The sequence below is a fragment of the Scardinius erythrophthalmus genome (assembly GCF_964197995.2).
Source record: "Scardinius erythrophthalmus genome assembly, chromosome: 20".
Classification (NCBI taxonomy): domain Eukaryota; kingdom Metazoa; phylum Chordata; class Actinopteri; order Cypriniformes; family Leuciscidae; genus Scardinius; species Scardinius erythrophthalmus.
Genome location: NC_138240.1, coordinates 23,827,097 through 23,955,874, shown reverse-complemented (window position 1 = coordinate 23,955,874; position 128,778 = coordinate 23,827,097). Strand labels below are relative to the sequence as shown.

Genomic DNA, 128,778 nt, shown 5'->3' with positions numbered 1-128,778 from the left:
AAGATTAACTATATGCAAAGATGAAATGCTGGACACAGACAACCCAATCCTCACCATAACCTACTACACTAAAGGCACCTTCCTTCTGCAAGGCAATGAGGCAAGCCTGAACTCATTCGAGGAGATCTTCCCCCTGCTGAAGGCCAGAGTAGAGGAGGAGAGAGACGAGCCTCACGCAAACAGCACAGACTCTGAGGAGGAAGTCCCCGCCATTCTTTCACCTTCATCATCAGACCGTCGATTGAGAAACAGTTTAGCTTTACTGGAACTGGACTTCACTGAATTCAGAGAACACACTCAAGTCAAACTCTCAGACACACGCAACACAAACATCTCCATCCAAGAGCTCAAAGATGAGCTCAGGCAGCTGAAGAAAGACACCAACTCTTCCATCACTGAACTCAACAGAGCTCTCAGAGAACTGCAAGGAGAAAACCAAGCTCTCCGCACACAGATGTGCAAGCTAGAGGAGGACAACGAGAGAAAAGAAGAGAACTTCTCCAGACAGCTGCAAGAGATGAGAGAGCAGTTCCAGAAAAACACAGAAGACAACACACTTCACCACAGTACAGCTCCTACTACAGACTACACATACACAGACAGCGAGCCTGCCACACACACACAGACCTCTGCAGAAACACAACCCTCCCCCGCCCACCCTCCAGAACCTGACCCAGATGTTCTCCTCCTCATGGACTCCAATGGGAAGTTCTTGGACCCACAGAAACTCTTCCCACATCAGAACGTCTCTGCAAAACGATGCAGCACAACTGGCCACGCCCAGCAGATCATCAGAGACTTCACAGGACACCCCTCATGCGTCATAATCCACACCGGGACTAACGACCTTCACTCGCTGCGCAACAACACTGCTGATGCGGTCAGAAAAATGGCAGAAATCACCAGCAAAAAGTTCCCAGAATCCCGGATCATTATCTCCACACTTCTCCCACGACATGACACACCACCACACATCATCCACAACATCAACACTGAGATTTCCCGCAGATGTTCTGCACTGCCAAACGTGCACCTGGTCCACCACCACCACCACATCGGCCTCCACCACCTGTACGACGTACTCCACCTGCACAGAGATGCAGTGCGCATTTTTGCAAGGACCCTTAAAGATGCAGCCCTGGGCCGCACCCCATCGCCACCGAGACATCTGCTACCGACTCCAGAACACTACCGGCCCATTCACCCCTTCATGCCCAGACACAACCCCCCGACCCCGACGAGGAATCACCGCTTCATGCCTAGACACAACCCCTCGACCCCAGCGAGGAGAGACGTCGGCCGGACGAGCTTCCCACATCATCCTCCACTTCCACACCCACCTATGGCCCACTACACACCTGTAAACCTGCAGTCACCAACTCCACGTCCACCTGCTGGCCATCAAGTCCCCATTAGCAAGAAGAAACCAAGAAACCCCCCACACCCAGATAAACCCCTTCATCCAAGAGCACAGAGCTACGCTGAAGCTTTAGCCCGGCCCCCCGCTCCACCCTCCAGCTCCAGCTCCACACCTGCCAGCGAGCTGAGCCAGATCCGAGAGATGCTGCACACACTGTGCAACCAGCTCCTGAACAGATAAGAACACACACAGTGCTCTACTGAAAAAAAAAAAAAAAAAAAAAAAATGCACTAATGTAAAATGTTTCACATGTATGTTTTCACATGTAGCTTCACCTTATCTTCTCTCTGTCTCACCAAATAGGTTTTTCTTTTAGAATACAAATGCGTTCATTTCAGATAAGTTGCTGGAATATTCAGGGTCTTCACTCTTCAACATTTGGTTCTAAAAGCACAGACCCTGAATTTCTAAAAAATATAGAAGATGTTGATATCATAATCCTCACTGAAACCTGGTGTCGAAATGATGTGCTCACCTACTGTCCCTCAGGCTATTATGAAGTTATTGTGCCCTCAGTCAAACTAAGTTCAGTCCATCGCGGACGAGACTCGGGAGGAATCCTGGTGTGGTACAGGGAGGATCTGGCCAAACACATTTCTACCATTACAGTTGGGAAATTTCATTGCTGGTTAAAATTAAACCAAATTGGCATTTCAGCTACAGACACATATCTCTGTGCCATCTATATTCCCCCAGCGGAGTCCCCTTACCATGATGAGGAATACCTCAACAGCGTCCACACAGAAATCAGCCGTTTCCAGGCCCAGGGAAACGTGCTGCTGTGTGGAGACTTTAATGCCAGAACTGGATCTGAACCTGATGTCATAGATCCAAAGGGCAATGAATATGTGTTTGGCCAAAATCCCCCGAGTCTCACAAGAAAACTTCCACAGAGAAACAACCTTGACCAAACGGTGAATAGAAGCGGTAGAGAGTTGGTGCAGCTCTGCCGAGCCTCAGGCATGTACATCCTGAACGGCCGGATCAGAGGGGACTCTTTAGGGAGGTTCACGTGTTGTTCAGGTCTTGGAGCTAGTGTAGTTGACTATGCCATCACTGACATGGACCCATCCTCCTTCAATGCATTCACTGTCAAACAGCAAACTCCGCTTTCCGACCATAACCAAACTAACATCTATATCAAAACACATCACACACCAGAACAAAACAGGCCGGAAACCTGCCAAATGTATCCGGTCCAGCAGAGGTACAGATGGGCTTCAGACAGCGCAGACAAATTTGTGCAAGCCCTCAGCTCTGAAGAACTAAAACAGTTAATAAATACATTTATTAATAAGAAATTCGAAACAACTAAAGATGGTGTTAATTTGGCTACAAATGAAATCAATTACATATTTAAAAAAGCAGCACATAAAAGTGAATTGAAAAAGAAAGGCAAAAAATACACTAAAAATACTCCAAAAGATGAAAAATGGTTTGACTCAGAATGCAAAACATTAAGAAAACAACTTAGAAAATTATCAAATCTGAAACATAAAGAACCAAACAACACTGAGATAAGAACTGAATACTTTTCTAAACTAAAAATATATAAAGACACAATTAGAGTGAAAAAGCAACACCATCTGACCAAAAGTATAGAAGAATTAGAACATTCAATAAATCAGAATCAGTTCTGGGATATGTGGAACAATCTGAGCACAACGAAACCACAAGACCTGCCAATTCAAGATGGAGAAATTTGGACAAATCATTTTGAAAACTTGTATAAAGAAATCCCATCAAACCAACTTAATGATAATTATAATCTGATCAAACAAAATCTACAAACTCTTGAAGAGACAATTAAAAATAATCAAAATCCACTTGACTTCCCAATTACACACGAAGAATTGACAAACAAACTCAAAAGCCAAAAAGGAAAGAAATCTTGTGGTCCTGACGGCATTCTAGGAGAGATGCTGAAACACAGCACACCTGAGCTGCAGGCGGCCGTGCTCAAACTGTTCAACATTGTACTTAGTTCAGGCTGCTTTCCTGACATCTGGAGCCAAGGACTTATTACCCCAATTCATAAGAGTGGAGATAAATTGGACCCTAATAATTTCAGAGGCATTTGTGTGAGCAGTAATCTGGGGAAGTTATTTAGCAGTATTTTAAACAACAGAATTGTAAGCTTCCTTAACGAACACAATGTCCTGAGCTCAAGTCAGATTGGCTTCATTCCAAATCACAGAACTACTGACCACATTTACACCCTACACACCCTAATCAATAAACACGTAAAACAGACCAAAAACGGAAAAATATTTGCATGCTTTGTCGATTTCAAAAAAGCATTTGATTCTATTTGGCACAACGGATTATATTACAAACTTTTACAAAGTGGTGTAGGGCGTAAAGTTTATGACACTATAAAATCAATGTATTCGAACAACAAATGTGCAATACGAATTGGCAACAAACACACAGAATTCTTCACCCAGAAAAGAGGAGTGCGGCAGGGCTGTGGGCTGAGTCCAACGCTGTTCAACATCTACATTAATGAGCTAGCGGTGCAGCTGGAGCAGTCTACGGGCCCTGGACTCACTCTACAGGACAGGAGCATCAAGCTCTTGCTGTACGCAGACGACCTGGTGCTGTTGTCACCCACTGCACAGGGACTACAGCAGCACCTGGACCTGCTGGAGAACTACTGCCAGAACTGGGCCCTGGCAGTCAACCTCACCAAGACCAACATTATGGTCTTTCAGAAGAAGCCCAGATGTCAGGAACACAGATACCAGTTCAGTCTAGGCAGCACCGCCCTAGAGCACACGATGCAGTACACTTACCTCGGCCTGGCCATCACTGCATCGGGGAGTTTCAGTGTGGCAGTGAATGCTCTCAAAGATAAAGCTCGAAGAGCTCTATACGCAATCAAGAAAAAATTCCAAAACATTGAATTACCGATTCCAATCTGGTGTAAAATCTTCGATAGTGTAATTCAGCCCATTGCGCTGTATGGAAGTGAGGTTTGGGGTCCACTCAGTGATCAGAGCTACACTAGATGGGACAGGCATCCAACAGAAGCCCTACACACTGAATTCTGCAAAATGATTCTGAAACTACAAAGGAAAACACCCAATAATGCATGTAGGGCAGAATTAGGCCGATTCCCATTGATTATTAATATGCAAAAAAGATCCCTCAAATTCTGGATGCATCTAAAATCAAGTCCCACAGAATCGCTACATTTTAAAGCACTACAAACCCAAGAACTGAACCCCGAAAAGAGTCTCCTCAGTCAGCTGGTCCTGAGACTCACTAACCCGACTAACCCTACTAACTCTAACCAGTCTCAGACCAGCACTGCTTCTCACACACACATCAGAATAAACCAAATTACCAAACAGTCTAAAAGTACATATCTGGAACATTGGGATCAGGAAACTAAAACACAAAGTAAATTACAATTCTATCGAAATCTGAAATCAAATTATGAACTGGAAGAATATCTCCAGAGTGTGAGAGACACAAAGCAGAGACGGATCCTGAGCCGGTACAGGCTGAGTGAACACAGTCTCGCCATCGAGACCGGCAGACACCGAAAGAGCTGGTTACCCCGAGAGCAGAGGGTGTGTGTTCACTGCAGGACAGGAGAGATCGAGACAGAGACGCACTTCCTCCTTCACTGTCACAAATACAGTTCAGTCAGAGAACTCTACTTTACCAAACTCACTAACCTAATACAGAACTTCACAGCCATGACTGAAGTAGATCAGATGAAGATCCTGCTAGGAGAGGGCCAGACAGCAGCACTCGCTGCCAGATACGTGTGTGTGTGCCACAGCCTGAGAGACAGCAGGTGAATGTGTGTGTGATGTGTGTGTCTGACCTCAGTGTGTTTCCCTACTGTCCACCACAGTGACCTTCAGTGACGTGTGTGTGTATATGTTAAAACACTGTGGTGTAAAACGTTCACAGATATTATAATTTGTTTCACTGTTAATTTGTACAATTAATTTAAGTTGTTCATTTAGATTTAAGTTGTTATAATATTCTATTTTTTTGTACTTTATAATTTTATACTGTATAATTATTCTATGTGTTCCAAGCTTTGGCAATATTGTAACATGTACAGTCATGCCAATAAAGCAATTTTGAATTGAAAAATTGAAATTGAGAGAGAGAGAGAGAGAGAGAGAGAGACCCACAAAGTTGTCAATATCCGAAATCCTTGTCCTTTTCAGGATTTTTTTTTTTTTTTTTCCAGGAAACAGCTTATAAATCAGACTTTTGTTTTTTTGAAAATGTAAAAATGCAGACAGTTTTCTGTGATAGGTAAGGTTAGTCTATGGGGGGTAGAATACACAGTTTGTTTGTACAGTATAAAAATCATTATGTCTATGGACAGTCCCCATAAAACATGAAAAAATAATGCTTGGTCTGTTGAAGGCTGCTCTTGTTGAAATGAGAGGCCTGTTGATCAAATCATCCCAGTCTCATCAGCTGGACTGAAAGAAGTTTCAGTGCTCTTAGGACACTGAAAACATGGCTCAGAGCAATGGTCACAAGTGACACTTGACAGTATTGCTGTGTGTCGTGTCCAACAGGACAAACTGGACAGTATTGATGTGAAACATATGCCAACAGTTAATTTCTGTTAAATGATTAGTTCACTTAGTTAAAAATGAAAATTCTGTCATCATTTACTCCCTCTCGAGTTGTTTCAAACCAGTTTCTTTCTTCTGCTGAACACAAAAGAAGATATTTTGAAGAATGTCGATAACCAGACAGTTGATGGTAGCTATTGACTTCCATAGTATTTGTTTGTCCTACTATGGAAGAATATCTTCTTTTGTGTTCATCAGAAGAAATAAATTCATACAGGATTGAAACAGTTTGAGGGTGAGTAAATGATTTTCATTTTTGGGTGAACTATATCCCTTTAATGAAAGATGCAGACATGTGTTTGGCTTCTTCAAAAAGCAAGGAACAAGACAGTATTGCACTATTGCATTGCACTATGAGCGGAGTAAAGTTAAGTCTCGGTTAAACTGCCACCATGTCTTTATTAGTTATTTGTAACATTACAGAATTAATTGATTTACGTATTGTTAAGGTCAATATAGTCTAAAAACCTTAATACATTATCCTATTCATTTCCTGATTCCTACGCTTATTTAGCTTATTTATTTAGAAAATTAATTTTCTATGGGCATATATACGGCTGAAACAGGTAGCCTAGTGCATCATCCCAAATTTTTCAACATCAACATTTTAATATAATTATAGTCAAATATGGCCTTTAGAAAAATTTGTTTTTTTGAGGAGCTGGGGTAGTATAGGCCCCTGTGGCGCGGCCTTAGCTTTTGTCCTTAATGGCATTTTTTTCCTTACATTACTTTTACTTTTATACTTTAAGTAGTTTTGAAACCAGTACTTTTATACTTTTACTTGAGTAAAAAGCTTGAGTTGATACTTCAACTTCTACAGAAGTCTTTTTAAACCCTAGTATCTATACTTCTACTTGAGTAATGAATGTGAATTGACACCTCTGTTCACTGTTAGAAAAATCTGTAGAAATTACAGTATTACTGGCAGCTACTTGCCAGTAACTTACTGTAGATTTAAATTGATGTTACTGGCAACAATTTTTTCAAAATTAAATGAACATTACACATTAACAAGTCTTTATCTTTACAGAATAAAACTAAAATAACATCGTTACGCAAAGCATTCTGGGAACCAAAATCTGAAGGAAAAAAACAGAAAAAGGTTGATGAAGATTTCTGGTTCCCAGAATGCTTTGCATTAGATTGTTATTTTATAATTTTATTCTTTAAAGACAAAGACTTGTTAATGTTTAATGCTCATTTAACTTTTAACAAACAAACTGTTGCCAGTAAATAACAAATTTAAATCTACAGTAAGTTACTGGCAAACAGCTGCAAAACTACAGCAAATTTTTTACAGTGTAGCCGCGACCCGTGAGAATGAGACAGATGATTGACAGGACGATAGCGGAGGAAATTAAAGGCGCAAGATAACTTATGTTAACAAAAACATAAATAAAAAAAAGTGTTTAACCATTTCATGCGTGAATTATGATAACCTCAGTCAGGATTTTTTTCCTATGTGTTTTTATTGCTCTTAGGGCATTGAAAACAAGATTTTATTTTTTATTTTTCATTTTTACAAATTTTTCAAAGAGATTTTCAGATGTCCACTTGAATGGAGAGCATGCGTTTATGGTTTAAACTGAAGAGATATTGTATTAAATATAATACAATAATCAAACAGATAAAGTATGTGTATTTAACAAACTAATCAATTAAATTATATCAAATCATCTGAAAACTATAAAATATATACAAAAATATATAAATGCAAAGTATTGCAAAGGCAATTGAACTCCATACGTTTTCTATGCAGTATCCTGACATTTCATCTCTTTTTGAACGTGCTGTCAATTTCCACCAAGAAGAGTTCCAAAATGCTTTGAAAATGTTAATTGATCCTGTTCAGTTCATGCTTAATAGTTTGCCTTACTGTCCTCTGAATTAACACAAAGTAGTTATTAGTAAAAATGGGGGAAACTGGATCAAGTTCCTGTGGAATCAATGAATGTTCTTGATGGCATGCATTGTTTCTCATTTTTATTGTTTGATTATACAGCCAGAACTGGACTTCTGTTTGGGTTCCACCAGTAAGTGACATACCTTTACACACACACACACACACACCAGTGATGCGCGGGTCAATGTATAAACAAACCGCACCCGACCGACGTTTTCAACTAACCCGCCCGCAACTCGGACCGCAAAAAACGAAAAAGAAAATATTGTACCCGACCCGCTTCCTGACCCGCATTTTTTTTTAACCTCCTGAGACCCTGCGTCCTCATATGAGGACATTACATTTTTGCCTCTTGACACAATGATAGTCAAATTTGTACATCTTAGACATGTTGGCCACATTTAGGGACACTGCCCACACCATCTTGTGGTGATATAACAACATTACACCAATGTCAGTGAGAAGAAAATGGCTGGAAAATCAGCAAAATATCAGCAAAGCACTTCCCGAAAGAAAAATGACCCAGATAAAAAATCTATTCAAATTATATGAATGAAACAAATGTATTTATGTACAATACTGTCTCCATCATCATATGGGGATTAAAATTTGACATATTTTAGTAATAGTAGCACTCCAGGACATCAGTAAATGTGAAGCACTCGTTTGAGGGCATTGGGACTATATTACGTTATTTATTCTACCATGTGGTTAGCTAAACTTGGGAATTTTTAGACGGATCGCAATAGCATTGAAAAAACAACATTTGTCTGTGTGTGTGTGTGTGTGTGTGTGTGTGTAAGCATGAATTATTGAGTTAACATGGAAAAACTGGTTTGCTTTAGTGCAGAAAACTGGTAAAAATCAAGAATTTCAAAATGAAAGTGAGCCAATAAGTGGCCTTCTACTGCTCCCTGCTGGCCATTACCAGTACTATTATAAAAATCAGATTTTGTCAAGTGTTTATCACTTCATTTGTACTGACACTTCACATAATTGCTAGTAAAATGGTGTGGCGAGCAGGACGAGGCCGAGGGCCGTGGGAGGACGGCGCGAGGCCGGTGGCGTAATTATGATGAGCTACACCTGTGAGACGCACCGGTCTCGCATCTCTCACGGAGGAGCGGAGGCATAAAGGAGGAGCGACGACAGTGAAGAGCGAGAGAGGACAGGCCTGTGTTTTTAGTTGATGTTTTGTTTTTGGTTTGTGTTGCCAGCAGTCGTCCGTGAGGGGCTGCTGGCTTTTACTTTCATTTTTGTATTTGTGTATTTATTTATTAAATATGTTTGAATGTCCGCCGGTTCCCGCCTCCTTCTTCCCATAACATCTAAACCCCGTTACATTGGTGCCGAAACCCGGGAGGAAGGAGGGACGCACTGTCAGAGAGCCCTCGCTGCTGGGAGAGATTGCGGTGCTGAGGAGGTCGGGCAGCACGAGGGAGCCGTGGCCGCCGATTGCTGCCCGAGGCGATGGTGCTGGAGCGATAGAAGATCAGGAGGGACGGACGCTTCGCTGCCGTACTCCTGGGCCGAGGAGGGGTGGCTGCCGTCCGCGAGGGAGCGGAGGAGTCGCTCCCGTTCGCCGTGGGCCGGAGCCTGTTGCCGTCGGCCATGATGGGGGCGGAGCAGGGGACGGGAGGCTCGCTGCCGGCTGCCCTCGGAAGGAGTCCTGGCGGACGAGTGTCGAGCCGTCCCCCAACGGATGTCCAGTACCATCGCATTGCACCGCGAGTGACTCTCAGCTGGTTGAGGACCGAGCGGCAGTGTGTCCGGGAACCGGATCAAGAATTTTTTTTTTTTTTCTCCTCTCTCCCCTCTCTCGTCTCTGTCGCTCCTCATGCTTCCGTCTCCTGTACTCTCGCCTCGTCTGTCCATACCCCCAGGTACCGCAGCCGCCGTGATCGGTCCCCCCGGGGAGGGGGGGGGGGGGGAGTAGGCTCAGCCTCGGTGGTACCCCCCGGCCTGCGAGGGGCGATGGGGGTATGTGGCGAGCAGGACGAGGCCGAGGGCCGTGGGAGGACGGCGCGAGGCCGGTGGCGTAATTATGATGAGCTACACCTGTGAGACGCACCAGTCTCGCATCTCTCACGGAGGAGCGGAGGCATAAAGGAGGAGCGACGACAGTGAAGAGCGAGAGAGGACAGGCCTGTGTTTTTAGTTGATGTTTTGTTTTTGGTTTGTGTTGCCAGCAGTCGTCCGTGAGGGGCTGCTGGCTTTTACTTTCATTTTTGTATTTGTGTATTTATTTATTAAATATGTTTGAATGTCCGCCGGTTCCCGCCTCCTTCTTCCCATAACATCTAAACCCCGTTACAAATGGTAAATTATAGACCCACTGTCCTTGCATTAGGACATCATATGGTAAAACATAGACCCACTGTCCTTGCATGAGGACATCATTTTCTGCAAAAACTACTTCCAGTACAAAAACAAATTTTAGTTATTATACTTATTAGGTCCAACTTATCCCAAATAGCAAGAACAATTACAAAATGCACACCAGGCAAGCTCTCGGGTCTCAGGAAGTAGCTATGCTCATCGTAGCGTCTTAATATAACTTAATATTCTAATTTTGTCAAGAATTATAAAAAATCGTCAATATAAGCTCATAATTTGTACTAAAATAGTCTAAATGTTTAGTTTTAAAAACAATTTTAAAAAGCTGGCTATGTCTATTTTGATGTTTCTGCGCAAGTTCAGCAGACATCGCGGTTCGGGTTTGTTCCGATCAGAGCTCGTGAGCGGAGAGCGCATTTCTGAATGTTCCGCTCCGCTCATGGTCGCTCGCCCAACCCAGATGGCCTGCTGGTTCGAAAATATGTGGAATAAGGGCTGCCTCCGACTATTTTTTTTTTCTTGTCGACTAGTTGTTCATTTAAGCCATTCGTGGACAAATCGCCCCTTTATATTAAATTAATTACTTAAATAGGCTAGCCTACACAGGAATAAGCGTAATGACCGCACGCATAAAGCTTGCCACAAAGAACCGGTTAAAGTAATGATTATGAATGTGTCTAAATTAGCAAGGAGACATTTAATTGTTTAGTAATAAACTGGTGTTTTCTGTGTCGCTGCAAATATGAAGTTGACAATGCGGAGATTGCGGACTCGCCATGAACGCCAGAGAGAAATGCACATTTCATATGGATTAGCCTACATAATCAGAGAGTATAGCCTATTTATTTTGGTTTGAATATTTTCGTTTAAAAGTAGACATTTCAAGCTTTCTGTAATATATAGCCTATATTTATCAAATCTGTGAGGCACAAGTTGAGTTTCGGCGCCCTCCAGTTCACATGCAGTGATCGCGTACCGGCGCCTTATTTTGTCTGCTATATATTTGCTTCTTATTTAATAAATACGGGCAATTGATTGATAAAACATTGATCAAAATTAAGATACAATTTATACAAAACGAAAATCTTTTAAAAAGAGTTTTCTATAAAACAAAACTTAATGAAGTCGTCAAAGTCATGTTTTACCAAAAACAGCGCCGTTGCTAGGAGGGCGCCAGCGCCTCTGCCTCGCGAGTGGATGATAGCCCTGAAGACGCCTAGCAATGATATACCTTTAGTTAAGTTAGCAGCGCGCTAAGAGACAATGTTATCGGAAAATGCAGCCCAGGTATATGCATAATGGAGATTCCAAAGCGCTCTTCTTTGGTCAGAACCATGGAGAGCGATCGCGGATTTACTTTTACAATGCAACACAATATTTAAAGTGCATCAAGCTATTAAAAACTATATTATGTATACGCACAGATAATATAACAGTAGGCTATATTAGTTATTTTTTTATTAGGTTAAGCAGTGATTGGATAACGTTTTTTTATTTAATTTTTATTTAACGTTTTTAACCCTCTGGGCTTCTTCGCCCGTTTTCGGGCGAAGAAGACAATTCGAAATTCGAACTTGTTCAATTCGAACTTGAACGTTTCGAATTGTTTAATTTTTTTTGCTTCATCGGATGGGGGTGAAACTTGGTGACTTTTGTTTTATTACCTAAATGAACACACAAAAAAATCAAGGAGATGATTCTGATATGTTAAAGGGTCGTAAAAAAAAAAGTCACACTTAGCTTCTTCCCGCCCGAAAACGGGCGACATAGGATATGAATGGGAAATACGAAAAAATAGGAAAACTCAGAGAAACTTTTGGTGGTACAAGCTACAGATCAGCCACTGTGCTGAAAAAAAGTGTACAGCAATGAAGGGGTGACACTCTAGAACATCAAGAGTGCAAATAAGACACCCTCCCCCCCCCCCACACACACACACACACACACACACACACACAAACACACACACACACACACACACACACACACACACACACACACACACACACACAGAGAGAAATGAACTGGTAAGACTGAAACAGCACATTTTGCCCCAACATATAAAAATGATATAATCATAATAACTCCAAAACTATAGCAAGGAGAGTCAAAAGGTAGGTATCGTTTGAAAGAACTCTTTTTAAATTGTTTGAAAATATAAATTACATTATATTTGGACATTGTCCTGCCAAGAAACAGCGGATAAAAGACAATAAATATATATAATTTTTGAAAGATTATGAAAAAAAAAAGAAATTCTATTTATCAGCAAATAACTCAGCAATACTTAAGAGTTTTTCAAAGTGGATACATTCACTGTAAAGTTAAGACTCTAAGCTTTCAAATGACATCAACTTCGTGTTAATCAAGGCAAGATTTTTTAAAAATATGGTAAAGAATATTTTCGCAGCTAGGTGGCACCTGCTGGCGGTACACTCGGTTTTAGAGGGATTACTCAGCACTCGTTAGGAGTTAATAAATGTAATTAGATGCATTAAAAAGCTGAGATCCTAAGCGTTAAAATGATATATAATTTGTGTTGTTCCATTCAGTGGTTGCTTAGTAATATTTTTTTTTCTTTCCGAATGGGAATAAATCAAATAAATAAATAAAAAAGCTATAGGCCGCCTATAGGCGGTTATAGGACATGACACAAATTAATACATTTTGAAGCCACTAGATGGCGCTCTTCTCAGTTGAAAATTATTTTTTTTAGGCCTGCACTCTATTTTGATGTGAAATGTTGCATTTATTGAAAAAAAAAATAAATAAATAATAATAATATATTAATTCTAATGGAAAAAATAGCTCATAAAAAGTATATAATTAATGCAAAATATCATAAAAAAATCCAAAAATTCTAAATAATAATCAGAAAACATTATAGAACAAAAATATATTTGATTGGTTATCCTGGGAAAAAGTAAAGTAAGATTTTAAGGCTTCGCCCGTTTTCGGGCGGGAGGAAGCTAAGTGTGACTATAATACGAAGAAGCCCAGAGGGTTAATTTAAGGCCCACCCACAATTGGTCTGGCTTATCCAAAACTGGAATCCTGGCGCCGTGCCTGGTTGGTCGTGCCAGTTTTGTGGTTATCAAATGTGAAAATAGCATCGCAAGAAGTAGCCTACACATGACAAAGCCAGCATTTTGGTCATCATCTATCATTATTTCATCAAATGTCACCCACACTCTGCTCTTTCTATTTGTGTATTTGCGGAGCTTCCACTCCCCAGTCTTCACCTTTTCTCTTGTCGCCTCCATCTCTACCTGCAGTCTGAGTTTGTGCGTCATCTTCGCGCCAGTTATTCAGCCAATAAAGTGTAAATTAAATTTAAAACGTATTCATAGAAAATTGTTTCTAGAACTATATCAATTACAAAGGTTTAATTGGCATCTTTATTTTAAACGACCCGACCAACCGCGACCCGAATATCATTAAAAATATTTTTGGATGACTCGTAACCGCGGGTAACCGCAGGCACCCGCTCATTTCGGATCAACCCGCGCATCACTGACACACACACACACACACACGCACGCACACACACGCACGCACACATACACTCACACACATATATATATATATATATATATATATATATATATATATATATATAGCCTATATAATTTTTTTCATGGTATAATTAATCTGCTTATTGTGAGCCTAAATGAGTAAATTGGTATTCAATCATTATCAGGCTGACTTGCTTTTTTATATATTGAAAGTAGTGTTTCATGTTGTCACTTCACATTTAATGGCCGCTTAGAATGAAATTGCTATGCAAATTCACAGTGCCTCCTTTGAGCTGCATTAGACAGTGTCATGTACATCTAAAAATACAGGGTCAGATGCTGCTTCTGTGCCACCTATACTGCAAAGATGTGTGTTTGTTCATACAGAGTTCATCAGACAGCCTAAAGCCTCTTACGTTGTTGATTTATATTTTAAACAACAATTCGACATTTGCTCGCAATGTTTTTCTTACAAAAAACCTCATCATTCTGTAGGACAATTGTCTATTACAGTATACAACATGCTTTAAGAAAAGTTCATTTCCATCACAATGTAAAGTGTTTTTAAATATTACATATAGATATACCAAAGATTTTACATGTTAATTACAGTTAGGCCTACCATGGGAAGTAGGGGTGCTGAGCGTGGAGCATGAAGAAATATGGTTGGGGATGAAAGTTCACACAAACAAAACCAAAAAAAAAAAAAAAAAAACTGTGGTGTTTTGCCTATACATATTACGTGTGTTTGTTTTTATTTATGCTGTATTATATAATACCCATATTATATCAAATAAATAAAATATATTTGGAAATTGCCCTTTAAAACGAAGGCTCAGTTTGTGGTTCACAATTATTTGATTTAAAACAACAAAAACAATAAAACAAAGACAAAGTCACTTATATTAAACACTTTTTTATTTATGTTTTTGTTAACAGAAGTTATCTTGCGCCTTTAATTGCCTCCGCTATCGTCCTGTCAATCATCTGTCTCATTCTCACGGGCAGTGCCGCTGCTAGCCATTTTGGTGCCCTAAGCATAATTCCTTTATGATGCCCCCCACCCCGACCCCGAGAAAAAAAAAACGTTTGTTTTTGCCAGTTTAACTTTTTATTACCAAACATATAACTCAATACCAATAATAAAACAATAGCAGCATCACAGTAGGCTATAAAACTTAAGAACACTAAAAAGAGAAATTAAAATCTTCACAGCTTTGCTGAATTTGTAAACATATGTAGAATAGCCAACACACTACACATTTGAAAGTGCAAACTTTTCTTCAGTAAATAGAATAGCAAAAAAATATATATATATATATATATATATATATATATATATATATATCAAAATAATCCAGACATGTTTTTCCCAAATTCAATGTCACTTTGAATAAATTACATTTATTAGACAAAATATTCAAACAAAGAATCTCATACTGGAAAAAAATTATAAACATTTAAAACTGAAAGCATGCCATGGCAGCCAAGGAGTTCTCCCCCTTTATTCCTTATTTATCAACTATTTGAAAAATCTAATATAATATAAAAGCATAATAGAATGAGGTGCAATAATGCACACAATTAAACAGTATTGTCTGCTTTATATCATTCATAATGACATTTTATATTTTTCATATAGGCTATTTAACAGGAATTGTTAGCCTACCATGTGCACTGCACTTAGCCTGGTAATACCAGACTCTGCTACTTCACTTTGCTTCGTAGACAGAGTCTGGAATGGCATAACAGAGAAGTGTTTTCTCTCTTGCTAGGGGGCGCTTGTCTGAAGTTTAAAATCATTGGTTACCCGTAAGCCAATCACATAACGTTTGGTTATGGCGTGTGTTATGCGCATGCTCAGCCGCATTTAACTTTCACTGTAAACACATGTATGATGCGAAAACAAAACCATCGAGCGAAATACCGGAGTGAACATGGCTGTGAACGACTTTTGCAGATTATGTGAAGTAAATCTACGCATCCACGGTACAATCAGCGTGTACGTCACGGCTCTCAGCCCGCCCTCTGTTCGTTGATTGGCCCGGCTGTTTCCAGACCGGTGGCAAACAGAAAGCTCTGAAGCTGTCTCAGACTGAGTACAGTAGCGAAATGAAATTGAGCGGAAGTACGAAGTCTGACGTAGTCAGGCTACACTGCACTGACTGCTAACGTTAACTGTTACTGAGAAAGTATTAACCACCGTCACGTCAAAATAAACCATAAACTACTGCTCAATATTTAAAGAAAGCTAGTAAAGAAAGTAACAGCTAGCTGCGTCAGTTATTTGTATTGCTTAATACAAATATGTATTGCTTTTAGGTGATGTTTAACAGTAAAATCTAAATTTAGCTTGCTCCAGAGTTATAAGTTAGTTTGCAAACATTAACGTCAGCAAGTTCGAGGCGCATTACGATTAGCAGCAGCACATGCAGCACATTTCCCTTATTTAAGAATGATTAAACATGGACTTACCTGCTGGGCATCATCTCGCAGTTTCTTCTTCTTTCTTTTCTCAGATCTCAGAATTCCTGCTGTCTTTTAGGGGCCATTTCCAAAAAAATGCCTTCTGTCTGTCTGTCAAACTTCGTCCGCGCGAACGCGTCCTTCGCAAAGGCGCCCGCGCGAGCAACCGGCACGGAACATCCAACGCGGAGGTGGGTGGGCAGTACTTTCTAGACTAGAGCAATTAAATTATCTTGTTCCCCCTTTTTGTTACATATACATTGATGCGCGTGGTGGGAGCGGCGGCGCTGCTCACGGGTCGCGGCTATGATTAGCCTACAGTTTCAGTAAAAAATGTGTTTCACCCAGGGGCGGATCTAGAAAAATATTTATGGGGTGGCGAGAGGGGGGCAGGAATTTTTGAGGGGTGGCAACATATGGCATATGTATATATACTGAATTTAAATCACAGTTAAATTGGTCATAACTTTTAATTCGTTGCTGCTGATGGGTATCGTTTAGGTTTTAACGGTATACTCTTACCAATACTCCTTATCGATCCGGTACTTTAACGGTATTCTTATCGGTTCTATTTGTTATATAAAAAAAGGGGGAAAAAACTATTATGAACACATTTAATATTGCTTTATATTTTGAAATGTAAAATAAATATCTATAGCAAAAGAAAAAGCAATGCTTTAACAAAACAAATAAAACATGCATGTTATGCAGAAGGGTGCAGGCTTTTGTGTTTTATATTCAGAAGACATAGGACACCAAAAAGTACAAAGTACAAACACATGGTCAAACAAACAAAAAGTATACAATTAAACAAATATACAAATTATATACCCAGTGCTTTAATTTCAGTAATGTCTGACATTACTGTTCAGGAGTAATATGGGCTAAAAAGACATCTAATAAAGTCAGATTTAAAATAACACTGCATAGTTTATCATAGATTAAAGTTATAAAAGCCAAAATGATTCATCCAAGAGCTGCGACTGATTTTCTCTTTGCCTTTTCGTTGTTTGATTCACATTACTGGAGCAATCGTCAGCAGGTTTATTAGACTGCTGCCCCTTTAAGACCAAATGCAGATCTAATCATTATTACGCATCATATTTTCTCCCAACTATTAACGCCCATTTAAGACATAAACTGTATTTAAGTGAATAAACTGTTTTAAGTGAATCTCCAAGACAGCCATTTTGACATATTTGATCGTTTGTGCACACGAAGCCCAAAATATACGTTGCTTGTCTCGGTAGTTGAACTACCGAGACAAGCAAGGTATATTTTGGGCTTGTCTCGGTAGTTGAACTTTTCTATTGCAAAACAGTCAAATATTTAAAAAAAATTCTACTTACATTTTACCAGGCATTCGTTAACTTATTTAATCATTTTGAAATTGATGAGCTAGACCGCTGAACTTTTAGTCTTCCTAACAACAAACAGAGCGTTGCGTAATGTAGTGCATCAGAGCAGCATCAATAATAATATCAAGTGAATCTCTTATCTGCATCTTAAGTTTGTTGCCAATAATAATGACAGGTTTGCGAACGTGAACTCGGTGAGCTCGCGCAAAACACATCTTCAGCACAGCGACTCATTTAAACGCCAAAAGTCGCTTTGGATAAAAGCGTCTGCCAAATGCATAAATGTAAATGTAAGTCCTGCAGCTGTCAAGTAGTCAACTATAGAGCTGTAGCCTATAGTAGTAGCCTATAGTCCCATATTTTGATTAAATTATTCAATTGTGCTCTAATTTCAGAGTTAGCCTACAATTAGAATTTACAAAGCACCTACGTCATACCACCAAATGTGTAATTCTCGTTTCCCACTCTTTACAACTAATGCCACTTTGGCAACAGCTACAAGTTCAAAAGAGGGTCCTTTATGGTGCTAAAACCCCACAGAGCCCCTGAAGGAACATAGTGGTGGTGGTGGTGGAAAAAAATTGGGATGGGAGGAACTTTTTTTTTTTTTTTTTTTTTTTACTTTCAGTTCCCTCACAAACCTTGCGTACCCTCGCAAAGATATTATATTCGGTCAGATTTGAACTTCCCGGATCAATATATTCGTGAGCTAAACATTGTTAAAACACAAATGACACTTAGCCTATTTATAATCATAGTAGGCTACGTAGACAACAAGTTACAACCCTATTTTCCTCAAAACAAACTTTATAAAATTGGCGGCTGGGTTGGCAGAAAACAGGAAGTGTTTGTCCGAGCTCACAACAGATTTTTCAAGGGAACGCAAATATCTTCGCAATGCCTGTTTCTCCAGTCCAAAGGCAGTTTAAAAGAAGCTTAATTGGGCGGGAATGCCTGATGCTTATTAGGGGAACGTTTGGTTCTCTTTTTAAAAAGTCAGCATGCAAGAATCAGTCTTGGTCTGGAATGAATGAACATGGCAATGGTTACTCTTTTCACGCTTCATTAAGGACCCGATGCTCTGTCCTGTTTCCATGATGTGGTTTGTTTCTCCTAATGGACTCATAAGTTTAGTTTATGAATTCTGACCTGTGTAGATGCAAATACCTTTTGCAATACCTTAAAGCACCTACAGAGGCTGTTCTTATTACTTTTTCTTTGGATTATTTCCTGGATGACTAAGGATAATGCTTTTTAACTGTTATGTTAAAGGTCCCATGACATGCTACTTTTTGTAGGCTTTAATATAGGCCTTAGTGGTCCCTAGTACTGTATCTGAAATCTCTTTTCAAAAATTCAGCCTCGGTGCATAATTATAGCCACTACAAGCCAGTCCCAGAATGAGCTTCCTTCAGACAGGCCGTTTCGGTGTCTGTAGCTTTAAATGCTAATGAGGAGGAGAAAGGCGGCGCAAGGTGGAGGGTGGGTGTGGCCTTGACCATCTTGCGCAATGGTACCATGGCGTGCATGTTTACGTTGGATATAGCAATGGCACGAAGACACGCAGTCGACTCGTTCAAGCATTTCAGTTTGACCCAGAATCTGATCCGGATGGAGAAGCAACAACTAAGCGGCTCCAGCAGGACGTTTCCGAATGGTTAGTTTAAAATATTATGTCTGGAATCTGGATACGGTACTTTATTCGGATGGTTTACAGTTATTATCATGTAGCTAACGCTAACCTGCTGTTGCCTTTTCATGAGAGATCTGTAACATCTGTAATTTATCTTATTACAATTACATCAAGCTCTGCGATCTTGAAATGCGGATATCGCGCGCGCCGTATAACCAACAGGAAAACGGTTATCCAAATAAAGAAGTGTACAACACTCGCGTTACAGTGTGTGTATTCACACACATAAACTGCAAAGCTGCATAGCTAATGTGACAGCCACATTCTACGTGTAACAGTCTAGGCAACCATAAACAGTAAAGCAACACACTTATATTAGTTGACTTACTTGTCCGAGGTGTGTAGCTGAGCCAAAGAGAGTGATCCAGACTTTAGTTTCAGACGTTCAGCAAGCCCAGCTCTGTATTGACCCTTCAGTGTTCATTTGTACATCCAATTATTGAGCAATTGTTATGCTTCGCTCGCTCAAAAGCCATGATATCTCTCGTGGACAAACTAAAATCGCGCGCGCGCGTTCCTACTTCCTATCGCATTTTCTCATGGGCGGAAAATATTCTCTGGGCGGGCAAAGCAGAGACAGGGTAGGTGACATTCTTCCTTATAACGTCACAAGGAGGAGATTCAAGATCAGCGCGATTGAGCTTCCATTTTCTCAAAGGCAGAGAAAGATAGCAAAAGCTCGATTTACACCGATTGAAATTTCTAGAAACTTGGGGACCATATACAGGCTAGGGGAACTCATATTAATGTTAAAAAACCTCAGAAAGTGAAAATTTCATGTCATGGGACCTTTAATCTGTTTGAGAAGTGTTTATTTTGGATAATCAAAAGACTCTGATGTGATGACACTAACCTGTGATTACTTACCAGTGTTCAATTCTGTTTATCGCCAGGAAGTCTGTGAGAATACCAACCGGTGAATAGGTCTAATTATCTGTCCTGAGTTCTGTTCTTCCCTGAAAAGACTTTGCTTACATTTATCTGTAAACTTACTGTTCTGTATTTATATGTGATATTTTTGTCCCTGCTTATCTCAGGCATTGCCTGTTTAATTTTTTTTTTCTTGAATAAACTCCTGCAACTTGCATCTCCTCTCTCATTTCAGAATAACATTACAGTAAAGTGATAGTTGTGAAAATAAAAATAATTTCTTCACTTTGTGACATTCCAAACCTGTCTGAATGATCCAAAAGCAGATCTGCATATGGCAATAATCCCAATCAGTCACTGTTCACTTTTATGGCATTTCACGAGTTCACACTTACATATAATTTGAATGGGTAAGTTTAATGCGTATATGGCGTGCTGTCCGGAGGGAGGGCTCCGAGCTCTGAGTTCGGCCCGAACCCAGAGTAGCCTACTCCCCCCGTATGTAAGTGTTTAGTACTAGAAGTGTGGAGAAGGGGGTGGTGGAGGGATGCTGCAAAACTGTCAATGGAATGAGGTGAGACTGCTGAGTATATATACACCTCTTACCATTGATTGCTGAGTGCTCTCCACTTGAGTTAATTATCTGAACGTGCTCCTCCCGAACCTTGTTAATAAAACATCATTTCAATCTCAAGCAGCAAGAAAATCTGTGTAAATCATTATGTATCCATTCTTTCCATAAACTGTCTTTTTCAATTCAATGCAACAATTTACATAAAAATAAATGTGTTTCATTAATCAGGCCTTGTGAAAGTGAATAGATTTACCGTACTCTATTGTGCTCCAAAAATGTCTAAGAAGTATTATATGGGTCCACATAACTCATGTGTTATAGTTTTAAGAATGCTTTTGAAGTTTTATCTGAATTTCGAAGTTTTATCGCTTCCATTTACATTCACTTTTGATGAGTGTAAAAGAGCCAAAGCTCATTTAGATCTCAACCCTTATTTCTAAAACTCACCATTATATCACCTTGTCTATAACATTAGCCTATCAATGAATATCTCATAAACTGTAAAAAATGTAATATTATTATGATTATCAATATGTTATTAATATGTTGTTGATATTATTATTGGCCAACGAAGGGGTGTATTCTGATAAAAAATAAAAAATAATAATTATAAATAAATAAATAAACAAAATGTAGTCTCAAACATGACCACGGGATGTCACTGTCATTCCACAACCAAAGCACAGGCTGACTTAATGACAGATTTGGTGATTTAACAGAAACTTTTGGCGTTTTTTACGTTTACGATTTCACACTGTTACACTACAAATATTATCATGCAATAACACAAGCATATTTAATCTCTTTGTGGTCGTATACACACTGCGTTGAGCAGTTAATCGCATGACTCAATGCCTGTCTGTGTTTAATTCATTGCTAGCAGTAAATCCCGTCGCTCGTGCTCTGGACTGATGAGGATCTAAAGCTCGCGATGGGTGACGCGCGGACAGATGATTGTGGTGTCTCGCGCTGTCAGGACACTTTCTACACGGACGAGACCACAAGGACGAGTTAGGCTATCTATCAAACAAGAGAAAACTGAAATATTACCTTTCATTCATTGGATTATAATGGAAAGCTGTGCATTCATTTAGAGAAGATCAACAAAATGGGTTCCAAACTAATACATCTAACTAAAGATTCCCAGTCAAGGTTCGGCTCACGTGCCGCTGTTCCAGTTGGAATTAATTATTCAGAAGTGTGCAGCTCTTCATAGTGAATCTGTGGAGCGCGTGCACAGGTGAAGATTCCACAGGTAAAACCGCATCATGATGCCGACGGACCAAATGCGCGCCTCGGTCTCTCCTGTTTAGGGTTCATAAATGTCAGAAACGTTAATGGGACATATCATAGATAACCCCTTTGGCCAAAATGAGCGTCTATTCTCACCTATGGCGGATTCTGCAGATATTATTGCCAACGATAATCACGGCTGTCACTCAAGGTATGTTGATTTCTTAAAGTCTAAAAGTTGGAAGAGGCGAATCATAATGCTTGGGTCATTGTAAATAGTAGTGTATTTAGGACCAGTGTAAGGGGTTTGTAACCTGAAAATGAATCCAGAAGCATTCAGAATATCTTTAATGCCTGACTCGAGATGCAGTCTCGTTTTAGACAGGTCATTCTGTTAACAGCCAGAATATTGAACAGGAATTTTACAGTAGTCTATACTTTAAGGTTGACTGTGTCCCATTCCATTCCATTTTTTTTTTTTCAGTTTTAGAGACACACATAGGTTATTTTTATCTTTCATTAAACGAATGTAGCATGAAAAGTTAATGGTTTAAATCAAAGTAAATGTCTTAGGGAACACTTCAAACCCTTCTTACAGTACATTATACAGATTAAAACAGTACAGTATAGCTATGGTTTGTATAATTAAAATCGCACAGTGTCATGATTTTGACATAATTGGTTGAAATTATATTAAAATTAAAACTATTAACCATGCATTTTTCTTCAATTTATGGAAAATACGCATCATACACCTTTATTTTTTTAGAGGGGTCACTCGTGGTTCTCTTTGACGCCGATGGAAAGATAACTCATAACTAAAGGAAAGGAAAGGCTGTACAGTATAGTACAGAATACAAAATAAGACGTTACTCATATATTCTGAAATGTTCCATGAATTGGGGAAAAAAAAAACACATTTTAAGTGGCATTATGGTGGGTAGGCTACTAGAGGCTGAAAAAAATTCTTATTAAAGCAAATGATCTGCAGAAAGTGACTCAGTTGGTGCAGCTGGCCAAATTTTGAGAATGTGTGATTTCTTCCATGGCATTGGCACGTGCCGTCTTATGAATGGGCACGATCCTTCTGACAAACATGAATCTATATTTATATGTATCTGTATAGGCCTACTTATCTGCAGAAGTTACTTTCCATTCAAGACCTTAAACATTCTGGATAAAAGTATGATAAAGATTAAATCCCCATGAAACTGATTTTTCAAATAAGTTTTAAGGGAATTATTGGATACAGGATCATTCCCAATCATCCCTCTAAGGTCTTTGCTCACTTCTCACGCTTTAGTTTCTCATTTCTCTCATCTGTGTCAGTCCTTTCTGTACTCTTTTTTTTTTTTTTGTAGTGAGTGCTTGTTTCTCAAGGCATGGTCTGGATAGGATTAGTGCTCATCCTGTCCCAGAAACAGTTTCTACAGCTTCTCTCATTCACAGTCGCTGAGACATCCGTGCTGTGTGTGTGCTGTCTCTTTAATGTTTTTTAAGACATTTTAAGATCACTTCTGTGTTGTTACACATGAGAAATTTATACAATGTCACACAAGCAATTGCGCTATTGTTGTACTGCTTAAATAAACATGATATATGTATGCTTTTATACAACAACTCTAACAAAGTTAATATTGAGTAACTTTTCAGACAAAATTTGTCCAGTTAGTTTATATATTTTATGTCTCTACCAACAAAACTAGTTCCAAAATAAGCAAAAGAATCAAGCCCTTTCGGAAATGCACTTGGCTAATCAACATTTCGATGTTAAAGTACCGTTTGTTCAACTCAGTATCGTGGTGCATACAACAGCTTCACTCTCTGAAATTCATGCCGAATTTTATTGGTTTGTTTTAAAAGTTCAAGAAATTAAACCATACAGGTTGAATATTGATGATGGAAAAGAGAGAAAGGAGGAAAAAGATATCAAAAGGCTTGCTTGCATTCAGTAGACCCAGTATGATGACTTGCTAAATATTCATATACAGTAGTTGCATAATTGTTAGTCAATGACTTACTTTTTTAGGATGTAACAGGTTAGACTGATATCAGATGACTATATATGCCATAGTTATCTGCAGGCATATGTTTTACATTCATTTCAATATTGTCTGTTGATATACTGTAAAATGTTAACCGTCTGTGTAAGACTTCATTAGTCCCCATCAGTTTTCCACATCAAGCCTTCAGCAGTAGGATGCCCTTAAATCTCCTTCTTAGAGTTTAATGTGGTGACATTTGGCATTAAGGATGTATTACAAAGGTTGGTGCTGACTTAAAAGGTAGCATGCAAGCTTGCTTGTTGACAATATGATAATGTAGTATAATCATGTAAGTATCTGCTTTAAACTAACAGCTGTCATAACATTATATTTATGTCATCAGTACCAAAGTCATCCAGCATAAAGGCTCCAATTGGTCAGTGTAAATGTACTCTGCTCTGCCATCTGTCCTTGTACATCCTGGAGCGTAAATGGTGCTATAACTGCTGCATTGAATTATTTGTAATTAATTGCATTTGCTTAATTTCCCTGCTTTACCTGAACAAAATGTTTGATGAACACACACAGATAATCAAAACATTACAGAACTCTAAACTGTTTGGAAAATGTCAATTCATTAATTCAGGCCCGTTCACAACAAGGATGATAACTTTAACAATTACAATATGGATATAGTTCTAAAAATCTTTCTAAATATAAAAGAATAGCAGTGTCCACCCCGCAACTATAAAGACAACAACTTTAGACATAAAGTGGTGATTGGGAGTTTTAAAGGGATTGTTCACCCAAAAAATGGAAATTGTGTCATCATTTAATCACCCTCAAGTTGTTCTGCTGAACACAAAATAAGATATTTTGAAGAATATTGGTAACCAAACAGTTGATGGACCCTATTGACTTATATGGTATTTTTTTTTCTCCATACTATGGAAGTCAATGGGGTCCATCAACTGTTTGGCTACCAATATTCTTCAAAATATCTTCTTTTGTGTTCAGCAGAAGACTTTGAGGGTGATTAAATGATGACAGAATTTACATTTTTGGGCGAACTATCATAGCAAGAAAGAGTGTCATCTTCAGTTTTATTTAAAGAAGTTTGAGGTATTTGGAAGAAGAGTAGCAACTGTTGATGTGTCTCAAAGGGACATCTGCGCTGTCAGCTACTGTTTGTAGTCCTTTGAGACTGTATTCTCACAGCATGGTGGTGAAACCCACTGCTTTTTCCAATGTTTCCTTAACTACTCAAGAGTTTCTTGTTTAAAAAAAAATGTTTTCACAATTGTGACCCTGGGTCATAAATCCAGTCACGTCGCAACAATACATTGTACGGGTCAAAATTATCGATTTTTTTTTTATGCCAAAAATCATTAGAATATTAAGTAAAGATCATGTTCACCATCACCATGAAGATATTTTGTACATTTCCTACCATAAATATAGCCTGGTAATACCAGACTCTGCTACTTCACTTTGCTTCGTAGACAGAGTCTGGAATGGCATAACAGAGAAGTGTTTTCTCTCTTGCTAGGGGGCGCTTGTCTGAAGTTTAAAATCATTGGTTACCCGTAAGCCAATCACATAACGTTTGGTTATGGCGTGTGTTATGCGCATGCTCAGCCGCATTTAACTTTCACTGTAAACCATAGACTGTAAAAAAACACATGTATGATGCGAAAACAAAACCATCGAGCGAAATACCGGAGTGAACATGGCTGTGAACGACTTTTGCAGATTATGTGAAGTAAATCTACGCATCCACGGTACAATCAGCGTGTACGTCACGGCTCTCAGCCCGCCCTCTGTTCGTTGATTGGCCCGGCTGTTTCCAGACCGGTGGCAAACAGAAAGCTCTGAAGCTGTCTCAGACTGAGTACAGAAGCGAAATGAAATTGAGCGGAAGTACGAAGTCTGACGTAGTCAGGCTACCATAAATATATAAAACATTTTTTTTGTGAGTGAATGCTGTACAATCGCAAAGGCGATTTTCTCAATGTTTCGATTTTTTTGCACCCTCAGACTACAGATTTTCAAATAGTTGTATCTCGGCCAAATATTGTCCTATCCTAACAAACCACACATCAATGGAAATTGTATTTATTCAGCTTTCAGATGATGTTGATGATGATAAATCTCTTGACCCTTGGTACTGGTTTGTGGTCCAGGGTCACAATTTAGGTTTGTCCGAACGTCTATGAAACCTACAGTAAACCTTTAGTACAGTAAAACTAAATGCAAATAATAAAATCAAACTAGCCATATTATCTTGCATTATCAATTGTTTAATTATTGGCTTAATAAATAATAATATATTTCAAGTACATTTTTTGTTGCAATTTTGGTATTGTGTTGCGTCACCAATTGATTTAAAATGTACGTTCTGGGTCTTGAAGCAAAACCAGTTGAGAAGCCCTGATCTAGAACATCATTCACTCCACTGTTGCCGTTAAAGCCATTTTGCTGAGCACATGCAGTCAGCAGAATGCTTTCTTAGGGTGGACTGAACAGATAATGCATGGATGGATAGAATCTGAGTGATTTTACTATATATTTTGCAAGAATATTTATGGAGGGTGAAATTAAAACAGTATTATTTATTTCTGCTCTCAAACCTAGTATCGTTGTTACAGTTGCACTACAATAATGTCCTATTAGTTAACGTCTAATAATATGTTACAGCACATCAAATCTTTGTTTGTGCCTTGGGCAAGGCAACTAACCTCCAATCACTCCCTGGGTGCCACAGCAAAAATGGCTGCCCACTGATCCGGGTGTGTGTGTGTGTGTCCACGGTTTGCTGTGTGTGTACTCACTACTCCTAATGTGTACACTCACTTTGATGGGTTAAATGCAGAGGAAAAATTCATAGGGTTACCATACTTGGCCTTCACATGTCACTTTCACTTTATGTTAGTCCTTTAAATAATTTCTAAAGTACTCTAAAGTACTACTTCTAAAGTTTACATTCATCGAAGGTTAAAGGGATAGTTCACCCAAAAATGAAAATTCTGTCATCATAGACTCTCCCTCAAGTTGTTTCAAACCTGTATGAATTTCTTTTTTCTGCTGAACACAAAAGAAGATATTTTGAAAAATGTCTGTAACCAAACAGTTGACGTGTCCATTTACTTCCATAGTATTTTTTTTTATTACTATATATATCGCTTTCATTTTCTTATACATTGTGCATCACCTCATTTCTCAAGGAGTCTGAGTTCATTCGTTCAGTCTCTTTAAACAACCCCTTTCCAAAGGCCTACTCCACTCTGATTGGTCAGACGGTCCAGTCTGTTGTGATTGGTCTACCAATTACAGCACGTGTCAGAAAGGAAACGCCTATTACCATATCTGAATTTCAGCTCTGGAGGCTTCCTCGGCACTTGAATACACAGTGATATGAATGATGGTGCCGGTTTTTCTAGTCCTCATCCTTTTGAATTGCATGTAAAGTGGATTTGCAGTGCTGAAAACAGCATCTTCTCGACATGTTGACAACACAAACCAAACTCTCCCAGGCCTCAGCTACAACTACAGTGTTTGAGGGATGGTCAAAGTAGATGTCATTCGCGGGCACCCAAGGAAGAGCATAGGCTGGCATTATGCAAATGTGTTTCATTGTTATGTTGGCATGTAACGACTCGTTAAATCAGTTCAGAATCCATTCTTTCTTTTAGAAGACGACAAACAATAGCTTTATTTGTCATGCATTTTGATCTTTAAAACTTTGCAGATCTTTTAGATTCACAAACTTGGATACAACTTTGGTTTTTCATTGAAATTAATATTAACTAAGAATAATAAATGCTTTTGAGTAATTTTTCATTGTTAGATCATGTAAACTGATGCATTTTACTAAACAAATGATACCTTATTATGATGTGTTACCAGTGTTTCTCATGCCTATGCCAACATTTTTACCTGCCAAAGTCATGCATCTAATTGCTAAAATGCTATTTATGACTTCATAGTCATACCTAGTTTATTTAAAAATGTAACTCCCCATTTATACAATTAATATGAACATTAAATGTACTAAGAATTTATCTCAGTGTTTAGCATGCATCATTAACACTGTTTTCCCCATAGTATGGCTAGCAGGCTTATTAGAGCATCATACAAATACACAAATATAATAAACACTAAACAAATATACAGATTATCTGATCAGATATTTTGACATGAAAGAAGCATTTAAACTTTAAACACTAAAGAAATGTTGTGCTCAAAAATGTAACCTTGGTCTTAGACGTTTTTAAGTAGCATAAACAAGTGTGAAGTTGCTTCTAAAGAGATTAGGAGAAAGTGGAATAGGCATAGTTTACATATGTGAAAATTCTGTCATCATTTACTCACCCTCATGTCATTTCAAACCTTTCTCTTTTTTTTTTCTCGAGGTTCAGTGAAGTTCATTGTTGTTTTGGACACAATTAACTGTATTTCTGTGCACAAAAAAGTTCTATGAAAAAAAAGTGTTCATATACTTTTTCCTGAACTGAATGGTTTGTTTGTCTGTGTTTGGTTATACACAATTTCACAATCTGTGTAGAAATCCAGTCCAAAATAAGTCCAAAGGGTTCACTTACTTTTTCCCTAACAACTGTGCAAAACACAGAAAAAAACTATAATTTAAATGACAATGTCAGCCAGGCAGAATGTTATCCAGTTCAGATTAATCTTTCTTCTTTGCATGTTCTGTGACTGCTTCAGCTGTAAATGTGAGTGTAGGGGTTGTCATGTGCCATGAGTTCAGTTTGAGATTAGTTTGAGTCAACTGGCCTTTCACTGCATGACTCTACCACTCAATCTGCTTTTTAAAAAAATTATTTCCAGGAATTTTGGACTCATCCTTTTGAGCTCATCCTTGTTATTGGAGTTGATTTTTTTATTTTTTTTATTTTTCATTTTACTGGCATATAATACACAATGTTGGATCTCAGACTTCTCTGAGTTTACCAATCCGCAGGAGTTTTTCATGGATCTACTAGAATATTAAATTGATATTGCGCCTATAAGATGAAAGTGGGTGAAGCTTGGGTGGATTAAAATAGGCTGCATTGGGTGCAATATTGCAGATTTACATTTGGTATTTGGTTTCCATCTTAGTAAAATGTAATATTCATATTTTCATATTATGTGGTAGCAGACCAGGGCATAAATTCAGCTCTCTTTATTGTATACTTGACAAACATAGTACATGCCTCTTATGACCAAGCCGAGTCACGTTAAGTTTGTTAATGAATTATAAATATTAAAGACAGTATTTCCTTTGAAAATCATCATTCATACAGTACATTTTATTTTAGTTTATTTTAACCATATCTCTATTGCAATTTTTTATTTTATTTGAGCTCTTCTATATTTGCAGCCTAATCTTGCAGTGGAAATGTCAATCTACCAATAGTTTTCTTTTGCACATGTGATAAGGTGTTTTTAATGACAGCACTTTATGATTTACTGAGGCAAGCTAACATTAAGTGGCCTCGGAAATGTATGAATGAGCCTTTGCCATATGGCAAAGTATCAAACTAAGTGGCTTTTTTTTATGTTGCGCTAGCACACTTATGTAAAACAATAAAAATATGTTTGCTTGGTTGCAAATTACAACAGAAAGGATGAATTACTGAGAAACATATTTGAAAAAAAAAAAACATTTTCTATTGGTCAAACACAGTATTGTTTATCTCAGAGCAAACTTCTCACACTCTATAAATTTCCGTTAGGATACATTAAAAATAATTTTGAGGAAATGATCTATGATTTACTGAATGAACTCTGTTGCATGACTACCATTGCAAAGAATGTTGACCCACAATATAGTCAGGACAACAGTCTCATATTTACACAGATTTCTATATATTTTTTGGATAATGGAATGTCATCTATATTGAGAACTGTTGAAAAAATTGTTGAATCCTTAGTTAAAAGACTGCTAAATTAGATTCAAAACAGTGTAGGCAGAGTGGCAGTGCTGCATGCTGGGAGATTTAAATTGGGAGATTCAGAATATTTTCATGCCAGAAATTTTGCTATGATGCACACATGCATTTCTTAGTGTGATTTAAGTGTCATAAAAAGGCCAGTATATGTGATATAATGGTACAAAGTGATAAACTTGAAAGGAGTGTAAATTCAATACGAAAAAACATTGGCATCTCGGGCTGAATGCAGAGACTTACATCATCTTGTATTCATGGCGGCATCCAATCCAATAACTTTTTTAACCTGTCTTTTATTTGCATTGCTTAACCGTGGCAGTGATACACATCACCAAATAGTCACTAGGCTTGTCATTATAACAAATTGTTATAAATTGAACAACACCTCACATTTCATAATTATAAATTACTGTAAGTATATCCAACCTTACCCTGATAAATACAGTACACTCAAATTAATATACTGTATGTACTTTACATAGCAAATCTAAACTGCTTAAATGTTATATAGTCGAAAAATATAACACATCCTACTTTACCTTTTAGTATACTCATGTAAAGCAGAATATTGTATACAGCAAATCTCAGCTGCTGTATAGAGAGAGAGAGCAAATCTCAACTCCTTGATTCTTTTTGTTGCAAAATGTAACTATATTATTCCCCAGCTCTTTATATAAAGTTGGATATGTAAGTATTCCAGCTTTGACCTAGCCTGGGAAAACCCAGACAACTTCCGGCAAATTTAGATTTGCTCTGCAAGTAAGTCTGGCAAAGAGCTCAATCAAGTCCATTTCCCCATGCCGAGAAATCAAGGCACCAATCAGAAACGTTGAGGCGGGGTTTACACATGACGATCGCTCTGATTGGTTTTAGGTCAGCCTATCCAGAGGCATTTGAGCGACGTCCACTCCGACGTGCGTTGGTGAAGCGCACCAACTTTTAAATGCATTATTATATTCAAATTGCAAACACATGAGGACAGTCTCCATGAAAGACCCACTGGCAGATGAACATACTACTACATTTCACTCCGAAACGGTAGGAAATTAAATTAGATTTAATAGAGGATTTTAACTGTGACAAGATGATTGACAGGGCAGTTTACATGACGGGATGCACGCGACAGATCCGTCCGATAAAGATGACGAAGTAGTATGTCCCAAAGTTGCCTACTTTTTTTGCTACACATTCAAAAGTAAATACATTTTCTTCACAAAAAGAGTACATATGGCATAGTAGTGTAACATAGGCGAATTGGGACGCAGCATATGGCTTTACACATGACGATCTCTGATTGGTTTTAGGAGTTTAAGGTCTATCCAATTGTGCCCAGAGGCATTTGAGCGACGTCCGTTGGTGACGCCCCCTTTGGAAATGAGTTATTAAAGGTGCTTTGCCAGACCATAACTCAGTTACTACTGAGAATGGTCTGGTTTTAACCAGGCTAGCTTTGACCTGCTTACATACAAGACCTATATAATCGGCCAGCTTTAATCTGCTTAATGCAACTGTAAGGTATGACGATATTAAAACATTAACGTCATTACTTTCTGTAAAGCTGCTTTGTGCAATGTGTATTGGGAAAAGCGCTATACAAATAAAATTAAAAACTTGACTTGACTAACCAAGACAAACCTTGCTTAGCTTCCGAGATCAGAAGTTTCAGTTGTATGGTCGTAAGCAACATCCAAAACAATTAAACCCCCCAAAAAATTATAAAAAAAATAAAAAATATATAGCTACTGAGATACATTTCGGTGGTGCACACACAGGACTATGTAGACACACTGAATGGCATGAAGACAACATTACACAACTCTCTTAAACTAATTTCTTTCCTTATTCAATTGTCTCTTTGTTCTCCTGCAGAGCTGGACAGTCAGGAGATCTCCGATGCCACTAAATCCTCCACCCCATATCCGTTGTTCCTTCCCGTAACTTATCAGGTATGGGATGCTGAATACTTCCTACTAAAAGAAGCAGGACAGGACATCATGCGCAATTCCAGCATGCAGAGCCACACGCAGCCATTTGTCATGCTCCGAGCGGGACGTCTCCCAGTTATCAATGCCAGCTTTGGCCCAATCTCAACCAAACAGGAGATCCCCCTGGACTTAGTGCAGTCAGTGCAGTTATTCCGGCCCTCACCACCAGTTTTCACCCTCAATTGGAGAGTCCAGTCCTTCGTCCTGACTCGGTGGATCTATTCGTCTTCTCCCAAAGTGCGAGTCCTGTTCTACGTGGCTGGGAGAGACTGGGACAGAGGAGAGAAGGAGAAAGGAACAAAAGATGAGCTGCCGTGCGTGACTGTGTATGCCTTCTGGCAGACTCAGGAGGTCCGTGGTTCCTGTGTCATCCGAAATGAGCGTGGAACCTGTATGGCTGAGGTTGACCCTCCTGCAAGCTGGTTCAGCCCAGTTGAGGGCAGCTCCAGTCGGGAAAGACAAGGGCCAACCCAGGGGAACCCAGTGGAGCTGTATTACCAGGCCCGTCCCAGTGCTTACGGCCCGTGCACAGCCAGCGGGGAGGAGGGCAAGAGGTGGGATTTGGGTGGTGGAAATGCTGGGCAGCCTCAGGCTGAGTACGTGCCTGTGACCCCCATGCAGAGAATCGGGAGTGTTCGGCTCCTGCAGGTCAAACAAGGGGCCATGCCAGTGTCCGTGCTCAGACTGAGAGAGTCTGTGGTCATCCAGACCTCCTCTAAACCCCTTAAGAAGACTGATATCGCTTCATTTTATGTCTACGTTAGGAGCTCAGCCAACCTGGACACTTTCTCTCTCAGGTAAGTCCTGGAAAAAGACATTTATGCATTTCGTAACTTTTCCTGGAAACCTTGCCATTGCTGATGCCATGCTCTTTAAAGTGTGATGAAAGTCCCCCTGTTTTAACCTGGTCGTTCACACCTCAGAGCTCAAAAAGTCTCAAGAAATGGGCGTGTAAACTGTGGAAAAGTGGGAGTGTAGAAGGTGAGAAGGGAGGACAACAACCAATAAAACACAGACCTGCAACACATTCACTATACAGACACATGAATATTAAAATATGACCACAAAGGGAGAAAAAACAAAAAACGGATTTGAGGGCAACTCACTAGAACTTGGGAGAAATGCACATATATCTCATTTGAAGAACACATGAGCGCATACATGTTGTGGGCTCAGGTTTAGAGAACTAGAGTATATAAAATATGATCATAAAAACTTGAAACACATTTGCTCCGGTCCGTATAAACTACATTATCCGTGTTGTGAGCGTTGTTATAGGCTACATATCGTGGTGTTCTGCGCAGAAACCGCCCTCATGCGCTCTCTGCATGTTGTTTGAATTCTCCCTGTAATGCAATCTCATCCATAATACAACGCTGTGATTAGCTTGAACAAACTCTTTCTCATGAATATATGCAGAGAATAGCTCGATGGCCAGTTGACGTAGATTCCTGCCTGGAGCCAGTCACACACTCAGAAGGCAAGCTTCTACCTCACATTCCGTGACGTTGCTTCGACTTTGCTTTTCAACCTGGAAGAACGAAGTTGCTCAGAAAAACGCAAAAATAATCAATATCCACTCATTAATGAAATGTATGAATGCCTTTCGTGTTTTCAGTGATGTGCATATCTGTTCACATCTAAAAAAAAAATTTGGGGGGGGGGGGGTCCATGACCCTTTAAGCTACTAAACCGAAATGCCTTACCACAGTCCTAATGTATTATGAAAAATATACTAATAAATTGGGAACAAGATTTTTAATGGATTATGCCTTATTCCTGAAAAATCCAGTAATTTTAGCATCCTTTCTGGAAGCAGTGCAGATTATCAGTGCTAAGTGGAGAAATATACTCAATGATATTCTGAGCTGTTATTCTGACTGCAGAACCCTGGGGTAAAAAATTCTGGGAACATAGTCTGAGAAGCTCATTGTGCAGATTTGGGCATCTAGCTATATGGCTGACCCCAGACATGCACGTTTAATCTCCCAGATTATATGCAAAGGCATGCTGTGCCACAAACACATGATTTTTGCTTCTCACGCTCTCTGAATGCTGTTTCTTTAAAAAGCATGTCTACATATAGAGCTTCTGCTTGGTTAGACAAGGTGAGCATCATTTACTGTAGGAGTCAGAAAGAATTTAGCCAGAACCTTTATTCAAGGTGCAATGACTAGCATAAAATTAATATTCAGAGTATTTAGAATAAATATTTATACTGTTTAATGTATTTTTATAATATTTTCAACAAATATTTTTGATTTAATGACGCTAAAGCCATACTAGCCATGTCTCGCTGTGCCTATGTTAACTTTTTCTTACATTTTCTTTTGTGAAAGTAAAATTATTTAGAAGAAAGTTAATTTTGTAATATTAATATGTTTGTTTGTTTTTTCGCCATGATTGCACCATTTGACAACCTGAACTATCCTTGCCAACTAATAAAAAAATGTAGAATAATCTGATATTTTTTAGAAACGAATTGATCTCTTTACCTTGATATGATCGCTCTCAAATATTAGTATCTTAAAACTATAGTATAATAGTATTTTCAAGACTTTTAATGACCTTTTAAAAAACTATTATTATTAAAATTAAAACTAAAATTATTAGTTAAGCAGTGTTGTGACACTTTGATATTCTGACTTTATGCTCTTATTATAAAATTTTATTTTAATTCAGAAATTCAAAAATGATCATCATAGAATAGTACACAAAAATGAATGTCCCTCATCACTGATGCCTAAACATTAATTCCTTCTCTTCAAAGACATTTGAGACCTGGAAGAGCTTGTGATCCAGTGGATTTCAGCACTGGGGAAATTTGGCAAATCTCAGAAAATTAAATTAAGAAGCTTAGGAAGACTGAGGAGATTTGAGATGCCAGTTTATAGACTTTCAGTTGTGTGTCCAACTGTCCATCATGATGGAGAAAACACCTATTTCCTGTGCCTTCTGAAAGCCTGGTCTACCTGTAAAGGTGATTTATGATCACATATGTGCACTTTTGTCATGTGTGTACCATTTTATATTTACATGCCAGGTTTTTTTTAGGATAGATGGGCCTGTTGTCCTTGCCCTTCCCCTTCCCCCTTCATTCTTAACATCCATCTCTGTTGTCTCACGCTTCCCTGGTGAAGTTTGTTCCTCTCTGAAGCACATTTCTTGATCTACCCCTGCGTATGAGCTTTTTCTGCTGATATCCCATCTCTCGCTTTCTCTAAGCCCTGTTGCTCTTGCCACTTAATCACTGTCACCTTAAATCTCAGTCTGTCCACGGCCAGCTCTCTTCCATACAGCTCACATCAGTCACTGCAAACCCAGTGACGACAACTGTCCCCAGAGACTCCTCTCCTCTCCTCTCCTCTCCTCTCCTCTCCTCTCCTCTCCTCTCCTCTCCTCTCCTCTCCTCTCCTCTCCTCTCCTCTCCTCTCCTCTCGACTCAATATGTAGCCAAATCCCAAAATGTTTAAAATGCTCAAAAACATGCTTACACTTCTGTTTGACATCCATTAATCAATTTGAAAATGGTTGCTTTACAGTTTTTTATGAATTGCTAAAACTCATTTCTTGAAACCATCACTTAATTTTTCAAAACCTTAAACACAAAAAATTTTAAATTGAAAATTTTCATTTTCAAACCATATTCAGAGAATCTCTGACTCTTCTGGCAAAATCAAACAATTGCCTTAAAACCATTTTATCTGTGCTCATAATCAAACAATGCTTTCAGATCATACACACAGCGAGTCAATTTTATAAACACTACATATCATTTGTTAGACACTTTATCAAAATGGGAGATTTCAGAATCCAGAGCATTCAGTTACAGGAAAAAAGTATAGTGTAACAAACAGATTATGCAATTACGTTAAAAAAAGTATAGTAATGACAATTTACAGTAGTAAGGTGAATAAATACTGTATGCACTGCAAGTATAGTATTGTACTAAATATTGTATATTGAATGTCTGTATATTCAGAACTTGAATACTGTGAAAATACAGTGACCCAACTGCAAAAGCCAAAAAGGTCACTGTAAAAAAAAAAGAAAAGCAAGTAACAGTACATTCAGAAGAGTTGTGCAACTGCAAAATCAAGGTCAGTAAGAGAGACTGCATTTTCTTCAGCATTATGTCTTCATGTTGGGTTCGGCCTAAGGACTTTGTCCACATCATAGACAATATCATCTCTGCAGTCAAAGGGGGAAAAAAACTAAATCCAGCCTTGACAACATTCTCCACACCTTGCTCTTTCCCATCCTCATCCTCTTCCTCCTTGTTCACCACATCTAACTCATACTCTTCCTCCTCTCCCTCTTATATTGTTTCCATCCATTGTTGGTATCAACATTCAGTGCAACAGTCTGTCAATTCTGGCACTCTGAACTGACTTGTATTATATACAGTTGGTTTGGCTCATCATTATAAATAAGTGTGAACATTTTTGAGTCGCTGTGTGTAAACGATGACAACTGTGTTGTTGAGTTGAACTTTTGCCTGCCTGTGTTGAGCATTTTGAAAACAAAAGTGCATCACAGTGCAAAATGTGTTTTAGGGAGTGAGAATGTGTTTAGAGTTTTGCAAAAAGAGTTCATGAGATTTGCAGACAGTGTTTTAACTACCTGAACTTGTTTAATATTTTACAGACAGAGTGATTTATTAGACAAAGTGGTTTAGGCTATTGAGAATTTGGTTCAGAGAATGGGTTTAGTGTTTTAGCAATTCAGAAAAACGGTAAATGGTGATGAAAACGTAGCAGAAATGGAAAATTTACCATTAGAATTGGATTTAATGGATTTGTTTTAATGTTGTTGTTGTTGTCATAGACATGACCACTTAATAATTACGGTAGCTGGCTGGTGCTTTGTTGCCATCTGCTCAAAATGGCTCTAATTCACCCAATGTTTGTGGCAGAAGGAAAGCGGGACAATGGCTGCTTACTTTTGCAAAATGGAAGTGTGCTTAATTGTATTGAATGCACTCTTGTAGTGCAATTATTTGAAAAAAAAAAAAAAAACTAATTGCAGATAAAATTAATATATGTATATGATATATATAATATATCATTACAAATGTGTAATTACATATATATTTACATACATGACATACAAGTTTTAATATAAATGGCATTGAAGTATAATTTAGTTACCATAAATTCTTGTCAGTACATAGTTCACTTCAACCATATTTCAAGGACAAATAAAATTATGAAATTACATATAAAGATGTAGTCCTACTTAAGTCCAGTTCTTCTTTTTCACAATGGTACACTTATTAAGTTGATGCGTACAGTGATGTGTACAGCCATCAATTTAATATTTCCATGGATGATGTATTCGATATGTTACTGAAAACAGTAGCCGGACTTCTCAATCTCAGGCCTGTATTTTTGGTTTCTAAATCACACAGGGATCAATCATTGTGAACTCTTCACCCAATCAAGCCTTGTAAAAAATAGCTCCTCCTGCTCATCTGAATTTCGTCACACATAAATCTGTCAGGAGGCCCGTTAGGAATCACCATGATAAATGTCACCTGTAGTCACGCTCATATTTTATTACACAGAAAGTGACACGTGTTTCATTACAGCTGGTCATAAATTAGGAGGTTGTGAGGCAGGAAAGATTTCAGAAAAACTTCTGCTCAGTGATTGTTTTGATTAAATGAGTGAATTTTCATAATTTAGACTTGTCTTTTCATAATTCAAATGCTTTGAGAATCTTCATTTGAGTTTATCATCTGATTGTCTCAGTAAATGCTGTGGTATGGCTTTTGATGTTTTCAGGAAGAGGTTGTTGATAGAAAATGCAGAAAAAGAATCTAGGTTGGGCTCAAACCTGGATCCCTGTGAACTGAGTATGTGCACAATAAATCGAGAATGTTTTCAGAAAAATCTTTTTTTAGTAGACCTTTTAAACCTTTGATTCACACTATCATTCCCACATTGGCTAGTCACTAGTCAATAGTGAATATTACAACCCTAAAGAATATTTTAACACTGTCATAGAAATCCACTCCCTCAATTATGATGCCAAAAGATCAAACCATTATTTCCAAAGGGGGAAGAGGTAAGCAAAATCAGCATTTTCTCAGAAATGCAAGGACAAATGAACTACAAAATTCTGAGAATAACCCAATCCCACTTTATTTATCCCAATGTTTCTTACATTTGGCACTTGGTGAGTGCTAATTTTGGGCCCTGTGTGTTTTCTCCACTACTTGGTCATTAAATACTCTCAATATGGTGCTTTGGCATTTTCTGTACGTGTTTGAGTATGTGCATGACATTTCAAAGCCTACATTCATTATGTGAAATGTCAGCGATGTTTGACAGATAATTGAAAAAGGGCTCACAATTAGACTTGTGATATCAGCTAGCTCTGATATACCCTCTACCGTAATGCTGTGAGGTTCTCAACAGTGACAGACAGAAGATGATTTGGCATGGATGTTTCACAAGTTGTTTGGTCTCCATAGGTCAAATAGATTGATTTGGTTAGGAATGTTAAATGTCGGTCTTGGACAGGTGTTAAGTGTGAACTTAACACTTGTCATCAAAAATGATTTGATGTTAACAACATAGGCAGAGTTTCACTTTTAGGGCTGGAGTCACAGAATCTGCGTCATACATGGCATAAATAACACGAAAATGTGTGTTTACAAAGACATTTTAATTCACAAACACATACATATAATGTAAGCATCTAGTGTTTCAAAATTGGAATTAGATTATAGTTTAGAACTACACCATTCTAATTGAATCTGAAATACATTGCATTTGAAATTTGCTTGCTTCACTTGATGCCGCTGGTACTGGCAAATGCATAGTCAGAAACTTGCAGGGGAAAGATGACAAAATAAAAAGAGATATTGTGATAGATTTAAACATTTCGGTCAAGATAAGGAGGGCCGATTGTGGTCTCATGTCTGAACAGTCCTAAAATCTTCTCTGTCAATGTCAAGATTAGTGCTCCCATGAGCCTTTCACTCGAGACAGTGATTACATCTTACAAGAACAGAGAGCACAGATGGTCATACGCACACACACACACACACACACACACACACACACACACACACACACACACACACACACACACACAATTTTAAACACAAACAGATCACATCTTCTGAAACATAACCTTAACCCTGTATTACAAGCACGAAACACACAAATCTTACTGTTTTCCTTAATAAAATCAACATAATGCAATCTTCCCTGTGCTTATACGTTTGCAAACATGATAATGTATGTACAACTGTCCTGTAACAAATGTGGCCAGATTACCAAGCAGGCATGCATCTAGGGTCTTACAGCCCCTGTGAGACTAATATTGTGCCCTATGGCGTTTTATAACCCCAATATATGACAGACATTCATGGAGAGAAAAAAGACCCTTCAGCAACACAGATATGGCTTCGACATTACAAAAGATTTAGAGGGTGCTGGAATCTGGAAGGTGCATTTTTTTTAACAATCTTTTATAATTATGTTCATATTGATATCTTCTATGCCACTTTGTTTGGCTGTATTGGCTCTCGGGAAGCTTTTAGATTCTGTTCCATGAGCTCTAATGGTCCCTTGGGCTGAACCTATTGAGCTGCTAAACTTCCTCTCCCCTGTGGGTACATAATGTTGCAGTTGAATGTTCAATTATATTGATACATTATTCTGATAATAGTGTGATATAGGGTCAGTGTGACAGTTTGTAAAGGTTTGGGAAGAACAGGAACTCTAGCTGTAGTCATTTGACCTCGCAGGAACCTCACAGGATAAGGACCTCACAGGAACTTCTAAGAACAGCTAAAGTTGACCAGTGGAGCATCTGCATCGTGCAATACATGGCCAAATTGTCAAATTTCAATTGTTTGTTTCTTTGCCAGAGCTTCTAAACAATAAATGTTGCTTGAAATGAAGGTTGTTTGAGTTTTGCGTGCTTGAGTGTGTGTGACTGTGTGTAGGTCGGGGTTGCTGTGACTGTTTAGGCAAGGCAAGGCAAGTTTATTTATATAGCGCTTTTCACTATGGCAATTCAAAGTGCTTTACATAGAAAGGAATAAAAATAATCACAAAATAAAAGCAAGGGAAATTAAAACAGTTATAAAAGGAATTAAAAGAGATAAATGATACAGTTATAAACTTAATTAGAGTAAAATTAATTAAAGTAGTACAAATATGATACATAGAATAAACTTATCATCTGGCAAAACACCTGTGTATCTTATTTTGCATTGTTTCATCTTTCAGTTTCCCCAATTAAGTAATGTTTATCTTTTACCCAATTCTCAGTGCTATTTGAAGAATGAAGAATACAGTGCAGTTAGTCAGACGTACAGTGGATAGTTATAAAAATAATTAAAAGAGATAAACTGGCAAAACTCTGGTGTATCATATTTTGTACAGCTGCTTGTTATACTGTGAGATTATCCCATGTGGATTGTACTGTGTCTGTGTTGATCTTTCGACGTGCCTAAAACTTCTATTTGACATCTCCAATAGACCCGATTTTTCCCAAAAATCGGACAGGAGGAGCTCTAGGACTGACTCCTGGTTCACTGCCCCATCAGTCCACACCCCAAAAAACCCGTTTGTTTGGCTTGGCTAACTGGGTCTGATGTGGATGTCATTGATTTCCTGTCCCCTGTAAGGGAACAGAGACTAACATCCTCTTCTTCACCCCTGTATTGGAAACCACACTGTCAGCCTCAGCTTTATACTCCTTGAACAAACCTTATCTCCCTCTGCCATACATGTGCACCCACACATGCAAACTGCTATGAATAGAAACATGAGCATTGCTTCCAATGAAGATGGAACCAGTAATAAATGAAAAAATAATAACATTATCTACATAACACATTTTTAAACCATCCATACTAGGGATATGCAAAACTACATTTTTCAAAAAAAAGCTACGGGAAATCTATTTAATTGTGTAAGATATCACTTGTATCTGTGGTGCTTGAAAGGTAAAGACTTACCTTTTCCAAGATTTTACCATGCAAACTATCTGACCAGTGTTCCTGTAGCTCAAACAACAGATGGTGCTTGCAACACTGAGGTCAAGGGTTTGATTTCCTGGGAATGTACACTGATGAGCCAAAACATTATGACCAGTCACAGGTGAAGTGAATATTGTTGGTCATCTCCTAACAAGGCCACACATTAAGGTCTGGGTAGATTAGATGGTAAGCAGACAATCAGTTCTCGTAATCAACATGTTGGGTGAAATGGAGAAATGGACAGGAATAAAGATCTGAGCAACTTTAACAACCCAAATTGCTATGGCAAGGTGACTGGTAGTGATGGGGACGAGACCGCCTATGCCGAGTCCGAGTCAAGGCCGAGTCTTTGAAGGGTCGAGTCCGAGTCGAGACCGAGTCCGTTGGTTTTCAAATTCTGTCGAGTCCGAGTCAAGACCGAGTCTTTGAGGAAGCGATTCCGAGTCAAGACCGAGTCTTTGGGAGTCGAGACCAAGACCATAAAGACATGTCAGTTTTCATATTTATGATTTAATATCACCCCAGTTAATAATCAACAGTTAGGCCTACAGACTAAGCTAGATTGGGAATTGTTTTAACATCTTAATATGCTTACTATGCTTTTACCATCATTAAAAAAATCCCTACCACATGCTTCATCTTCTGCCTATTTTCCTAAACTGCTTCAACAGTGCTGCTCTGTCATCAACATGTTAAGCCCACCCTGACTTTTTTAATCATAGTTAGGACATGCAGAGCAAATTAAAATTTCTAGTGGTATGTATTCTAGTGGACTATTGATGGGGACGAGACCGCCTATGCCGAGTCCGAGTCAAGACCGAGTCTTTGAATGGTCGAGTCCGAGTCAAGACCGAGAAAGCAGAAAACGGTCTCGAGACCGTACTCGAGTACTACATCACTAGTGACTGAGTCTGAGTATCTCCGAAACTTCAAGGCTTGTGTGTTGCTCCCGGTCAGCAGTATTTAGAATTTACCAACAGTGGTCTGACTATGGATAAAACACAAACCGGCGACCGGGTATTGGGTGCCCAAGGCTCATCAATGCACAAGGGCAACGAAGGCAATCTAGTCTGGTCTGAGCCAACAGAAGGTCTACTGTGGCACAAGTCAAAAATTTGAATGATGGTTATGGGAGAAATGTCACAACACAGTGCATAACACTGTGTATGGGGCTGCGTAGACACCGATCAATCACAGTGCCTATGATGACCCCTGTCCACCATCAAAAATGCCTACAATGGACACATGAGCGTCGGAACTGGACTTTGGAGCAGTGGAAGAAGGTTGTCTGGACCAGTTTCCCATTTTCTTATACATCATGTGGACGGCCGTGTACGTATGTGCCGTTTACCCGGGGAAGTGATGGCACCAGGATGCACTGTGGGACAACAAGCTGTTGGAGGGAGTTTGATGTTCTGGGCAATGCTCTGCTTAATGGAAACCTTGGGTACGGCCATTTATGTAAATGTAAATTTGACAAGTGCCAAGTACCTAAACATTGTTGTAGACCAGGTACACCCCTTCATGACAATGGTGTTCCCTGATGGAAGTGGCCACACTACACACATTGTTCAGGAATGGTTTGAGGATCATAATAAAGAGTTCAAGGTGTTTTCTTGGCCCTCAATTTCCCCGGATCTCATAATAAGAAAATAAATAAAATATATATTGAATTTTTCCAGTATCTTTGTTTATAATTGCATAAGTGTTACAAGATCAAAATAGCATACCCCATTCCCCCCATAAAAAAAAAAAAAAAAAAAAAACTGGCCCAAATCGACAAACATGCATTCTCTATGCAGAAGAGGATAGGCAACACATTTGTAAATTGATTTGTGGCCAAATAGTCTAAGTGAGAAAAAGGACATTGATTAATTAATTAATTAACTAACACCAGTGGTAACCAATGTAAGTTAAACAAATAAAGGGCCCAGAATCAGGCCTTGGGGGACACCACATTATCACAGTATACCAGAATATTGTTTGAATTCTTTTTTATTTACTCAACTTTATTTGTCATAACAGTCTATGAGATGACCTTAATGACCTGTTGTGTTACTAGTTTAACCACTATTTTTCTTACTAATAAAAACTCCGCAATCTATTCACAATTCATGCATTTGCTTAAAGTTATACTAGGGCAAATCTAATCAAGATATCCCTTCCATTTGTCTTTTTTTTACGCTTAACAGAGCCATGGTAAAAAAAGGCGTATCCTTCCGTAGTGCCACACCAACCAACACGCTACTATGGGACATTACCCTAGACACAGGCCCAGATGGAAGTGTTGGAGTAATCTGTCAGAGAAAGCCAACTGCAAACGTGAAAAGGTGAGTGTGTCTGCTAAGGAAAATTTAATTAATTACCTTTTAATCAGATGATTAGATGGTGATTAACCAACTCTTACTGGTGCCAGGCAGGAGATATTGTCCATAGAAACAGTGAGTTTACATGCTAATGCAGATTGGGCAAAGTGGATTCCTGTAATTATTCTTGTAATTGGTTCATTAGTCCTTATCTGATTAATAAAAGAGCTTTCTCTGAATTTATGTTTTCAATTCCAAGTGAATTAACCACAGAAACACCTAAGAATGGCTACATTACACACGTACACATGCATGTTTGCCACTGACTGCATGTATGTTTACTATGTATGTATTAGATGGGAGCACAAAGGCCAGGGTTGTTAAGAGGTGTGTGTCAGAATCCTATTAGTTAAAGCCTGACCTGAAGTCTCCTCACTATTTATGGTTGATGGCAGGAACAATTCAAGGATTTCAGCCTTTGATTAAAGCATTAGATGATGTGGCATTTCTTGCCTTAAGAGCAAAGTCGGTGACACTTTATTATAATATTCAGTTTTTTAAGTCATTTAAGTTATTTGTTAATGATTAACTAATTATTTGGAAAACATTAATCATTAATAATTGGTGTGTTAACGATTTACAAGTGTGTTCGTAAAAATCGTAAATCATGAAATGATCAAACAAATAATTAGTAGATAGTTAATAAGTTATTAGTTGTTATATTATTATTCACTTATAAATCATATAAATTCGTTTAAATCATATAAATATAAATTGTAAAATTGTTGTATCATTATCTCAATAAACAATGGTTAATCATAAACAAATGATGAACAAACCATTAGTGAATAAACATTAATAAATGACTTACAGTCAGGGTCTTTTCAGTTATTATGATAAGTCCTTTTACTCATCAACACAGACTTGGGTTCTGTGTGGAGTGTGTGGATCTAGTGATAATGTAAACCGGTTTTACCTCCCACTGAAGCTCACATGCTGAGTCATCCCTCTAAACCGGAGTGTAACGCTGGTGGGCGAAAAAAAAAAATAATTAATTAATTAATTATTCATTTACGAAAAAATTAATCATATTTTTCAAAACTACTGCCTTAATCAACACAAAATAGGTGTAATTTGAAAGCTTAAAGCCAATTTGATTAATTCTTAAGTAGAGCTGAGATTTTTTAGCAGATAAATAAAAAAAAAAGATAAATACATATATTTTTTTACCTATGTGCAAATCATCATATAGTTCAGATAGTAATGTGTCATATGTTTCTTTGAAAGGTCTCACAGAATAGAATACAACAAGCATAAACGTTGTGGGTTGTTAGTTGATTGTTTAAGTTGTTATAATAAATATGTTTACTTTTGGCAATCCTCCGTGTCCTCTTCGCATTTGTCATGGCCTTTGAGCCGGGTTATGACAAGACTAAACTTGTCATGGGCTTTTGACTAAACCCCCAGACCCATATGTAAATAATATACGGATGCAGCATTTATTTCCTGTTTTTGCTTGTAACTTCATATAGTTGATTGTGGGAAATGGCACATCATTATTTACAGCAAATTCTTATGTTTAAAATTGAGTTATGACCTATGGTTATGACACACAAAAAACCTCACAGCTCATGTGTAGCTAAGTAAAAAAACAAAGGTGGCTTTCACGTGGCGTTTTCACTTGTACTTCATGTAACATACATAAATCGTGGAAAATGGCCCACCGTTGTTTACAGCAGATTCTCACGATTAAAATTTGAGCCCAAAACTCACCATAATCCTTAACTTAGATCTAAAGATATTCCTCATGGAAACTGGAAACACTTGTTTGGAGAGATATTTGGACACTCTACTAAACAAAAAGGCTACCTTGGTTCCAAATACTGTAATTTTTGATTATGTTATCACCACAAAATTGTATCCAGATGCAGCTCACATGTAGGGGAACTTCTTATGTCCTACCTTATTTCCTTCCTGAGTTATTGCATGTCAAATAAGAAATATGTGAAATATTTATTTGAGCGCACCCTTTTTTTGTCTTTTATCCAAGTGTAATGATTTTTTTTCTAAAAATGTTGTTTCCTATCAAACAATGCCTACCTTTTGACTCTCCTTGCTAGTTTTGGAGTTACGATTCTTTACTTTTGTGTGTCACTCAGAAAAAAAACCTTAAAGGAGGGGAAAGAGATTTCTGAATAAAGAAATGTCAAAATCTCTCTCAAATATTGCTGCTGAGGCAAAGTAGTGTTTTATTATCCGTCAGTGTTTTTTTATTTTGGATTCAGTACTTGGTGCATAACAAAAACTCTATGGTAGGCGTCCATATTCAAGCAGCAACAAAGGATTAATATTGCAATGTCCTGTTTTAAATAGTGATTTAAACATATTGAAGTAATAAGTCTGAAGAATAGTAATAGATAATTCTGTAACACTTTATTTTGATGGTCTACTTTAGACATTCTGTTATAAGTAACGTTGCACCTACATGTCAACTAACTTTCATTAGAGTATTAGTAGAATATAAGTAGACTTTCTGCTTAATATCTGCTAACACTTTAATTTGATGATCCCCCAGCAGACATTCTACTGACTAGAAGTAACTTTGCAAGTGCATGTGAACTTAATCTACTAAACCTAACCACATATTCTACTAACCCTTCCTCTACTCCTAACCGTCTACTAATACTCAACTTATACTCAAATGAGAGTTAGTTGACATGTAGGTGCAATGTTACTCATGGTAAACAGAATGTCTAAAGGGGACCATCAAAATAAAGTGTAACCGATAAATCTGTTTCTATGAATAAATGGAATTTGAATATTTTGTGGAATGATATTGGCTTTCATTATTTAATTGATACCCTTGTGCCCGTTTTTTGTTTTACTCTGTTTAATACGTGATAAATCATGGTCCTGTGAAACACATGGAGGTCCCATTAGCCCCTGGATTATTTTATCAGGGATTTCTTCAAAAGACATTTCTGTGTCAATCCCAGTTTTTGAAGCAATTGCCTTTTTGGCTGTTTAGCAGATCCATTGCATGCATTTAAACAAATAAGCTGTTCACACAAAAAAGCCACCTGAACTCTTTGGTTCTTTCCTAGAGCTTGAAAGCAGTGTATTTTAAAGCTAAGATTTGAAACAGATGCATCAGATTAGGGGTGATCCCATGTCCTATTGAAAGCATTATGCAGGGCATTGATGGGATTGCACTACTAAGAGGTTAAAAAGATATGGCTTGCTGATAGCTGAAAGGTTGATGCCACAAGCTAGGTATCTTTTAAAATCAACATGAAATCAAATTGACCCTTTACTTTTCACCATCCAGTCAATTCCTGATGAACAAATTCACATCTTGTCCTACATTTTTTTATGTTGAATATCCTGTTTCACTCGTAAATGTCACATTATTCAAGTGGATTTTTAATAGTAACTACAGTATGATCAATATACAATTATAATGAAGTCAATAGTTGCACTAGATTATTTAGAATCAAACAGAGCAACTTGCAAATGCAGTTTGTTTGACAATTTGATCACAAAAGATTAAGAGGGTTTACGGTATATGGCATGAAGTGTTTAATGGCACGTTCTCTTTCAGATTAAGCAAACTCGTAGCGGTTCTTCAGATGGATTTTGAAGTGGAGGATGTCAGCAGCCAATCAGAGATTCAGGTGATTAAGTGGGAGTTGACTCTTCCTGATGAAGTCAAAATGATGGGGGCGTCTGAAGGCACCATGAGGATCTACACTACTCAGAGGGACTTTGTAGGCCTGGCTCCTCTAGTTATGGTAGGTAATTCATTAAAGGGATAGTTCACTTTGAAAATAAATTTTGGTATGTTTTAGCTTACCTCAAGGGCATCCAAGATGTAGGTGTCTTTTTTTCCGCAGTAGTTTCAATTTTGATATTTTTAGGTCAAACCGCTCTTGTCTGTCAGTCATTTCATGCAGGTCTATGGTCACTGTCTCAAAGAGCATGCACAAAGTCCAAATTAAAACAATTCCCCATCGTCCAAATTAAACAATTCCCCATCGTAAGTACACATTGATGGCCTAAGACACGAAACGAGCGGTTTGTGTGAGAAAACGAACAGTATTTATATCGTTGTTATCTCTTGAACACAGCCGCGTCCAAATGATCTGACGGCGCGGGCGGGTATAGATATATACATAGATTTCGCCTTGGCTACGGTTTCGTTCCAATGAACTGCAGTAGCAAAGGCGACATCTAGTGTATACGCGGGCGGGTATAGATGTATACACTAGATGTCGCTTGGCTACGACTTCGTTCCAATGAACTGCAGTAGCCAAGGCGACATCTATGTATATATCTATACCCGCCCGCACCGTCAGATCATTTGGACGTGTGCTGTGTTCAAGAGATAACAACGATATAAATACTGTTCGTTTTCTCACACAAACCACTCGTTTCGTGTCTTAGGCCATCAATGTGTACTTACGATGGGGAATTGTTTAATTTGGACGATGGGGAATTGTTTTAATTTGGACTTTGTGCATGCTCTTTGAGACAGTGACCATAGACCTGCATGAAATGACTGACAGACAAGAACGGTTTGACCTAAAAATATCCAAATTGAAACTACTGCGGAAAAAAAGACACCTACATCTTGGATGCCCTTGAGGTAAGCTAAAACATACCAACATTTTATTTCAAAGTGAACAATCCCTTTAAAGATAGTAAAAAAAGTCTTCACTAATATGTTTAATTAAAAAAAAAAGGAATGGAAGAAAGAAGTACACTTTAGCTCCACTTTTTTTACTTTTACATTTTTTCTTCATTTGTCACCAGAGAGTTAGGGTTCCTTGCCACTGTTGCCTCTGGATTGCTTAGTTGGGGACACGTATTATCCAGCAATTGAACTGATCCAGTTATTAAGCTGAACTTATTAAAGGAGAACTCGGCCACTCTAGCGAACTCTAGTCACTTCTTCGCTGATTTTCCCTTTTGTTGTCGCATGTTTTCCCCACGAGCTCCCCCTACCGCTGTGGGGGGGCGTATATTTCACAACATGGTCGTAAAAAACTCACTTGCGGCGCCCTCCTCCCCCTCTCTACCGCTGCTCATGTGCGTTTGTTTTGATCGGAGCAAGCCAACTGTATTGTGTGGAGCTATGTCTACCGAGGTGGGTAATCTGGTAATACATCATACATGCGTGTGTGTTTATGTCGAATTGCCGTAAAGCAATTCGTGTTTCGCGCTTGTTCTCGTTCTTGTTCTCGCTTCTCACGAGACTTCCAATTTCTATCTTGCCAGGACGGTAGTCCCCAAGTTGCAAGGTTGGTTTTCCGCCTGGGAACACTGGGGGGAGCGGGGAAAGTCACCAATATCACCAGAACAGGTTGTTTAACGATCCAAATGATTTCTAGACAGTTTTATTAAGTTAAAAAAGTTACCAAGTTCTCTTTTAAAGTGAACTGACTCAAGCTGAATAACTACATTACCATATTCAATAGCTGAATTGAACTTATTAATCATGGATAAACAGTTATTGAACAGAACTGAAATAAATAATGACACTATTATCTTGCTACTTCTGTAATATTTGATGAAGTTTGCATCATTAATTCTTTTGAAAATTAAAGTGTATAATATATTTAAATTATAATGAATGCAATTAGCTTTAGAGAACTTTAGTTTTTTTTTTTTTTTACCTACTTAAGTTAGACTTAAGTACATGCCATTTTATAATTACGTTTATTGTGTTCTGCCGAATGTACAAGCATCTATGGTAAACTAAAATATGATTTAATGTCATTTCTGTTGAAACTTGTATGTAATATGTATTTGTAATTATCTTGTTTAAAACAGTGATTTGAAATGTAGTAATACAAAATGTGTACTTAAGTATGTTAAGAAACATTTTATATATTCCATAAGTGCATATTCCATACTTCTTTTTCACTTTTTGAAATAATCCGTTTGGCCTGTTAATAATACGTTGCAATGAAACACAACACCATTTCAAAATGTTGAGCATCCAGTTTACTTACCAAAATTAAAAGTTAGATTTAATTACCACTTTGTGTTTTGAAAGACATGGCAGACAACTTTTTGACAAACCCAATGTTTCTATCTGAGACAGTAAAGCATCTTCATGACTTATTCACTGGCATTTTGAAAGACGGATGGATGGATCCAGCAGGGTATCAGGGGCTCGGCACTGTGACAGAGCTAGTAAATGCGACAAGCTTCATCTGCAAGACAGATCATGTTGACCTTTGGATTGGGTCCAAACATGAGCAGATTTAGGCATAATCAATCAGATTTTCTGTAGCAGCTCTAATATACAGCTGGACACCGTCCCGGAAATCTGAAAACAACACAGGCCAGAGAATGGCCAAAAGCTCCTAATATGTTTGCCAGATCTCTTAAGAAAAAAAAAAGTGTTTTATTAGTATATTAGTATACATATATATATTAGTGTATTAGTGTACTTTAAAAAAAATATACATTCAGTCTTTAAGTCTTTCTTTTAGTACTTAAGAAATAGTCAAAATTAAGCTTGCCTTATAGCAATTATCCAGAAAAGTCTATTTGCCCTACATTTTGTACTTCATCTATGTTCAAGTGGTAAATGTAACATGTTCAAGTTTATTGTAACAAGTCAGCTTTGAGGTGGAATAACAGAGTAAATAGTAAATTATTGGAATTTGGCTGATTTAAACTGAAGAACAGCAACAGACTTGATTCAAATGGGGTTTTATTATAAACCATTACCAGAAGATATATGCCCAGTTACAGACCAGGCCTAAGCCTTTATCCCAGACTAAAATTCAGGTTTGAACAGTCTTAACTGAAAGCAACTTGCAGTGACAAATATATGCCAGTGCCATTGTCTTCTCTCAAGATGCAAACCAGTACATGCACACTAGCGTCTGACACTGTAGGTGACGGTTTTAGCGCGCCCACCTCCCATCCCGGCTGTCAGCCCAATCGGATCAGGCTGCACTACTAAACAGTAACAGTATACCTATATGTTTACTTGTAGTATGCAGTACAGAATAATCACTTAAATGTAAACTTGATGTACTCTAAGTTAAGTGTAAAAGTTTACTAGTCCCCCTGCAGTCAATTTTATCCCTTAAAACTTAACTTTGATCACCAAAATTCCAGTTTTTTCCTGTATTTTTTTTTATTCGAAAATAGCTTGAATGTAACTACAACCTTGCTTCATTTAGTATACGTGGAGCCATGGATATGCAATTGAGCCCCGTCTCCACTCACTTACACAAGCTCGTCTACAAGTCGATGTATTAGAATGGTAATGCGTTTTGTGCATCGCTCGCTACAATGTCGGACACATAACGTAATTCATTTGGTTAGCCTTTGGCTTGACTACATTATCAAACAAATAATAATGTGTTGCTAATGTTGTACAAACCATGTTCCCGTTCGCCATCTTAGAGTCACAGCTGCCATCAAAAAATCTCAGAACAACTCAGAACGTCAGTTGAGAAAGGCATATAGTTCATTATAACATCGTAATATACATCATACACAAACTTCACCCAACATAATGCTAAATGTACCCGATTTTATCAACAGAAAAATAGACCTGGATAGTCTGACTTCTCTTGAGACTCCCCTGCTTCGCAACAGTTAATGATATGCTCCAGCCCACCCACACGTTGACGTGATTGGTTAAAAGGTAGTTTGTGATGTCAGAAACACCAGTGATTTCAAACTGCGTTTTAGAGTCTTTTTCCATTGCAGTTTTAAGGAGAAAATACTCAGCAATGGTATTGACATGAATTTGTCTTAAAGCATATTAAAAACACCACATAGACATATGAACAACATTCCAGTCAACTTGATTTTCACCACAGAGGGTCTTTAAATTTATATTTTTAGAAACTATGTGGGCCAATTTAGTCCCAAGAAGTACTGAAATGGTAAACTTACAAGTGTACTATTACTGTCTTTGGACATCTGAGCAATAGCACATGGAGCAGCTAAAAGTATGTTCTCACTAAGGCTCTTGCAACTGAAGAACTTATTTACTTATATGAAATGCTTATTCAAATATAATGTATATTAATTGGCCACACAAATCCAATAGATATAAGTTTATTTCACAGCCTGGGAAATCCATGATTTGCACCTTGCTATTTTTAGTCGGCTTTAGGTGTTTTTTTAGAGGGTTAAGATTTTTAGAGCGTATTATATTGGATAAGAAATTAATATACGTAACTATTTTAGTTCATGAAAAAACAGTGTTGTTTGATCAAACTAAGTGTAATGGCAAATCCGTTTTTATTTTTTCATTTTTTGTAAAACAAAATTGATATGCTTATTTTTAATGCATTGCATAAAGTTAAATTAAGTGACTTTTGTTTCCTGAAAACATGTTTCATTTATGTGAGCAGGCATTTTGCATCTGTCAGGATCTTTAAAGTTCAGAGGTTTGCCTTACTAAGCTGGTGCTTTCCATTCACTGTAGACAATATTGGCAAATGGGGTTGTGACCCATAAAATAATCCGTTTTTGCTTTTCACTTCTCATCAAAAAATTACTTTGATTACATAAAGTTGTATCAGTCCAGGTAGTGCATCTCTGGCCTAGATTATCTAAATAGATTGACACAGGCCATTCCAACCTAAAATCCGCCTTTGTGTCCCTGAACATACTATTTTACCAGTAAAATGTGTTGAAAAAGGCACTGATATTATGCCATAATATCCATCACTAGATTGCATAGTGTAAACGTAACTTGTTAAATCTCTGACCTTCATTTGTAGTCGTTAAATCTCTGATCAACTTGTTAAATCTCTGACCTCCACTGCTAAAGTTGAAGCTTAGCTCAGTATCACGATCCAAAATTTAACTTTGATCTCTGTCCCCTGTGTAGGACACAGAGCTGTTGAACACTGCCGTGCTGACTGGTAAGAGGGTTACGGTGGCTGTACGAACCATTGCTGTTGAACAGGATGGTTCTGTAACGGATGTCTCTGACTTTGCTGACTGCAGCTCCACAGATGAAGATGTTCTAAAGGTACAGTTCATTATACTGGATTTACTCAGCTTTTATTTTTACTTTATCTCAGCTTAGATACAGCAGTCGTAAAGTCTATTGAAAATCATATCAAGCTAATATCAAACTCTCATTCTCTTTGTGCATGCGAGATAGAAAGAGGTCAAGAACGTGATAAAAAATTTTGAGAGATCTATTAATTTATTCAAAAACACATTAAAAATGAAATTTATTCAATGACATGAATGCACCTCTCCTATAATAAGCATATTTTAATTGAAATTCTTCTTGATAGAGTCAAAGAGTCAAAAATGATAAATTACAATATCATAATGCAGAAAAAGGCCTCATTAAAATAATGGAATTACTGAAAAGAAAAACGTATTAAAGAGTTTGCCATAATTTGTATTATTATTTCATAGATTCATACTGTACATAATTTTAACAAAATTGCTCCACTGAAATTTGAAAAACTTTTGTCCACAAATAAAAATCATGTGGTGTAACCAAAACACACACACACACACACACACACACACACACACACACACACACACACACACACACACACACACACACATACACACACACACACACACACACACACACACACACACACACACACACACGGTAAGTGTATTCAATAATGAAAATGATAAAGATACACTCACCTAAAGGATTATTAGGAACACCTGTTCAATTTCTCAATAAGACGGGCCCAGTATTTCACAATCTGCTCAGTTACTGGGATTTTCACGCACAACCATTTCTAGGGTTTACAAAGAATGGTGTGAAAAGGGAAAAACATCCAGTATGCGGCAGTCCTGTGGGCGAAAATGCCTTGTTGATGCTAGAGGTCAGAGGAGAATGGGCCGACTGATTCAAGCTGATAGAAGAGCAACTTTGACTGAAATAACCACTCGTTACAACCGAGGTATGCAGCAAAGCATTTGTGAAGCCACAACACGCACAACCTTGAGGCGGATGGGCTACAACAGAAGACCTGGATGTGCATCCCACAAATCTCCATCAACTGCAAGATGCTATCCTATCAATATGGGCCAACATTTCTAAAGAATGCTTTCAGCACCTTGTTGAATCAATGCCATGTAGAATTAAGGCAGTTCTGAAGGCGAAAGGGGGTCAAACACAGTATTAGTATGGTGTTCCTAATAATCCTTTAGGTGAGTGTATGTACATTAAAATGTATTAAAAGTATGATTTTACTTTTTACTTGAAGGCTACACCATGATATTTTTTGGCAATAAATTAAAATAAATTAAAAATATTCTTGAATTCTATTTCTTGAGTTTTTCAAAATCACATGAAACCTACATGAACACAAACCACACATTCCTATGAACTTGGCACATGCGTTTTAAACTATTATTATTATTTTTTATTTTTTTCATTAATCCGCAGTTTTCTATATCCACCTGGATGAGAAGCGTTTTACTTTCACTGTTTTGTCCAGCTGTGACAAATGACAGGCGTAAGGGGATAATCACACAGAACATATTTTTGCTTTCCCTGCCATTGCAGATTTTTTCATATTTTATGACAGAACATTTTGTGTGTGCCCCTCATTGGCGTATTTTTCCGGCAATCCATGTTTCTGTCAGGACCACTATCATTGCATACGACTGACAATTAGCATACAGTTTGGATTGGCGGTATGGTTCTGTTCTGGGCGAGAACTGAGCATTGATAAGCATGGATAAGAGCAGGGAGAGAAGCAATAAACCCCCTTAGGGTAAACAGAACAGAACCAACATGAATGTATGCAGATATCATTAATTTAAGATTTTAAAGTACAACATAATTCGAGAATTTATTTTGATTCAAGGGGAATTAGAATGCTAAATCCTGACTGACGAGAGGAGGAGCTGGGGATGGAAGAGGGTAATTAGCTCCTGAGAAACACGATAGTTGCTGATAATACTGAAGGAGCTTATATATATATATATATATATATATATATATACAGATAGGCATCATATTCCTATAGGTATGGATCAGCTGAGAGTCAGCTAATGCAAGCTTGACTAACGTGACCTGAACTGACGCTACACTTGATATTCACGGTTAAATGGTAGGGGATGTGCTATTACGCATGAAGAATATTTTTGTTTGTTTAAAATCAAACCCTCTGTTCTTTCTTTTGAGATATTGGCTGTTTACATATAAATACAACAAAATATTCTGGGGACCGTAAAAGTTTTGAGAATATGATAGAAAACGCTGGCGCTGGCTGGCATTTTAGTAAATACTAGTGGTGAAAGGAAGAGTTAATGGTTGCTATAATGCTGAAGTTACTATAGTACGCAGTGGTAACCGCAGAATTGATGAATAAAATAGAAGGCAGGGTCTCAACCCAGTCAGATGTCACAACGGTAAGAGTCCGTCTAGTGCATGTTTACATAGAAAAACAATTAAAACCAGCAGAGCTTACTGTAAATCCCTCTGACAGAGCTGTATGATTGGCCCAAAGAAAATTTCTCGCGTCAGTGCATTCCGAACGCATACATGCCCATACTAGATAATCTCATGCTTTAATCACACATAGTGGTAATTTACTGGTAAATTACAATCTCTCATACCAGAAAATTGCCATTACTGATTTACCAGTAAGTCCTGTTCACACACAACTAGTAATTTACCAGTTAAGACTGTATGTGTGAAAGGGGCTACTGTCAGACATGCAGTGATAGAAGGTCTCAAAAGAACATCTCAAAGTCTTCTCTTGTGTATGCAACCTCTGTCACTCTAAGAGTGTTCTTGTGACTCTCAAAGTCATTAAGCCACGCTCTGACCTCACTCAGGAGGGCTGTATCCTCTTTGTTGGGGACTTAATCTGAAAGGACAGCTCAGCACCATACTGTGACTACAGCCAAGATGAGAGACTTAAAAGAACTTCAGCTGTGTCTCATTCAAGGACAACACTGCTTACTGGCCTGATTTCTTAGAATTACACAGAAATGCATTTACTTTGATGTCCTCAGTAAAATAAATATATCCAAACTTAAAACAAGATTAATAGATTATACATGAGCATCAAACATGATAAGACTCATGTTTGGAATAGTTCCCCAAAAATGAAAATTCATGTTGTTCCAAACCAATGTGCTGTTGTTATTTTTTTTTTTACAGAGGAACACAAGCTGAAAGATATCATATGGCTTCAGAATACTTTATGTCACACAGATTGAATGGGCCACTTGTTTTGTTTTATTTTTTTCTTCACAAATCAATGACAGTGTGAATTGCTGTACGTAAAAGAGCTGTGTGCAGAATCTTCAAATCTGTGTATTTGTATTTTTCTACTTTTGGGAATTTCAATACAATAACAGCTTATGGTTTGGAACAACTTTAAAAATTGCTTAAAAACGTTAATTTAATTAATATCAAGACAGGTTAGTAAGTATATTTCTTCACCACCAATGCAAATAGTTCATCAGGCTCTGCAAGCAGCACACAAACCAAAAACCAAAAGTCTTTCTGGATAAACAAGCTGCAAGTGGAGCGGACTGACCTCTTTCACTCAATGGCTGCATCCGAAATCACATACTTCCCTATTATAGTAGGAAAAAACAGTATGTAGCAAAATAAGTATGTCCCAATTACCCAGAGGACTTACTTCTTTGTGCGAGATTCTGAAGTGTGCGTACGATGGACACATTACTATCCCATGAGGACACGGGAGAGGATTTATGAATGGCAGTGAAGCGTAACTGACGCTGGTACAACATGACAACATGGCGAATGTAGTACATCCAGATTACATTCATACTACACACATTCATACTATATTGTACGTATTGTTTTAGCGATCATGAAGTAATAACTTGTTCAAAATAAGTACCTACTCAAGAGAGTATGCGATTTCGGATGCCGCCAAAGTGTTCAATAATCACTCCGCTCCAGATCCACTCTGGGTTTTACTTCACCTCAGCGATGAGAGAAACCCACTCTGGGATGCATTTCCCTACAATGACACAACTCGCTGCTGAACTATCATATCATAGAAGTCACACATCCTTCTTTTGAACCATGTCGGTTCAACAACACAGAACTGTCGTTAATTACATCAAGCAGAGTAATGGCTGCTGCTAATTAGTTGGTTCAAGATCGAATAAATGTCAGATTATTGTTGTAAATAACAATAACAAACATGGCATCTGAGGACTGCTTTGCAAGTTTTGTTCTCCATTGTATTGCTTTATTTACAGATGTCTGATCCCTTTGCGGGCTCCCTGTTACATCTTATTCCAGGCTTCCCTTGGGGTACTGGAGCATTCGCACAAACGCTCTCTTCAAAAACAGTACTTTCTTTCTCTTGACAAACTAAAAGACACAGAATGAAAATTGTATATATATGGAAGAATGGCAATATTTAGAATGTACTGCATGTTAGCTTGCTTATTGTATTGAAGATCATGAACTATTTATATAGTCTATATGTCATACTAAAAAAAAACTACTGTATGCTTCTAACCAGGTCGAGAGTTGTTGTTCAAAGTAAACAACTTTGTGATGAATGGTTTTCAGAACTATGGTTTCAGGAAACACAAATATTTGAAGTATGTTTGTCACAACAGAATTTGTGAAATGCACCAATTGTGGAGTGAGAGAAAACACTTACATTTGGACTTTTAAAAACTATTGACTTAAAAAAAATATGATAATAACATGGCTGACCAATCAGAATGAAGTATTCTAAAAAATAGACGTAATAAATAATGGTGATCACAAATAGTTTACTATTTTCTTCAAATCTGGCAGGCCATCTAGCCATCACTGTCTCCTCAGGTTTTGCAACTTCTGTATCAGTAAACAATTAATATTTTACCTGGGTAGGTAAATGTAAATTTCTTCATTTCCTCTCCCTGCTGTTTTATGCTGCTGCCTGTCATTTTGGAATGCTAGTATATATAGAGAGCCTCTGAGGAGTGTGTGCTGTGCTTCACATCAGAGTGAATGTATCAGGCATAAACAAAGGCTTCACTTGCTGTCTAGCACAAACTTACATTCTAGACAGCATCCAACTGTTCATTTTATTTTTAAAGCAAAATATTTTCATGAAAACATGACACATAAACAATACTTACAGTACAGTATATTACACTCAGTATTTATATTACATTCGGAACAAATGTGATTGCTAGAATTACTGGTCATTCGTTTACTAACTTGCCCTGTTTACACCTAGTATTAAGCGTTTTTTTTTTTTGTCAGTCTGATCATAAGTGGACGATGCTAAATACAGGTGTAAACAGGGTCTAAAATGTTTTGAGCTTGTCCGCTTTCGACCACTTCCAGAGGTAGTCGAAAACGCATTCGACCGGATTGATTCCGCATTGTAAACGCTCATGTGGTCGAATGTGTTCAAACAGCCACAAAAGACTGCCCACTCTCCGCCTACTGACCTAATGTGTAAACATTATGGGAAGCGTGCTAGCCAGACGGGATTTAAACTTTGACGGCTGAAGACCCAAGTTTGGTTTGAAAAAGAAAAATGTACCAAGCACAATGTTCTCTCACCATTCCTGATTTCTGACACACGTGATTTTGCTGCTGTCGGAGCAGAAACGAAATCTGCTGCTCTCTGCATTTACGTCGTCTCCCTTCGCATTTATATTTAAATTTCCACCAGGTTTAAATCGTCTATTTGTGATCTGATCGACCAAAACCAAAACACTTCTTAATACCTGGTGTAAACATGGCATTAGAGAAGGTCATGTTGCTGCATGTTACTGCTACTAGGCCCAGATGGAATCTACTCATATTTTTGGCATTTTCTACACTGGTTTTGAGGGATGGATTTTGTGGGATTGATCTAAACATGGTTAAATATCTTATACAGAGCTAAATCGAGTACACTCTCGCTTGGAACGGATAGTACAATCAATTTAGAAAACCATTATAATAAAATTAACATGTTAGACATAGCAGGACCTTAATCATATTCTGCAGATATTTGCAGCACTGAATATCAATGTGAGTCAGCTAATAGGATAAATACTGTATTATGCATTATAACCTCATATGCATCCATAAACATGTCATTTGCAATTCATGTAAGTAATCATGGTGTTTATAGCTGTGCATGTGTAAAACTGCCAATCAACACAACCCATAGTGACACAAACACTATCCATACTAACTCATAAATACAGTACATACTCTACTCTGCTAACTTGCTTTTCCTCACCAGGATGTTGGTCAAAGTCACCCCTGTATGCCTTCCTCAATCTTGTTAAAATGTAATTGCATCATAAATTATACGTTTGATTTAATCATGTGGCGTTATGCATTTGGTAAGCCCATGCTGAATGGTTAAGTGTCTTTGAGACTCCAGATGTCACGCTTTATATTTCAAAAGTGACAGTAAACACCTAAAGGTTACATTAAAAATGCAACGTAAGGGCCATGGAGTTGGCAAAGATCAACCACTACTTCTTTCTTTCAAAGCAATTTAATCTCAGGTAGTTATAAAACTTTAAATGCTGATCTGAACCTAAATTATACTTGGTCCCAAAAATGCATATTTGTACTGGGGCTAAGCACCAACAAATCCTCTTACACAGTCAAAAGTCCATTCAAATCCAGCAAAACATGAAAACTACAGTGTAAACAGCCTGCGCACCAAGAGTTATAAATAACATAAAACAATTTTGGATGCCCTCAGGTGTCTGACAGATGCGACTTTGTCTACGTGAATGGAAAAGAAACCCAGGGGCGAGTGAGGATGCTGGTGAACTTCACCTACAGTTACCTGAGCGCTCAGCTGGAGATGAGGGTTTGGTTCCCTCGTGTGCCACTGGATATAGAGGTGTCTGATCCAGAGCTGAGTCAGATCAAGAGCTGGAGGATCCCTATCATGTCCACCAAGAGGTACAAACAATGACAGCATTCTAATTAATGTCTTAATTGTGATAGCATTTATTCTGAAAAATAGTTCTCTCATCATGGGCAGGAAAGTTATTTGTAAACTTAAGTTCTCTTTCCTTGCCATCCACAAATTTTCCCAATTATAATATTGTTTATTATGAAATGCGCTTTGCATGCTGATTAATAATGCTAAATGTTGTCTTGTCACAGGCCTGTTTTGAACGGTCAGAGTCATATGTATATGTCATAAATATATATTTGCTACATTCTCGTTTTCTTCAGCGAAAGTATCAATCTATTTTACTGATCACTGTGTTTCTGCTACTGTTAAAATAACCGCGTAATCTGCAACTATTGTAGCGCTTTGGAAACTTTAGCGGGAGAGGGAAACAATGTCCATGGAGCAGAAAGGGCTTGAACCGCTAGATAAAAATATTAGTGTATATAGCTCTGAATGATCATTACCATAAACGACTCTGAGCGTTTGTGGTGTGAAGCGCTCCGTTGTTTTGATGCACTCCTCAATTTAAACTGTAGAAACGGTAAATGGTGCTACAATTGTCATTGTCTCGCTTTGTAACATTATAGCCAGAAAATGCTTTCATATTGTAAATCCATTTTTAGACAGGGTCAAGTGGATTATGAATTGTGGAAAAATTGTGCATAAGATTGTGTAAGGTTATGTGTGGGTTAAATACTATTGCATAATGGATTACACTGGGTAGAAACATCCCCTCATTAATTCACAGTTTGATCCAATCAAGTGAGTGTCCGATATGTGCTCACCACTGCTTTGCACTGCTCTGAAGGTATTATGAACATTGTTTGAATTATATAAATGTGTGCATGCGGTTTATTTTCCAAACGAGGCCTTATCTAAGCTGTTATGAAAACAATGAAAGGTGACAGATGGAGTTACATGACTATGAATAAGTGGGTTATCAGTAACGCCTGTATGTCCCTGACAGCAAACCAGGCTGGAACAGTGAGGAAGAGCGTAAGGGCCGGGGCTGTATGCTGCAGTTCCAGCATGCTTTGGTTCGAGTACTCACCCACTTTGTGGCAGAGCAATCAGACCCCCGGGAGCCACAAGCCTTCTTCCTGGGCTCTGACTGGCAGGTGGATGTGACTAAACTGGTACGGTACTTCATGAAGGTGGAGGACCCTAATATTGCCCGTCTGCAGGCAGGCAGGGTGCTGTCGGGACAAGATGTGGGCACCACATCTATAAAGGTAAAACTCAATTGGATCTGTTGGGATTGGTCTACATCCGACAATGTCTACTAATAAATCGATATTGATCTCATGCAGGCCTTATTAACCAGGCGTCTCTCTTTGTTCAGGTTCTGTCCCCGCTGTCAGACTCTATCCTGGCAGAGAAGACAGTGAGGGTTGTGGATGATCGAGTGACCATCACTGAACTGGGACTGCAGTTGGTCAGTGGTCTCACACTCAGCCTGCAGCTCAGCACAGGAAGTAACCGAGCCATCAGCGCCACGGCAACCACACAGGAAGTGCTCAGCAATCCTAAACAGGTCATTCAACATCACTTTCTACTGCAACATCAAGCAAAATTTGGGGCATGTGTAAATGCAGTTACTGTAAAAACACAGATTTGCCTGTTTTTATCAATTTCAAGCAATACATATTTAATACAATTTTAAATATGTTACTACACTAGAATTGGTAGAACCTTAGAATTAGAATTGGCAACTGGCTGAAAGTAAAATGATTGCAGTTTTATCTAAAATGAAGCTTCCCTATAGGGTCTAGCTATTTTGTAAATAATACATTTATATTTTGCATAACTTATTGGTTACACTTTAGTTTAGGGTCCAATTCTCACTATTAACTAGTTGCTTATTAGCATGAATATCACTAGCATATTGGCTGTTTATTAGTAATTATAAAGCACATATAAATGTGTTAATTTTGCATGACCTTATTCTACATCCCTTAATCCTACCCAATACATAAACTTCCAAACTATTAAAGTTTTTTATTTAACTATTTAACTATTAAACACATTTCTTCAAACTATGCCTCGTATTCTCAAAACTGTAAACACAAATCCCCAAACATCCTATTTTCAGGTCAAAATGAAGCTCTACACTCAAAACCATTCACTCTTGCTGAAAACCAAACTTTGCCCTCAGACAGGACACACAAGCCCTCAAAATCACACACACTACAACATAGTCTAACACACTGGTGCAATAATTTCAAAACAACATTTCCAAAACTGGTAAGTTATGTTGCTTGTGGTTCCCCCCTCACAAACCTTTTCACAAGATGAACACAAAAGACACAACCAATTGATACATTGGCACATTTTTAATCATTCATGTACTACACAGTACAACACACACAAAATATATTTATATATTTATATATATATATATTATATTTATATATTTTTATATTTACTTACAGTAAGATGTGTGTGACCAACATATGACAGTAAAAGAGCACACACAAACCTTATTCTAATATGGAATTGTATTGGAATGGTAAAGAGTGTTGGGACGTGACAAAAGGGCCTCCACTCAAGGAGACAATATGATGAACACGTCTAAGAATGTTCCACTAATGGTTGAAATACCATCATTGGCCTAGAAAGATAACATTCTGGGAGTCAAGACTATAAAGGAGAAAGGATGCCCTCCCTTCACTGTCACACTCTGCAGCCACTCTGTGTGACTGTACGACTGCTGGCCTTTTCTTGCAAGCAAATACACCTCATCAAAGACTATTGGAAATGTTTGTCTCTTATTCAGTGATAGAATTTTGTTTGCCACCACACCTCCCTGAAGGTTCTCGAGGTGACGGTAAAGCGACTCAAATTTGGCCTTACTTGTACTTATCAATGATTTTTGATAAATGGCATTATGTTTTTGAAATTTTAGTTCAAAAGCCTGGTTATAGTGTTTAAGCAATCGAGAAAAACTGTATTAAGCATTAATTAGATTAATTTTATTAATTAATAATTAATTAATTAAAATTCAATTTTATTCTGATTGCAGGAGGCAGTGGTGAGCTCCTGGCTACAATTTAGCGATGGCTCCCTCACTCCTCTGGACATCTATGACCCTACTCACTATCGCCTGGCTGTGACATCGCTGGATGAGGGCGTGATCTCTGTGCAGGAGTCGTCTAAGACTATTGTGGCAGAAGGTGAAGGCCAAGGAACACTGGTGAGAGCTGAGATGACCATTTGTGAGGTCTGTCAGAAATCAAAGCGTAAAAGCACTTTAGCTGTTGGCAGTGGCAGCTTAACTGTAAAGTTCAAGACAAACAGCAGACGTCCTGAAAACAGCAGTATCAATAATAATGACACGGGAAACAGCACAGGACTATTTGCTGGTGTAACTGGGAAAGATAACAGCAGTGAGCGAGGCGAATACCTGGAAGAAGCGGAAACTGAGAAGAAGCTGCAGCAGCCAGAACAGGTTTTGAGCAAAATTTCAGAGTCTGATCAAGAGGAAAGTGCCTTGATGAAGATCACCACCACAGCCAAGTCGACAGCAAGAGACTCGACCATTGGTAGCATCGCAAATGATTTAGGAATGGGACGGGCTAATGATGCCTCGGCTGGAGTCAGTAAACCTGGGAATATTTTAAACAGTGGAAATCTCTTTAGTACGGGAAAAGCTGGCAGCGATGATCGCCCAGGAATTTCCTGGAGTAGTAATGAAGTTCCTGAGGGTTCAATGTTAAGCACCGGGAAGGCTTCTGGGAACTTAGTGAACTACAATAACTACCCTCCCCAAGTGGAGACCACCAATCAGGAGCCAAAAAATGACTATGGAGATGACGATGATGATGACGACGACATTGAGGGTCCACTATCAAACCGTCCACTTACAGACCTGGAGATCGGGATGTATGCATTACTGGGAGTCTTCTGCTTGGCTATCATAGTGTTTATGATAAACTGTGTATCATACTTGGTTAAGTTTCGGCACAAGCAGACGCCTGCTCAAGTTTCTGAGCAGACTGGTCACCGGCATGACTGGGTATGGCTGGGAACAGATGCTGAGCTGGTTATGAACGTCAATGGAAATCCGTTACAGCAAGATGCTCTCAACACGTCTGTAATCGATATAGGACCCAATACAGAGCCCTGTGGCACTATCACTCGAAGGACCTCTTGCCAGGTGTCTTCTGTGTCAAATGACTCTAGTGTTGGGTGTGTAGGATCCCTTGCGGCAAGACCAGTCCGAAGTGAGTCCCTACACTCACCCACTAGTAAGAGGAAAAGGGTCCAGTTCACCACCTTCACATCATTGGATCGACAAACTTCTCCCAAAACTTTACCACAAGAGAATGGACATGGCATTAACTGGGTGGGAAAGGAGGACAATTGTATGACACCTGAGGCATCAGCTGCCGAATCATTGCAACAACTGTGATTGTAGGCTCACATGCAGCCTGATTTATGCACCCATAGTGTACAGTATATCTCTATACCAGGGGTGGGCATCTCTGGCCCTCAATGTCCACTGCCGTAACCCTAATCAACCCCCCCCCCCCGTCTGTAATTTTCAAGTTTTCCTGAAGCCCATGGATAGACTTTTCAAGTTTGTTTGATTAGTGTTCAAGCTAAACTCTGCAGGACAGTGGACCTCAAGGGCCAAAGATGGCCATCCCTGCTCTATACCATCACCCGAATGCCTTCTTTCTTTGGGAAAGTTGTTCTGTTGTTCCGTGCTACACAGGATTATGGTCAAGATAATCAGCACAGCTTCATGGCTTTCATATGGCCAAGGTGCGACTTGAAAGACTTGAATTGATCCTGCCTCAATGACTGATCATGGTAAAAAGGAGAGAACACAATCTTGCTATTATTATTATTAAAAGTACCTTGAGGTAATTGGCCAAGTTCATCTTTTGTCTTCTTCAATGGGTTTTTATTGAGAAAATGTAAAGATTTAAGATAAATTGTCAATCTTTCTCTAGAGCCAAACACTGAGTCACTATCTTATGTTTGTTTGTTACTCCGCATCCTTCCATTTTTTTTATACAAAAGCGCATGTGATTATTGTATAGATAACATTTCACTTTGTTTGAAGATATTTTACCACCCTGCATTTGTATGTACAGTCAATTGTATCATTTTCCATTAAAAAGCCACATGATAAAGCCATGTGTTCAGTGCTTGGTGCTGATCAGATAAGAAATAGAAACCATTTTATTTCATCATAAATGAATGGTAGTTTTTTTTATCTTTTGTAATCCGTGATCTTTCAATACTTAAATGTAAAGCAGTCTTTGCAGGCTTTAATACTGGTAAAAACATTTGTGGTAAATCCAGATGTGGAGGTAAATGAAAATGATGGTCAGAATAAAAACCCCACACAACCACAAAGTTTGATTTGGCCAATGTTACCACAATTTACCATGGTTTGACGATATTATGCTGCAAACATTTAGCTGAGACCCCACAAATGTAAAAAAAAAAAAGTCCATTAGAATGTCCACAACTAATGTATATATGTTATCCCTTGCTGAACAGAAAATCAACAGATGTTTGTATAAAATGTTTATATTTCATTTTATTGTGCCATATATGAAATAAAACAAAGATACAATCATGCAAAGTCATGGTTTAAGATATAAGACATACAGTCTTAGTTAATAAATATTTTATATGTTTAGCAAAACCTTCAAACACAAACCTTAATCCCATAACAAACATACATTAATAAATAAAAAATCCAACCAAGAGTAAAATGTGCCCATTAGAACCATCTTGTGTTTCATTTATTGAAAAGAGAACATCACTGTTCTTCATTTGAGCTTTAGAGAGTTTGGCAGCTGAATCAGCTTATGACTGACAGATTGTCTCTGGAGTTTATTTAGCCTGAAAATCATGTCCATGGCAGTTTAAAACATTTAAAGCTTTAATTTTTTACTACAGTTAAAAGCAGGGCATAATTTGTGCCAGAACAAGCTGGATGTAGCACCTCTGAAACTGGATCCGCCATTCATTTTAGTGGATCTCCCACAAGCCTTCCCTTTACATTTGTTGAGAGAAATCAAGTATAGTCATTTTTAGCCATTTTTAGTTTGTCATATGTCTAGTCTGTCCCTTCATATTACATATGCACACATGAATTCAAACTGTCTGTCTAATTCAAGCTGAGATCCTCCCAATAGGAGGACTCTTTCTCGCTAGAAAAAAAAAATCAACAATTCTTTAACCCAGAAAACTGTAGTAACAGCTACTGTAGAAACACTGGCACTGCACTTTTATACCCAATCTTCACTACCAACAAGCATCACGCCAAAACAAAAGGCGGCAAACACCATGCAAACACACAGCTGTTTTTTTTTTCTTTTCACAAAAAAAGAAAAACTGCCAGATCCATCAACAGTCCTTGTTCTAAGATCTCACAAATTGCAATTTAAGCACTGAGTATATGTACAGTATAGTAAAATGTGTGTCCCTTTCATACCTTGTGAAAGTCAACATTTCCTAAAAATATACAGTATTTGGCCACCGTTATCTTTACAGTCATGGGAGAGGCTTGCATTTCCAATTGAAATATGCAATACAGACTCCAATGCTCTAAAAAAAAAAGAAAAAGAGCACAAAGCCCTCCACTTTTTAAAAGTTCTTAAAGACCTGAGACAAATGTTAATCCCATCATACTGTCAGTGAAGAGTCTCCACCAGTTTCTGATAGGTTATTCTCTCCTGCACTGGGTTGTGGCATGTTGTAATGTAATTCTTTCCATTTCTCACCAGTCTTTCCTGGAGCTCACGGTCATCCAGAAGTTTTTTGGACATGCTTACAAATTCCTGTGGAAACAAGAACATTGAAATTCATTGAAAAAGGTTTCAGATGGCACAGCTGTTTTTTGGATTTACACTGGATTTAAGCAACTGCAATGGATTTGTATATGAATATGAAAAAAATGTTGTCCATGAAATTCCATAAAATTACCTATTTTCAAAGAGTTTATTCACACACACACACACACACACACACACACACACACACACACACACACACACACACACACACACACACACACACACACACACACACACGTTGGTACACCTAACATTATGAGGACATTCCATAACTGTAATGGTTAACATGTTTTACATTTTGAATGAAAAAATGTTTAGTATGTTTATTTAGTGAGGTGGAGTACATCGGCACGCATCACATATTCCACAAAAATAATATTAATAATAATATAATAAAAAGTTATGTTTCTTGAGGACCAAATCAGCATATTAGAATGATTTCTGAAGGCTCATGTGACACTGAAGACTGGAGTAATGATGCTGAAAATTCAGCTCTGCATCACAGGAAAAATAAATAACAGATTTGTTTTTTTTAAGTTGCAATCATATTTCGGAATATTATCGATTTGAATGTATTTTTAAATAAATAAATGCAACCTTAGTTGAGCATAAGAAATCAATCAATGAAGCAACATCAATGAAGAACATCATTTTATATTTAAGGACAAAACTGCTGCCTATCCATATGGTGAAAATATAAAAACTTTATTCATTGAGCACACTAAAATTACTCGTCATCATGTCAATTGCCCATGTTGCAACTTGTCTTTCAACCCGACTTAAAACACCTTCAGCTTCCAGTGACCCCCTGCTATTTACTCTCAACCACGGGTGTCATGGGAGACTCGTGTTAAAGTTGGCTTTAAACGGGTTATAAACCTCTTTCAGCTCAGCAGGGTAACAGAAGCCATGTGGAAAAGGCATACAGCTTTTCTGTCTAGTGAAAGATCCGAGGCCTCTGCCCTTGACACAAAACCATGATGAAACCAGAGTGTAAATGAGTACATTTGACAGAGATGTGGCCTGGTGGGAAGTGCCTGGGCTCTTTATGAAGGCAACTTGAGTTTGGGTGTAGTTCGAGTCAAGCTATTTGGTATAACCGTGTAATATGCAGGATAATGTCAGTTGATCACTGTTACCAAATAAAATTTAGAGTGATGTACACTAACTATCAGTATTTTATGCTCAGTATTAAATATCAGCATTAAGGCTGTATTTATTGGATCAAAAATACTTCAAAAATAGCAGGTACATTTTCAGCAGCCATTACTACAGTCTTCAGTGCCACATGATCCTTAAAGGGACACTTCACCCATTTGCATTAAGCTTTGCATTGTTAGAAACCCAGTCATACTATTGAATGGTCGTGCAACACTCTCTCATTTTCCCCTGAGACGGGAGAAATCTGTTATTTACCTCTTACACTTCCTCCTACAATGACGCAAAAATCGTCATTTTGCGTCATTGTAGGAGGAAGTGTTAGAGGGGGGGATTTCTGTTAAGACTACAGACACTAGTTTCTCATCTTTCCCAGGGTGGGGCGCGCTCACGCTACAGACCTATTACAGATCAGTGGGTGGGACTTTACTCTCTGAAACTGAAAGCAATATCCTCCATCTTGTTTGAAGCTAAGCTAACAGGCGCTGTGGAGACAGATGTACAGTTATGACAATAGCGGAGGAGAGTGCTCAATATGATATAGAAGAAGAGGATTTCGGAAGTCTGATGCTTGAATCAGGTGTTTGTGGCTACCTTTACAAGCCGCAATATAGCGAAGAGCAGCCGAGGCAGAAGACCTGCCTGCCGCGGACGAGGAGCCCGGACTGGCTCGAGTTAGGGCGGACTGGTGGCGCCGGTGATCTCACTATGCAGCTACGAACCGCTACGAACACAGAGATAGAGTCCGTCTGCGGCAAAGAATTTCAACGATGACAATTTCTCCTGGACGAAATCTCTGAATCAGACGAGGACACGGACGTTTGTGTTGAGAACTATCCTAGTTTCGCACCGCATATGTTCTGACTGAACATCCAGGTACCATGCAATAATTAACCTTTTCGAAAGAAATACAAACGAGGAGTAATGCACTATATGAGTTCGCCAACTAACTAGACATTTTGTGTGAATGTGAAATTAATTTCAAGCTCTGGTAGTAGCTAGCCTTGAAGACGGAAGAGTGATTTCTCTTATAGGCAGATATGCGCTTTCTGGATTAGTGGGAGTGGCTTGCGGAGCTGTGCAATGTGGTGCATTGTGGGAGTTGTTGTCTTTCATACAAATGCGTTCTGAAGTTATTTTTTGTCTTTTCTCGGTCACGAAGGCACCAAATTCAAAAATTATTTTACATTTCGACTACATATATAACCCACTTTAAATAAAAAACAATGTTCAAATGGGTGAAATGACCCTTTAAGAAATCATTCTAATATGCTGATTTGGTGTTCAAGTAACATTAAAGGTGGGGTATGTGATTATCTTTTTTGTCCATTTTTTCAAAATCACTTGAAATCCTATTCCTAACCCACTTACAGCCACTGAGTTAGAAGCACTGAAATGAAAATTAAGCAATTTAATCATCTGTGGAACGGGCAGGACTCGAAAAACTCCAGCCAATCATTTTCAAGACCACCTAGAATCATTGGACAGTAAGTTTGTCACACACACACACAGACACACAGACACAGACACACACATATGGGTGGAGTCAGGGCCAGCGTTGGAGGAAAGAAGGTAGGCCCATTTGAGTTGTGTATTTTCAAAATCTGCCGGCCATTTTGCAAATCCCATACCCTACCTTTAACAACATGTTGAAAACAGTTGTGCTGCCTAATATTTTTGTGGGAATTGTGACACATTTTTTGATTAATAGAAAGTTCAAAAGAACAGCATTTATTTGAAATATAAATATTTGCAACATTATCAATGTCTTTACTGTCTTTACTTTAGTTCAAAACTAGATATTTTCTGACATTGTTAGTGTAGTGAAGCGCCTAACTATTTATCAGAGATCTTTTAAGCCTCAACTATAGTCTTTGTTCGACAATACACTCAACCTAAAGGATTATTAGGAACACCTGTTCAATTTCTCATTAATGCAATTATCTAATCAACCAATCACATGGCAGTTGCTTCAATGCATTTAGGGGTGTGGTCCTGGTCAAGACAATCTCCTGAACTCCAAACTGAATGTCAGAATGGGAAAGAAAGGTGATTTAAGCAATTTTGAGCGTGGCATGGTTGTTGGTGCCAGATGGGCCGGTCAGAGTATTTCACAATCTGCTCAGTTACTGGGATTTTCACGCACAACCATTTCTAGGGTTGACAAAGAATGGTGTGAAAAGGGAAAAACATCCAGTATGCGGCAGTCCTGTGGGCGAAAATGCCTTGTTGATGCTAGAGGTCAGAGGAGAATGGGCCGACTGATTCAAGCTGATAGAAGAGCAACTTTGACTGAAATAACCACTCGTTACAACCGAGGTATGCAGCAAAGCATTTGTGAAGCCACAACACGCACAACCTTGAGGCGGATGGGCTACAACAGCAGAAGACCCCACCGGGTACCACTCATCTCCACTACAAATAGGAAAAAGAGGCTACAATTTTGCACGAGCTCACCAAAATTGGACAGTTGAAGACTGGAAAAATGTTGCCTGGTCTGATGAGTCTCGATTTCTGTTGAGACATTCAGATGGTAGAGTCAGAATTTGGCGTAAACAGAATGAGAACATGGATCCATCATACCTTGTTACCACTGTGCAGGCTGGTGGTGGTGGTGTAATGGTGTGGGGGATGTTTTCTTGGCACACTTTAGGCCCCTTAGTGCCAATTGGGCATTGTTAAAATGCCACGGCCTACCTGAGCATCGTTTCTGACCACGTCCATCCCTTTATGACCACCATGTACCCATCCTCTGATGGCTACTTCCAGCAGTATAATGCACCATGTCACAAAGCTCGAATCATTTCAAATTGGTTTCTTGAACATGACAATGAGTTCACTGTACTAAAATGGCCCCCACAGACACCAGATCTCAACCCAATAGAGCATCTTTGGGATGTGGTGGAACGGGAGCTTCGTGCCCTGGATGTGCATCCCACAAATCTCCATCAACTGCAAGATGCTATCCTATCAATATGGGCCAACATTTCTAAAGAATGCTTTCAGCACCTTGTTGAATCAATGCCACGTAGAATTAAGGCAGTTCTGAAGGCGAAAGGGGGTCAAACACAGTATTAGTATGGTGTTCCTAATAATCCTTTAGGTGAGTGTATATAGTCCAGTCTTAAACCTCTCATTTAGCTACTTACTAAGATAAAGGTCAAGGCTTAGCACAGTGCACAGATGTGACTCATGGTTAAGTCTTTGGCACTAAAAAAAGCTGCTAGGCGAATTTAAACCCTTGTGATGGTACATCGACTTACAATAGGTTGAATGACGCGTCTGCCATAGCCTGATGGGGTCTGTAGTGCTTTTACTGGCACTGCGTAACTTCGGGGTTCGGGTAGTAACCCGAGCACAAAAAGAACTACAAAATTCGACTGCTTTACGGCATACGTCACTTCCCCCACCACTTCCTCAAATTTGGACGTGAGAGGCCAACCAGCATTTGTTTTCGGCTTTCGTGCGTATTTTTTTGTCATGGGGGCTGTTTACACCTGGCCACTTCATGCGTTTTCTCAGATCAGATAGCTATCCGATCGTGAAAAGACCAGGTGTAAATGCCCTCCGAAACGCATTCGAGACGGATTTGAATCCAATCGCTCAAAGCACTTCAGGAGGAGGTCTGAGACGCAATCCCGACGAAACTGGACAAGTGTAAATGCATCTGGTTGTTAAAACCACATATGTAAATTGTACTCCTCCCAAAAATGCTAAAAAAAAGAAAACCGTGTTAGAGCGTATTATAGGCTATATGTTATAGCCAGATATGACGACGCTACTGGAACACGCATCACCGCAGATGAGCATATTCATCAAGACAACGTGCAAACTATCGCAAATCAAAGTGAAAGTAAGTCGCAGACGCTGAACACACAATCATCATCATTAAAAGTAAAGAAATGAAGTGATCTTACCAGGGCTGTCGCTGCTCTCTCTTATTGCGGTCTTTGATTTTGAAATTAGCTGATTGTCAATAAAATGCAGCTCATATCTGTTGCTTTCGGTGACGTGCACTCCATTAAATCTGCATATAGCGCGAGAATTGCAGATCGGATTTAAATCCGTTTTGCAAAAACACATTTATGTGACCAGGTGTAAATGGAATCGTTTTGATAAATCAGAAATCCGATCTGAGAAAACGCATGAAGTGGCCAGTAAATAAATTTCTTATTTGTAAACTTGTTTGCATTCTATGTTGTGTGTTGTTGCGCTTGTTTGTAGTATGTCATTTTTTTTACATGCTGTTCATTCATCCATTGCTGATAATTAGACCAGTCCAATAATTTCCACATATGTCTAGCTAGCTTTCAATTATCAGAGCTGTTTAACAGACTTGCTAACAAACACTCGTTTCTCTTACGTGTTTTTTGCGTTATGTTTTATTGCCTAGCTTGCCTCACGAACTAGTTTGCCAGCTGAACTCAGGTGTTGTGAGGTGTATTTATCACGTAGTCCTGAGGGATATCAGACCGGGGGGGGGGCAGTGGTGGAGGGGTATTTACGACAGTGCAAGTATTCCAAAGCGACTCTAGGGGTCGCTGTTTGACAAAAACACAATTTCTCCACAGTGTGCCTTTAATAAGTGGCAAAAAAATTCAGGAGATTTTGCAAAGTATAAAACTTCTCTTAAATGCTCTTAAGAATAGTCAAGTGTTAAGTGGCACTCAAGTGTTGTGGACTCCAGGGAAGCCTGAAATCCTCATAAAAGTGGCTTGCTTTTCCTGCATGGTTTGAAGATCAGTTGGAAAGTCAATGAACTGCCACACAATAGTGGCCAAAAGTGTTGACCAGCCTAGGGAAATTATTAACATCTTCACCTTTAATCCAAATATTATTAAAAATGTGTTAAGGATTTTGTAATCATATTGTGTAGTTATGCTTTTAGTACATTGTTTTATTTATCTTTCATTTCTGCAGTCAGAGCATTGATTTGTAGAGTGGAATAAGTTATTACATTTCTTACAAAGAATACCTTTACAATTAAGCCTGTATCGTTTATTTAACTCCCTGTCATCATATTATAATATACATATACATAACTCCAATACATTTTATCTTTTTCAGAAAGTGTGTGTCCTCCTCCTCTCTGCTGTCATCTTGTTACTCCTAACTAGGTTAGGATACCTTTCTAGTACTCTTAAATAATTTAGGAGCTGAGACCAAGTCTTAACACTTAGGAACCTTTATGAATCACACTTATTCTTAAGTCTAGGAATAAGAGTAAAATTACGTCATTCTTAGAATTTTGACACACTTAAGACAAGAATGTTGGCCCTAAGAGAGTATATAACAGTTTAAACAGTTTTTCAGTGTCGGTATTTTTAATTGAAAGAAATTAAACTTTTACTCAGCAAGGGTGTGTTAAACTGACCAAAAGTTGCAGTGAAGACATTTATTTTACCAATCATAATACCAAAAGACATAACTTCCACAAATATATTAAGCATCACAACTCTTTTCATCACTGATAATAAAAATAAATGTTTCTTGTGCAGCAAATCAGTATATTAGAGCGATTTCTGAAGGATCACGTGACACTGAAGACTGGAGTAATGATGCTGGAAATTCAGCTTTTATATATTTATATACTGTATATACAACAGTTGGTTTAAATTGCAATAATAGTTCACAATATTACTGTTGTTGTTTTTTGTTTTGTTTTTTAACTGTATTTTTGATCAAATGAATGAAGCCTTGGTGAAGACTTCTTTCAAGAACATTACAAAATCATACCAAATCCAAACATTTGAATGGTAGTGTATTGTTGACTTTTTATCTGTATATGATCTGTGTGAAAATAATCACTAGTATGGGACAATAGTTAGTGCAATAGTAAGTGCATTTCACCACTACAGTAATACATTTAATCCTCCAAATGGCGTCATGCAAACCACAATCAACCTGACTTGCAAACAAATATCAATGCTTTCATTTACAATTTCCTGTGTTTCTCCAGAGACTTGCGATTTTCAGATCCGCTGTTGCTTTTAATACATTTGAGATAAGCAAGATAAATGGTTGGTTGGAAATTGCTCCGAGGAGCAGATTGCTTTAGGGATAGAAGTTTTGCCCTTGGACCTTTTAAGCTGTCTTGAACTCCTCTCAGCCGTTTAGCACGGCGGTACAATAAACGCTAAGTCTGTCTGTTCCCCCTAAAGACCCAAAACAGGTTAAAGCTTAGTCACCAGCAGATAGAGATGGCGCTAAGAAGAGGAAGTCAACACTACAAAACAAAACTCTCTCTTTTACAGCAGCGTTTTAGTGCCAAAAAAGATTTCTAGAATAAAGTTGTAACAATATAAAAAAAAAATAAATAAAAAAAAGGTTAAAATCAAAGCATTACAAACCTGTATGTCTTTATTCTCATATATTCCAAGTCTTCTAAAGTCACATGATAGCCTTATGTGACTAACAGGCTGATATTTAAGTTGTTTTTCAACGATAATCTTTCCTTTCGTCTCATTCACGTTTGCACATATTGAAATGTAATGCATCGAAAATCAGGTTTGACATCAATTATGCCAAACATCTTTGGTTTTTGTGCATCTCGTGACCAATCACAACGTGGCAAATTTGAATCTGTGCATAGTCAAATTGCACTAATGAGATTTACGATACAGTGGAGGGAAAAATGTCAGTGTGTTTTTCACATTGACCAATCATATGTCTTCCGAAGACTTGGGGCCTAATTTACTAACAGTTTGCGCAAGCGCAAACCCTCTTTTGGTGTTAAAAAAACTACTGTCAGGATTTACTAAAGACACAGTGAAAAATGAGCGCTGAACAGACAGACGTGGTCAGGGTTATTTTTGCGGCTGACCTCATTGCATATACATTTGTAGGGGTTTCCCTTTCAGACGCAAAATTTATGGGAGGAGAGTATTTAAATGAATCATACAAAGTGATTTACTAAGGTTTGCGCTAGTGGTATTTGCGCCGTTATTTACCGCCCAAAAAAGCATGTCTTAAACCAGACGCTGAATTTGCGCTGCTCTCGGTAGATTGTGTTGGTCAGTATGGAAATGATCCGGCTGTGTTCTTTAATATGTGTGTTGTCAGTGGATCACACGCAGAACTTTCCACTCCCATCAGTGCTAATTTGCCCTGTTTAGTAAATCTGGCCCTTGGAAAATATATATTTTACTTTTGTATACTTTTATCACAATCACTTACATTCTATGGAAAAGAGGTAACAAACAAAAACACTGTGATATGATTTCATTGCATTAAAATTAAACTCTTGAGTAATAATCCAAACGTTTGTAAATCTTACCTGAGGGCTTGAGTACAGCAATCCTGTGACCTTGTGCTCAACTATTGCAGCATTTCCAGGAACATCCCTCGCTAAAACAGGCAAACCTAAATCCATTGCCTAAAAACACACCAGATTGCAATACATTATTGGCCTTGTGCACAATGCATTTACATTTATTCATTTTCCAGTTTTATCTGAAGCGCCTTAAGAGCATTCAAGGTTTTCTATCAGTATTTGTGCTTCCTGGAAATTCAATCCATTACTGTGATATTCTGAGTGCCATTTCAACATCTAGGATCATTCACTGTAAGATAGCAAACAAGCATTATGGGCTAGATGATTGCATTTACAAAGCTTTTCCTTTTTATTTTTAAAATCTGGTAAATTGCAACAGCCTTTTTAACTTCAATTCTCTGTAGATACATTGGCCATTTAGATGTAGGCTTGTTCACATTTGTGGGATAATGAAAAGATGTGGAACTGTTGAGGAAAATATGATAACAGCTACTTAGCACATTAATCCCACAGGGGGTTGAACTAATCTGATCAGTTTAAACACAGATTAACTAGATCCACATAATGATATTGTGGTCATCTAATAACAGGCAAAACAAACAGATTCAAAGCTGTTGGAAATGATTCCTGCACTGGTATTGAGATCAAAATCAATAGCAAAAATAATGATTGTTCAGACTGGTTTCTCTTGGACAAACCAAATATTAGGGATACACCTACACTAATCTGGATACATCCAGAAATCTTTTTCTATGCGTTTTGGCCTTCAGCCCAGACTGAGACTGAAACGCATTTTAAAGACGCTCTACCAAGTGCATACTTTTGACAATGCCATTTCCTTTTAGTATTGTGGACTGTGAAAATAATGACACATTTAGTCATGTGATACATATTGTATCTAGAAACCTATAGCCACTTTTCCACTGCCGGGCCAAACCGTTCTTGTTGCTTAAAGGTGCTCCAAGTGATGTTGGGTGACGTCACTTCTTGTTGATGTTCGAAGTACTGTAAAACAAAACGGAGACTAGCTCGACCCTCCCTCCTCCTCATCCCATCCCCACCCCTCCCTTCCGTGCTTCCTCAAACAGTCATGAACCATTTAGAAAAACCAAACTGGATTTACACACCTGTGCAGCAAAAACAGAGCCACCTGAATGTCGGATTGGAAACCTTTCTGCCGGCAGAGTTCTCTCCAGTCGCCACCTTTTGAACGCTTTTCCGAAGTAAATTCGGGACTTCGCGTTCCTTATCCCTACTCTTTGTTATTTGCTCATCGGAACGTCGTCTCTTTGGTCGTGTGTCGGCCATATAAAAATATTCAGGAATATACAATTTTAACGTTAGTTGTTAGAACATCTCTCCTCTAACTAACTTCCCTCTTCATGCTTCTCTCTCCTCCACACCCCACAAACCCCCCTTCATGTGCACGCGCACTAACCCCCCAACCCCACCCCCAAATCATTCTGGTCGGTTATTGGCTGGAACACTGTTTGTTATGTTTCGTGGTCCAGGCTGGGCCAGTTTGTTTTTCTTGCCGTTTGTGGAGCCTGTGGTGTCTACAGAGACCGCGTTTTTTTACAGTGTGGTCAGGGGACAGGGAGCTAGCGGATTGTGAGGAGATGTTTGCTGGATGTGACAAAAAAAAATGTGTTTTTTTACAGTGTGGTCAGGGGACAGGGAGCTAGCGGATTGTGAGGAGATGTTTGCTGGATGTGACAAAAAAAAATGTGGGCCTAAAAAACGCGCGATATCGCTTAGAGCACCTTTAACCATGCCATTCCGTGCTGATCCGGCCCAGCTGGTACGCCACTGAGGGGCTCTTTGTAATGCAATACAAATGTGTCAGTCATTGTCTTGGTAACGGAAGAGTTGCAGACAGTATTTGATGTAAATAGTGACCGCACTATGGAGGATGATCAGATATTTCTTTAAATTTTATTTTAAATTTGTGTTTACACTATTTAAATAGCATGTTTGGCCAGCAACAGATAATCTTATCCAGGTAACAGACAAGTGACCAATCCTGAGTGGGGACGTCACTACACGCATTCTACCAGAGAAATCCATGAGAAATCCAGGCCGAGAACGGTTTGTAAAACAGATTCTTATTAAATTAGTTCTTCCTGACAAACCTCTAAGATGGCAGCAGACATTCCCTCTGAGAGAGACGAGTTGACCAAGGCAAATGATTTCTGCATGGCAGAATGCAGCTCCTCCTGACTCAAATCAGCTGCCAGAAACACTCCAACAGACCTACACACACACACAACCTCATGAATATGTTATAAAACATCCAGGAACAGTTTACAAGGGGGTATTCCCTTATTTTAAAAAGGGAATTTAAAAAATACTGGAAAGATTAATGATACAGAAATGTTGAAAAAAGCAGATGAATGTTTCTGTGCGTATGAGTGGGTCTAGTGGCAGCAATGAGAAACTGAGACTTTGAAGATCAAGTACTTGAGACCGAAGGAGGGAGATGAAAGTAAAAAAGAGCAGATCAAGGAAGGAGGATGAAGATGTGAGATGATATTTACCTCTTGACACTCTCCTCAACCTCTGCGGTAAACACTGGATCTATCTAAAATGAAATATCACATATTTAATGAAATACATTTACAAAGAAAATATTCACCCAAATGCTGAAATACTACTTTATAGGGTGTAAGATTTGCAGAAAATTTAAATGTCATTCAACTTTAAATAAAACAAAATACAAAACAAAAAGGTCTCCAAGCAACTTTACGTTCTTTTCTTGAATATTGTGTTTTGAATAAAATTAGATAAGAAATAATCAGTTTGAAGCTACCAGTCAAAAGTTTGGAATCATTTTTTTTTTTTTAAGTCTTATAATAATCATATAAAATACAGTAAAAACTGCAGCATCACTACAACTAAGTTTAATTTACATTTTTTTCACACAAGATTCATGGGCCATGTCCTGTAGAGGCAACATGAAAAGTAACTTAAGGTCGCATTGTGATGAGAAATGAGATGAATGCCTTTTCGTTATTATGCAGAAGTTCCTATGGCTTATCTTTGCTTATAAGCAATAAAGAGCACAAATCCCATGTTGTTGATTTTTTTCCTCTTGCTCTTTTTGCCTGACTGTAAAATCCTGTCAATAATACCAAATCATGGCTCGTGGACAAGACAACGTTTCATACTGATCATAATTTCCTACATGGCCAGCTGTCCTAGGGGGAAAAAAACGCATTCGAAAATCCCATAGATTTCCAGAGATTAGGGTCAGGGCGGGGTTGTTGCTCAATCTGATTCATTACGATGAAGGCTTTGCGTGTATTAGCTGGCCGGGGTGGCCGCAGCAATTTGGGTCAAAGATGATATGAGCGTGTGCCGTGTGAGCGTGGCACAGCCTCTCTACAAATCCTGTTTGTTTTGATTCCACTATCTGCCTATTCATTCTTTCTAAGTGAAATGTGATATTTGATGCATATTTGAATCTAATAGTGATAGCAAAATTAGAGATTAATGCTTAAAATAAAGCTACTGGATAAGAGCAAACCGTGTGATCAGTCCTTCCCACAGGAGATGCTGTTTAATCATGCCCCAAATGAGCACAGTATATAAGGTCAAGAACTATATGCAAGAGCAATTTAGCACAGAATAAAGCTTTTAAACGATCTTTATATTAGATTTTAAATGAAAAACTGAAAATAGGCATAAAATGGGTGTATATAGTTTTACATTACATGGAACAAATCCCTAAAATCCAAGATCCTTAAATATATATGAAAATATGTTTGCATAAAAAGTTAGCTTCTAAAGGGCAGTGCTAAATAAAAAATAAATAAATAAAAAAAACATCTTTACACAAAATAAGGAAAATATAGCACATCAAAAATGTTCTCAATGTTGGTTATCTAACACTTAAATATAAGAAAAGATTCAGTATTGTGTGTGTAGATGTATTCAAAAGTTAGCATATTTGTGTCCTTTCAACAACAAGTTTACACCTTGAATCACATTTAAAATAACAAAACTCACTGGAAATGAGAAACCACCAATAAAACCCAATTTAAATGAAATGTATTAGTTGCTGTGAATTAGAAACGCCAACAAACAGGTAAAGTAATTAAAGAGGTAAGTTTCAGAATGTTTTAGGAATGCAGCTTTAAATAATATTTTCAAATCAAACCAAAAGGAGGCGGAAAAGACACAAGACATCTGGGATCCATTTGATGTCATCAATATGAACCCTCCCCTCCCGAAAGAAACAATGAGTCTTACCACTCTCCAGATATTCTTATCAAACAAAAACACACCACAGCTTACAAGAACATGTAAGCAACTGGCAGTGTCATCGGTTTGCCCGGAGCCAACCACACTCAAACAAGAAAGCCTTTGAACATCACTGGAGACGCAAATAGACAAGAAAAAGGAAAGTGTGTCTCCACCTGATGTGTGGATCTCAAAAGAAACATCACAGCACATAAACACAAGTCACTTTGTGGCAGAAGGAAGCATTGCGTCGTCGTGGTGAAATCGCTGGGGCTTGAGGATGGGTGGCTGCAGAAATAGGCCACACTGAAATACTAAAGGTACTGAAGTTCAGGAAGAAATAAAGGAACCGTGAGGCCACCACGAGTTAGTAGACAGGATTTGTCGGCAGGCACTGGGTGGGACTGATTCAAATGCATGAAGGAAGAATGTAAGGCGTTGGCGTAGGTTTTCTTTTTTTTTTTTGCTCATATTGTGCAAATGCTGTTTAGAGGATTTCAGACAACAATTTTATGTATAGTTTTTCCAATAGATGGAATGAGAAAATATTTAGAAATGGGAAGAACAAAACAGCAGTATGACAAATATTGTATTTATATGATCCTCTGGCAACATTTATTTCCTTTTATAGCTTATAAAACTAGGGCAATGTTGTTGTTCATTTAAGCGAATAGTCGACTAGTCACACGTTTATTAATTTAATTACTTAAATACTTGGGGGGGGGGTATATATGTAATATGTGTAATATATGCAATACATATGTAATATATGTAACATTGCTAACTTCTACTTTACAGATACATTTTTACTTCTACTTTACACTCAAACATAATGATTATGAATGTGTCTGAAAAAAAACAGCAAGGACACTTAGAAAACACTAGTTTATCAATAAATTAGTTTATCAATAAATTAGTAAATTGTTCAGTGAGTCTCGGCAGTACAGTGCACATATAGAGGGAAATGTACTTTTCATATGAATTACATAATCAGAGAATATTGAAATTGGTTAATTTAAAACTAGACATTTCAAGCTTTCTACAGACATATAGAATATTCATGCGAGGCAAGTTTATGCTTGTATGAGTGAGTTTCAATTCACTTTTGTGATGTGCTCCAGAAGGTAGTTCATGGAGACCGAGATGCAGAAAGCGCACCCTTTTTGAGTTTTGTTGTTATTGTGAGTGTACACAAATAAAAGTTTCGAATTTAAATATTCAAGCACAAGACGACATGAAATAGAGCTCAATTGCACTCACTATGAGAGAACTTTATCATTTTAATGCCTGTTGTATTATTTGCAGTAAAAGTACATCCCATCTGGCTCTGACCAAAATGATCTCAATGCCCCTGACGTCGTAATTACAACTTCCCAACTTGTTAATACAAACTTCCCAGAACAACTTGAACACACCATTAGACCCCGTCCAATCAGTGTGCCAAATTTCACAACTTTTTACCATATGGTTCCATGCGCTGGTTTAGACAATAAGAAAAATAATACAAATATGGTGAAACAAAAATACAACTGGTGCTTGATCCCAAATAGAACATATGCAGTCAGATTTCTATAATAAAACTTTAATGGATTAGAAAGGAAGTAAGTTGGGCTTTAGGTCTTGTGTTGACTTGTTCCAGTTTCTCTTCTATCCTTTTCCCCAGACACACTTAGGGAAGCAAACATTTTTTTTTTTTTTTTTTTTTTTTTGCCTTGGGCTTGATGTTTCCTCCTCCCTTTTTTCAATCTTTTAAAATCTCTTTATTTCTAAAAATATTTGACCATGTTTGTGACTAGTCTTGATTCTGCCCAGATGGGGAGGGTGACCTCTCTACGGGGTTGGGAGAATGGCAGCACCTAGACTTGGCAGGAATCAGGAGTGGCAGATGGCCTGCCACGGACTAGCCATTAGCCCCTAGCAGCTAACAAGCCTCCCCTAGCACCATATAACATTGCAGGACTACTAATAGTCCAAAGCTTATGCTAGTCCCCCGCAGCCCTAATCCATTCCATGATTCCACTGCTCTAGCTCGAGTGAGCTTCTAAATGCCTCTGATAAGTCCAGCTTAATGCATGCTAATGTTGTTATCTTTGCTACATCCAATTAGTGCTACCTTGGAATCTACAGAAACATGTTGCTCACATGCGCAAACACTGACACAGCTCCTTTGAAAAGGATGTTAGGGTGTGTTATAGGCTTTTGGAGATGTTAACTAGTCACGAGAGGATATACAGCACGTGTGGAAGCGTTTCACGGCTTTACCTGTGGTGACGACAGCAGGAATGGGTGTTAACTGGAATAATTAGACCAGGGCTTGTCAACTACTTTCTTTCGAGGACTAGATTATCTAAGAAATTTACAACAATGTACACTTTTTAGTGGAGGGCATTTTTATTTTTTAGTCACCAGATGTTTTCAAATTCAAGTAGCTCTACACATCACTGAACAGTCAAACAAACACGATAATCAAACATACAGTACTCATAATAATCTTTAAACAAGACATATACTAACTACATATGAGTCTAAACTAAATAAACTAACTAACTAAATTTCTGTTCAAAAGTTTTGGGTCGGTAATATTTGTAATATTCTTTGAAAGAAGACTATATATTTGATAAAAAAAATGCAATAAACCAATAAATTATGTTTTATTAACAAAGTTCTGGAGGAACACATTCAAATGATCTATCCTATAAGCACGAGTTTTCCTCAACAATTCCACTGCACCCCTCCACCACCCGACTCCTATACTTTTGGCTGGTCCCTATCCCAGCCAGTTATACAGGGGGAGTACTCTGGGTTTGGGCCAAATTCCAAGCTTGGAGCTCTCCCCTTGAACGGCAAGGTAATTTGTAAGTATGAACAACTTAAAATGTAATTTATTCCTGTGATGGTAAAGCTGAATTTTCAGCAGCCATTACTCCAGTCTTCAGTGTCACATGATATTTCAGATTTCATTCTAATATGTTGATTTGTTGCTTAACAAACATTTCTTAATATTAATATTTCGTAATATGTTGAAAATAGTTGTGTTGTTTAATATTTTTGTGGAAACCGTTTTAAAAGTTCAAAAGAACCGCTTTTATTTTAATCAAATATGTGTGTCTGAAGAGCAAGGAATATAAGAAAATCAAAGGGTCATAAAAATATATTGACGAGCAGAATCTGGCCTGTGGACCACTAGTTATCACCCTAAACTCGAGGCATGTCTTACTAAAATCATATTTTCTTTCTTACCACTGGGCCAATGATGATGAGGACCACTAGAGGGTTCTGACTGTGCCATTCTGTAAGAAAGAAATACAACAAATTAGATTGAACACACATAATAATGTCTATTAACAATAAAAACAATTCCAATGATACAGTTTATGTTCCATGAAGAATGATTTTAAACTGATTTTATAGAGCAGCAATACCTGCAAAAGCTTCTAAGAGATACAGGGGATCCTTAACTCGTCTGAGTCCACACACCAGCAGAAAAACATGTAGATTTTCCACTTGCTTGGTAAGCACACCTAAAACACAAGACATAGAATGTCACATCAAGACAGTCTTGGAATCTTTATACACTGTATCATGATTTAGCCTAGTCTTTGGTACTTTTCAAATGCCTTTGATGTATAGATTTGACAGTTTTACCCCTGATTTAGGCTACATGACTTTAAATTTTAAAGGGGTTATGACGTGAAATCAATACTGAGGGATTTGTGACGTCACACGGGCAAATATATTTGCATGTCTCCAGAGCAAGACATCGACAAATAGTTTTACATCATCGCACCATAGTCCCCGCACACTGGCGTTCAGTCGCTTAATGGCTGACATTTGCCTACACTAGATGTGAGAGTTGCGTCGCATCAAAAGCAAATAAAACCCATTATAATAAATGATGCTGTCTATACTGGATACAGTAGAGTACTCGGGTCTGCTGACAAGAGGACAAATGGAAGAGTGAAAAAATCTTTGACGCTTTAACGTGTCCGTTTGCGTCTCTGTACAGACTTCACAAGGATCACAGGATGGTTTATTTTAATGCCGTTCTCGATCGAGTCGGAGGTATATATGTTTGTTCGGAGCATTTTGTTTTGTAAACGAGGCACAGTGCAATAGTGAGTTCGCAAATAAACTTTTGCTGAAACATGAATCAGCCAACTGTATTGGATCTGACAGCAGCTGCATCACAAACCACAAGTAAATGATTTCTTAAGGCTTTGTCTATAAATAGGCGCGTTTCCATTACAGATTTGCGCAAAACCTTTGCGATTTTTTTTCTAAATATCGATAAAAAACAATTGCGAAACGAAGGCGTTTCCATTAACCGATGTTATGCGACTAAAACGTCTTTTTTTTTTTCTCTCGCGATAAGTCATTCCAAAAATCATGGCAACGGACGTTGGTAGGTTTATACACTGCTCAAAAAATAAAGGGAACACTTAAACAACACAATGTAACTCCAAGTCAATCACACTTCTGTGAAATCAAACTGTCCACTTAGGAAGCAACACTGATTGACAATCAATTTCACATGCTGTTGTGCAAATGGAATAGACAACAGGTTGAAATTATAGGCAATTAGCAAGACACCCCTAATAAAGGAGTGGTTCTGCAGGTGGTGACCACAGACCACTTCTCAGTTCCTATGCTTCCTGGCTGATGTTTTGGTCACTTTTGAATGCTGGTGGTGCTTTCACTCTAGTGGTAGCATGAGACGGAGTCTACAACCCACACAAGTGGCTCAGGTAGTGCAGCTCATCCAGGATGGCACATCAATGCGAGCTGTGGCTAGAAGGTTTGCTGTGTCTGTCAGCGTAGTGTCCAGAGCATGGAGGCGCTACCAGGAGACAGGCCAGTACATCAGGAGACGTGGAGGAGGCCGTAGGAGGGCAACGACCCAGCAGCAGGACCACTACCTCCGCCTTTGTGCAAGGAGGAGCAGGAGGAGCACTGCCAGAGCCCTGCAAAATGACCTCCAGCAGGCCACAAATGTGCATGAGTCTGCTCAAATGGTCAGAAACAGACTCCATGAGGGTGGTATGAGGGCCCAACGTCCACAGGTGTTCAGTGTTATTGCTGCTTTCTCAAGTTGTTGTGGAGGATTATTTAACCATTCAACTCTACGGTTAAGTACTTTCAAAACAAAGAGAGATGGTTTGATCAGGTCGAAATGTCGGGAAAGAAGAGTCTGTTTGCTCCATGCAGTGGAAAAGTTGGCAACTTTAAAATATCTGGGTCCAAAGGAATCACTACTATGCTAATTAAGAGCTGGGAGACACAGCCATACATGAGACTTTGTCAAACATTATTGCTACTGATGGTGCTTCATCAGTTTCTGTGCTATGTCATAAATCTTGCTACAGCTCATATACTACTAGCTCTAGAAACGTGAGCAAACGCAAGTCAAACTCATGTCAGAGTCAGCCAGCAAAGCGAATCATTCGTTCTCAACTCTTTGCCTTTGAGTATTCAAAACAGTGCTTGTTCTGTGGTCTTATTTGTGAAGAAAAAGACTCTAAAAATCCTAACAGGTGGAATCCAGTTAAAAAAATGTCAGACTTTAGATAGGCCAGGCCTTCCACCCTTGAAAGATGGGATTTTGTCTAAATGTGATGAACGGCTAGCCTAGAAATCTAGATGCAGCCTAACGGAAGCAACATTTATTTTGCAGCCAGTGTAGTCTAGCAACTCTCCGGTGACTTTCGAGCTCGAAAAACTCTAGTCAGGCCAATCAAATCATGTATAGAGTCGGTGGGCGGGCTTAACAATGACGGCAGAGTTGTGATGGTTCTGCGTGAATTCGCTGCTACTTGGAAAACAAAGAATGGCGGCTGCTGCTGGCGAACAGCGGTCTTTCCAATTGGCTTTGGCCGCGACTCTGGAGGACTTGGAGTTAAGCTTTTCTTTGAGAAAAGAACAAAGAACGGCACTTAAGTCATTCTTAAAAAAGGAAGATGTGTTCGGAATTTTGCCGACCAGATACGGCAAAAGTTTAATCTATCAACTAGCTCCGCTGGTGGCAAACGCTCTGGTTGGTTGTAGCGCTATCCTATTGCGTGAAGAGGGAATTTGAAAGACAACCATTTATCCCGCCCCTCGGATTGAGCTGTGCCAATGTTGAGTTGCCAGACATAACATCTTGATGTAGGTCTGGCTTTCCAGGCTAATGAACGGCAGGATGATTGGGCAGAAGTTGTGAAACTACGGGTGAATGGCATCATGGACCTACCTGCAGCTGATGCTCAGTATCACTCCAAGTGTTACAATGCTTTCAGGAAGGTACCTATTGACCAATTGACAGCTGCCTAGCTTCGGTCATAGACCACATGAGTGCAAACAAGTCAGTTACTTGGACTGTCTCCAAATTACATGATGTTTTTGTAGCTAATTCTGGGAGTTTGTGCCGGAAACAAATGCTAGCACACCTGTGTGATTATTATGGTGATGCCGTTATTGTACTGAGAGTTGAAGGATGTCAGACGACTGTTGGCTTTAGGCCGTACATTGCTAAATAACTCAAATTAGTAGGACAAACTGGCCTCTTCAATGATGACGATGATGATGTCGACAAGTTTGTCAGAAAAGTGCGGGGAGAGGTCCAGAATATTCCATTGCCTCGTGAATATGACTTTGGCAGCTTTAGGCATGAAAGGGTCATTCAATATACAAGTCCAACTCTCCTAAGACTTGTCTCCAGTCTTGTGTCCAGGGTAGAAACGGTGACCAAACCAGCACTCAACACTTGCTCAATGCATCCAGCAGCACATCCGTAAAAGCTGGAATTACACAACTTTGGGGCTAGCTGTAAAACTTCATCATAAGCATGGTAGTTCAGAACTGGTTCGGAACCTAAATGAGCATGGTCTTGTTGTAACATATGATGAGGTCCTCCGGATTCCGGAAATCAGCTGCCAAATACGCCTCAGATGATGCAGATACACTGAAATAAATGATTCGTTGAATTTAATAAAAAAATGTATTGTAAGTGGTTGCATTCAATTTATTTTACCTACATTTAAACAAATGCATTAAGTTGAACCAAAATTGATTAAGTTCAATGAATCATTTTTTTAGTGTAAGTACCTGTGGGTATGGACTGAAGAGGTGCATTGGCCCTGTTCACAGTTGAGGTGATAACTTTGATCTTGTAGTCTTCACACCCAATGGTTGCCGCACAAGACATGCCATGGCCACTCAGTTTGTGCAAAATCCTGCAGGGATCCTGTTCCCTGGAGTGGCGACTCCAGACGGTGGGATTACGTCACTAAAAGTTCCCCGTCTGACAAAGCTCCAAGCTGAGAAATTCTGTCCGGTAGCTAACAGCAGTCTTGCCATTGAACATTATACAGGCCCTAAGAAGCTTACTCCACCTGCTCTGAAAGAAGTGCCAAGAACAGCTACTGTCCAAGAGAGCATCCGAGAGAGGGCTTCTAGAGCACAGAGGAGGGATGATGCTTCCATTCTACTCCTCTTCCCCTGGACTGGTCAGCCTACAATGTTTCGCAAGATCGTCCCAATGATGAAGGTGTGTCTAAAATGAAGAATATAAGTGTCTTTGGACCATTGCTCGACTCACCAGGACAGACGAGGATAGTGAAGATGATGAGGCTGCCTTTTGTTAATTAATTGTGAGGCATAGCAGTTTGCCTGAAGGTGATAGCCAGTGTGTGCTTTGTGTGGTGCGGAGATGAGGCCCTCTTGGTTAGCCTTTGGTGTGGCGGGCTGACCTGGGTTGGCCAGACTCAGTTTTAACTCTTGCATCTGGCGGAGTTTTAACTGGGTCCCCGTTGGATCTTGCGACTTGCGGACCAACCTGGACAGCCCTTCTGCCATTTGGGAGTTGCCCTAGCAACTTGCGTGGCCTGTCTTGAATGGCATGTATATAGTGTATATTTGTACATAGTTTGTTGATTACACATGGTGATGGGCTTAGGTGATGTCATCTCATTGGGGTGTCTTAAAGAGCTACCCCATTAATATGTATCGTACAGTTGCAGGATCCAAGTTATGTCAAATACCCGCATTGCTTTTCCCTCCAGAAATGTATTATATTCAGCCTAACAAAGATTCATCGTTTATCCAAAAAGCAATTTTGAATCTACAAAAGTGTCAGGAGGAGATTCAGCCTCACCACACCCTAAACAATGCATCAATATTCACAAGAGCACTCAAGATTCTGAAATGTAAGTTATTTTGTATACCATAAAAATTACCTAAAATTACAACTGAAAGTAATCAGAATTTGCCTAAATAAATCAAAATATGTAATAATATTGGCTCTTTGAAATCTGAAAATGCCAAAAATGAAATCAGCATCCTCTAAAACCTCTAAAACCACTCATATATTGTAGAAATTGGCCATACAGTGTAAACTATCTGCTAAAAATGGACGATTAAGCTAATAATGCTAATTATGCTAATTATGCAAATTGCTCAACATATGCGAATTAGCATCCGGCAGTTTCTGTATGCTGGGGACCCATACTTCACATTTCTGCAAAAAAAACTTTTGTGTACTCAACATTTCCGGGTTCACCTAGTTGGCTACTAGACTAATTGGGTGTATTTTCAATTCGCAATTTCAATTTGAGCAATTTGAAAGGTAATGGAAACGCGGCTAATGACAGTTTTATATGGACGTTTTCAAAACACTTATTTACGTGCAATAGCAAATGGGTGTTGATATGGTATCCTATGCAATGATGTTAGCCAATCATAACTGTGGCCATTTACTGACCACCCTTTAAAGGAGCCACCCCTTAAAAGCGGATCATTTTAGACAGAGGGTCAGAATCAAGGTAAAAAAAAATATTTTTCACGCGTATATATATTTGTTTTTTTTTTGTTTTTTTGTGGAAAAAAAACTTTATTAACATTATAAGTATGTTATCCTCAAGGAACATAAAAAAAATGTCCCCTTTAAAAATCCGTCATAAAAAAATATCAGTTTATGATAGTTTAAAACAAAGAGTAAAATAACACAATGAATATTGAAATGGTTTGTTTAGTGATTTCTAAACAAAAATCAATTTCCAATTAAGTTATATTTGGTCAAATTATGCTGAAAAGTGAGAAAATATTATTTAGTTGTGCGTGTTTAGAATACATTAAATGACACGCTATGAAACTAGCCCTGAATAAAGGAGTCTGACAATTTATTCCAAAAATGACTAAAAATGACATTTCCATCACTGAAAGCTAGTCCACAGTGTTAAAAGTGCTCATATTTTGAGAAACACCTAACTACATGTGGAGAGAAACTGCTGCCCTGAATCAGAAGGTTAAGTGTCTCAGAGAAATGAAATGTAATGTGACATAAATCAATGCATACATGCTGTATCTCCATCTGTAATGAGGCTAATCCATCAAACAAGGTCATAGAGATGTCAGAGATGCAATGAGTGCAAAACTTATTGCATGCTCAAAGTAGCGTGCTTGACGAGTACTTTATCAATATGGCATACATAAATAGTAAGTATGTCATGTATGGCATAGCCTAGATCACAGCATACACAAAGACTAACATCCATCTTTATGTATATTCTTTGGTTTAAAGCCGAACATCTGGATCACTGAACGACCACTGGATTTTTTATAATCACTGAGGATGAAACTAAGACTGTCACTTTGACACATTAACTTATATTATAACATATAATATATGTTATATAGGTTAATGTATATATTATATACATTAACCGTTATATATAACTCCCATGTTAATGTCTTAAGGAATTTTCCTACCATTGAAGCCAATTATCCTCACCAAAGTACCATTCACACAAAAAACACATTTGAATTCAAAGGCATATGGATTGCAACAGATGATTTTTTTAACAGTCTTGAAAAAAAAACAAATAGGCACATATATGTTCATGATGATGCTCCATGTCCATGTGACACAGTACTCTCTTTTTTTTGTCAGTAGTTGGTATATGTGGGAATGTTCAGTCCAAATCTGTGCTTCGCCCCAGATCATCCCTAGTTTAAATCCCACCTATTCCAGATTATCCACAAAAATATGAGCGTTAGTGTACGCATGAGTGCATATGTGTGACGTTTACACAGTCAGATTTCTTATCTTAAACTGTCTTTACTGGACAAATACAAACAATGCAGAAAAACTTTAATTTAGCAAAACCATATAGCCTAGTAATTTCTGTCACCAAACGAAAATTCAATAATAACGATAGGTTCCCCCGAATACTCCCCCCATCTGTCCTTAGCAAACAGATAGTCCTGCCCCTAACTCACGTCAGATTCTGTCAATGCATTATAGTTCAATGCACTGATGACACAAGTCATGTGAAAGGGCCTTTAGAGATAAAGTAGTATTACACATACTATTTTTCATACACAGTATAAATGGGTTTCTATAGATGAAAATACTGTGTATTGCTGCTTTGAAATTTGAAGCAGCCACAACCTCAAAATGGGATCAACATATTTGGGCTCCTTTGCATTAAAATTGAAAAACCTATGAATTATAGCACTACATATGTTTCAGAAACAATATCTTTATATTCACAGTGCTTTATTTTGCCTGTTTTGGGCAGGTAAAGCCAGAGCACCGTGCCATATGCCTGAGGACAAGAGTGATAAATCAAATGAACTGCGCTACTCTTTTGGCTACAAACAACCCTTACACAAGCTGCTTAAAGTTGAGCATTGTTGCTTTTAGCAGAAATTGCTCCCTGTTCCTGATCTGGAATCAGTTTCTGGAATGATGTTAGTTTCGGCAAGGCTAAGGCTGGTCAGAGGTTAGTATGAGGACAGCTTCCACTCTTAGACATAGTAGGGAAAGGTCACAAAAGGTATGTGATGTGAGGTAAAGCTCTGGGATTAGTTGACTGATGTAAGGGTACATGCTTACAATGGTTTAACAATGGCATTGAGTGAATATTTACCTGGAAAGTGAAAGACATTGATGGTTTCACCTCATTTACCCCATAGCTGGAAAAGCTGCCGGACCTAGACTCACATTAGCTCTACTGTATATAAAGGCGTTTCTAAAAAGGGTAGTCAACATTCACACCTATTGTTTATCTAATTTCTCTTTTTTTATTTTTAAAAGTTCAGCTTTCAGACATTTAATCCTTTAAAGTTAATCTTTTTAAAGTTACTTTTAAAAAGTACAATATTGTACAATTATTGTATAATATTGTGCCTTACAATATTGCGTTACTCCCTAAAAAAAGGAACTAATTGCATTTCTTGGTTACTTTTTATGGAAAGTAATGCACTACATTACTTTTTTGTAACTTTTTCTGACCTGGGTTGGGCTTGTTTTGGCAATTGTAAAGGCCATTTCACACGTAAAGTGAAATGAATAAGTCTCAGTCTGAAGGACATCTAAATGCATGCCAGAACATGGGCGCAGCTCCAAAAAAAAATTCAGCTGTGCTGCCATTCAGGATCGCAGAAGAATAGGAAGCAGGAGAACAAAGTCCAATGCTATTATTCCAGCCATTATTAGGGGCCAAGCACCTATTGTAATAGTTAGTGTTCTTCTTCTTCTTCTTCTTTTCTTCCGACTGGGAGTCTATGGCAGCCCATAGAACCGCTTGTGGGAAAGTTATGAAATTTGGCACACTGATAGAGGACAGTCTGAACGATCAGCATAGCAAATTTGGTGTCTTAAAACCAATCCCTCTAGCACCACCAACTGTCCAAAGTTGCACTCATGTTTATGCCGTTTATGTTTTTCCCGATTCCTTTGCTCAAGACGATTCGATTGCACCATATGACATTTCCTACGCATGTTGTTTTTCATCAAAAACCCACTTTTTCGAACTCCTCCTAGGCCGTTGCTCCGAGTTTCACGAAAATTGAACCAGATCATCTCCAGACCATGCCGACAAAAAGTTATGGAATCCAAGTTGATTCGTCTAACCGTTTTCGATAAACCCAAAAACAAATTTTACGTAGCGCTTGCAAAAACAGACATAAGGCTGTATCTCCGCAGCGCTTTATCAGATTCAGACCAAACTTGGTACATGTCATCACAAGCATGACCTGAAGCTACATGCTGCGTTTCGGCGCAGCGCCACCTACTGGTCCGGAGATATGAAAAATGGATATTTTTGCTTATAACTTCTGAACAGTTTGTCCAAAAATCATAAAATTGGTCTCGTTAGATTCAGAGCAACATGCCGAGTCGACTGATATCCAATTTTACCATATTGGCCATTTTGACTGTCGCCATTTTGAATTTTGTGCAAAAATTTTGTATTTTAAGAACGCATGAACGGATTGTTACGAAACTTGGTATGGGTCATCAGCACGATGCCCTGAAAGAGCTTGAGAAGTTTAGAACCAGCGACACCTAGTGGTCAAAAGTTATAACAAACTTTCCAAAAAGGCTAATAACTTTTGAATAAATCTGGCTATTGAAATGCCACTGGTCTTAATAGATTCCTTGGGTCAAGCCGAGAACATAGATACCAAGTTTTCCTTATTTGGCCGAACTTCCTGTCCGCCATCTTGATTTTCATTCAAAACCTACTTTTTCGAACTACTCCTAGACCGTTTGTCCGATTTTCACTCCAGACTTTGCCGACTAAAAGTTATGGATTTCGTGTCAATAGACAAAATTGTTTTTGTATAGCGCAGCGGCAAATTTGAGGCATAATGCTTAAAGGACTATTCAGGCTTTATCTCTGCAATGCCTTGACATATTGACACCAAACTTTGTATGTGTCATTGTCACTTCACTCTGACCACATCACATCAGTTTTGTAACTACGCCACCTATTGGTCAAAAGCGATAATCAATTAAATCATATTTTTAATTACTGTTTATATGATTTTTCAGCCATTTCGCCTAAAATCCTCTTTAAATGTCTTTAATTGCTCATTGTTGCAGTTGGTGACACTTTCAGCCATGTCTTGTCGTCTTATTCTGCTTGGCCCCGATAATTGCTGCTTGCAGCTATATTTGCTTATTGGTATGGCTGAATTGGATCAAGGTCAGCAGCAAAGACATTGTTTAATAAAATGAGAATAAATACATAAAGTATATTTGTATTAACCTATTTAATTATTGAAGGTTTGTGCAATATTCTGAGTTTGCATTTTAGTTTTTATTAATTTTAAGGAATACTGAATTTGTTTTTGTGCAAGTGAGATGAGTAAATGTATGCTCACATTTAGACTAGAACTACAATAACCACTGTTTACACAGTGCACACAACGCCTCTGTATGCAGTCACAATTTTCTCAACACGGGGACAGGAGAGGTTTCAGTCAATGAATGGGAAAACAAAGGAACTTACGTTACTTATTTAAAAGAGTAACTCAGACATTTTGTTGTAAATTTAAAAGTAAAGCGTTACTTTACTAGTCACTTGGAAAAAATTAATCTGATTACGTAACTCACGTTACTTCTTTCTCAGCACAGCTTATAACTGATTACATGGTATAAAAGTTGGTACATTTATTTAAGTTTGAATAGGAGGCAATGAGTTTAATTTAGAACAAAATTTTTTTGGATAGTCTGCAATGCGGCACTTTGTAGCACTGTAGAGCTGTTCCATTAAACATCTCTTATTCATAAAGACCTGCACAAGAAGACAGCGAGAAAAAAATTCACAATGCCTGAATATATTTTAGCTTTTAGCTGTGGGTTTAATATCACTCTTGGAACAGTTACTCAAGAAATAGACACACTTAAAGTAATCTTAGTTTTCCAACATGAAAGTGCACTTGATATCACATCCTGTTGAAGGGTATATCATGAACAGAGGACCTATACTAAAGATTAGGTCAGTTAATATGCGTCATGGGCAAAGCATTTTCAAAAATTTAAATCCAAAACTAAACTAACGGATTTAAATCCATCAAAAAAAAAGAAAGAAAAGAGGGTTCATCAAAACAAACATACATACACAAAAACAAGCCAAAAAAACTACATGAGAATTCTGCTACATTATAAATGCAACAGCATAAATTAAGTTTATCTGAGGTAAATCTGCAGTTATTCTCAACACAATCTCGTGTCATCTGAGAGTTTGGCACAGCTCACTCGTACTGTAATTCTGATCAGACATATGAGGGGCAGATGAGTGAGAAGAATATACTTTTGGGGGGGGTGGGGGGGGGACTCTGCGATTAATGTTTTCTTCTTTGAAGTGCATTCATTTATCTGCAAGAGGCACCGACATGCTTTATTATGAATCTAAAAGTGTATGCATGTCAACCTAAAACAGGGTACTGTCACTGCAACAGTATTTGAATGTGAACATATGATCAAACAGATACAGCTGAAGATAAATGTGATGTCTGATTTCAAAGGCTCAGCTGCACTGGGGTGCAGTCTAAATGTTTACCTAAAGAAAGTAATGGCATGTCTAATAATTATGCTAAAAGTAGTTCAGCAGAGATTAGCCTTCACTGCCAGAGACTGCAAATACTTCACTCCACCATGTGGCTGCAGGGAAAATAGGCTTTACTACATTGTAGAAACTCTGAACACACAAGGATATGAAATATTTATGGGACTTGCATTGGTGTAGATGGCAAATTCAATTGAACTAGTAATGACATACTGATTAAAAACTAAATATAAAGCTGTCAGGCTTATTATTTCCTCTGACTTACTTACATTTACATTTAAATGTAATCATTTAGCAGACGCTTTTATCCAAAGTGACTTACAAATGAGGAGAGCAATAGAAGCATTCAAACGAACAATAGGACAACAATATGCAAGTGCTGACCCTTCCCAGTTTAGTCTAATGCAGCGTGCTTTGTTTTTTAAATAGCTATAGAATTGAAGAGAAAAGATAAGAAAGTGTTCATATTAATGTTCGTAATCAGGTGTTGCCGAAAAAGATGTCTTGATCTTTGATGAAATATGATCTTCAGTAGTTTCTTTAGTTCTTGAAAATCGCTACAAACTCACTAGCTTGTGTTTTTAGATAGATGATATGGATATTATATATGGATATGTGTGTATGTATGTATATATATATATATGTATATATGTATATATATATACTGTTAACTACCTATATAACATTTTTGACACTGCATATGACAGCTATAATTTTACACAGAAACATGTCTGATGTCTAAAACATTTCCAGGCACCTTGCGTGCTGTGTATTTGCAAACTCATTCCCACAGTAACTTTAACTTTGAAGTTAGTCCACGAATGCCTTTGATCGTGCACTCTAATCTAGTGTTAGAGGATTTGTGCACGAGAGTGGTTTACGACGGATTACAGCCATCCTTAAACAAGAAAGCAGGGGGAGTATGTCCTCCACTTCCACCACCGCCATCCATATCACTCCTGTCCAATTTCTTTTGACTCGTGATGGATGGATGAACTGATATATTGAAGGCCTGTCTATCTATTCTTTTATCAGTCGTCTGCCTTCAAGCAGTGGCTGAATCGTAGACAAGCTTGACAATTTTCTGCCGTCTTCTCCATAGGATCAGTTAAGATCTGCTCTGACAACTTGAGAGGGAAATATAATTACTGTAGGATGAATTACACCTCAAAGGTTTAAAAAATAAAGACAACCCTTAGTGGGCTTTCCCATTTGTGTGAGTGCAGTAGTAGACAAGTGTCTTTTCTACAGCTTTAGATCTAAGCGTTCACATGAAAGAAAGAGAGGAGGATATAAACAAACAGGCCTGTCACTGAAGGCGGGGGGGAAAACTAAAGGCAAATAAAGGCAAAAGCAGCACATCTCTCCAAAGGGAGGAGACAATTCTTCTTCACGTTCTACAGAAACTGATTTGGACACACCAATAGTTGTGCTCAACATGTTTTACCCAGTACCTGTCTTCCTCATCCCCTTACCTTTCTTTCCTGGGTTTTCCCTTTTTTTTTTCTAGCCTGCCTTTGATCATAAGGTGTGACTTTAACATGAATGTTGGTGTGAAATGTTTTTAGTGGGGGATTTATACCACAAAGAAACACATGGGTGTATTTCTCCCTCTAAAAAAGCCATCGTTAAAAAGGATCAGCCTTAAAATGGTACAACACATTTTAAACATTTGTGAACGCTGGGTTAACAACAATGATTGTAAACAGGCATGTACTGGCCATTGGGAGAACTGGGACTTTCCCGGTGGGCCGGTTGAGTAGTGGATTGATCGGCGAAGCAAATGTGTGACAAACCCCAATAAAGTGTATCCGCCAGCTGCGAGCGAAAGCAGATCGAACGTGCGCTGCACTTCTGCCACTCTATCAAGTTATAAACAGTGCAAGTCGCTTGATCAATTCAGATTTGACTCCGAATTTTGTGTTATACAGGGCATGGTTTTACCTGTGACTACCATGATCTTACAAATAGTTTAACTTTAAATCATTCTAATGCATTTTAATTGAAGTAAAATGTTAATTCAATTAAAGCTTGATGAAATATAAATATCAGTCTCCCATAAATTAGGTATCATCTCTTAACCAATGTTGTTGTTAAAGGATAGTTCACCCTAAAATATCATCATTTACTCACCCTAACCTGTATGACTTTATTTTTGTGGAACATAAAAGAAGACCATTTGAGGAATTTTTTTTTTTTTCATTTTTTTTTTTTCTTTCTTTTGTGTTGGGCTGGATTTGTCCAGGGCCGAATTTTAGCCCCAGTCCAGCCCTGATTGTAAATCTGTGGAAATGTCACCAAGTTTCCCTCAGATACGGAGACAAAGCACAACATGAATGTCTAAAGCACATGCATATTTAATGAGGTGAGCATCTAGGCAGTTTACAATTGGTTGTCTATTGTTAAACAATCTGCCGTAACACTTTTGCATCACAATTTACAGTTCATCTCCCAAAAGCATTGTTGGAGAATGGCTTCATAACCTAGAGTTTAAAGCAGTGCTAGCGGCATTTCAAAATCACATGTGTGCAGTTGTGCTCAACCCAGTTTATAAATAAGACACTTCTGAGACACACAATCTCTAGTTGAAGACATGAGCGATTCTAAACTGATTTGAGAATGGAATCAGAAGCATTTTTTAAAGCAGTATGTTAGTCTAGATGGAAATAGGGGTCCACGCGCACCCCCGGCTTTTTTTATGCCACCTGATTTTTTTAAATCCTTAAAATGTGTCTATTTTCAGAATCTGCCAGGTACCAAGCTGAAATAATGTCCCAAAGGGTTCTTTTTTAACCCTTTGCTGCACCCGACCGGAACCCGAAAAATCAAAAAATGATATAGAAAGTGGCATAACATTTGAAGTAAACAACATACAGAGACAAATGAGCACATTTTCCCAAACAATTCTGACCCCAGGAATTTAATGGAATGGTTATTTTTGACATTTGACAACATATTGACCTTATTTCTGGACAAAAATAGCAAAAAATGGCCATAGATGTGTAGAGGATCAACTATTTTTTCGTTTTCTCAAGTGCATAGAGTGATTTTTTTTCCACAACCTGTTATTTCTTTATCATTTAAGTGTCTATTTTAAAGGGGTGATGAACTGAGAAATCAAATTTTCCTTGAGCTTTTGACATATAAGAGATCATAATACTATAATAATATCCTGTAAGTTTCAGAACTGAAAACTACCTTGTTAGTCCAATAAAAGCTTTTATAGACATCAGGCTCAGCAAAGGACTCGTTTTTCAAAGTGGGGATCTATGACGTCAAAGAGGATAAAACACCGCCTCCACAAAAGAAGACCAACGCCTACTTCAACACGGCCTGTTTAGCCCCGCCCACCGATTCGCCCAAACATGCTAAATAGACGAAATGATGATTGCTAATTCGGATCGAGCTACTTCCAAGCAATAAACATGCGGTTTACTAAATATTGTGCGTGCCTGTTCGTGGAAGAAGACAGTCTGCATAAGCTTCCTTCGGATTCCAGCATGGTTAAACTTTATTAAATCAGTCAATCACAATTTCCCGACATGGATCTGCCAGCAACATGTAAGTAACCATGTGTATTCTAATGCCTGATCTGCGATCAGTGATTTCTGATGTGTAATTATTCAAGTTCAGATATCTTTCTCTTAAAATCGTTCAATACTGTTTATGCATCAGTGACTAAACGATCAACTTCACATAATTTCTCGTAGTATTATGAAAATAATCTTTTTTAAACTGTTATTAAATTATATACAGAAAGCGATCAAAGAACGATCCCTTTCCATTCGCCCAAGCTGTCAATCAAACAGCACAGCGCGAGCCGCGAGAGCTTTCTGGACACTTACCAAACTCGTGATGAAATAATGACACAGTTACACTACACAACGAAGCTCTTACTGTGTATTCACATCGTGTTTGCATTGTGATTTGGTGTAAGCATTTGTGAGAGTGCAAAAATTGCGTTGCAATGATAAGATCTTTATTCACGCGATCAACAGACTGTCTGTCATCTGCAGTGCTCATCATGCTGCAACCTTTCATGTGATGGAATAGATTTAAATATAATGCTTTAAACGATACTTTTCATGATGTGTTAATCTCGATAGCTGTAATAGTAAAAACGTAGTAAAAGTTTTCGAGAGAGTTCATGTAATAATAGCTATTTCATATGCAAGCATGTCAGCCAATCACAGCAGTGGGCGTTTGCATTGCAGTCTCACAGCAGACACGCCCCTTAAAACGGAGCGTTTAGATCTGAAGCTGAAATGAGGCTTGGAAAAATGGCTTTTATTTATAAATTATGACAATTTTTGATGTAAAAATCATACTAACATCATAAGGGCACCCCAGGCAACATTATAAAATAATAAAACAATCCAGTTCATGACCCCTTTAAGATTAGATTGGGTACCAAGCTGAAATAATGTCCCAAAGGGTTCTTTTTTAACCCTTTGCTGCACCCGACCGGAACCCGAAAAATCCCATATACATACACACATATCCATATATAATATCCATATCATATATCTAAAAATAAAAATGATATAGAAAGTGGCATAACATTTGAAGTAAACAACATACAGAGACAAATGAACACACTTTCCCATACAATTCTGACCCCAGGAATTTAATGGAATGGTTATTTTTGACATTTGACAACATATTGACCCTATTTCTGAACAAAAAAAAGCAAAAAATGGGCAAAGATGTGTAAAGGATCAACTATATTTTCGTTTTCTCAAGCGCATAGGGTGATTATTTTTTTTCACAAACTGTTATTTATTTATCATTCAAGTGTTTATTTTAAGATTAAATTGGGTACCAAGCTGCAATAATGTCCAAAATGCTTTATTTTTAACCCTTTGCACCAAACCTGAAAAATCTAAATATGACATAAAGTAGCATAACTTTTGATGTAAACAACTCACAGAGACAAATGGACACATTTTTCTACACAATTCTTACCCAGGGAAATTGTTATTTGTTATTTTTTACAACATCTTGACCATCTATGGTCAAAAACAGCAAAAAAAAATCTAATTTGACAATGTTTTTATTATACTAATAGCAGTCTAAAATGGGGTTTTAACCTTTTACTGCACGTATCCTGAACCCGAAGAAATTGAAAATAGCTTTACTTTTGAAGTAAACAAAAAAAAAGCTAATTAATTTAAAAAAAAAATTCCAAAAAGTTGACTAACTGCCAGTTTGGGAATGTTGGGGCTTTGCATTTGGCAGTTGGTGGCCGTTGGTTGGTACCTGCAGATCGCCATCTCCCACTGCTCTCTCTTTTGGAACAATTTCAAATATTTGAAACTATAATTAAGATTTGTAGTCATAACTAAGTCATAAGTAAATTTTCAACAGTTTTTACTATAATCACAGGCTTTCGGAAAGCGAGAAGCTATCATATCTACACAGTATCCGAGATATGAGACTCTGTGAAACAGCCAGTTCACCATACCGCATGATGGATATTTGTGAACAGATTCCATTAACATTAGAGGACATGCCTTGGGAGACAATTGGCTATCACCAATACTGCTATAAAAGCTTTACAGGGAAAATAGATTGTTTACAAGTGTCAAAGGCTTCTACATCTGGAGAATCATCATCATTGAAAAATGACTCTCTGCGCCATGTCAAATCTCTGTCAATTCAATCTGAAGGAGCTCCAAGAAGATGTTCCTTCTTGTTTCCCAATCAGTGCATTTTCTGTGACAAAGCAAAATCCAAGTTCAAGGGCAAGACTGAAGAGCTTACAAAGTTTCAGAGTTGGAAACACAAGGAACTAGCCTGGAAAGGAACCTAGGGCACAGGAATTAAAGAAAGAGACTCTTTATCGCAAGGTGCAGGACAAGGACCTTTTTGCAATGGAAGCTAAGTATCATCTATCATGCAGAAACAACTTTAACACACAGCACCAAACCCATGAGCGTGGAAGGGAGAGAGCAGTAAAGGCAGCAGACAACATTGACAGCCTGCAGGCCCAGAAGATAGCAGCACATAACAAGTCGTATTGTGTGGTAAAGGATTACATTCTTAGGAATGTGATTGAATGCAAAGAGGTTGTCCAGCTAAGACCCATGTGCAACTTGTACATGAAGACACTGGAAAATCAAGGTTCCCTTTTGAGAAAGGTCACTTCGTATTATGTAGCTAATACGCAGTGGGAAACTCCTTTCCTCGAGAATATTGAAGCTAATAATTTAAAACGCAGTGCAGCTGCACAGCGAACACAGCAAAGCGTCTAGCTCGCCCATTGGCTGTGCTGCGGCAACTGAACAACCTATGGCCAAGCGCCTCTGACGCGCGATCCAATCAGATGACTTGGCGCCCAACACGTCAGAGTGCACCTAAATGGGTGTGACCTTAGTCTATAAAGGAAGCCCATTCAATCTCGAAGTGCGCAACGTGCCTGGGACCCACCCACACTGAAGCTGCACTCTCTGCCGCAGGCTGCTCTCACTGCCAGAGTATGGAGGTAGATTTGTGTCTTTATTATTCAATCAAAAAAAAGGTTGCTTCAATCAAAAAATATATTTTCAATCAAAAAAAACCGTTTCAATCAAAGAAAAAAAGTGTTTGAATGCAAAAATATATTTGAGACTCAAAAAAATGCATTTGAACACTATTTTTTTTTGCTTGAAAATGTTTTTTTTGATAGAAGTGAAGGTTTTTTTGTTTGAAGCAACTTTTTTGATTGAAGTATTGTTGTTTTGTGTTTGGGCCATATTATGGGTAGGACATTTGTGTCTTTATAATTCAATCAAAAAAGAAGTTGCTTCAAACAAACAAAACATATTTTCAATAAAAAAATCACTTCAATCAAAAAATAAACCTTTTCAATCATAGAAAAAATGTTTTTGAATGCAAAAAAATATTTGAGACTCAAAAAATTGCACTTGAACACTTTTTTTTTTGATTGAAAATGTTTTCTTTGATTGAAGTAATCTTTTTTGTGTTTGGACCATGTTATGGGTAGGACATTTGTGTCTTAATTATTCAATCCCAAAAAAGTTGCTTCAATCAAAAAAAAAACATTTTCAATAAAAAAAAAAAAATAATTTCAATCAAAGAAAAAACTGTTTAAATGCAAAAAAAAAAAAATCATTTGAAGTGTTTTTTTTTATTGAACTTTCTTTTTTTTTGAATGAAGTGAAAAAAGTTTTGAAGTCGTTTTTTTTTTAAATCATTTTGACACAAACGTACCGCAGTGGGGGCGGGTGCTTCCCCATTGGTCAGACATGTTTGAGTGACAAGTGTCTACACCAACGACGTCTTTCTGACAAGCAAGTCATGGTCGCCACTCGCCAGCGAGCCAGGAAGCAGTGGTGGAGTTGTTGGTAAGTAGATAAAACCGTATTAAAATGATTGGTGTCACGTTATTAGCCTACTCTGTTTGATATTTCGATTAAACATACAGCTTGCTAACTTAGCTCACGTTGACTAATTTGTGTGATGGTGTTAGATATCTGACGCCTCATATTGTCAGGCAGGCTAGCAGGGTGCGCTAACGGCTAATTGAATTGTTTATTTCACTTAAGTAACGTTACAGAGGCTTGCTATGTGCTTGTGCTATATTGTGTTATAATACGTAACGTCATTAGTGGTCAAACAACAGTCCACAGGCCAACTGTTGCCCACAGCGCTGCCTGTTTAGCAGCAACAGGTCATGCAGAGCCTGAGTCTATCTTCTCACACAGCCCACAGGATTACAGCTATTTGACCGTCCCGCTCTCTCTCTCGCTCACGGGTAGTGGTCTCCCCACCATCACAGTCAAATGCTCGCAGACACAGAGGCAGATGCTGTTATTTTGAGAGCGGGGCTTACATATGCCGTCCCGTACGGAAAATAATGTTGCATACCACCGGTAACATGAATATATATTCCGTTGCTCGGTGCGCAAACTAGCTGTGTCAGGCATTATTTATAAGTAGCCTAATGTCCTGCACAACTCCACATGGAAAACTGGCAGTTCAATGAAGTGATGCTTATTGTCTGACATAGTGTACAAGTAGTTACTAGCTTAAAGTATTGTGCCAATAATGATCCTTCTGGTAAATTTGGCATTCAGTTGAGACACAAAAGCTCTTAGTTTAATGAAAATCCTTGGAAAAGAAGACAAGATGGTTTGTTTAATTAGTATTCATTTATTTATATTTCTAATATCATATAGTATTGTCCTGTCAACCCATTACAAGTCTTGCCTTATTCAGTGTTGATTTATTGTTGTAGGACCAGAGTCCTACATTATCAATCAGCATTGCAATAAAATAGAAAAATACAACTTCAGACAACTTTCACTCACACACCTTCTAATAAAACATCTTACATAAACATGTCAATAAATCAACACTGAATAAGGCAAGACTTGTAATGGGTTGACAGGACAATACTATATGATATTAGAAATCTAAATAAATGAATACATCACTTCATTGAACTGCCAGTTTTCCATGTGGAGTTGTGCAGGACATTAGGCTACTTATAAATAATGCCTGACACAGCTAGTTTGCGCACCGAGCAACGGAATATATATTCATGTTACCGGTGGTATGCAACATTATTTTCCGTACGGGACGGCATATGTAAGCCCCGCTCTCAAAATAACAGCATCTGCCTCTGTGTCTGCGAGCATTTGACTGTGATGGTGGGGAGACCACTACCCGTGAGCGAGAGAGAGAGCGGGACGGTCAAATAGCTGTAATCCTGTGGGCTGTGTGAGAAGATAGACTCAGGCTCTGCATGACCTGTTGCTGCTAAACAGGCAGCGCTGTGGGCAACAGTTGGCCTGTGGACTGTTGTTTGACCACTAATGACGTTACGTATTATAACACAATATAGCACTAGCACATAGCAAGCCTCTGTAACGTTACTTAAGTGAAATAAACAATTCAATTAGCCGTTAGCGCACCCTGCTAGCCTGCCTGACAATATGAGGCGTCAGATATCTAACACCATCACACAAATTAGTCAACGTGAGCTAAGTTAGCAAGCTGTATGTTTAATCGAAATATCAAACAGAGTAGGCTAATAACGTGACACCAATCATTTTAATACGGTTTTATCTACTTACCAACAACTCCACCACTGCTTCCTGGCTCGCTGGCGAGTGGCGACCATGACTTGCTTGTCAGAAAGACGTCGTTGGTGTAGACACTTGTCACTCAAGCATGTCTGACCAATGGGGAAGCACCCGCCCCCACTGCGGTACGTTTGTGTCAAAATGATTTAAAAAAAAAACGACTTCAAAACTTTTTTCACTTCATTCAAAAAAAAAGAAAGTTCAATAAAAAAAAAACACTTCAAATGATTTTTTTTTTTTTGCATTTAAACAGTTTTTTCTTTGATTGAAATTATTTTTTTTTGATTGAAAATGTTTTTTTTTTGATTGAAGCAACTTTTTTGGGATTGAATAATTAAGACACAAATGTCCTACCCATAACATGGTCCAAACACAAAAAAGATTACTTCAATCAAAGAAAACATTTTCAATCAAAAAAAAAGTGTTCAAGTGCAATTTTTTGAATCTCAAATATTTTTTTGCATTCAAAAACATTTTTTCTATGATTGAAAAGGTTTATTTTTTGATTGAAGTGATTTTTTTATTGAAAATATGTTTTGTTTGTTTGAAGCAACTTCTTTTTTGATTGAATTATAAAGACACAAATGTCCTACCCATAATATGGCCCAAACACAAAACAACAATACTTCAATCAAAAAAGTTGCTTCAAAAAAAAAAACCTTCACTTCTATCAAAAAAAACATTTTCAAGCAAAAAAAAATAGTGTTCAAATGCATTTTTTTGAGTCTCAAATATATTTTTGCATTCAAACACTTTTTTTCTTTGATTGAAACGGGTTTTTTTGATTGAAAATATATTTTTTGATTGAAGCAACCTTTTTTTTGATTGAATAATAAAGACACAAATCTACCTCCATACCAGAGCCCCCATCTCAACGCTGTGGACGCGGCTAGCTCTCTTTCGAGACGGCAACACCATCACTTTCTCACTCACTTTCTCCATCTCCAGTCTACTTCGCCGGTCCTGTTCACTCAGGCAGACCAATGCCCCTCTCCCTTCAAGTGGCAGGTCTCATCTCCTTTAGCGGATCGCACACAGAACATGACGACAGCCTCTCCATTGCTGTGTCTGAGGAAGAGTGGACGGGCTCGGTTGACCCCGCCTTCTCACAGTCTGGTGTTAGCCCTGCTGCTACCGGAACTAATTCGGACGCTGAGATGCTGCGTATCCTGCGTACTCAGCACGCACGAGCGCTTTTACTTCCGCCACGCTCTCCTCTGTTGACGGTGCAGCAGAAAAAGATTATGAGAAGCTGCCTCTGCTCAAAGAATCAGTTGCTGCCCATCTATGCCCGCCCACAGCGCCACAGACCGCTACAAAGGCTACCACCCAAGTGATCGGTAGAGGTCTGGCTAACCTCGTTGTGCTAGAACGCCATCTGTGGCTGAACCTCACGGACCTATCTCCAGCCTATCTCGTGCACCGGTCTCTTTGGCCCGGCTGTGAAAGGGTTTTCTGAGAGATTCACCTAGGCACAGAAATCTTCACAAGCTATGAAGCACTTCCTGCCTAAGCGCTCCAGCTCTGCCTCAAGCCGCCACAAGAGCACGCCACCTCCTCAGCCAGCAAAACCAGCGCTTCGGGTCTCTCAGCCCCGCCCTGCAGCTGATACCCATCCTCGCTCAAGACCAGCTAAGCGCTACCCGCTGCCCCGGCGCGAAGGCCAGCGACCTCGTGTTGTGTTGGACCTCGAGCCGCCGAAGTCCTCCTAGCCACAGGAGGAAAGAGAGAGGGTCTGAGTCTCGCTCTAGCCCGACCACCCTCGAAAAGAGCACATTTAAATCTCGCAGCTGCCTGTTCAGATCAGGCGGCTGAAGATTTTTATATTGTAGTCAATGGACCCGTTGCACGGCAAGCGCCTATACAAACAAACACTGTTTTCACAGCGACACAAATAAAGCACAAAAAGAGTATGTTTCATGGGTAATCGGTCCCCCTTCACTAGGCGGCCCCACCTGTTGTCACTCAATCTCTCTGTCACAGCCCAGAAGAGAAAATGTGCACAAAACACAACACAAGGGTATTAGGTCCCCCTATGCTAGGTGGCCCAGCCCCAATGTATGTTCAAACCTTAGCCACAAAGGGCCCAGGTCTGGCAAGCCATCCCTGGAGTGTCGAAATGTGTTTTGTACATTATAAAGCAAGGTTACTCGCTCCAATTCACTTGCAGACCCCCGCATTTTCAGGCGGTCATCGAGACCTCGGTGAGAAGCGGCTTGACTCACGTGCTTCTCACCTAGGTGTAAAATCTGCTAGAAAAAAGGGCGATAGAATTAGTAAACTAAAAATAAAGCATTTTGGACATTATTTCAGCTTGGTACCCAATTTAATCTTAAAATAGACACTTGAATGATAAAGAAATAACAGTTTGTGAAAAAAAATAAATCACCCTATGCGCTTGAGAAAACGAAAATATAGTTGATCCTTTACACATCTTTGGCAATTTTTTGCTATTTTTGTCCAGAAATAAGGTCAATATGTTGTCAAATGTCAAAAATAACCATTCCATTAAATTCCTGGGGTCAGAATTGTTTGGGAAAATGTGCTCATTTGTCTCTGTATGTTGTTTACTTCTAATGTTATGCCACTTTCTATATCATTTTTTGATTTTTCGGGTTCCGGTCGGGTGCAGCAAAGGGTTAAAAAAGAACCCTTTGGGACATTATTTCAGCTTGGTACCCAATCTAATCTTAAAATAGACACTTTAAGGATTTAAAAAAAATCAGGTGGCATAAAAAAAGCCGGGGGGTGCGCGTGGACCCCTATTTCCATCTAGACTATGTAGCAAATTTTGTTTTTACATGCAGTATTATGGAAAAATAATTAAGCCAAATATGCAAACGATTATTCTTTTTATTTTTTATTTATTTTTTTATTGGCCGAATAAGGTTTGCTGTGCTTGTTTGCAGGGCTGCACAATTTGGACAACATTTTTATTACATATCTACATAATTATATACTGTATCTACATGATTATAAAATAGTAATGTTTAGGGCTCTATTGGAATTTCTTTATTTCTTCTTCTTCTCTGAAATAAATCACATATTTGAGGGCCTAAACATACTGGAAACTCATGAAACTTTGCACACGTGTCAGAACTAGCGACAATTTACATCTGATATGAACATCAGAATTAAGTGTGGCAAAATGGCATGGTAGTACCACCTACAAAATTTGCCCCTCGCGCTGTTTCATGTACGTCTATGAAATTTAAAAGGCATATTCACCATCCCAATTACAAAAAAACAAACAAAAAAAGTCTCTTACAGTCAAATCCCAAACTCAACAGAAAGTCAGCCATTTTTTTATTTCCTTTGCAATTTTTGTCCAGTACTTTAACAAACTACTTCTAGAGTTTTGATCAGATCAACATCACATTTGGTCAGTCTCATATAAGTCTCAAATAATTGTACAATTTTACAGCACATCTTTAAAATAACACTGCTAAAATGTATTTACATTTATAGTCTTTCTTCTTCTTCACATGTTAAACCACCAAACTTTTATTGTGAAGGAAAACCGCAGGGAAGCCTCTCTTTTGTTGACAACAGGTTTATAAGCTCATCTCATTACAAGTATAGAAAGGCACATGTTGCGTTCCCAAACGCACGTCATATTGACTTAAACTCAGATCAGATGTAGAGATGGAGTTCATGTAGACCAGGATTTACAGAGAACCGCTCCAAAACAGAGCTGCACACGCGTAAATGAACACAGTGCCATGCTTCACACCGAAACATGCAGTGGACATTAGCCATAGACATAGCAACTTTTTCATAATCACAATTAACCATATTGTGATTTAATTTTATTCCAATTGATCGTGCAGCCATAATGTAAACTAGTCTTTTATATAGTATGTTATTAGTCAAAAGTTATAACACAATATATTTTCTAAACATTTTCAGAAAGTGCTTCCGATAACAACATCAAAGTGTCCCTATTATGCTTTTTAGGTTATTACCTATCATGTAGTGTACAATATAGCCGTTTGTGGCTATGGGCTTCATTGGCTGCTCACAAACAACATCTACTTTGACCGGCCCCTTCAAACACTGTAGTTATAGCTAAGGCCTGGAAGAGTTTGGTTCGAGTTGTTGACATGTCAAGATGACGCGGTTTTCTGTGCTGTGAATGAATGCAAATCCACTTTGCACGCACTTCCAAATGATGAGGATGCGGGCTCACACTGATCTGGTAATACTGATGCCATGGTTGCAGTTCGTTTCACTGTGTGTACAAGTGCTAAGGAAGCCTACTGAGCTGAAATTCAGATCTGGTAATCGGCGTTTCATTTCCGACACACACTGTAAACGGTCGACCAATCACAACAGACTGGGCAATCTGACCAATCAGAGAAGAGTAGGCTCTCAGAAAAGAGGGGTTTAGAGAGACTGAATCCTTAAACCGTTGCAGACAGTGTGAGAAAAGAGGTGATGTTCAACATATATTATGAGAAAATTAAAAGTCTTTTTATTTTTTCTTGGATGCATGTAAATCTACTGTAGGAGATCTCCAAAACAAAATTAGGAACCTTTAAAATAGCATAATAGGGGAACTTAAACTATTTCAAATTAATTGTCACAGAAAAAATTGTGATTTGCTGCCTATTATGGCAGAAAACACAGAGACACATGAAGAGCTCAATGACAGTCAAAAGTTCCTCTGAATTATGTTTTCCCTGTACTGTCAACCTCTCCAGCAATACTTACACCTCCAGACAGCACAAAGCCTCAGAGAAGAATAAAAGAAACAAAACTTCACTCTTGCCACTCACATCTCTGAGAGCACTAAATCATCCCTGCATCAGGACCTCATTTCCCATGAGCCCCTGCAGGCGTGACTCTCATCATCACCCAGTGCTATGAGGGGGTCTATACTGCACAATCCCAGAGGACCACCCAGATCTTCTGTTATGTGAAAACCTGCTCCACCTAAAAAACTCCTTCACAACTATAGACCTCCAACCTAGGTGTGATCCAGAGATGACATCTACGCAATCCCATCATTCACTCAACGTGGTAGGAGGTCAGAGCACCTGCTTTGATGGAGCTGCTGAGGCTTGTGTCGACTGATCTCAGAGCAGTGGCACCAGCCCCAGGGGTCTCCACAAACAAGCATGGGCTTATGTAGAGATCAATCTTCAATGCGGAGCAGCAGGCGCACTGGAGCAGATGAGCTCATGGGAATGGATTCGATATTCTGGGCCTTGAATTTAACTTTTTATAGAGTAAAGCAGAATGTTCATAGGAATTGGGTCTTTCATTAGTGATGGGCCGATATACAGCAGGCCCAAAAGTATTTGGACACTTATAAATCTGAATGTCACTGCATTACATACAAAATGTTAAATCAAGTGGCATGCGACCAAATGACACTGCATCTTTTCTGAGAACTAACTTTTGACAACCATTTTCTTTTTTTGTGAAATATTTTGCTTGAAAAGCATGTTTTAGTTCTACTTTCTATTAAATAAACAAAATGCCATTTGGTTTAATTTGATATGATTTTGTTATGTACGCTACCATTCAAAAGTTTGAGTTGAGCTGTTTGATTTTGAGCAAAGATAAAATGGTTTTGAGGCAACTGTTTGATTTTGCCAGAAGAGTCAGAGGTTCACTGAATGTGGTTTGAAAATTTGGTTTTGTGTTTAAGGTTTAGCAATTCAGAAAAACTAAGCAGCACAACTGTTTTCAACATTTATGATGATAATAATAATAAATGTTTCTTGAGCAGCAAATCAGCATATTAGAATGATTTCTGAAGGATCATGTGACACTGAAGACTTTCAGTTACGATACTGAAAATTCAGCTTTGACATCACAGGAATAACAATCACGGGAACATATTAAAAGAGAAAAAAAAAACATTTTAAATAACTAATGTTATAAATAATATGAATGTTTCACAATACTACTGTTTTTACTATATTTTTATCAAATCAATGCAGCCTCAGAGAAAATTAGGTACTTCTTTAAAAAACATTTAAAAAAAATCTTACCAAACTTTTGAAAAGTAGTGTATCTGCAAGAATAATCGACAAAATTGTGATTTGCCACTTAAAAGGAGTAGTTCTCTTCAGAATAAAAATGTCCTGATAATTTCCTGGATTTCCTTGAGAAAACTCCTGGAGTGTTTTCCACAAAAACCTTAATTTATTTTCGACTGAAGAAAGACATAAACATCTTGGATGACATTGGGGTGAGTAAATTATCAGGAAATTTTTATTCTGATGTGAACTACTCCTTTAAAGGGTTAGTTCACCCAAAAATAAAAATTCTGTCATCAGTTACTCACTCTCATGTTGTTCCAAATCCATAAGACATTCGTTTATCTTCGGAACACAAATGAAGATATTTTTAATGAAAGTTAAACTCCACTGAAACTCTGACACTTCAAAATGTTCATAAAAAGATTGTAAAATAAATCCATACGAATCAAGAGGTTTAATCCAAGTCTTCACCCTTCACAGGGAGTTTGATTGACAGGCGAGCTGACCAATAATAATCCGCCGGATCCGTCATTTTGTCCGACAAGTAGATTAACGTCGGTGGACTTAAACTTGAAAAACGGTGTTTACTGATGTCTTTCCATGGTTGAAACAACATTCCTTCTGATGTTCATTCATGTTTACTTCATGCTATAAATTAACTAGAAGGAAGAGATGCTCAGTTCATGAGCAGCTTTAACTGAGGTGCTACAGCGATCTGTCACGACACATTAAAGAGCCACAAAATGGTATTTATTGTTTAAATTTCTTTTCAAAAAATTACCAAAAGTTGAGACTTGAGACTGTCCTGTCTGTCAGCGCCCTCTCTGCTCCACAATGTATTTTTCACTATTTTTCATTTTTCACGTGAGAACATTGTGTGGCGTGAGAGCGGCATGGCTTGTCGGACATAGCAACAGTAACTAAAGGGGGCGCGGCCTTTGCGAACGGTCATTTGCAGAATTTTTATTTTTGGGTGTGCTATCCCTTTTAGATACATGTAAATTTCTATAAAAACAACAAACTTTTCTATCATCGAATGAAATGTGAATAAAGTGATTGTGATTAAAAACAAAATTCCACTTCCAATCATAAAAAAAATTCCAAGTAAAGGAAAATTATTGATTAAAAGCTTTAAGGAGCTGTATGTATGAATTTTCATGTATAACTCACTTTTTTATTGCCAATGTGTCAACAGCTTGTAATGAAAAAAAAAAAAAAAACAAGACCTTTCCCAACTTCCTAGGTTGTCTATAACAGCCTTTATACTAGTATATATATTATATAATAGTAGCATAATTTTAATGACCTCATTTCTAGTCATGAGACCGGTGAACTGCAGAGCTGATGTAAGCATATCCACATCGCTATGATCATATGTGCTATGCGCTACGATCACATCGATTTCTTAACTGCTTTTTTCTTACCGCTGTCATTTTTGTTGTGTTAATTTTGTTATTGAAAGGAAAGCATGCAGCACATATTTACATATTCATCTAAACGCCGCTCTCAGCAGTGTGGGTAGTGTCGGGATATTTGTAAACAGTATATCACTGTAAAAGTATTTCCAACTTTGTTTTTATTTTCAAGAAAAGAACAAAAAAAAGAAAAAAATACCCAAAACAGACAAACGATGTAAGTGGCATCAAAAGTACAAATACAAAAATTTCTTTCCTTTACTCTGTTGCATCATCTCAAAATAATTATGCATGTTATACATGTATGGACTCACTGACACGCACAACCTCTTCGCTCCTGGCAGGCACTCAGGTTGTCTCTAATCAAGGTTGAGTGCTCTTGAGCCTGTTTGAGTTTAAGAGTGTTGAGGCCTGAACACCACATGTATATTTTATGGGGCAACGTCTGTTTCTTATCAAAATTATCACAGAGTATTTGAGAGGGATGATGATGAATGCACATGTCAGGGCATTAATCATACAGGGTCTGAAAATTCATCTAATGCTGTTCTATCTATAATGTCTATCGTATAATTAATGATGTAGGTTATTAAGTGGAGAGGAGAATTGTGAAGGTGTTGCACCTGTGCTGTCTAAGAAGTCGCTCCAGCAGAAATTTAATGCCACTTTGGTCTCGATCCCTGGAAACATATGCAGACGTTTTAAAAATGATATACATTTCAAAAATGTTCAGAGGCATTAAAAATTAATTTTGGCCCACAACTTTAATGTAATGCCATCAGAAAACATTCAGTACTAATAAGCTCTACCTTGAGGCTGCACACGGATCTTCTTGTTCTCACATCCCTGGAAAAAAATGGTCAAGAAAGAAATGTTAGCCCCCTACTGGACATCATTATTAGTGTAACCTTTTGACAAGTTTATTTCTGACTTCACCACTGGTTTATAATTATTGAAAAAATAAAATAAAAAAAGTATAAAAGTATATATCTCTATCAAGTATAAAGATTTAGAGATAAGCATAACGAGAAAAAAAAAACAATTACATTTATAAATCTTACTAATTACTACACTTTTTACTAATTTTACTTTAGTAAGATATTACTAATTTTGCTTTTTTTTCTTCACAATTTTAAGATTTCCTGATATTATAAGTTTTGGTGACCCTGGATGCCCTGCAGATGAATATAAAACTAAATGTCAACCATTACAATTTATTTTTATGATAATAGAGTTATCCATGTTCAAAGTCAATGCCCAAATCATGTCCTTGGCTATTATAATAGCAGAAAATATCTGCTGAAAAAATCTCTGTGCAGTGGGTCGAATCACTGATTTGCCTAAATCAATACCAGTGGAGGGGGGGGGGGGGGGGGAATGATATAACAGCAGGAAGGTAATAAAAGAATAATATGTAAATGGCTGGTTGAGATAAAGTGGATAATTTCTCACAGACGGAGGGGAAATTGGCTGGATGTTATCAGTCCTGGGAGAGGGAGACCCCTGGTGTGTGTGTGTGTGTGTGTGTGTGTGTGTGTGTGTGTGTGTGTGTGTGTGTGTGTGTGTGTGTGTGTGTGTGTGTGTGTGACAGAGACATCCAGTTTGCCTTGACTTCAAAATGTGTGTCTGGGGGTTTCATTTGAGGATAAAACATGATGGAAATAGTGATTTTAATGCTGTGCTATTATAGGATGCAAGGCAGGATATTGCATTTGTAGCCGTTAATCCTCCCGCTGTATTTATAGCATCAGTTAGCGCTGTAGTTGTCTTTCTTATTTTTTCCCCTACTGTAGAAGCCCATTAGAAATGAACACTAGCAAGTTTTTGAAAGAAGTCTCTTATGCTCACCAAGCCTGCATTTACTTGGTCAAAAATACAGCAAAATCAGTAATATTGTGAAATATTATTACAATTTAAAATAACTCTTTTCTATTTAATACATTTTAAAATGTAATTTATTCCTGTGATGTCAAAGCTGAGTTTCCAGCATCATAACTCCAGTCTTCAGTTACTCATGATCCTTCAGAAAACATTCTAATATGCTGATTTGCTGCTCAATAATAATTTATTATCAATGCAGAATTTATTATCAATGTTGAAATTTACTTTTTTACTTGGTCGCACTGGTGCTCTCAACTTCAAAAAGTTAGGAGCTCCAACAAAAATTTAGGAGCACCCACCAAAAATGAAGGACCCAGTGAGTATATTCAACTACACAGTATTGTTATTTCTGTGTTATAAATATTATTATTATCACAGAAGAACTTGAATTGGAACTAGAATTAAAGATTATAGTTTGAATATACACTCAACTAAAGGATTATTAGGAACACCATACTAATACTGTGTTTGACCCCCTTTCGCCTTCAGAACTGCCTTAATTCTACGTGGCATTGAACAAGGTGCTGAAAGCATTCTTTAGAAATGTTGGCCCATATTGATCAGATAGCATCTTGCAGTTGAAGCTCCCATTCCACCACATCCCAAAGATGCTCTATTGGGTTGAGATCTGGTGACTGTGGGGGCCATTTTAGTACAGTGAACTCATTGTCATGTTCAAGAAACCAATTTGAAATGATTCGAGCTTTGTGACATGGTGCATTATCCTGCTGGAAGTAGCCATCAGAGGATGGGTACATGGTGGTCATAAAGGGATGGACATGGTCAGAAACAATGCTCAGGTAGGCCGTGGCATTTAAACGATGCCCAATTGGCACTAAGGGGCCTAAAGTGTGCCAAGAAAACATCCCCCACACCATTACACCACCACCACCAGCCTGCACAGTGGTAACAAGGCATGATGGATCCATGTTCTCATTCTGTTTACGCCAAATTCTGACTCTACCATCTGAATGTTTCAACAGAAATTGAGACTCATCTGACCAGGCAACATTTTTCCAGTCTTTAACTGTCCAATTTTGGTGAGCTTGTGCAAATTGTAGCCTCTTTTTCCTATTTGTAGTGGAGATGAGTGGTACCCGGTGGGGTCTTCTGCTGTTGTAGCCCATCCGCCTCAAGGTTCTGCGTGTTGTGGCTTCACAAATGCTTTGCTGCATACCTCGGTTGTAATGAGTGGTTATTTCAGTCAAAGTTGCTCTTCTATCAGCTTGAATCAGTCGGCCCATTCTCCTCTGACCTCTAGCATCAACAAGGCATTTTCGCCCACAGGACTGCCGCATACTGGATGTTTTTCCCTTTTTACACCATTCTTTGTAAACCCTAGAAATGGTTGTGCATGAAAATCCCAGTAACTGAGCAGATTGTGAAATACTCAAACCGGCCCGTCTGGCACCAACAACCATGCCACGCTCAAAATTGCTTAAATCACCTTTCTTTCCCATTCTGGCATTCAGTTTGGAGTTCTGGAGATTGTCTTGACCAGGACCACACCCCTAAATGCATTGAAGCAACTGCCATGTGATTGGTTGATTAGATAATTGCATCAATGAGAAATTGAACAGGTGTTCCTAATAATCCTTTAGGTGAGTGTAAACACTGACGTCTACAGAAGCGATCGAAACAGAGAAAAGCACCTTTTGAAAATAATATGGAGCTTCAAATAACAATTAATAATAATAATAATAATAATACATTTTATTTTTAATGCGCTTTTCTCAGACCCAAAGCGCATACAGTAAAAATAAACAAATACAGCAAGAGCAATAAAAACAATTAAGAAAAAGCAGCCTTGAACAAATGTGTCTTAAACAACCCTTTGAATTGTCCCAACGTTGGTGCACTTTTGATTATAGAAGGAAGTAGATTCCATAGCTTGGGGGCTTTGCAGGAAAAAGCTCTTTCCCCCATGGTCTTGAGCTTACACAAAGGCTGATGTAATAAGAGAGAATTTGCAGAACGGAGAGAACGTGATGGAGTATAAGGGCTAATAAGATCAATCGTATCGACTACATTTTTACACCACTAGGTGGTGACAAGTGACTTAAATGTATTTGTTATTGAATCATTCATTCAAGTAGCCTGGCAAGCCAGACCTACATCAAGATGTTAGGTCTGGAAACTCACCATAGTCACGGCTCAATCCGAGGGGCGGGATAAACGGCTGTCTTTCAAATTCCCTCTGCACGCAATAGGACAGCGCTTCAACCAACCAGAGCATTTTCCCAACAGCGGAGCTTAGTTGATAGATTCAACTTTTGCCATATCTGGCCGGCAAAACGACGAACACATCTTCCTTTTTTTAAGAATGACTTAAGTGCCGTTCTTTGCTCTTTTCTCAAAGAAAAAATTAACTCCAAGTCCTCCAGAGTCGCGGCCAAAGCCGATTCGAAAGACCGTTGTTCTCCATCAGCAGCCGCCATTCTTTGTTTTCAAGTAGCAGCAGCCAGGTAGGCCTAACGGTCGCAACTCTGTCGTGTATGTTAAGCCCGCCCCCGCCTACTCTATACACAACGTGATTGGCCTGACCCAATCTGGGTTTTTGCAGCGAGAAGGTTTATTGAGAGTTGCTAGACGTACCTGGCTGCGAAATACATTTTGCTGCCGCTAGGGTGCGTCTAGATTTCTCGCAATTTCGAGCCTTGCAATGATGAAAACGTCTTGGTTCCGTATGTTACCCTTGTTCCCTTTCAGTCGGTCAACGTTCTACGTTATGTCAACGTGCTGACGTAATTGGGATCGCCTTGAGAGACCAATCTACTTCGAGAGTATTAAAACGAGCCAATGCACATTGGCATGCGATAATTGCACCAGTTGCTCTGCTTGCATCGCGAGCATATAATGAGCAGAAGGTGCGTTGCATATTTGTTTTACGCTGAGGAGCCGAGACGCGTTCGGCCGTACAGCAATGGTCAGGGGACGTATGTAACCGAGACGTTCCCTTTCAGTTGGTCATGTTCAACATTATGTCGACATGCTGATGTAATTGGGATCCCAATGGAAAACACCACCGTTGCTGCCACATCCAGTGCCCTATGCAAGACTCAGACCCCCAACTGCTGGGGCGGAAGACCTGCGTGGAGGGAGTTCAAATAACCAACACAGTGGAACTCTTGGTTTACACTGGGAAAGCGTGCATTTTCAGAAGAGAGGGACACTGCGGAAGCCACATCCTGCCCAAAGGGAGGTAACGTGGAGAATCCACAAATGGACTGGCTGGTTAGGGGCAGTACAATATATGGAATGTCACTGGGGTGACTCCAGCCTGAGAAGGGGGAGGGAGAGTGATGGCAGAGCAGACTCTGCCAAGGGAAAGACACAGGCTCACTGCAGGGAGCTGATCGTGGAAGAATACCCCAATGTGATCGCCGCAGGGATCACAACATATGGAACCCAGCCTAGCACAGGTTCCACAATCATACGAGTGCTAGGCCTGACGCTCCGCACGTATCCGCCCCACGTGGAGGGGAGTGGCGGAGCAAGTTGACACTCGAGCGGGAACTTCGTTGTTACTGGCTGGTTGAAGCGAGCACACGAGAAGAAGCCGGCTCAAGACGTAGGCTATAAAACCTAGCGAACGTGTTAGGTGTTGCCCAGCCCGCAGCTCTAAAGATATCTGTCAGCGAGGCGCCGTGTGCCAGCGCCCAGGAAGAAGCGACACTCCTAGTGGAGTGGGGCTTTCAACCCAAGCGGGCAGGGTAAGCCAAGGTGAAGGCATCCACTATCCAGTAGGCCATTCTCAGCTTGGAGACAGCCTTTCCCTTCTGCTGGCCTCCGTAACAGACGAAGAGCTGGTCTGCCTCCTCCGAAGGCAGCGCTTGCAGGTTCATCACCTGGTCCCGGAAAGGAGTGGTAGGAACCCTGGGCATGTATCCAGGCCGGGGTATCAGGATCACATGAGAGTTAGCCGGGCCGAATTCTAGGCACGATTCATCGACCGAAAACGCATGCAGGTCCCCTACCCTCTTGATGAAGGCCAATGCAACCAGGAGTACAGTCTTCCAAGACAGAATTTTTAACTCGGCTGATTGCAAGAGCTGTCTCTGAAGTGCCGAAGGACCAGAGACAAGCCCAAGAGAATATAGAGAGCAGGCGAGGCAGATTTAATCTCCTCGCCCCCCTCAGGAAAGTGACGATCAGGTCGTGCTTTCCCAGCGACTTACCTCAACTGCATCGTGATGTGTGGAGATAGCGACAACATACACTTTAAGGGTGGAGGGAGACAGCCTTCGCTCCAACCCAGCTTGCATGAAGGAAAGCATTGCCTGATCGAGCAAGTTCGGGGGTTCTCCTGGTGAGAAGAACACCACTCAATGAACATGTTCCACTTCAACGCATAGAGGCGCCTCGTAGAGGGGGCTCTAGCGGAAGTGATGGTGTTTTCATTCCGCTTTCAGTACATTTGCCATTTTGCAATGTTGTGGTGGTCGCACCATCTTTAACTTTGCAGTCCACTTACAAATCACGGTCGAATGGAACGCACCTTCAGTCAACATGATGTGGAGTGCCCAGTTTATGGTTGCACAGCAACGAAAGACTCCACGGAAGCGCAAGCGGTTTGGAAAGAAGAAGACAGTGGCACAGGCGCGCTTTCCACAAGTTTTAAGACGATATGTGAACTAAGATCTATGGGCGATGCGTGCGCATTTTAGTGAAAATATCGAGCACTGTATCGAACATTTTTTATCGTTACCGTCAATGATGTACTGTCGATAAATACCGATACCGTTTTATCGTCCAGCCCTATGTAGGAGTTTCCCCTCCAGATGCATATTTATGGGAGGAAAGTATTTAAATGAATCATGCAAGGTGATTTACTACTTGTTTTTGCGCCATTATTTACCGCCCAAAAAAGCATGTCTTAAACCAGATGCTAATTTGCGCTGCTCTTGGTAGATTGCGTTGGTCATTATGGAAGTCATCCGGCTGCATCGGTGTTCTTTAATTTGCGTGTTGTCAGTAGATTTTTGGGGAATTGTGCTCTCACGCTAATTTACCGTTTAGTAAATCTGGCCCCAGGACATTCTATATTGTGCATTAAAAAGTAAATACTATCAATTATGATTTCACATCAACTTTAAGCAAGTGTTTAAGCATTGTTCACTGCATTCAGCGCAGCAGTTTATATAAAATGAAAGGAAAGGGTTCCTGACACTTGCAAAGAGTTTGTTTTAGCATGCTAACAACAGCAGTCTTATGAACCTGGAGCTGTAAACTCAACATTTCTTACCAGGAGCACCTGAGCCTGTTCTTTCAATGCATCAGTGAACGCCACAGCAAACCTGCATGTGATAGAGAGAGAGATGAAGCAAGTGAGATGACATGTTTAACGTGTAAAGAAACATGAAAAGTCTGCACAGGGTTGAGATAGTGAGGTACACCCCAGCGACTGCACTCAAAAGCTTTCATTTCGCCGCAATTCCACACTTTCCCACACATCAAAGCTGTCACCGCTCACCAAAAATCTGTAAATCAAATCAGTCAAGCCACGCAAATAAAAGTACAGCAATGCAATCCCTGAGTAGTGCTTAAAGTCAGGATGATGAAGAGGAAGATTTTTTTTTAAATTGAAACTTTTTTTATCATAACTATTAACTATTTTTATCATAACAAATTATATTGTTCGCATAAAAAAATTGTGAAAAGATAAAGATCTGCATTTCAGAAAATACTTTTTATTTAAAAAGTGACCTAGAAAAAGACAATGTATTACATTTTTCATTTCACATTTCTTAAAACTTTTGTTTATTTCCCATTTAAAATTACATTTTATATCCCAGATTTTCAATGTGGTCTTTGACTTTTGAAGCTCCCTGTATTTGTATTTTTTAAGAAAGAAAAAAAGTCAAAGTTGGACTGTGCCTCTGTCATGCTGTCAAGCCTCATCCTAAAGCTTGTTTAACTCAAGACAAACGCAAACACACACACATACATAAGACATAAGGTCCTCTTTTGATACTTGTGGGTGGAATAAAGAAAAAGCAGACATAGTGTTGTGTTATTTTTCCAAATGACTGCAACTAAAGCCCATGGGTTTCCCTACATCTCCTCTTCATCATCCCTCTCTTTCAGGAGATGTGAAAGTTAGGCAGTAACGGCGGCAGCAGGGGGTCTTCTCTGACAGATGTGTTTGAAGTGGAAAGGCTCTTTTTCTCCCTAGTGACAATTATTCCCTTAAGACTGTCAAAAGGGTGTGAATCTGTCTGTACTAATCAAACAGACCACAAGAATCTTTAACACCTGGCTAATGAATTGAAACCATAGCTGGCAGGCTTCGGGTACAGATGTATTATTGATCAAAAAAGGAGAAGAAATGCCACATAATGATACCTGATCCTATCAACCTTTAAGGCCAAAGGCCCAATGAAGGATAAAAAGAACGAGCATTAAAAGGAGAGAGACTATAGAGACAGAGCGCAACGCGTCATAATCTGAAGACCACGCCCACCGAGGGGGAAAACAGTCCAACGGTCTCCATTGACTTTGCATTGCGAGAGGCTGCCTCCTTGTCATTTCTTGCTTCTAACAAAAGACAGAAAAATGCCTAAAAGCTGCTATGTGACAAGGTGTACAGCAAACAAGCTAAGAAACCCAGAAATAAGTTTTCATAAGCTGTCAACTCCAAAAAACGAGTGTTTGAGGACATAAAAGTGGATACAGGCTGGATCGAATGGGTAAATTGTGGGATCCTGACACTCAGTATGCACTAAAAATACACTACGTGTGCAGTAAGTTAAACATTTGGTCACTGGTAAGTCAAATATCCAAATGTCAGTTTTATATATTATATTTCTGTAAGATAAACTATCCTGTGTTGCTGATTACGGTCTCCTGCAGCGGACGTACGTTAGTTCTCAGAGTAATGAGACACGTGACGCTCTGTCTAAACTGCCTGTATCCACTTTTATGCCCTAAAAACACTCGTTTTTTGGAGTCGAGAGCTAATAAAAACTTATTTCTGGGTTTTTTAGCTTGTTTGCTGTACACCTTGTCACACAGCAGCTTTTAGGCATTTTTCTGTCTTTTGTTAGAAGCAAGAAATGACAAGGAGGCAGCCTCTCGCAATGCAAAGTCAATGGAGACGGTTAGATTGTTTTCCCCCTGGGTGTGGGCGTGGCCTAAATACGCTCTGTCTCTATACTACCATTCAAAAGTTTAATGTCAGTAGGTTTTTTTTTTTTAAAGAAATGAACATTTCAGCAAGGATGCAATCGATTCATCAAAAGTGAAAGTAAAGACAATAATCTGTATAATGTTACAAAAGATTCATGTAAAAAAAACACTGTTCTGTTCTTTTTCACCAAATCAGCATATTAGAATGATTTCTGAAGGATCATGTGACACTGAATATTGATACTTTGCAGTCACGTGATATCTGGCGGGCAACAAACGCGGTTAGTGCATCCAATCGCACAACAACTATCTGGCATGTCGTGTACACCTCAAAACACCAACTTTTGTATATTAAAACTGGCAATGTCCTGGCAAGATCCTTGATTAGTTTACTGGTTTTCGTTGCTAGAGATTGACGTTCTTGCCCGCCAGCCAGTACAACTGACGTCACGTGCAAAGTATCAATGGGAGTAATGATGCTGAAAATTCAGCTTTGAAAACACAGAAATAAATTTCATTTGTAAATATATTGAAACGGAAAATATTTAAATAGTATTGTTATCATGGTGTGCATAAAAAACTTCTGTAAAAATCTTACAGACCCCAAAGTTTTGAACAGCAGTGTACTTTTTGACAAAAATAATTGTTTGAGACTAAATACTAATTTGCAACCCCCCTCTTGAAGAGCCTTGATTTATTCTAAAAAAGAACACCTGAAAAGCACTGCCTGCTTATTTCATTTGTATCATTGTTATAGTGTATTTAGGGCCCAAGCCCTGAAAGGGCGAAGGCCCTATTGTTTTCGTAAGGATTATTTTTTTTTTTTTTCTTCATTATTTTTTTTTTTGCCTTTTTGCCACTTTTGGGGCCCTTAACATGCTCAAAAACTCTTGAAATTTTGCACACACGTCAGAACCTGCGGCCATCAGGGCCGGGCTGAAGCTGGTACCGGGGCGTGGCAGGGGGGCTCGACAGCGCCCCCTGGAATGGGGTCCGAAAACTTGGTCCATAAATCAAACACGCTTGCATGTAATAATATGAAACTCAGTACACATATAGATCTCATCGGGCCGAACAACTTTCGTGCTCTAAGTTTTACAAAAGCCCAACAGGAAGTTGGTTATTATACGTTGTTTGGAAAACGCATACAATGGAATGTGAAATACTCCTCCTAGGGATTTCATCCGATCGCCACCAAACTCGGTGAGAATAAAGTCAAGACATTGAGGATCAATTCTTGCGAACAGATTTTTGATATCTCGAACGGTTTGGCCGTGGCGAGGAAACGAATTTATGGCGAATAATGGGACACAGGAAGTGTGTTATAACTTCTGCATACATTGACTGATCTTGATGAAACTTCAGCAGTGTATTCGTTGTAAGAGGCCGATCACATGGATGTGACTATTGTGAGTCAAAGTTATAGCGCCACCAACTGGCAGCAGGAAGTGTGTCACTTTCAAAATGCTTTGAAGTCACCCTCTTACTTTTACCCGATTTGCTTCAAATTTTATGTGTATAATGTAAACACACGGCAGATGTAGACCTGTGAAAGGATTATTGATATCTTAGATACTGTTGCCGTGGCAACGCATCAAATTTTAATATTCTTTTCGGATGCGTTTGAGACTCTTAGCATGCTTGAAATTGGATGAAACTCGACAGACACATAACACTTATTAGCCAGTAGACATGTGAAAAGATTCAGAAACGGGCGTGGCAGGGGGGCTCAACAGCGCCCTCTTGAACAGGGTCTGAAAACTTGGTCCATATATCAAACACGCTTGCATGAATTAATATGAAACTCGGTACACATATAGATTTCATCGGGCCGAACAACTTTCCCTCTGTCAAGTTTCACACCAGCCCAACAGGAAGTCGGCTATTATGGGTTGTTTGGAAAACGCTTGCTGTGGAATGTGATGTACTCCTCCTAGAGAATTCATTCAATCACCTCCAAACTCAGTCAGCATGAAGTCAAGACATTGAGAATGCTAAATTGCGGACGGATTTTTGATATCTCGAACGGTTTGGCCATGGCGAGGAAACAAATTTATGGCGAGAAAAGAGAGGAGACGAAGTGTTATAACTTCTGCATACATTAACTGATCTTGATGAAACTTTAGCAGTATGTTCGTGGTAAGAGGCCGATCAGATGGATGTAACTATTGTGAGTCAAAGTTATAGCGCCACCAACTGGCAGCAGGAAGTGTGTCACTTTCAACATGCGTTTGACAAAAGTGGGTGGGTTAGTTTTACCAACAGTTACAAAAATCAGTATATATATTGGTCTCACCGAGCCGGACAACTTTCTAATTTACAGTTATTAGCTCCGAGCAAAAGGAAGTCAGATATTTTGGTTTGAATGTGGATTTTTTGGATATTTCAGACTCTGAGTTTTTGAGCTACTCTTCCTAACGGTTTTATTTTATTCACACCAAACTTTTTCAAAATGATAAAGATACATTAAAGATGCTAAATTGTGAACGGATATTAAACATCTCAAACGGTTTTGCTATAGTGAGGGACTAAAGTAAAGTAACACTTAAAGCCTCATCTTCTAAAAATGTAATTAAACACCATTTATTTCTATATAAAAGTATAAAAATGTCACAACTAAACCCATTTTATTCTTTTTTTTTTCAATTTAATAAATATTTATAAGTTTAAAAATAGTAATTGTACTATTTAGTCCCATAAAAGTCAAGTCATACATAGGGCTATACTGCCCTCTTGTGTTCAAAATCAGGTAGGCCTATTGTATCTACATAAAAATATACTAGGTATGTGACGGTGAGAATATTTTACCACCGGTTAATCGACGTGTGACACCGCTGGAGGCTTTTGAATCGCCAACTTAAAAACGAAAGTAAAATATGTTCGTCCACACTGACATTGATAGTGGTTGAGCGAGCGTTTCAAATGAATTCCTATGGAAGTAGGAATTAACTGAAAAACGTTCACTCTGTTCTGCTCGTTCCTCGCCGTGGATGCGCACCGTTATGAATGCCCGTGCAGCCATGAGCATTTTAGTTTAATTTTAAAATTAGCGCCTTTCGGGGGTTGATTGCTTGAAATTATTTTACAAAAGCACAATGTTGTGTTTTATTGCAACTGTACACAAATATAAGTTAACACTTTGCAGTTTGAATGTCGTCCTGTATAATGACGGAGTATGTTTTTATGTGTCCACTGTTCAATCGCGCCCACACCACACACACACACCCACCCACACACACACGGTTTACTATCTTTGTGGGGACTCTCCATAGATTTAATGATTTTTATACTGTACAAACTGTATATTTTATCTCCTTACACTAACCCTACCCCTAAACCTACCCATCACTGAAAACTTTCTGCATTTTTACATTTCCAAAAAAAAACTCATTCTGTATGATTTATAAGCTTGTTTACCCATGGGGACCTCTATTTAGGTCCCCACTGTGACACGAGTCCCCATGAGTCTGTGTGCATTCAGGTTGAAGTCCCCACCGGGATAGAAAAACATGAACACACATACACACACACACACACACACACACACACACACACACACACACACACACACACACACACACACACACAAACACACATTCCAGCATTGCAATCTTGACATCGCAGCCTGTTCATTATAGCCTTAATAAAATATAATAATAAAATAGTTAACCTAACATATAAAAATTACACTGCTCTAAATAGTCAGTAGTACAATTCGTACATTCACAGTAAGCACCGCTCCACTGTGATGTTTCAAGCACATTTTTGCGCGTGTGAAGAGGATGATTTTTTCTGTCGATATTGGAACACGAGTGAAGAACAAAGCCTATAATAAAGAATAGTTTAGCATCCAAATACATCGCAAATGCTGAAACATTTTGATTCTAATGAGAGGGTTACGTAAGCCCAACAGTGCTTACTTTCGTTTTAATTTTTACATTAAATTTAAAAGATTTGTTGTGGGATATTTTGAGTGTATCATAAAATCAGAATAAGCTAATAAGGTTTCTGTCTTATATATATATATATATATATATATATATATATATATATATATATATAAAATATATATATAAATATAGCTGCGAGCAGCGATGAAGGGCCAAAGCCGGTGGCACCGCCACCCCGGTGCCTTTATGTAACTAAAGGCACCAGGGTGGCGGTGCCACCGGCTTGGGCCCGTAATCGCTGCTCGCAGCTATATTTTTTGCTTGTAATTTGATTATTAGTTCTTATTTTATTACTGCCTGTTTACTTGTCTTTAATAATGTTTAACATATTAGTTAGGTTAGTAGTTTTATCTGTGGTATCGGAAAACAGAATTGTGAATTTTCACTGGTATAACAATTTTGGTGCCATTACTGCGTTCTTGGCCGGTAAAACATATTGGCCGGTGCATTTTCTTAAAAGTGCAGTGTGTGATTTTTAGCAGCATCTAGTGGTGAGGTTACAAATTGCAACCATCAAACGTTACGGTGGCCGATAGGAAATGTCATCATCTGAGACAGCAGAGAGTAGCCAGTAAAGCAATGAGGTTTCTTTACAAAGATAAATTAAGAAATTATGTTTACTTTATTATTCAGTAAAACGATATGTTATTGCGATTATTATTGTTACTTGTTCATCATTGTGTCAGTGTTTTATTCGCTGACTTTAGCTAGCTTCTTTGCATGAACAACAACATAGTGACGAAACACGTTTGTCCGTTTAGGGCCACCGTAGAAACATCTCGGCGCAAAATGGCGCATTTCAATGTAAGGGACCCGCGGTGTATGTAGAAGGTAATAAAAACATAACAGTTCATTAGTCCACACTACTGCGTTTTAGTTTAGAAATGGAGAATTAAAACGAATACGATCTCCGTCCACACCAGCATTTTAGCTGCATATTAGAATTGATCTCCGTCCACATTAAAACGACTGAAAACGCAGATCACGAGACCATTCAACCAACACTGGGCATGCGCGTGCCGGTGTAAACACAACTTCTTTGATAAAATTATCCCACTATGCGCTGGTTCTTCCCGGGTTAACCCAAAACCGACGCTCCAAGTACGGTCGATACCGCCACTGCACACGGGAATTGTCACAGATCGCTCGAATAATAGCTTGCCTCCGCCGCATGTAGGCAGTTATAGCATTGTAAAATGCAGAATTTACTTGCACAACAGCTGCTAGCAAAGATATACGCAATGACTGATGACACCCAATCATAGAGCTGAGCGTGAGCCTCTACTACGTCATTGTTTCTAATGTCCTCCGTTTTGACCCGTCCAGACTAAAACGCCCTCCGGAGATTCAAAACGAAAAACGGGTCGGCAGCGTTACTAAACCTCTCCGTTTTGGGTCTCCGTTTTTGCCGTTTTAGTGTGGACGGGAGGTGCAAACGTAGCAAAAGGTCTCCGTTTTTAAACGAAAACGCAGTAGTGTGGACGGGGCCTAAGTAAGGCATTTATACACCACTGAAAACAATTATGTATTTTATATTGCATTTCTGTCTACAGATCCTCCTAAATATTACACAAGGCACCTTTAAGTCACCGGCCATTGGCAGGTGTGGCAAAAAAAAATGTTTTAGGCCCATATATATATATATATATATATATATATATATATATATATATATATATACATACATATACATACATACACACACACACACACACACATATACCAAAGGTCAATTAGCACCAAAACCTAAACAACCTAGTTTAGATCATACTTCTGTAATGTCATGGATGATTGTCCATTGCAGATTAGAAGACTAAAACTAATCTCAAATGCAGAGATAAACATTACACTAGAAATCTTATATCATCCTCTTTTTATAAAGTTCACCTACAATTAAAAATAATTTACTCATCCCTTGCTCCAAACCTGTACGACCTTCTTTATGTTGTTGATAAAACATTTTTTTGAAGAATGTACTGGAGATTTCAAGTCTTAAAAAAAATATGCAAAAGCACAATTAAAGTATCATACTGTAATTGGGCCTTATGACTTGTGCATTATAGTCTCCTGAAGCCATATGAATTTTTATGCGAAAAACAAACAGATATAGTTTTTTTTTTTAAATTCCATGGAAAATAACAGCCAGTACATTCTTTAAAATCTCTTCTTTGAGTTCCATAGAGTCGTACAGGTTTAGAATGGGAACAGAATACATTGTTTTGCTCAAACTATTCGATTAACTACAGCTGACTAGAGCAGGGAAGCAGGAAAAGCGGCAGCTTTCATTAGAGACTGAGTAAATTCGACCTGGCCTTGTGCAAAACTTCCTCCATCACAGCTCGCTTGTGCTCATCCTTTACGTCCTCGTTGACATCCGTCCCTCCGAAGACCACTCCAAACGGCACTCCAGCATCTGCAGAGAAATGGAAATTCACAACAAAGACGCAAATCCCTTATTTTACTTTTTCACCTCCTCTGAAGTTCAACTTTTAAATCCTTAGAGCGAGGAAAGTCCTTGAGGCATGAAACAGTGTGTTTATCTCGCCAGAGGGGAAAGTCGTCATCCACAGAGTGGACACTTCAGGCAATGACTAAAAAAACTGGCCATATCTTAGAGAGGTGAGGGAGAAGTAGCCTTCAGTCTGAACAAAGCATTCTGTGAGTAAGAATGCACAATAATATCAGTCAACATTTTACAGTTTTTTAAAATGAATGCCATAAATTGATCATGGAAGCAGATAATATGAGTGCCATCATACTGCCCATAAAAAACACTGTGACTGTGGTGATGGTATCAGATGGTAATACCATGTTACACTTATAGCTGAAAACTAATGGCTGATATTAATTTATGTTATATATTATATTATATTATATTATATTATATATATATATATATATATATATATATATATATATATATATATATATATATGGCAGAAATTGGCATGAGCAATGAAATATCAAATATTAATTAATCCCATAAAAAATGTTTCCCTAAACAAAATCCTACTCTAAAACGTAATGTTTAATGTGCAAGTGGGTATTTCCAATGTTTCTATCACTAGTAAAGTCATAAATTGTGTGATAGATGTGGATAGCAACACTAATGAGACGAGACAGATGTGTGTACAGTACTGTATGTGTGTGGGCAGCTTAGACTATGTGGTACACAAACTCTGCATAAAATCAGTTGCATCTATATGGGCTGTTCTCACTAATATAGTGAAACCAACATGTGTGTGTATATTTTAAGAGGCCAAGGGACTTGCCACCTAAAAGAAGCCTGCCTCCTTTGAAAAGATGAATGGCCAGCGCAGCCTCGACCCGCGGCTCTTGCGTCATCAGGGATGATACATCAGAGGCAGAACTAAACTCTCTTGTATCACACAGTACACAAGTGTGTCCTGCAGCCACGATGTGATTCCTGCAACCCAAACACACGCACACTTATACACTATTTATCACACTATATATCACCATCTCACTCTCTGTAATGAAGTGGCTCTGAGCTGTTCTTGGTCTCATGGTACAGTGATGGTTATGGTACTTTGATAGCCTATATACACGGAATTTGCCTGGTATTTTAAATAATACCATGATGATATTACCATTGTACAGTACATTCCACATTCCAAACATGGTACTTATTGGTAACAGCGCCAACTGATTATAGCTTCACAATAGTGTAACGTCGTGTGCATTATGCAGTGCAATACGTGACATTGTGATATCGCATTACAGGTTGAAAAATCGCTTCACTTGAAAAATGATCGCCTTACAGGATTAAACCTACTCGAATAAGCTGTGCTGTGAGAGGTGATGATCAATGGAGGATTGTGACAACATTACTTCCTGGTTTCGCTAACCAAACATGTTACTGTACCTTATTCGTTCGGCAGTGGTACAGTTCCCTGTTTTAGGACTTAAGCAGGCTAGGAAGAGCACGCGCATTTCAGCGTGTGGCGATAAAATGCTGACACTAATAAACAAAGCAAGAGCGCCTGCCAGCAGACGGACAATGGTTTACTCTCTTGACCTGACTCTGTTAATCTCATGCTGTCACGTCAGAGACCAGCCTACCTAACAGACGCGTGGAGTTTAATTTAGAACGGGTCCGTTTCAAATGAAGACCCTCCGGAAACACGGAACTATAGTGGGCGCAACGTTAAAAAGATTAAATGTGGCACCAAATCATATAAAATAATATATGAATATACTAATAATTTCGAATGTATTCAATCTGGATTGTGGACCAAGCCTTGTAAGTGTTAGCGATAAAATTATAGCCTAAAATGCATGTCCCTAAATAAAATGAAGAAATAAAATAAAAAAGTTAGTAGCCTAAGTGCCATGGTAATACTATGTTATTTATTAAATGACCACAATCACCATCTGTGCGAATTTTTCTGTAAAAACTTTATTTCCCTGAAATAGTATAAAACTGTATTATTTGGGAACATCATAACTGATGATATAATTGAGAAAATCAATAAGAAATAATGCTAATATATATATATATATATATATATATATATATATATATATATATATATATATATATATATATATTGCCTATATATATATATTAAACTTGTATTGAAAGAAGTCTCATGCTCAAAAAGGCTGCATTAATGTGATCAAAAATACAGTTAAAACAGTAATTGTCACAGTCACGTCATGTTTAGTTTCATTGTCTTGTTCTGTTTATTGTATTTTTGTCAGTTTTTTTGCCTGTGTTCTAGTTAATTATTAATTATTAGTCATGGGATTATCCCTCACCAGTTCCCTGTTCCGTTTTGAAGCTTCCTCTGTGTATTTAAGCCCTTAGTTTTCCTAAATTCATTGTCTTTCATTCATTGACGTTTGGTAAATGTTTATTATTCTCATTATTTGTCACGCATCGAATTGGTTGGAATATCAATATTTGACTATTCATTTAATTTCTACCAGTTAGCCCAACGTAGCCTACTACCTTTGACAATGAAACTTATATAAAATCACTATATTGGATTGGAGCGAACCTTTACAGCCCACTTGACCTACCCAACTTGACCAGAGGAACCTGGAGAGAAGTCATCCTCAGGTGTCTACAGTGCACGTATGCCATTCCAGCTAATGACATCGCTCACGGCCACTGCAAACACAAAGCCCACACCCACCGCGGAGACAGAACCCGAGCCCACCACAGGCCGTGTCCCGGTGCTGTTACCCGCAACAGACAAAGAGCCAGAGCCAATGCCCACTACGGAACCAGAGCCTGCAGCCCTGTCCATCCCGGAATGGAAGCCCGCCATCCAGTCTGACCATGTGTTTGAGCCGGTTGTAACTTCCAAACAAGTGGGAATTTTAGTGGAGCTATAAGTGGAGGATCTGCCTCCGCTGATCCCAGGCAGTCCAAGCTGCATCGCTGTTGATGTTGTGCCCACCCAGCCTCCCTCTCCCGCTTCCTCTGCCAAAATGAGTCAGTCCCTTTGGTCCCGCCTCCACTGGCTCCCTTTGGTCCCTCGCCTCCTCCCGCCGCAGATCTTCCGGTCACCAGCGCTGCCTTGAAGAGTGGATTCCCTGGCTTCACCTCTGGACACCGAGCCCTTAACTCCACCTCGGCCCATCAACCAGTCAGCTCCTCCTTGGCTCCTTACCCCCCTCAGCTCCACTAAGGACTGTTGTCCTTGCAGCTCCACCAGGCTCCCTCTTCCTTCCGGCCCTACCTTGGTCAGACATCACTCTGCCTGCGCCATGGACTTCCGAGGCATCAGCTCCGGCTCCGACCAGCTTGGTCGCACCGGCTCCGCCCCAGTCCACCGGTGCCCTTGGTCCACCTCAGCTGCTTGTAACCGCGGTTCTGCCCTGGCCTCTTGAACCAACAATGTCGTTTGGTCTTACCATCTCCTCTGCTACGCCTGGATCTCCAGATCTCCGGACTCCTTTCTCGAAGTCTTGTCTCGAAACCTGATCGATTGCTCCTGTCTGCCTCGCTGCCTGCTGTGAGTGTGTTTGTTTGATTCGGTGCGATAAGCTCCGTCTTAGCCATATATTTCTTTGTTTTGAACCATCATTTTACTACCATTTCTAGTTGTTTATACTACTACATTTTACCCAACATCTCAGATTAACCTGACATCGCTAGCTTTTGTTATTAGTACTACTAGCACAAAACGCTAGTAATTCGCTAGCCTGTTAACGCGCCACCCGTGCGCTCAGCTATTTTATTTATTTATTTTTCTCTCGCGCGTCCGCGCCTTTGAGTTCATAAAAAGCTCAGGTGAGTAAGAATCACTCAACAAACACGGTGAGTAATGTCTTGTCCTGTTATTGTCACTTGCACTTCATGTCACATGTTTAGTATAGGCTTCTCTGTCGACAATATAGGATTTATATGTGATAAA

At 38.6% G+C, this 128,778-nt stretch overlaps 2 protein-coding genes across 5 annotated transcripts; one reads left to right on the top strand and one right to left on the bottom strand.

Annotated features, from left to right (window-relative positions):
• The first annotated feature begins 21,703 nt into the window (after positions 1-21,703).
• LOC308681169 (transmembrane protein 132D) lies at positions 21,704-64,845 on the top strand. The gene is made up of 9 exons (XM_081349822.1): positions 21,704-22,199; positions 31,797-32,709; positions 43,109-43,246; positions 46,824-47,013; positions 52,095-52,238; positions 58,906-59,111; positions 60,077-60,341; positions 60,452-60,643; positions 62,132-64,845. Exons 1-9 carry the CDS (start codon positions 22,127-22,129, stop codon positions 63,518-63,520), a joined length of 3,510 nt encoding a protein of 1,169 aa, XP_081205948.1. The 5' UTR covers positions 21,704-22,126; the 3' UTR covers positions 63,521-64,845.
• Positions 64,641-127,836, bottom strand: glt1d1 (glycosyltransferase 1 domain containing 1). Of its 4 annotated transcripts, none has more exons than XM_081349825.1 (12): positions 127,436-127,836; positions 125,662-125,816; positions 124,697-124,802; positions 116,557-116,608; positions 110,240-110,276; positions 110,054-110,110; positions 82,023-82,121; positions 81,841-81,890; positions 76,896-76,939; positions 76,491-76,611; positions 74,362-74,460; positions 64,641-65,912 (listed from the first exon to the last, which is right to left on the bottom strand). In XM_081349825.1, the coding sequence occupies exons 2-12, from the start codon at positions 125,732-125,734 to the stop codon at positions 65,766-65,768; spliced, it is 885 nt and encodes a 294-aa protein (XP_081205951.1). In that variant the 5' UTR covers positions 125,735-125,816; positions 127,436-127,836; the 3' UTR covers positions 64,641-65,765. The 4 variants fall into 4 exon arrangements, with proteins under 4 accessions (XP_081205951.1, XP_081205952.1, XP_081205949.1 ...); XM_081349826.1 differs by having other exon boundaries at positions 125,665-125,816; positions 127,436-127,826; XM_081349823.1 differs by lacking the exon at positions 127,436-127,836 and adding an exon at positions 126,276-126,534.
• Positions 127,837-128,778: the final 942 nt, after the last annotated feature.

Excerpts from the sequence above, each read along its gene's own strand:
- LOC308681169 (XM_081349822.1), top strand. The coding sequence starts at position 22,127 with ATGAGCGTCTATTCTCACCTATGGCGGATTCTGCAGATATTATTGCCA. Across the intron at positions 32,710-43,108 it reads CTGGACACTTTCTCTCTCAG|AGCCATGGTAAAAAAAGGCG; the intron begins GTAAGTCCTGGA and ends TACGCTTAACAG. Across the intron at positions 60,342-60,451 it reads TGGGCACCACATCTATAAAG|GTTCTGTCCCCGCTGTCAGA; the intron begins GTAAAACTCAAT and ends CTCTTTGTTCAG.
- glt1d1 (XM_081349823.1), bottom strand. The coding sequence starts at position 126,343 with ATGCGCGTGCTCTTCCTAGCCTGCTTAAGTCCTAAAACAGGGAACTGT. Across the intron at positions 116,609-124,696 it reads GAAGTTTTGCACAAGGCCAG|GTTTGCTGTGGCGTTCACTG; the intron begins GTCGAATTTACT and ends TATCACATGCAG. Across the intron at positions 82,122-110,053 it reads CGACTTCTTAGACAGCACAG|GTGTGCTTACCAAGCAAGTG; the intron begins GTGCAACACCTT and ends CTTGTGTTTTAG.